The sequence below is a fragment of the Phocoena sinus genome, chromosome 6, assembly GCF_008692025.1.
Source record: "Phocoena sinus isolate mPhoSin1 chromosome 6, mPhoSin1.pri, whole genome shotgun sequence".
Classification (NCBI taxonomy): Eukaryota; Metazoa; Chordata; class Mammalia; order Artiodactyla; family Phocoenidae; genus Phocoena; species Phocoena sinus.
Window position 1 is genome coordinate 36,222,840 of NC_045768.1, and position 121,896 is coordinate 36,344,735.

The window sequence follows — 121,896 nt, forward strand, 5'->3', positions numbered from 1 at the left end:
CCCCCACCCGCCAAAAGGCACCAAGGGCTCAGAAACAATGTCCTCTGTTGCTCAAGATAAAAAGTCCAGGCCTTTTGACTTGAAGACCCAGCTGCTTCCAAAATAGGATGCGTCCCCAACGCCAGCACACACGCGCACACACGCCCCTACCACCAGTTTTCTTTTCTGTGAATAGTGTCTATGGGCAGAGTTCAATCCCACATTTTCATCAAATCTGGAAGAACCTCCAAGGGCGTTATTAAATATGTGAAATATGCCAGAAATATTCACGCAATCCCCATCTGGCCCTGGGAGGAAAGAAGAAAGGACTGGCAAAGTGATAAAGTGTGTTTGTTTTTTAATCTAGATGACATGTTTTACATCATTAAAAAGGACAATTATTTTTAAAATTCAGCCTGCACGCTTCAATGGTTCGGGAGGTCTGCCACCATGGAATCCATCAGGACCTCCCTCCGCAGCCAGGCCTGGGTCCACCCTTGAGGCCAAGTCACATTCTTAAACATTCAAAACCATGGAGGCAATTGAGAGTCAGGTAAAAAGCCCTCATCTCGGAGTCACCTTTCCCAGGGGAAGGGAGGGCTCCTGATCTCACAGGTCAGAGGATCCTAAGCTCAGGCAAAGGAATTTCAAAGGGTGATGGAGGTTAGACAGGGTTTGGAATGTCCAAACCACCAACATCTTTGAAACAAAGCACCAGTTATCCCATTATGAAAACCCTGCTGATTGCTCTCCAGATTACGTTTCACCTCTGCTGTCGCGGGTCCAGGGTCACACCCTAGTGAGCTGGGACTTCTGCCCCATCATCTGAGGCCAAACCCAGGCTCCTCTCCGGGACACCCAACAGTCAGCTCCTGAAACTCTTCCTCAGCCCCATCCCTTGGTTTCTTATTCTGCTTTGAACACAGACCAGAGGTCAGTATATTAAAGTGTAGGTCTACTTGAAAACATGCAACCCTTTTGACTCAGCAAATGGATTTCTAGGAATGTCTAGAAAGACAAGCAAGTCACCAAGAAAATTATGCGAAGATCAGTCTTAATGATGTTCATCATGCTGTTATTTACATTAGGTTAAACCCTATGAAACTGCCATTTCTTAGGTCAAGAGCAGCCAAATGTCAGAAATTTCATGTTGTTCAGTTAAATTATATAAAAAATTTAGAAACACTTAAACACCCATTAATAGAAATGGTTGGCTGCATTTCCATACCCACTGAGAAACTACTTAGCTGTTGGAAATGATGTCACAGAAGTATACTTGGTAGAACATAAGGAATTCAGAATGATTTTCAATAAAAAATAATGCATACCATCTGATCCCTTTTCTGTAAAAATGAAAAATAAATATGAGATAAGGATAGACCCCAAGATGCTAAGAAGGGTTTTCCCTTGATATTGGGATTGCACATGATTTTCATTTTCTTCTTTTTGTTCATCTGTATTTTCTGACTTTTATAACAAATGTGCATCGCTTGTATAATAATAAAAGTAAGCAACAAAGGGTTTAACACACACACATATCACACACACACAATACTAAAACAAAGTGTGGATCCCAGAGCTGAATCTGAGATGCTGGCCAAAGCTGAAGAGAGGAAACTGCCCTATCGCAGCCCGGACCTGAATGCGCACCTCTGCTCTTTGCTGCTGGCGGGAGGCAGGCAGAGGAGGCCAGACAGGAAGTCGGAGAAGGGGTGGTGCACTTTCTAGGCGTTCAGGCAGCCGAGAGGCAGAAAAGGCCAGGGTGGACAGGGGTGGGTAGATGGAGAGGGCAGGGCAACCTAGACTGAGAAGAGCCCTTGGAGATGATTTTGTCTAACACCTTGGACAGGTGGCAGAGAGAAGCAAGGAAGTGTTTAGGGTACCAGGTAAGCTCATAGCAGAGCCAGGTTTGGGACTCAGCTCTTTCTAACCCCAGGCTTTGCAAGTGGCCACAAGACCAACCGAGCAGAGTGGGGTGCATGGATGGGCACTGCAGAGCCATCCTGGGGGGTGTGGCTGCGTGGGTGGACAATCCCTCAGTCTAGGCAGCTCTCAGAGTGCAGCCCTGGACTTGGGGTCTCTAGGAGCACAGGTGCATGCTGAGCCAGCTGTCTCCAGCCACGGTGTCCTGTTAATAACCGCGCTAACTGTCCCCACACACGTCAGCACTAATCTCCCACACAGCCTTCCAGGACTTGATTTATCAGAATGGAGGGCACGCTCTTAAAGGGTCACAGCCCACCGCAGATCTCCGCTCCTTTAGCGGTAAGTGGCGGAACATATTTTCTCTGCTAACACTACTGTATGTTAGAGGATAGATTATTTTAGGAATCAAGACTAAATTGAAACAAGGCAGGCTTGATTTTTTTACCCCAGAACCATAGGAGGGGGTCATCTATCAGCGTGACACAGTGGGCACAGTACTAGAGAGTGACTGCAAAGCCCAGGGCGGAGGTCTTGGTTCCAGCACTGATTTGCCCAAGTGACCTTGGGCAAGTCACTTATCCTCACTGAACCTCAGCTTCCTCATCATCAAGGCGGGGGCCACTGTCTCCTGCCCTGGTACATCAGATGGCCTTACAAATACATCAGAGAAACACAAAACGGACATTTTACCAGGAAGGACATGCACACATACACATGGCTGGTAAATACAGAAAAAAATGTTCAAAATCCCTAATCAGGTCTTCCCTGGTGGCGCAGTGGTTGAGAGTCCGCCTGCCGATGCGGGGGACACGGGTTCGTGCCCCGGTCCGGGAGGATCCCACGTGCCGCGGAGCGGCTGGGTCCGTGAGCCATGGCCGCAGAGCCTGCGCGTCCGGAGCCTGTGCTCCGCAACAGGAGAGGCCACAACAGTGAGAGGCCCGTGTACCGCAAAAAAAAAAAAAAAAAAAAAAAAAAAAATCCCTAATCAACTTAGAAATACAGATTAAACCAGCTAGAGGAAATTTTTGATTATCAAATTGACAAAGATTAAAAGGTGATAAAAGCCAGCATCAGTGACTGTGGAGAGATACAGGCCTTTCAAACACTGCTGCTTAGAATATAAATCAGAATGACCTTTGTGGGGGGCAAACTTGGCTGTTAAAATGAGCTTACCCTCTGACACTGCAACTCCAAACCCAAGAATTTGTCCAGAGGAAATAATTAACTGTGTGAACAAAAATGCAAGAACTTTAAGAATTTTATCCCAGAATCTGTTTATAATAGTGGGGGGAAGGGGTGATGAGAAAGATCTAAATATCTGATCATTAGGGATTGGTTAAAGGATGTTACAACCATCTGATGGTACCCAATTTATCTGTCAAAACCATTAGTGACACAAAATTATTCCTCTTTAAGTTTTTTAAAAGTGAGCTTCAAGACAGAATCCAGAGTGAAATCTATGGAGGAAAAAGTACTAGAAGAAAATACATCAAAATATGGACAATGGGGAGTCACTGAACGATGGGCTTATAAGTGATTTTTATTTTCTTCTTTTTGTTTATTTGCATTGTCTACATGTTCTACAGTGGCCATTACACTCTTAATTTTACAGCAAAAAAAAAAAAAAGTTAGTAACTATCCTTACTCTGTCTCCCCAGGGTGGGAGTGAGGATCAAACTGGAGACACTAAGGAAACTGGGCCACATAGAGGATTATGATTCCACTGTCCTCCCTGAAGCCCCTGCCCTGGGTCAGAGTTGGTCACGCCCTTCTCAGTGCCTCCATTTACTTGTTTGTGTCATTCTCCCAGTACCGACCTCATGCTACCTTCTCTTAGATTATTTACACACCCATCTCCCCTTGTGGCCTGAGAGGTCACTGTGCAGAAGCCACCATTTCTTGCCATCATCACCTGGTCAGGGCTTGTCATAGAATCACTACCCAGTGAATGCCTGTTGAATTAAACTAAATGGCCATCGGCTAGAGCCAGATCACCTTGGATGCACAGCCTGCTTGCTGCCTTTCAGAGGGGTCAGTTGCCCTTGTCTGTGCCAGGCCCAGCAAAGCCTGGTGTGCGGCACACCCTTTCATCACCATTCTTCCTGGAAGGCTGCTCACAGCTTGCTGATCTGGTGAAACCTTACCTATAGCCTCTCCTCTGTGGGCAGTGGGGGTACAAGGCTATCCCAGACACAATTTCCTTGGAACCTCAAAACAACTTAGGAGGGAGATCAAGGGCTCTCAGCCCCATTTTACAGATAAAGAAACAGAGGCTCTGAGAATTAGAATGAGTTGCCCCTAGAACTACTTAGAAGAGGAGCCTGTGCTCCCAGACTCAAATCCAGTGCTCTTATGCTGTGCTCAGGGTAGCAGAAACCCAGACCCAAATGGATACTCTGAAGTCTTCACACAGTGACAGCTTTGGATTCCAACACTAACCTTCACTAGCTGTGTAGCCTTTAGGCAAGGCCCTTTCCCTCTCAGAGTCTGTTTTCTCATCTGTAAAGTGGTCCTAATAATCTCTGTCTCTGAGGGTTATTGAGGGGATTACATCAGAAGGGGAAGATCTTTCACACAGGATCCAGCTCAGTGTATACAAGTTCCCACGCTAGTCAGATGAGCCTTTGACAAAGGGCTGCCTCCAGACATGGCTGCCCAGGTGGGCTTTCTTCTGTGTTTCTCTGCGGGAATGGCCTTGCTGTCCATGTGCCCTGAGATCAACAGGTGCTGCCCAAGACTGACAGCAGACAGTGCCTCCTCCTCCACCCCTCACCCAAAAAAGGGCTCCAAATTCCTTCTACAGCTTCTTTACTGGGCAGAGAGGAGGGGGTGAGAATAAAAAAGTAGGAGACTGATGGAATGTGTCTCTGCCACTGACTCACTGTGGACACATCACTTCTATATAGTGGGATGAATAATGCCCCCATCCCCTCACCCCCAAATATCACGTCCTAATATCAGGTGTAAATCTTACCTTACATGGCAAGATAGACTTTGCAGGCATGATTAAATTAAGGATACTGAGATGGAGAGATTATCTTCAATTATCTGGGTGGGCCCTAAATGCAGTCACAAAGGTCCTTACATGAGAGAGGCAGGGGGAAATTAGACACAGGCAGATGACAAGGCAATGTAACCACAGAGGCAGAGATTAGAGTGATGTGGCCACAAGCCAAAGAATGCTGGCAGCCAGCCAGAGCTGGAAGAGGCAAAGAATGGATGCACACATACACGTCCCTTGGAGCCTCCAGAGGGAGTGTGGCCCTGCCGACACCTATTTCAGCCCAGTGAAACTGATTTTGGACTTCTGGCCTCACAAACTGTGAGAGAATAAAATTGTGTTTGAAGCCATCAAGTTTGTGGTTAATTTATTATGGCAGCCACAAAAAACAAATGTACTTACCCTCTCTGGGCCCATGGGAAAGTTCTGTGATCCAGAGCTTGTAAACTCTCAGGGGCAAACAAAGCTTCCAGTTAAATAATGAAGAAAGTGACTCACTTCTGGGTTGTAGTCTGCAATCATCCGACGTCAAATGTCACCCTTTTCAATGCCAGAGGCCAGTGTAGGACTGAGCACAACCTTACGCCCTAGAAGTGGGTTAGGAGTTCTCAGAAGTGCTCCACCCAGCCCCAAGATCCTGCGACCTGCAGAGCTTATATGTACTCTTTTATGTAAAGGGCCCTATGTTTATTTATTTATTTTTTTTGAGAAAAAGAGTTCTGATTCTCAAAAAAGAAAAAAAGCTTTGGCATAGTCCCCAAGAATATAATTTTAGGAAATGAAATAGCAGAAAAATGAATTATAAAAACCATCAGTCTAGTCCAATCCTTCCCATACAGACCAAGAAACCAATGCCCAGAGAGGAGACAGGCCTCACCCAGGGTGACATCAGCAAGCTAGGAGAGATGGAGAAGTGGCTGCTGTTTCATTTCCAGAAATTACATTCCTTGGGCTTTGCTTCCAGCACCGTCAGCCTCTGGACCAGGGCTACAGCTCGGGCCTTCCGGCTCCTCACACTCACACACACTCACAACACTCACACACTATTAGATTTCTAGCACTCTGTGGTTTGCCAACTTTCATCCTCAGGAAGTCACCATTGTATTAGTTTCCTGGGGCTGCTATAACAAATCACCACCAACTGGGTGGCTTAAAACAACAGAAATTTATTCTCTCACAGTTCTGGAGTCAAAAGCCCCAAATCAAGGTATCAGCAGGGTCATGTTCTCTCTGAAGGTTCTAGGCTTCCAGCTTCTCCTGACAATCCTTGCCATTCCTTGGCTTGTGGCTGCATCACTCCAATCTCTGCCTTTGTCATCACAGGACTCTCTCCCGTCTGTGTCTCTGTGTCTCTGCTTTCTCTACTAGTGAGGACACAGTCATTGGATTAGGGTCCACCAGTGTGATGCCATCTTGATTTGATTACATCTGCAAGGAGCCTCTATCACATCACAGGTCTAGGCAGACGTGAGTTTTGGAGGGACACCGTTGATCCCAGCATAGCCATCTATTTGCGCTCTTTATCCAAACAAATGAATATCAGAAGCTTGAGAGTCCAGCATTAGCCAAATACTTAAACGTCTGAAGCATTTTTTCTGTACCTCTATTTCTGCTCTGTGTAGTAGTAACATGTGGCCTGTTCTACCCTTTCTATATTGTGCATTCCTCAGGGTGAAAAATGAGTTCCCAGCCGCCTCACATTGACCTGGCACAAACGAGGAAGTTGGGAACATTTGCTGAACAAATGAATGAAATAAGACATCGAGAACACAGCCCAAAGAATGTAATTTCTGTAAATGGAGCAGAAGCCAATTCTCCACCTCTCCTAGCTTGCTGGTCTCACAGCAGGCAGATGAGTTGCTGTGAGGCCAGCAAGCTTCCAGGGTCTCTGCCTGAAGGAGGCACGAACAAGACTGGCATCCGGCAACCAGCCAGCAGGGGGCAAAGTGGTCTTATGGATGCAGCCCCACAGGACTGAGTTTGGCTCCACTCACCCAGCAAAGATTCCCAGAATCAGAGTGCTTCTGATTGCAAGGGCTGAGAAAATATCTAGTCCAACTCCTCTTTGTAGACATGGAGAAACTGGGACCCAGGGAGGAAGGGCCTTGCCCAAGCTCACACAGATAGTTGGGATCCAGTTCTCCAGACTCCACTCCCTGGTCAATCTAGTGCTGCCTGCATCATTGGTCTCCCTGGGACCAATCCTTAACAGGGGATAAAAGAGCTTATCAGTTCAACATGCGGCTTTTAAAGGGACTCCTCCCTGATTTAATTCTATGTACACAATGTATATCCCCTTTGACCTAGTGATACTTCTTCCAGAATTGGACCCCAGATGTGCACAAGGATGTTCATCGTGGTGTTGTTTACAAGACAGAAAAATTGGAAACAACATAAATTTCAACAGTAGGGGGCCAGTTTAATCAATGATGACATATCTGTTTATGGACTATTGTGCGATCATTAAAAATAAATTTTAAGAAGATACTTATAAAGAAAATGTTCATGATATAGAAACCTGGGGAAATAATACCTATAGTATGTTCCTAATATTCCAAAATTATACAGATGTGTATATATATCCTTATACCTAAGCAAAGATGGTCCCTGTTTTGGGTCACAGTTTAGGGCACTCCACATTTCATAAACATACACGCAAAGAGTTATTCCAGAAGACATGGGCACTTCTGTTGCTTGGGATCTGGTGCTTGGTGCTGCATAGTGTAGCCTTAAATATCAACTCAAAACTAACATTATTTAAGCCCTAGGAACTATGTCTCCTCTAGCCCTCTGTCTTTAAAAACAAACAGGGACTGAATCCCAGTGCCACAACACTGTGTGGGCTGTGCTGCTCCTGACACCAGAGACAGACACTGCCTCAGAGTGCAGGGAAGATTTGAGCAGTGGACGTGCTTAAGGAAGAGAAAAGACAAATTAATTTGTCAAATACTTCCTCTCAGATAGCATGAAATGCAATCTTTTCTTGCATAACAAAGTATTATCTCCCAGTAGTGCCAAGTGTCCATTTCCTTGCTTTTCTTCATGTTCTAATTCGTGGTTCCAGAGGTACTCACTAATTAGCACATTTGCAACAGCTGCACATAACAGCTGAGGAATATTTTGCAGTAGGACATAATTCATTTTACTCTTAAATTTGTATGCATGTAGGTCTAGACATAATATGCATGAAGCATGATGCCAAGTCTTTACATTGACAACTAGATGGACCTTGGCCATTAAAATAGCATTGAGTTTTACTATTTTGAATATTTAGCTTAATTTACTCAAACATTTGAAAATTAAATGAAAGTTTTCAGCTTTATTGGAATAATTTTTATGTAAATTCTCAATATTTATTAATTATAATTCGAAGTTTGCCCACTCATCTTAATAATTTTGAATATTTTAGAAGAAAAACAACCTTTTTAGGAAAATGATTTAAACATGTGGTATATGGGACTCCAATAGTACTCTTGCCCTGGACCCCTCAAATGTACAGATTAAGCCTGTGTTTAGAAAAAATCCTGAGAAAAAATACATCAGAATTTTAAAGGAAGTTGAATATAGACCGTAAGATTGCCATGATTTTTATTTTATTCTTTTATATTTTTATTTGTATTTTTCCAGATTTTCTGCAATGAAAAAATATTACTTATCTAGTTGGAAAAAACAAGTAAGTATATTTTCAAGTGATGCATCTTTACCAGGTCAGCTCTCCAACCCCACCTCAACATGGAACTTTCTACCCTCAACCAGGATCCTGGGACAGGCTTCTAATTCTATCCCTCTGCTCCCACAATAACCCCAGTCTTCCAGCAGGAGGGACCCCAAGGGTGGCTCCACCCTCAGTCCACTCAGCGTTTTCCCCATCAGCCGACATTGGTGTCAGGTAATGAAATGCATAAAGGAGGCCCTGAATGCCCTATGGGGCGAACAGCATTCTTAGCCCAGAGTTTTCCCCCGAGGAGTTAACTCAGCGCTACTTCTGGGCACTAAGCAGAAACCAGTGCCCTCCCCAGAGTTTGCGATGACCGCGTCTCCCTCAGGACAGGGCTGAAATGCCCCACGACCTGACCTTACAGGATCCTCCTCTGGAAGAAGATCAGGTGATCAAGCATACTGGGGGCAAAGGGGAGATGCTATTATGGTTCTGTTCTCCATTCCCCAGCAGATGGAATTTCCCCATATCGGGAATTGACAATAATGGGGAAAATGTGTGTTTCTTCAGAGAAAACAGCAGTGGGAACAGTGAGGCAGGATGTTCTCACTGGTTCCGATCCAGTCCCAGACTCTGACACCTGAAGCTTCCTCTGCCCATCCCCAAGCACCTTCACCACCCTCCTGGGTCAGGCAGTGAGCGAGGCTGAGTTCCCTTGTCAGGCTATCTAATTTGGAGGAAGCAGTTCCCAGAATTGGGAGAGGAAGCCTCTACACCTACAGGGTCCCCTAAAGGGAAAGCTGGGAGGACCTCAGAGCTGAATCAACCCCTTTTTTTACACATGAGGCTCAGAGTTCCACCAACCACTGGCCCTAGGTCACAAAGCAATCATGTCCCAATGGGAACCCACGAATTTGCTCTTCTGGCACACTGGACAGCCTGAAACTTGCCTTCACATCATGACGTTTTAAATTGAACACCGGATACCTGCCACATTCTTCAAGGAGACCTGCTTACACTTCAGGTTTCTTAGAAAATTATCTCCACCTAGACACTTGCCCTGAGCTGCAAATTGAGCAAAGGCAGAGACTGCAACGCCTGATTCACCACAGTAGCCTCAGCGGTTCCCAGCGTGCTACCTGGTTTGCTGATTCTAAACTGGGCCTTTTCTCATAGTTTCACATCTCTGAGAGTGGGCTACAACTTGCAACCAACCAACCGCAGATCAAAGTTTAATTGGCAGCATTTTTTTCCTTAATAGATTGATCATTGTGTACCATACAATTCATGCATCTTAGATTCAATGAAATATGGTGAAATATGGTAATAGTGGCCAAAACATATTTGTCAAATGAATAAATGTACAAAGCACTGTGTAAGGGTCTACATGCATTTCATTTACTCCTCCCCAAAAATCCTCCTATGAAGGAAGCAATATTTTTCCCATCTAACAGATCAGAAAACTAAAACCTAGAGCAGTTAAGACACTTGTCCAAGATCACACAGCAATGGTGGAGCTATAATCACCCCAGGAGAATGCAATTCCCTTGTCAAGAAGTAGGGTCTGAGGGGTTTCCTGGAATATGCAAATTTCAGTGCTAAAACTAGCAAAGTCCCTGACAAACCAGGATGGATGATCACCCTGCCATCAAGTCCAAGAGTCCTCTATCTCACTGCCTCCATCTTCTCCAGGGACTGCACCTGAGCAGACCCCTAGGTCTGGCAGGATTCCCACAGCTGGGTCCCCCTCTGACTTAGCGGCCCCTCCACTCTTCAGTGCCAGGGAGGCCACCTATGGCCTCCCTTCCCTTAGTGTCTGCCATCAACAGGCGCTAGATCCAGATGTTCACTGGACTTGCTGGGCTGTTCCCACAGTTGACAGCACATCTGGCTGGGTTCTCGAAGCTTTGTTGAAATTACATACCAGGCTATGTCTCCTTAATTCCCGTTTCATGCTGCTATATGAATTTTGACAAGAAGCTCAATGTTTTTAGGTTCTGGGAAGCTGCTACTATTAGTACATTCAGACCTAAGCAGAAAGGGTCCTTTCCTTTGAGAAGCCTCTCAGCCCTGCTGACCAAGATTGTAGGAATCCACACAGGGCCCAAGTTTGTTCAGAAGGTCAAGTTGCCAATGGGCAGTGCTTCTCAGGGGGGACCCCAACCTGGGGCTCTTATTACAATACAGACTCCAGGTCTTGGCCCAAACTTGGTAAATCAGCCTCCAGGTATGGAGCCCAGATATCTGCATCTGAAATAAACTCACCGGGTGGTTCTGATACGTGCCACAGGTTGTGAACCACAGCTGAAGACAGTTTCAGAAAATCCCGTGGCCCCTGCCTCATGTCACCTCACTCCAGACCCTCTTGCAGCTGGGCCCCCATTCAGGTGGGTCCAGGCTCCTTGGTGCCCCAACTATGGGGATCCTTGACTCTAGCTCCTTCCTTATGGGCCTGTCACTGCTGTCCCACGGTTGGACAGGAGGCATTAAACAGCTCTGTTCCCCCTCAGGGGGTGATGGCTGCAGGACCTGGGAAGCCTGCAGTCACAATTCAAGTACTCATAGGAGCAGCTACCCAGAGCTGAGAGCTACTTTATGACGTGTAAGCATCTTTGGTGCCCTCTCCCCTCCCCCGCTTCACCAGGACCTGGGTTCCCCATCCTCTCTGCCCCAGCCACACCTGCCTCTGCTCTCCCCTCTCCTCACCTGCTAGACTCCCAGGGCTCCCCAATGTACATTGTGGACTCCCTTGTAGTACTGGTAAATTTTACATGAGTAATGAATATATTGATCTGACCACAACTTCATAAATAGAGGCATGGGGTCTGGGGTTTGCTCTCCGCTATATCCTCAGTGCTCAGTAGAGAGCTTGGCACATTGTAGGAACCAATAAATAATTGAATAAATCCCCACATGAACCTATGAAGCAAGAACTATTATTATCACCACTTTCACAACTAAGGAACTAAGGCAGAGGCAAAGGAATTACCGTCCAGAGACTAACTGGCAGAACAGAGCTGGAACCCACTCTTTGGGCCCCAGATCCCCAAGTTCTATCCCCATGTCTGAGAGGGTTCAGGAGCAGACAGACCTGGAGCTAGTCTGACAACTGGTTTGTCGTCTGTCCTGAGAACAGGCAATGTCTTCATTTTTAAATTTTCGCCCCTTTTCTTGCTCCTAGATTTCTGTTTCTGCTTCTCTTTCTTTTTCCCCTCTCTCCCTTCTCGGACCTCCCCTGCCCATTGTGTCTGCAGCCTGACAGAGTCACAAAGACCCAGTGAGCTCTTAACAGGGAACTTCTCAAAATAAAGGCAGAGTCGTGCTGAAGACAGAAAAAGCCCATCATCAGGGCCAGGTGATTCACTAGCCCCAGTGAGCTGAGGAAACAGAGGCAAGTAAATGTTGAAAAGAATTAGTGCTTTTTTCGTTTAAAGTCTGTCTTCAACATGAAAGAAAAATAAATTTTTAAAACACAGCTCCTGCAGATGAAGAAAAAGAATAATTGGAAAACTTGGAGAAACAGATATAATAATGATAATTGGAAAGTGGCTTCCACCCTTTAAAATGAATCCTGATGAGATGCATCCTGAAGTGTAAACAGATTTGAACAATAAACTTATTGAACCATATACAATTATTTCTGGAGAGAAATGGATGAGTAGTTGGTTAGACAAATGGAAGAGGTGTGAATGATTCTTAACATTCTGATCTGGCAAAATGGTCCTTGGAAATTAATGGAACAAAAAATTATACCGGGGAAGAGAAGCATCATCAGGAGAAAGCACTAAACATAGGAACCATGAAATGAAAATGCGTTCTTATGAATAAGAGAATTAATGAAATGAATTTAAGAAAAGGTCAAGTTGGGGAGAATATTGGATGGGCTGCAGTTCCACAAAGCCCCTAAATTTACTGTGGCATCTGAAGCACATGACTCTGGAAGTTCAAAGTCCCTGAGAAATCATCCATTCCATGCTTTTTCTATACATGAGGACCTCAGGTCCAGAGAGGTTAATGACTTGTCCAAAGCCACACAGCAAGGTGGGTACCAGTCCTTATGCTGCATTGATGCCACACGTGGATCAAGGAAAGCCGCGCCTCCATTTACTCTGAGCTGCATTTAGTGACAGAAACTTCACTTTAGAAGGTGCTGACAGGCAGGGCACAGGCCTAGAGGAGCTGGCTCAAGAGTGTCCATGCAGAGAACATGCTCTCTAGAGTCAGGGAAACCTGGGTTCAAATCCTGACTCTGTCATTTACCAGCTATGACCTTGCAAGTCACTCCACCTTTGGGAGCCTCAGTCTTCTCATCAGTAAAATGGGGCCAACATTGCCCTCTTTGCAGAATGAAATGAAATATCCCAGGAAAAGCACCTAGTACATGGTAGGAACTCAATAAATGGTGCTGATGTTATAGGCATGACCAGAATTCATTGTCTTAAAATTCAAAAGTTACCAAAAACAAAAAAACTTTTAATGGCAAAAGAAGGAAAACAAAGCATCATGACAGAGTAAGTCTGACAAAAGGAAATGAGGAATGGAGTGTGCTCCAAAAGCTTGCTAGCTTTCCTCAGAGAAGTCAAATGGCCCAGGATTGCAGAAAAAATATACTAAGACAGTGGGCACTGCCTGGGGAAATGCTAGGATCTCTTTACAACTTGGTTCTTGAGATACTCTTGAGGATTTGGACTGCCCTTCCCCAGCTCATGCCCATGAGGGTCCCTCTGCAGAACACTGTCCCCATAACTAGTGGTGCCCACTCTGCAGAAGAGTAGGGGTTTTTGTCAGGCCCTCTAGCCCCCATCACTGGGTGTGGTTCAGGGAAAAAGGGCAAGAAGGGCGCTGATGAAGAGACTCTGCTTACCACCACAGGAGGACACCAGGGAGGCACTATCCTCCCAGGGCTGTCTCAGGAGCAGTCAGGTAGGGGCTGCCTGGCTAGGGTACGGGATTTTGCAGAGGTCATGTTTGAAAATATCCACAGGGCTTCTGAGATCTGCAGAGCCTAGAGGTGACTCCACCCAGCAGGGCCCCCGAGCAACCCTATTTGCAAGGGAAATGAGAGTGCCTGGTTAAGAACTGACTCCTGTTCTAGTTCTATGAGAAACCAAGGTCTATTTAGCTGGAATTATCTTTACAAAATGACGCTATGATGAGCTTAATAGTTTATTGCCCAGTAAACTATTATGCTTGAGCTCTGCACAGACGTGACCTAGGAACTCCCAATCAGCAGGACAGACAGACTCAGGCACTCCAAGCTAAGACTATATGGCCATAGCTCTCTAGATCCTTCAGATTAAGCTGCCTGTTTTGACTGAAGTAACTAAACAGCAGTTGACATCCCAGTTCAAATTCTACCACGTTCATAAAGCCTTCCAGATCCCCCCCCATCAGAAGCAGCTCCTTCCTCTAGATCCTGTGACTCCATGTTGACCACTGTCTTTCTGGAATTTAAGACAAGACATGCAGTCCTCTCTGTAGAATGAGAATAACAGTACCTATTTTGTTGGTTTTGAGGGAAGTTTAAATGAGATTACTAAAATGCTGAGAATAGTGCCTGGAACTTACTCAATTCTAAACAAGCGGGCACTATTATGTTCTCCCTTAGGCTGGTCTGAGGCATTTACCAGGCCCACAGTCAGGGCTGGGCTTTGTGGTGGGCTCTGTGGATTTGGTCCTGGCTGAGAGGGCCTGCCAAAAGGCAGAGGATCTGGCTAATGGCAGAAAACCTCCAATCTGGTCAGCACCACGAACAGCTCTGTAGGCATCCTTAGCTGGACTGTGGAGATGCCCCAGAGGTTCACAGCTCCTGAGGGTATACAGACTTTCCAGGGGATATCTAGCACAGATAACTTTAAGGAAATCTATTTCTGGGTTCTCAACTTCCACATGAAACATTTCCTAAAACTAATCTGCCTATGGTGGAAGCATCAGGCCACTTTTCCATTTCCATCTTCCCTTCTATAACACCCCTTCTACTGTACAAACAGACTCATGTATCTTTTCACCCTGAATCTTGTTATGGTGTATTGTCCTGTTGAGTCCAAACTTCTGGGACATCAAATAAAAGGACAATTCAACAGTGTTCTCAATGTCACCTTTAATCCAGGCTCTGTAAACACCACTCCCCAAATCCAGGGCCACCACATACAGTTGTGCAGGTTGTTCACTGCATAATTCCAGGGGTTGCCATCTGCATCATGGTCTATGTGAATGGCTCTCCCTGGAGTTTTGTGGTGCACAGACTGCATGGCTGTATGAGGTGGTCTTCCCCCATCCATCTCATTAAGAGAAACATTTCCAATAAAAGTTAATTGTTTAATAATTATCAAAATTTGCAGTACATTCATGTTATTTTAATCAAGTTTGTATTACTAATAGTTGAAATGATAGCTCAATCCAGAAGAATTTTTTTTAATTCTTAGAGGCTTATGGTCACAGGAAATTAAGAAATTCAATTTATATACATCTTTTTGTTGCAGAGAAGTATGATAGGAAAATCAATAAAAGACTTTCAAGCATAAAAATACATTACATTAGAATAAAATTCTGTGGGGGAAGTGGATTGGAAATATAATTTCCTACTGTTAAATAAGAGCTCATTCGTGTATTTTTTTAAAAGGCTGGTGGTGGGTATAAAATTGCTATGATATTTGTATCTTATTGGACACATTTAAAATAGCGATGTGAGAGTTTTATCTTACAATGTCTATATTTATAGTACACCAGACATTACATCCTTTGTAAATATTTTAAATTGTTTATTTAAAATTATTTTAAATTGCTTCAGATATTCTAGATGTCAACTTTTAAATGCTCAAGAAGGAATACAAATTTTCAAAACTATTTTAGGGAGCATTGAGAAAAAATGGTTAACCCCACTGATATCAACCTATTTTAGACACCAGCCTGTCCCAGCAAGTGGATGCATCCTCTCCACAGCAGAACACATATCTCACGTTGGGAGCACTAATTCTTTGCTTTTCTTTAGGCCAAGCTCAGGCTCAGAGACAGGGACGCTACTGCGTGGAAAGGATGGTCTTTGGCTACCAGAGCAGGTTTGCCTGGCTGCCTGCTGTCATTCCTCTCTTTGCCACAGAACTCGGGTTTTCTTCTGTGTGATTTTGTGCAAGGGTTCACCTCCCTTTGGGCTCCAGCAGTCTGGCTGTCAGGAAGATGAAGGGGTCAATCAGACCCTCAGGACTCAGATGATGGTTTGGGGCTCTGGTTTCTACTCCCCCAATGCTCCCTCACTGAGTGCTTGATACCATGCCTGGCACATAGTAGGTCTACAGTTAATATGTCTACCCACGTGACAACCTCAAATATGGAGAGATCTGCATTTTCCCTATAGAAATTTGCAGAACAAAGCTTTCGACCAATTTGCATGTATAAACTTTTAGGAATATAGATGAGATAGAGGTCTACTTATTTAATAAATTTTAAAATTTAATTTCACATATATGTCAAGTAACTTATATAAAACATATTACTATACCAATATAGTAATTATAGATTAATATGTTAATTGAAATTAACATATTCATATAAAGTCTTATATGAATTACAAATATATTTAGGAATACTGTTTTTCCAAGTTCACATTTAATTCATGAAACAATTATATTCATTCTCTTCACATACAGCTTTGACACTGGTATCTTTACCACCACTAGAGCCACTTCGCGAGTCATCTAACACAGCTTTCCAGAGAACATCATCTTCACTTCCATCCAAGTCATTTAAGATACAGGATGGTTTGCATTTTAGGATGATGCTGTCACTGGAAATTATACTCCTAGCCCCAAGTACCCATTCTCTATTCATGAGCTCTGCAAAGTAACCACTTAGAGTCTATTGTTTTTTAAAGGGATCTTTAAAAGGCTTGTTTATAACATCCAACACTTGCAATTATAAGGAAAAATGACTAAATCTGTGCTTAGTGTTTTTGTCTCCATTTTTGCCTAAGTGACGTTTATAAGCATTTGAAGCATAGCATTGATTGAAGTTATTGGGAGCTAATACGTCATCCCCAAATAGTGCTTTGTGGGTTAATATTAGGTGTTTGAGAGTGAGCCCTGTAACATAAAAGACTTAGTAAGGACTTGAATAGAAGGTAAATCTCTCTTTTCTGAGAGATAATGGGTGAGTGGTGGGGTGGATGAACAGTTGGGTGTTGGAGTCTTTGGCTAAATTCAAGACCCTCCCTCCGAGGTTGGGGCTTCACAGGGGCTGCCCTCCAGGTCCCAAGAGTCCTTCATTGGAATCTCCCCCAAGACTGGCCCACCAGTACAATGGGTTCCAGTTTGGGCAGAGAGAGGCTGAGGGCAGGGCTATCATCCCCACCCCGACCCAAGCCAGAGAAAGGAAGCCATGTTTACCACGTGCTTCCTCTGTACAGACAGCACCCTGGAGCCTTCTCCTCTGCTCCCCCGCTAACGCTCCCAGCCAGGCTGTGAGGTGGCTCTTTAGCCAGGAGGACACTGAAGCTCTAGGCATTTTTCAATTGCATGTATAGAGACATGAAAACTTGGCCAATAATTAATCTCCCAAGTGGTTACAAACTTATGCCCAGTGGCTCAGAGTTCGCTTTGGGAATTAGACATCCCAGATTTAAATCCTGTTCTTCCACTTAGGAAACGTATGACCAGTAGTGAGTCACTTAATCTTTCAAGCTTTACTTTTCTTACCTATTAAGTGGGGGTAATAATGTCTGCCTCATAGGGCTGTCATGAGGATTAAAATAATGGTACCTAGCCCAGAACCCTGTACATCTGTAAGAACTTTGAGCTTCAAGACTTAAGCCCTGAGAGCAGAGAACATAATATAAAAACAACCAGATGTTCCTTGGGACAACACAAGCTTTCCCTGGGCAACAAGTGGTCACACTGCTGATCTTTGCATGTGTGAAATGCAAAGAAGAAGATAGCAAACTGGCCACCCACCCAGACACACAGTGATTCTAGCAGGGGGTTTGGTGTGTGACAACTATGTTAAAAATCATGTTGCAACTTGATCTCTTATTTCAAAAACGGTACAGTTCATTATACAGAGAAACAAAAAGACAATTACAATGAACTCTAATTCCCAGGGATAACATTGGTTATTATTTTGGCATCCTTCCAATTCTTTTTCTTTGTTTGTTGATGGTTTTTTATTTGCCTGCTTTTCCTCTCTGATTTTTTATTTTTTAACTGTTTTTTTAAAGGGAATTTTATTTTTATTTATTTATTTTTGGCTGTGTTGGGTCTTCATTGCCGCACGGGCTTTCTCTAGTTGCGGCAAGCAGGGGCTGCTGTTCGTTGCAGTGCGTGGGCTTCTCATTGTGGTGGATTCTCTTGTGGAGCACAGGCTCTAGGCAAGCGGGCTTCAGTAGTTGTGGCATGAGGGCTCAGTAGTTATGGTTTGCAGGCTCTAGAGCGCAGGCTCAGTAGTTGTGGCACATAGGCTTAGTTGCTCCGAGGCATGTGGGATCTTCCCGGACCAGGGCTCGAACTCGTGTCCTCTGCATTGGCAGGCGGATTCTTAACCACCGCACCACCAGGGAAGCCCATGATTTTCCTCTCTTAATTGCAAACATAGCATCATACCCTCCATATTATTTTGTAACTGGCTTTTCTCACTTAACACCCTGTGAACAGCTTTCTATAGCATTAACTATTATTTCACAACATTTTAATGATAATATAATCTACTAACTGATTGTACCATGCTTTTTTTAAAAAAATAATTTCCTTTTTTTTTTTTTGGAGGCTTTTGAATTGTTTCCAATTTTTCCCATTACAAATAAGGCCTCCAGGGCTTCCCTGGTGGCACAGTGGTTGAGAGTCCGCCTGCCGATGCAGGGGACACGGGTTCGTGCCCCGGCCTGGGAGAATCCCACATGCCACGGAGCGGCTAGGCCCATGAGCCATGGCCGCTGGGCCTGCGCGTCCGGAGCCTGTGCTCTGCAACAGGAGAGGCCACAACAGTGAGAGGCCCGCGTACCGCAAAAAAATAAATAAATAAATAAGGCCTCTTAGAATTTTACAGTGTATAAAACACTTGCTCCCATCACTTTGGATCTTTTCATTAACTTGAAAAGAGGACAATGTGATCATCATTCTTTCCACTTGACAGTTGAGAAAACTGAGGCTCACAAGGAAAAAAGTGGCTTGCCCAAGGTCACTCAATAACTGGTAAAGCAGCACCCAGCCTGGGTCTTCTGGACCTCCAGCCTGGCCAACTTCCAGACCCTCCTTCCCCACCCCACGCCCCGCCTGACTGCCTCACAGAGTCATAAATCCTCCAAAAGATGCTATGCTTCTGCCTCTTCTTCCCCGGGAGCATCTGGGCTTAGAGGGACCACTTAACTCAAACGAGAAACCCTGACCTCCTACTCCAAAGCAGCTCCTCAAAGACTCTCTGGCCTGTCACCCAGTTTTATTTTGATCATTGTAGTTATCACTACTTATTATTTGCTTGTTTATTTACTTGTCTTTTATATAGTTCAGAAATTCTCAATAGGGCAGAACCAACCCCCGGTGATTGCAAAGCAAGTCATGGGTTGTCTCACATCCTTACAACATCTGAATTTTAACCAGACATCCATGTGGGTCAAAAACCACTCATAATTATCTAAATCTAGACTCAGGCTCCATCTTACACAAAAAGGATCATATGCTTGGTTTAATTGACGCTGACTTTTCCAGGAATGCAACCACCATGGAAAGCAAGAGATTACCTTACTTTCTTCAACTTGGAGTCTCCTCATTTCAGAAAATGACGTTCTCAGTGGCAATACCATTCATGATATTTAAGTCACTGTTATTACAGTTGTATCAGTCTGCATTTGTAGCTGTCACATTCAAAGCAGTTCTAAGTATATTTACCAATATCTTTTTTTTAACCCTTATTTCAAATTGTCAAAGATAAAGAGAAAATGTCATCAACACTCAGTTAGACATTATCTCTTTTTTCCTTAAACTCAAACATTCGTTATAAGTAAGTGAGGAACCAAATGCTTCATGATGCTTTCTGGTGTACTTATGACCAAACATTTGAATGTTGAAATACATATTACTTTATTAAAATTACTTTCCTTTTCTTTCTCTATTACATTACAGTAAAAGGCTATGTTGATTTTTTAAATTATGTGAGTAAGTGGAATGTGTTATCCTATTGATACTATGTATAAAATAGATAACTAATGAGAACCTACTGTATAGCACAGGGAACTCTCTTCAATGCTCTGTAGTGACCTAAATGGGAAGGAAATCCAAAAAAGGGGATATATGTATATGTATAGCTGATTCACTTTGCTGTACAGTAGAAACTAACACAACAAGGTAAAGCAACTATACTCCAAAAAAAAGTTTTTTTAAGTTTTTTGGAAAAAACAATGCAAAGAATGTACCTCTCTGGAGAAAGGAAGTGTGGATAAAATGGTCTCACTCGTTTTCCAGATGCATTACTGTCTTGTACTCCTTTGGTTGAAAACATTTACTTCCTAATAGATTACTTCTAATAAAATCTTTATATGACAAAAAAAAAAAAAGTGGAATGTGTTACCTGTGAATTTAGTTTCAGAATGACAAAGGAGCCATTCAAAAGATTTGAGTTCCAAAGGGGCCTTTGGGTCTGATTGTGTTGAGAACCACTGTGTAGTCTGTCTCTCCTGCTAGAAGATCAGCTCCATGAAGGCAGGACCTGGTCTGACTGAGTCCCCACACCAGCTCCTGGCACCCAGAAGGGTACTCATTAAAGACCAACTGAATGAAGGAACAATGGAGGCATTTCAGGCATTGTAAACAATTGGATGGAGAAGATATTTATGGGCAGAGTTCAGCCTTTGACAAGTTGATTAGGTAACATTTCTGAAATTCTTTTTCTCTAAGTACCAATTGGGGTAGGAACCCTGATCTGCCTGGATGTTGAGAAGATTCAAGGAGATCACAGATTTGAAGACTCCTGGCACAGGTCCTGGCCCAGGGGAGGGCTGAGTAATTGATTGCTGGTGTTGTTTTTGTTGTTAGATTTTCCAAACAGTAAACCATAACTCTCTATTCTCAGCTACCCAGCCTCCTTCTCTGCTCAAAATCTGGTAGCTGTTATTAATACATTTTCTTAAGAACCTTTTATTCCCATTTACTTCCTCCCACCTCCCCTACCCGAGGCCTGGGCTACCTTCAATAATCTCACTCTAATTGGAAATTGGAGCTGTCAGGATGACCTTCCTTTCCCCTCCCCAGTTCTCACCTTGGTCCATGCTCTGACAGATGCAAAGGTCCCCACGGCTCCAAGCAGAAGCCACAGACCACGAGGACGAGGAGAGGGCCAGAGTCCCCGTGTGCACCATGGCAGAGCAAGCCCGGTGCCCCAGACTTCAGCTGCCACACAGGGAGTGGACCTGGCCCCTCTGCCGATTCTTGGTGATGAAATGCCACTGCCCCCGGGGAGCTGTCTCCAGCCTTCCACAGTGGCTCGGGGCAGGTTTATCACACTCGCTGAGAGAAGACATAATCAATTCCCCAGCTGGCACTTTGCACTGAATACCCACTTTTTCAGCTTGATAGCAGGACTAAATTAGTTATTTAGCAACTAGGCCCTAATTTAGAGCGAGCGAGAGCCTTGACAAGGATCATTGTTCAAGGCCATCCCCCCTTTGCCTTCAGATAGGAGGCCCACAAATCCCCAGAAGGTGATAAATAGACAATTAGAAAATAGATATATTTGGTTAGATCTACAAGGCTCCCCGGCGCTGTCAGGCTCACAATGAAGGGGGCCGGGGTAAATTGGTGGCCAATGAACGCCAGCTGCACGGCCATCCGTCCTGCAGACACTCAGCCATATGTGGCCATTTACAGGCCGTCCTGAAGAATAGATTGGACCAATAAGACCAGAGGGAGCTAAAAATACTTGACAAAGTTGGCTGCTCTTCATTTAACAAGAATAAAATATCTAATGGGGTGTAATGGAGGCCATCAATCACCTACTGCCAGACACAGCCGTAATACCACACTTTTAACTATTAATGCAACTTTTTTTTTTCTCTAATAAGTGGGACAGGCACATCCGCTTTGTATACAGGGTGGATGTTTGGGGAGTGGAGATGAATGGGTGATGCTGGAGAGCTGTGGCAGAGGATGAATTTTGGCTTAAAAATAGAAAGAATGGTGGGACTGGAAAGTGGTGTAGCCACTGTGAAAAACAGTATGGTGGTTCCTCAAAAAGTTAAACATAGAATTACCACGTGGGACTTCCCTGGTGGCACAGTGGTTAAGAATCCGCCTGCCAATGCAGGGGACACGGTTCGATCCCTGGTCCAGGAAGATCTCACATGCCGTGGAGCAACTAAGCCCATGCGCCACAACTACTGAGCCTGTGCTCTAGAGCCCGCAAGCCACAACTACTGAAGCCTGGGTGCCTAGAGTCCGTGCTCCGCAACAAGAGAAGCCACCGCAATGAGAAGCCCGCTCACCTCAACAAAAAGTAGCCCCCGCGTGCTGCAACTAGAGGAAGCGTGCACCGAGCAGCGAAGACCCAATGCAGCCAGAAATAATACAAAATTAAAAAAAAAAGAATTACCACGTGATCCAGCAATTCCACTCCTAGGTATATACCCAAAAGAATTGAAAGTAGGGACTCTAACAGATACTTGTAAACCAATGCTCACAGCAGCATTATTCACAATAGCCAAAAGGTGGAAGCAACCAAGAGTCCATCAACGGATGAATAGATAAACAAAATGTGGTGTATATATATAATGGAATATTATTCAGCCTTAAAAAGGATGGAAATCCTAACACATGCTACAACTTGGATGAACCTTGAAGACATTATGATAAATGAGATCAGCCAGACACAAAAGGACAAATATTGTATGATTTCTCTTATATCAAGTACCTAGAATAAGCAAATTCACAGAGACAGAAAGTAGATTGGTGGTTGCCAGGGGGTGGGGGTGGGGGGATGGGGAGTTATTATTTAATGCACAGAGTATCTGCGTGGGATGACCAAAAAGCTCCCGCATTAGATACAGGTGATAGTTGTACAACATTGAATGTAGTTAATGCAATTTAATTATACACTTAAAATGGTTATAATGATAAATTTTATGTTATGTATATTTTACCATAATTTTTTCTAATTATAAATGAGAAACACAGAGCAGGCAAAACTTTTTAATTTGCCTTAAGAACAGAAGAATCTTGTGAGTTCGCTTAATCTAGGAGTATTTTTTTAAAAGTCGCCCCACAAGACTGATCTTCTCTTGGCAAGTCATGATTTCTTGGGGTCTCAGTTTCCTTCTCAATAGATGATAGATAACAACCCCTGATCCCTCTACTTCCCAGGGCTATTGTGAGGCCCAGATGAGACGAATTGGACATGAGCATCCTTCATAAACTGTTAAGCACTATTGTCTAATTTGTCACCATACCTCTTTCCAGTACAGCTAAGAAACACTTCAGGAAACCTACTAAAGGTACTTCATCCATATGGACTGATCCATCAATCTGAAAGATCCCATGGATAGGAAAGTCAGGTCCCCACAGATGGAGACCAGACCCTGTCCTCAACCCACCACCCACTTGGAGAGTCTCCCCCTTGGCCACTGCTGGTTTCATGCATTATTCAGTCACCGGAGTCACCCTACAGTGGCCCTGATGGTGTCCTTCACACAATCTGAGTGTCTCCAGGCAGGACAGACAAGGAACAAGAAGCAGAATGACTTTGAACACACATGCAGAGAGCAGCTGAGCCAGGTGCTATGGCAGCGTGGAGCTGAGCGCTCTTTGCAGGGAAGCAACAGGGGTCTGGGCGTGAGAGGGGATGATGATGGCTGCAGAACGGTGGCCCTCACGTTTCATGGTAATCTCCGTGGTTTGAAGGTTTTGTTGTCTTTTTTACCAACCACCCCCCGCCACCAGAATACATATTTGGGGTTTATTGAAAAGGTTCCTTCTATTTCAGCTTTAAAAGCACATTTACGCCTTTCAACTCATTTGATCCTCAAAATCACCTTGTGCATAAACAGATTGAATGTTTCTTTCTCCTGAATCTGGCATGCCCTGCTTGTGTCCTAGTTCACCAAGTCTGAATTCAACTCAGTCCCTCTCTGATCACTGTTTTATATACACTCATGAACCCAGATGCCCTATATCCACTTTCTTTTTCCATCCGACTCATGCTCAATTATTAATTCATTTAGCAAATTATACTAGTTAGGATTCACAAGAAGCAGAAAATCAACTCGAACTTAAGCAAGAAAGAGGAAGTTAGTGTAAGGATTAAAGAGAATCTCGTGAAACCCAAGAACAAGAATGCATCTAGGGGGCTTCCCTGGTGGTGCAGTGGTTGGGAGTCCGCCTGCCGATACGGGGGACGCAGGTTCGTGCCCCGGTCCGGGAAGATCCCACATGCCGCGGAGCGGCTGGGCCTGTGAGCCATGGCCGCTGAGCCTGCACGTCCGGAGCCAGTGCTCCGCGGTGGGAGAGGCCACAACAGTGAGAGGCCCGCATACCATTAAAAAAAAAAAAAGAAGAATGCATCTAGGTCCCAGGGGCAAAACCCAGAAGCTCAACCTTGGTCACCACACTTTTCATCTCCCTTCTCTGGCTGGTATCTGTAATTTTCTCTCTCTCTCTCTCTCTCTCTCTCTCTCAATTCCCATATCAGTCTTCTCCAATTCTCAGGTTCAAAGGAAAGGAAATATGGTTGTCAGTGATTCCTGACCTTCACCTCTTCTGTTTTTAACCCCTAGGAAGAAAGAAATCTGGCCTTTCTTCTATCCCAAATCTTAAAAGCCCCAGGAGGAGGCTTATTGGCACAGGTACCCACTCCCGAATCAACCACCATATGAATAGAATGGGCCGGGGTGGAGGGAGCAATCCTAAAAGAAGAGGTTGGAGGATTTGTGCTAGGAAACAAAACACAAGGTTTCCATTACACAAACACCTCCATGGTCCACCATGTGTGAGGCTTGCATTCATTCAAAAATATGTACTAAACACCTGCTATGTGCTAGCCACTGTGTTTGGTTTAGAGGTTTGGGTTGCATGTGACACACTGAATTTTTTTCCCATTTAAAATGATGGAAAATTGGATCCCTGTTAGTGATTGTGTGCAAAATGTCTGATTTTCAGGAATGGATTACGGAAAGTACAGATGTGGTAGGAAAACTGAATTTGAATTGTTTTATAAATGCCTTCACTGAACTACAAATCAATACCCCTCTTGTATTAAGAATCAATATGATAATTGGTTGTATTAAGAGTTTCTGCATCTTCTGCAGAACAGTGATTACTCGTTTGTTCTCCTTAAGTTTCTACATCACTGAGCCACAGGTCTGGTTGTGCCTTAAACCCACCTGAGGAGCTTCTAAAAAAATATAGGTGCACATGTCTCACTCCAGACAAATTAAACAGAATCTCTAGAGGCAGGGTTCATGTACCACTATTTTTTTAACTCCCCAGATAATCATTAAGTACACTCAAGTTTGAGAACCACTGCTCTAAACGACAAATTCCTCCAGGAATTTAGAAATAGGAAGACACTGATATAAGAACAAGATTTATAAAACCCACTAGGTTCCTCTTTATCTTGGCTACCAGCAAGCTCAAACAAACTTAGTTATAGTAACTCTTTTGTCCCTGGTTCTTACTTCAATTAACTCTCTCCTTTCTCCAGATGTTCAGATGCTGATTCTTTTCTCTTAATTCACTTGTATTACAATAAAATCCAAATTTTTCTGTGTTCTATCATCAGAATTCCACCCACTCTGACCAACCATTCTAGCATACATAGCCACACATGAACACACACACACACACACACACACACAAAACAGGGTTTAGCCTACTCCAGGAAGCCACACCTCCTGCTTTTGACTTAAATCTTTTTTTCTCCCCCTCTAGAAGTTTGATTGCCTTAAACATGTTCTACAGTGGTTAAAACCTTGACTAATCCAATTTCCTATGAATCAGGGCTATCAAATATTAATATCAACCCACTTTCTGTGGCTTAAAAAATATTTTACTTTGGGAACAAAATATATGGCCTCATTTATGCCTGAGTTCATCAACCAGTTAAAATTTTTTGTGTTGTTCTTTTCATCAGCTCTGACAAAGTGATATGGAATTAGACACCCTGTGAACTATTTCTTTGCTCTAATGTGTGAGCTGCGCTTCACTAGAGGGAATAAAATAATCCACTGTCATTTCTGTTTTTATCATATTCATTTTTGGCAGAGAATTTATTCACTCTTCACTATATAGTTATTTATGTGCTACAATCTCACATTTTTGCATTCCCCAGAGAATGCACCATTAAAACTCTTAATGTGACACCTCATATTTTTAGTAGACTAGAAAATAGTTACAATTTTAATTTAAATTGAAATGACTATGTAATAGCTGGACAAATCAGTTTGAGATCCCCAGAGCTCTTAATTGTAATTCTCCATTGTTTTCTATGCATAAATTTCTTTTCCAAAGTGTTCATTTTGAAATACTCACTCATTTTTTTCAGCTGTTCCATGCTCATTCCAAACTCACTTATTTAATAATTTTCTATGGTTAACAACTTCCTGATTAAACTTTAATGTTAAATATAAATGGTTGAAATAATAAGCTTATTAGAGTGTTTAGAAAAGAAAGAGGATTGGACATTTAAGGAATGATGAGTTTAAGTATCAAGTGTTAGAATAGGAGAGATATTCAGTCTGGGCAAGAACAAAGCAGAGTCATAGATTTTGGTATCTATACATATATATACATATTTACACACACAATATATATATATAACAGATATGAATTTATAAGTCTGCTCCAAGCAATGGACAGAGGAGCCTTAACATGATGGAATTCAGGGCTAGAAGCAGCTATGAGAGTATATAGCCTAACCTACTCATTTTACAAATGAGGAACAAAAAATTCAGAAAGGGAATGATTTTTTTTTCAAAATCAAATGATGTCTTAGCCAAGGCAAGACTAAGAGAAGAATCAGAGGTGAACTAAAAGAAGGGGGAAAGGATTCTACTAAAGGCGGTCAGACAGCTTCTTTTCTAGAATCTCTGCATCCACCAACACAAGAGTCAGACGGAGCAATAAAGGATATCATAGCCGCCCATTTGCTGTGCTGAGGATGTGTTTCACAGTATCTGATTCTAAGTTTAAAAACAGAAACAAAAGACAACATCCTGGGCTTCCCTGGTGGCGCAGTGGTTAAGAATCCGCCTGCTAATGCAGGGGACACGGGTTCGAGCCCTGGTCCAGGAAGATCTTGCATGCCGCGGAGCAACTAAGCCTGTGAGCCACAACTACTAAGCCTGCCCTCTAGAGCCCGTGAGCCACTCGCCGCAACTAGAGAAAGCCCACGTGCAGCAACAAAGACCCAATGCAGCCATAAATAAATAAATAAGATAACACCTGACCTCCTGTCAGATCAGGTTTTATTTTCACTTGGTCTGGCAATGTTAAGGAGGTGAAAATATCTGCAATAGAAAACGGGTATAATGCCTCTCAGATAAGCCTTGAAAGGTCTGCTCAGCTCTTTTGAGCACTACTAGAAACAAGAATATCTATTCTTCCCCCTACATGCCACACCCCAAATCCCTAGGACATACACGCATACGCACACAGCGAACCTAATGAAGGGTGACGGCTAAGCTGTCCCTCTACTTAATGAAGAAAATTGAAACCACCTAAAAAAGAGCCTTAGATAAGTTCCAACAGATATGGGGCCCAATACTGACCCTGCCACTAACTGGCCATGACTTTGGTCAAGTCCATTGACCACACTGGGATTCAATTTCCTTATATAAAATGAGAAGACAGGCCTAAAGTCCTGCCCTTCCAGCTCGAATATTCTGTGGTTCTAATTCTATCCCTTAACTTCGTCTTCATAGCCTTTACTTGACATTTATTGAGTGTGTGTATAGGCCAGACTCTGTGCTTGACACTGGGAATATCAAAGTGAAAAAGACACTGTCCCTGTCCTCTAGGGTCTCAGTCTACTGGAGTGAGATGAACAATATAGAGTGTGGGAATTAAGCAAGAGGGGGCTCAGGATAAATATGAAGTTCCTGGCATAGGCATCTGAATGGTCATGCCACTGTCAAAATTGAATAAAGTGACCTTATATCATTCAAACCAGGACATTTTTCAGAATAAAAGCAGGGATTATTAATAATTATGCTGGGAAAACAGGCTTAAACTGAGACTATCCCAGGCAACCTGGGGTGTATAGTCACCCTAAAGATGGGGATTATAGGAGAAAATAGAGTTTGGGGGGGATAAAAAGTTTGGGTCTAGAAACATGCCTTTTAAGTGCCTATGGGACACCTAAATGGAACTGTACAATGGAAAGGTGGACATGGGGGCTTGGAGCTGAGGAGAGAGGTCTGGGCCAGAGATTCAGATTTGGGAACCATCATGAGCCACAGGAAAAATGAGAACATCTAGAGAAGTGCGAAGAACAGGAAGAGATGTTAATGTCTTGACGTTAACATCGAAGGGGCAGACAGAAGAAGAGGCTGAAAAGGAGACTGAGAAGGAGTGTTAGGAAAACCAGAAGAGAATAAAATCAAAAGCAGAGGGAGTTCCAGATGGAGGAAGTGGTCAACTGAGTCAGGGGACAGGAAGAGATAATGCAGTAACTGAAGTCAGCAATGAGCAAATTAGTGGTGGTACCCCTGGAGACTCTACCGCTGGACAGTTTCCTCCATAGCCACACTCTAATATCCCCTTCTGACCAAAGGATTTCTCTTTAAACCTCATCCCATCTGCTTGGAGTCTATTTGTGGATCTGAAAAAAATGGAGATGATATCCACAGACCGTAGAATATTAGTACTTACAAGATCAAATTGCATCAAGGACTGCCATTTGTAAAGCACTTTGCAAACCAGAAATGCCATACTGAAGTTCTCTCTTTTCCTCCTACCCAACATCCTTTCTGCCTCCAAGATCCGATACTTATGCTCATCCTCACCCTCCTTCCCTTCTGCCTTCGATCTTCATCTTCATAGGTCTTACCTGTCTAGGCTCCATCCAATCATTCTTGCAGCCAAATCCATGAGCATGTGGTCTGAACTTCTTGTCCCTACTTCTCAGCAATTCTCTTGTGTTCCTGAGGTCAGGCTTCTGCCCCACCACACTCTTGAAGCTGCCCCTGGTTCCTCCTTGACAGATCCAATGCCCTCTTCTCATTGCTTAGCCTTCTTGTCCTTTCTGCAGCATCCAGCACTGCTGTTTATCCCTCCTTCAAAGGCCTCCTCTCTTGACTTTAATGGCTTGTTTCCTCTCCCATCTCTTTTCAATTCCATCACCTATTCTTCAGAGAGTAGTTGACAGTGGCTAGATCCAGTTGCAGTTTCCCTGGGCTGAGATCTAGTCATATCACCCTGGGGCCAGGGGACATGCTAGGCCATTGAAAAGGGCCATTTTCCCCTTCCTAAAGCCAGATCCTAGACTTGAACTTTATATCAAGAAAGTCCTGGGGCTCCCACGCTGCAATGTACAAATCAGATCATAGATTCTCACGTCAAGAACCACTAGAATTATTGCTTCTCAGGGTTGAAAGGGAACCTCAAGGGATTTAGTTCAAACATCACTAAATCCTTACAACCCTTCCTCAATAGTCCCAGTTGAGGGACTGTCCTGCTTCTACTAGAGCACTGCAGGGATAGGGAACTGGCCACTTCCTGGCCAAGCATCTTTCCTTCCCAGACAGCTAAGGAGAAAGGCCTCCATCATAGCAAACCAAATCCAGCTTCTTATTATACCCATGCGTTCTGTCTTCTTTATACCGAATGGGTCCACCCATAAAAGTTCAAATCTCTCTTCCATATATCTTCAGACTTGAAGATGCCTGTCACACCTCCTCCTCAGTCTTGTCGCCATAAAGCCTGGCTACCTCCATGCCTTCCACCATTCCTCACATCACATAGCTTCAAATCCCCTCATGACCCTGACCCACTTATCTGAATGTAACCATTTCCAATAGTGAACTAAGTGTGTGTGTGTGTGTGTGTGTGTGTGTGTGTGTGCGTGTGTAAGTTAAAAGGAATTCTTTTTAGTTTTCCTTTAAGTAGTTCATTTTTGCAAACATCAGGGAACAATTTCCGAGAGACAGCATGACATATGATGACATAGGAACAAGGTTACCCAGAGCCCAGCACATCAGACAGTCTGGAAAACCCTTAAGTGAAGAATGCTTGTCTCCATGAAACCTTGATAATTTAAAAGGGACAATGACTATCTGAAGCAGTCAAGGTCTCCATTAAATTCAGCAAAGCTAGGTGACTAGAAGGGGGGGCTTCTCATGCAAGGGACCCTTTGGTCTTTAGCGACATCATTATCTGTGGGTTATTATCATTACTACAAATACTAATATACTTTTATTAAGCACTGGCAATGACCCAGGGCAAGTGAGTTTAAGTTCATATTATATCCATTTTCATTATTGAGAGAAAAGAGGAGAATGAACAGAGGACTATAATGTGAAATTCTAAAGTAGGAAAAATGAAAAAGGGTTAATTAAAAAAAAAAACCACAGAGTAAAGAGAAAGGCTCCAACTGTTCGTGGTCAGGAGTCATGATGGATGGTGGATCTTGTCACCCTGGACTTGTCCCTTATGATTTCTCTCCATCTCTCTCTCTAAAAACAGATCCTCCTCTCAGCTAAGGACATGGCAGGGACAGGCGCAGGGGTGGGGAGAAGGCAGTAGATTTATCTCAAGGGCCCCTGAAATTCTACAAATCAATATTTCCTAATTCTAATGTCTAGCCCCAAACAGAATCAAGTTTAACATTTCAAATACATTAAAACATAAAAATAAAATTAAAATATTAAATCCTGAGCGACACCCCCTTCCCCCAAAGACTTTTTTTTGCACCTCTGACTCTAAAATATCAAAGTACACCACTCTCACCTCTGAGTATATACCCTGGCCTTCTGTATGGTTTACGTTTCTTAGGACACATATAAGAAATTTCCCATTAACCACCAAACTTCTCTTAAAGTCTCCTATGGAATTACAACTTTCTGCTCTATAACTCCGAGCTCAGTAATTCAAAACATTTTTCTATGCAAGTTATTTCTCTCCATCAAGCGAATGCCTGAGGCTTTTTAGAGTGTATAAACCAGACTGGGAATTCAGAACACCAAGCAGATCAGCAGGATGGACATCTAAATATAGAGGCAGTGTGTTGTCCAGGCCAGAGTATCCTTATATTTGTCACGTGTTGAGGTGTTTGTAGCCACTCTGTCGGAGCTACTTATCTTGGTTAAACTTTAATCCATCACTCTAAATTACACATCAAACCTTGATGTCATTTGCAGTATCAGCTAAGAGGAACCCTGAAAGAGGTTTGTACATATTTGCATGTATGTTTCATGTTTATAGAATCAATCCTGGAGACAGTGAGTTGCCCAAGGTCATACAGCAGAATCAGGTCTGCTGAGTTCTTTAAGCGCTTGAGTCCCAGCATCCAGTGCTCTTCCTGCTAAAGTGCACAGGCTCATAGACAGTGATACAAAGGCCACAGTTGGTCTTAGAGAAGTCTTCACAATGCCTCAAAGTAGGAATAAGAGGTCATAGCCAGACCCTTCTCATATGTTATGAGAAAAAGGTGCCTCTTGGAACACTGGTTTAGAATGAGGATTGGGTGGAAGACAGACACCAAAAAAGCCCATGTGTGAACTTCTATGCATCTTGGTGCTGCCCATTGTGTTTTTCATTGAGACCCTTAGCACCCTGATGGCAGGATAATACATTTATTCTTTCCCATATCCCATCTAGTGCCAAGTATCAAGTTCAAATTCAATAAATGACTGAGTAGCTGAACTAAATGAAGTTAAAAATGAGTCAAGAATGACTAAATAGGGGCTTCCCTGGTGGCGCAGTGATTGAGAGTCTGCCTGCCGATGCAGGGGACACGGGTTCGTGCCCCAGCCCGGGAGGATCCCACATGCCACAGAGAGGCTGGGCCCGTGAGCCGTGGCCGCTGAGCCTGCACGTCCGGAGCCTGTGCTCCGCAGCGGGAGAGGCCACAACAGTGAGAGGCCCGCGTACCACAAAATAAAAAAAGAGACTAAATAATAAAGACGCAGACGTAGAGAATGGACTTGAGGACACGGGGAGGGGGAAGGGTAAGCTGGGGCAAAGTGAGAGAGTGGCATTGACATATATACACTACTACAAACTACTACTACATTTACTACAAATGTAAAATAGCTAGCTAGTGGGAAGCAGCCACATAGCACAGGGAGATCAGCTCGGTGCTTTGTGCCCACCTACAGGGGTGGGATAGGGAGGGTGGGAGGGAGACGCAAGAGGGAGGAGATATGGGGATATATGTATATGTATAGCTGATTCACTTTGTTACAAAGCAGAAACTAACACGCCATTGTAAAGCAACTGTACTCCAATAAAGATGTTTTTAAAAAATGACTAAATATTCAATAAATGGCATGGGATCAACTGGCTAATCATTTGGGGGCGTTAAGTTTGGTAGTGGAGGGACTAGGGCCAGGCATACATATCAGATCTGTGTTTTGGCAAAGCCACTCTACATAGAGTCCAGTGAGGAAGACACTGAAGTTTGTCTGCGGACCCTTGGGGTGGACCCTGTGCTGAGCTGCACATATATTCTAACAATTCTTGCAACCACCCTCTGAAGAGGGCATTATTTTTTCTGTTTTACAGCTGAGAACCTGAAGCTTTCAGAGGCCAAGCAATTGCTCAAAGTCTCCCAGCTAGGATATAACAGAGCTTTTACAATAACTGCTATTTCAAACATCTTAAGTGTTTTAAAATCTGCCAACAACCCCAACTGTTCCACTTAATGACACCCCCATCAGTGTGAGTGTTATTGTCGTTGTTAGCACTTCCCTACTTTCTGGCACTAAGAGATGATCAAGATTCATCTTGCTTATTTCCAGCCCCAGTCCTAGAATTAGCCAATTCTCCAAGAAGCCCTGGTGCCTTTTATTAGAGAATGGTATTAGGAACTAAGATCTGAGCATCCATCTGCTTATTGCTGTCGTAGTGTCTTTGAGACCTTCTCAGCTGACAGGACAAAGAAATATTATGTGCAAATATGAACTTGTGTAATTATACATAGCTTTATATATTTCTATATGAAACCATCTGTATCTATATTAAGGTAAACACCATATGGATCATTCTAGCCTCCTTCCCTTGTTTATCTGTAAATCCCCACTCCAACAGTGAGAAATCTGGCTTCCACCACCCAAAATCCATTTACTTCAGTGTTAGTATACAAGTATCAGAAGTGTTAAACTGTATGCCCATGGGAAACAACTTTATCATCTAGAGTAGAGTGTTTATGTGTGGTTCCTTTTGCATTGAGTCTTACACACTTTCCTCATTTCCAAAGTTACTTAAGTCAGCACCTTTTCCCCCACTCCCTTTAGTGAGGTTGTTTCATACATTCGTAATACAGTTAGATTCTCTTGTCACAGTATACATTTCTTCCTGTGATACCCCATCTTCTAAATGATTTTTTTAAAAATTCATATTATAGTAATGCTATAGACTGAAGGTTTTGTGTCTGCCCCTTACCCCCCCAATTCATATGTTGAAACCTAATCCCCAATGTGATGATATTTGGAGGTGGGGCCTTTGGAAGGTGATTACGTCATAAGGATGAAGCCCTCATGAATGGAATTAATGCTTTTACAAAAGAGAACACCCTCCCCCAAAAAAAGAGACCCCAGAGAACTCACTCACTCCTCCCAGCACGTGAGGTCACAACGACAACCATCTCTGAACCAGGAAGCAAGCATCTGCCAACACCTTGATCTTGGATTTCTCAGCCTCCAGAACTGTGAGAAATAAATGTTGTTTAAGCCACCCACTCTATAGTACATTGCTACAGCAGACTGAATAGACAAAGACAACTAATATTTACTCATTGTGCTTTAAATTTCTATAGATTTTGACAAATGCATAATATTATGTACCCAACATTACGGTATCACACAATAGTTTTACTACCCTAAAAATTTCCTATTCAACACTCCTTCCCATCCCATTAGCAACCAGCCACTGATCTTTTTAATGTCTCCATAGTTTTGCCTTTTCCAGAATGTCATATAATTGTAACCATACAGTAGTCTCTTCAGACTGATTCCTTTCACTTAGTAATATGCATTTAATGTTCCTCCATGTCTTTTCATGGCTTGACAGCTCATTTCTTTTTATTGCTGAATATTCTTCCTTTGTATGGATGTACTACAGCTTCTTTATCCAGTCACATATTAAAGGACATTTTTGTGACTTCCAATTTGGGGCAATTATGAATAAAGCTGTTATAACACCATTCACGTGCAGGTTTTTGTGTGGACCTAAGTTTCAAATCATTTGGGTAAAGACCTAGGAGCACAGTTACTAGGTTATATAGTGAGATTATGTTTAGCTTTGTAACAAACTGTCAAAATGTCTTCCAAAGTGAATGTACCATTTTGCATTTCTACCAGCAATGAATGAGTTCCTGTTGCTCCACATCCTTGTCAATATTTGATATTTTCAGTTTCTTGGATTTTAGCCATTCCAATAGGTGTATAGTGTATCTTGTTGTAATTAGAAATTCTCCAGTGACAAATGATGTTGAGCACCTTGTCATACATTTATTTGCCATCTTCTTTGATGAAGCATCTATTTATATCTTTCACCCTTTTTTTTTTTTTTTTTTTTTTTGCGGTACGTGGGCCTCTCACTGCTGTGCCCTCTCCCGTTGCGGAGCACAGGCTCTGGACGCGCAGGCTCAGTGGCCATGGCTCACGGACCCAGCCACTCCACAGCATGTGGGATCTTCCCCGACCGGGGCACGAACTGTGTCACCTGCATCGGCAGGCAGACTCTCAACCACTGTGCCACCAGGGAAGCCCTACCCATTTTTTAAGTTGTATTGTTTTCTTATGGTTGACTTTTAAGAATTCTTTTCTATTTTGGATACAAGTCATTTATCAGATGGGTGTTTAGCAAATATTTTCTCCCATTCTGTGGGTTGTCATTTCACTTTGTTGATGGTGTCCTTTGAAGCACAAGTTTTTAATTTTGGTGAAGTCCAATGTATCTATTTTTCCTCTTGTTGCTTGTGCTTTTCATGTCATATCTAAGTACTCATTGCCTAATCCATGGTCACATTTAATCCTGTATGTTTTTCCAAGAATTTTTATCATTTTAGCTTTTACATTTAGGTCTCTAAAGTTAATTTTTTATATGGTGTGAGGTAGGGGGTCCAACTTCATTTTTACATGTGCATATCCAGTTATCTGAGCACCATTTGCTGAAAATGCTGTTCTTCCCCCATCAAATTGTCCTGGCTTTTTCGTCAAAAATCAGTTGACCATTGTGATAGGCAGAAGAATGTCCCCTGACCAAAGACATTGCAACCTAATTCCTGGGATATATGAAAATGAGATATTAAAAGGAGAATTAAACTTGCAGACAAAATTAAACTTGGCAAAATCTGGTCTTATAATAGGAAATATAATAGATCTTATAATAGGAAATATAATAGGTCTTATAACAGGAAAACAATCCTGCATTATTTGGGTGGGTCCAATGTGATCATCTTTGTTTGAAGATGGAGGATGAAGACCATGAGCTGAGAAATGCAGGCAACCTCTAGAAATTGGAAAAGGAAAGAAGTGGATCCTACTCTACAAGAAAGGCTTTTAAATATATAATTCTGTAGGCCTGTGTTACATAATAATTATAATCATAAAAATAAGCTTTTAAAATGCATGAAATCACTGTGGAAAGCTGAAAGTCTTTCAATTCTTATTCCCTTAGTAGACTGTATTCTCCTTACTCAGAGGAAGACACTTTGAACTTGCTACTTTTACTAAAAAGAATCACATAACACACTCAACTGTAGTAAATTACACTGTAATAAGGTCTGAATCAGTGAAGTTTTCCTATGTCTTAACCAGTTTGTGTAAGATTGCTGCTATAAAAGAGCAATCTAATAAGTATCATATATAATCATGCTTTCCTGTATGGTACAATTTCTGGAGAGAGGTATTACCTCTATTTCTAGTATAGGAAAGAACATGGACTTTGGAGCCTGTCATTCCTGGTTCAAATCCAATGCACTTAAAAGTTTTACAACCTGGAGAGAGTTATTACTTTGTCTTTCTGAGCCTCAGCATTCTCCCCTGTAAAAAGGATACCATCTCCCTTGCAGAGTTAGTGTAAAGATAAATGAGTTAATGTGTATAATATATGTTATGATGATTTGAAAACATAGATCTGAATCAGGGGTCAGCAAACTTTTTCTTTCAATACTTTATGATAGTAAGTACTTTCTGTTTTGCCAGTCATACATTGTCAAGACTACTCAACCCTGCCACTGAAGCACAAAAATAGACATTATGAGCTATTTGATATTGGCTGTGCTCCCATAAAACTTTACCAGAAAAGGCTGCAGGGTGGCCCACAAGCTATAGTTTGCTGACCCCTGATACAAATCATCCAGCACAGTATCTGGCACACAGTGGGCACTCAATACCTGACAGCTACTATGATCACTGCTTTATTTCTCCCTATCACAGCTAACAAACACAATCTTTTATTGCTCCTGTGATTCATTCACCATTCTATCATTCCCAACTTCCAAAATATTCAAAACTACCTACATTACTGTTGCAAAAGCTTCTGGGGTCACTCTACTCCCATCATCCAAACAACTGATTGTCTTCCACGATGTTACTGGACCTCAGATGCTAAAGCAGACAGGAGCTTCAGGACTATTGGTTCAGCTCAGTACTTAAATCCCTTCTATGACCTATCCCACAAATGGTCGTCCAACATGTCTAAACACCTCCAATGACAGGGAAACCACTCTATGTCTAGGTGTCCTTTCTCTTGTCATGTAGCTTGGAGTTTTTCTGAAAGCTCTTTATTGTGAGCTTAAGTTCAATATGGTTCAAGGACTTCCCTGGCGGTCCAGTGGTTAAGACTCCACACTTCCACTGCAGGGAGCATGGGTTCAATCCTTGGTCAGGGAACTAAGATCCCGCATGTCACACGGTGTGGTCAAAAAATTAAAAAAAAAAAAAAAGTCCAATATGGTTCGAGTTGATAAGTATATACTGAGTCCCTACTATGTTCCAGACACTACTACATGCTGGGGACACAAAGATGAATAAGATATGACCTCTATCTCCAACTCTTCACTGGACTGTCTTTGCCTGCTATTCTCACCAAAACAAGACCCATACTCTCCCTTTGGGAGTCCTCCAGGTTCCAAACTCCCAATTCCTTCAACAATTCTTTACAAATTCCCTCATCATTCTTTCAGACTGCCTTCCTCTGGACATAAGATTCACATATGCCCTATAAAGAAGCCCAGGTGTGGCTGGACAATGGAGAATGGAGCCGACTTACAACTATGCAGATTTAGTTTAGTGTCAACAATCTAAACCATATTTGCCTCTTAAGAACTAACCCAGCCTCATTTAATTAACTCACATCCCTTTAATTTTCCAAATGTTTCTAAAGAATTGGAGCTAAGTGATAGATTTTTAGATGATACGGCAACCATTAACATTTTCCTTAAAGAAAAGCAAGATTTACCCTAAATAGCAGTCAGGGAACCTAGTTTTAGTTGATCCAGTCTATGGGTGGCAGAATTAATAACATCATTTCTAGACTGAATTGATCCCCCAAAAAGCTAATTTAAAAAAATTTTTAAGTAAATATACTAAAAACTCCAATTTAAGGATTGCAATTGTCAGACTGCATGTTTAAAAGTGAAAATAGGAAATAGTATCTCTTATATTAAGGTTAAGCAGTGTTTTATAAATATGTTTATGTGATGGATCCCAAAGTAAAATGTGCTTCTTCCTATGATTCACGGTCAAAAGTTTTTAAGAATCACTGTTCCAGACCATGCCATCTGCTGAAGGAATAGAAGAGTGATTTTCTCTTATATCTTATAAAAACAGATAAACTGGACTTTAGAAAATTTTAAACTTTTGTTCTTCAAAAGACACCATCAAGAAAGTAAAAAGACAACATACACAATGAGAAAATTACAAATAATGTATTTGATAAGGGACTTATATCTAGAACTATATAATTCTTACAACTCAACAATAAAAAGACAACCCAATTAAAAATGGGCAAAGGCTCAAAATAGATATTTCTCCAAAAAAGATGTACAAATGACCAACAGGCACACGAAAAGATGTTCAACATCACTATTCATTAGGGAAGAGAAAATCAAAACCACAATGAGATACCACTTCATACCACTTCACAGGACTAAACTAAAAAAGACAGACAATAACAAAGGTTAGAGAGAATGTGGAAAAATTAGAACCCTCATACATTGCTGGTGGGATCATAAAATGGTAAGCAGTTTGTCAGTTTCTCAAAATGTTAGATGACTCAGAAATTCCACCCCTAGGTATACACACTAGAGAACTGAACACCTACATCCACACAAAAATTTGTATACAAATATCCATAGCAGCATTATTCATAATAGCCAAGAAGTAGAAACAACCCAAATATCCATAAACTGATAAATGGATAAATACAATGTGATATATCCATACAATGGAATATCATTCAGCAGTAAAACAGAATGAAGTACTAAAATATGCTACAACATGATCAATCTTGAAAATATTAAGCTGAAAGAAGCCGGACTCAAAAGGCCAAATATTATATGATTCCATTTATACGAAATGTCCAGAGCAGTCAATTCATAAAGGCAGAAAGTAGATTAGTGGTTGCTAGGGGCTGGTGTCGGGGGAGGAACTGGGAGTGACCACAGATGGGTATAGGGTTTCTCTTTCAGCTGGTGAAAATGTTCTAAAATTAGACTGTGGTGATGCTTGCACAAACGTGAATATACTAAAAACCACTGAATTGTACACTTTAAAGGGGTAATTTTATAGTATGTGAATTATATTTCAGTAAAGCTGTTATAAAAAAATTTAAACCCCTTGACAGTTCTCCTTTACCCAAACAGTTTCGTGGAGCCTTCAAGTTCCTTCAAGTTTTGCATCACTTACTTCCAGCTAAATTTTCAACTCTCATCTCCTGCTATTTTCCCCTGCACCACCTTCTGCTTCCACCCTGAACATACAAAGCCATTTTATAATTCCATGCCTTTGCACATACCATTCGTGCTGCCAAGAATGTCACACTCTGTCTTCTCTTTCTCTTACATATCCTTCAAGACCAAACACTGTTTCCTTCAAGAAATCACCCCTTACTCCTCCAGACAAAGCTGATCATGCCCTCTCTGCTATAAATACTGGTTGATGTATCTGCCTTGCGAATAGACTCTGAACTCCTTGAGTTTACTAGACAGTATCATCTTCAGCCCTAGAACCCAACGCTTGTAAAAACTTAGTAAACGTTTACTGAATAAATGAATGACAAAACATTCCCTCACTACCGACTAGGAACAGTGCTATTTTTTCTCCAAATAGTTTAATTGGTAAAATCCATACAAATGTAACTTGAGCGCCGGCCTTTAGAGACCAATAAAGTGAAATAAAAATACAAATTTGAGGCCAAGGCTGAGACTTAACGGAAAATTACTATAAAGTAACATTTCATGGGGGTTCGTAGTCCAGATAGTTATCATTGTTGACCGAACATACATACTGAAGTCAATACTCTTTTATTCAACATATTAAATGTGTTGTTTAACTCTGGTAACCACAGCTGTGACTTAGTTAACGATCTCAATAAATCCTACTTAAATCAGAGACAGGAAAAAATTATGCAAATGAATTCTTATCTGTTTTCTACCCAAGGCATATTTGATAACAGATAAAACATACTCCAAATAGTCTCTACTTAATAGTCAAGAAGCCATTTGAGGTTTTATTTGGATCAAAATCAAATACAAAGAAGAGGAGAAGCCTGCTATATTCACAAACGGTTTTATTTCAGAAAGAAATTACACATTAAAAGGAGACATAGTTAAGAGCTTACATTCATGTATGGAAGTGAATCTAAGAAAGTCAACAGTTATTAATATACAAAGCACATGATTAAAAAAGACAGTAAGAGATAATGACAGAGAGGCTTGCCTTAGATTCATCCACGAAATAATATCTTTTGTTTAAAAACAAAAAGATATTGGTCTTTAAGATAGCTCTTTAGAAACGAGTTCGCAGTTCCAGAGGACTTTAAAAACCAAACCCATCACACCAGGCTCCATGTAGGCTGTATCACACCCATACTCATCAGGCAGGGTGGAAACCATTCATCAATTAAACCTTGCAGCTAGACAGGATGTCTTCCACTAATCTCTTGTAAACCCAGGCATCACCCTTAAGCCGCTGCCTCCTGATACCCACCACGTCGGGTTTTTGAAGCTGGCACACTTCTAGCTCAAACTGCATTGTCACTTTGCCAAAATCTGACTGTGTTTGACACTTCAGTGTATAGCTGTGAAAAACAAGATAAGAAGTCAGTTAGCAGGAGAACCATGAATATTCTGTATAATACAAGAGATTTCTATAAGCCTCTAGGAGGCCAGTGGGGAAAATGAACCATTATTTCGTATTAAGCAATATAGTCCTGCTTACAGTTTCCAGATGACCTAGATATGCTTTAGTGATGGAGTATGACTGGTGTTTTCCCAAAAGCTAACCAGGATCTCAAAAAAGAATACAGATGAAAAGGCTTTACCAGAACTCTCCCTTGCTCCAAAGAAAAGCCCTTTTTTCATAGCTATACATGCCATTCGTGCTCAAGAAATCTTCCGGCATCCTTTATGCAAGTCTTTCAATGGTGTAATCTGTGAACATTAGGCCATTTCCACAATGTTCACAACAAAGGAAAGCAGAGGGAAGATTAAGAATATTTTATTTTGTGCACTTCATCAGAAACTTTTGTCTTTCATGTAAATAAAGCTGAAGCCAGCAACCTGTTGGTAGGACACATGTTTCTGAGGTTTTTCTAACAGTAATAAGAGGTTATGATCATTACAACACTTTAGGGCAGAGTTATAAAAGAAAGTCCAATGAGACAGTACATTCCCATGGCTGAAACATATGGCATATATAATTAGAACTGCCACATGAACTACTCTGATAATGGAAAGGCCCTGTCTATATGAAGCCTTCCACACGTCTTAAGAAATAGGTATGGTTCCTGCAAAGTTGCATAAATTGAATTCATGTAAATCAACTTTTAATTTGTTTACATTATATTTTAGTTTTATTTAATTGTCTTACTGATCTTCAATAGATAGATACAAACAGTAAACAACAGGATCAATTCTAAATTTCAGTTCCCTAAATATTTAGGGGCACACGATTAGGCACTGTTCCACGTAAATGGGGAGAAATTACTTGCATCTGTTATGTATTACAAGGTGTATTAAAATATCATTCTTTTTCTTCCTAACTTAGTTATGTCCTTTGGGGCTTGATCTATTAAAAATAAGCAGTTGCTATCAGAAATGCCATTAAGGTAAACCCTGTAGTTAAGGTTCCTGATGGGAAGATGAAGCATAGAGCAATTTAGTTATATCAAAGATAAAAAGTGAATTTTCCTCATTGGAAAAAGATAGTAATGGAATATAACCTAGATTAGGGACACCACACCACTGAAAAATTTAGATTTTGTTATTCTGCTTTGTCACAAAGAAGGTAAAAACAAACAGAGAAGGTAAAAAGAAAAAAGAAGGATAAAGGCAGATCTTCGGGTGGATCAGGAAGTTCGAGGAACAGATTACTGGTGAATAGCCAGTTACCGATCTGATAGATCATATGCTGAAGGAAAAATAATCGAAAGTTTTCTAACACAGATTTGGCGAGAAGTTCTAACGCTGTGGATAAACCCCAAGCATGAAGAACAGGTCAGAGTTAGATGTGATATAGTGATACCTAAAGAAGAAAGCCAGGGTTCACATAAGAGCGCTTGCCAACATTTAGAGATAATGAAAAGTAAAATTACTTTTGCAAAAGATTGTTTCTTGAAATCTTACTCTATACTGACTGTTCCAATTAAATGTTTTCGTTAATCCATCAGTGGTTCTTCTTGTTAGTGCTTTAATAATGAAATTTTAAAGAGACATAACTAAGTGGAAATGTTTAGAAATATGAACATCTTAAGCAACCAGAAGAGGTCTGGCTGTCCAGACCATGAGATTGTGAACAAGGAGGCTTTGATGGCAGTTCACTCAACAGTGGGAAACAGCTAAGGTGAAATAATTTTCTAAAGTACTGAAAAACAGTTCTGTCACATAGAACATCATAAAGAGAAGGAGTCTATATATATCCTTGATTTGTTTGAGGTGTCTCATAAATTTAATTACAACTTATAAATATTATTGTAAAGCAGAACATCAAAGAAAAATAGAAATGCAAAAGAAACCGGAAGAAGTTCAGATTTTCCTATTTTGAAAAGTCTAACTTTGAAAGTGGTGATAATATGGGCACTTAAAGAACTTCTATAGCTGGGCTTCCCTGGTGGTGCAGTGGTTGAGAGTCCGCCTGCCAATGCAGGGGACACGGGTTCGTGCCAGTCCGGGAAGATCCCACATGCCGCGGAGCAGCTGGGCCCGTGAGCCATGGCCACTGAGCCTGTGCGTCCGAAGCCTGTGCTCCGCAACGGGAGAGGCCACAACAGTAAGAGGCCCACGTACCGCAAAAAAAAAAAAAAAAAAAAAAAAAAAAAACAACTTCTATAGCTCATATAAAACAAAAGAGAATAAATTATGAACACAGACACTAACATAAAAGCTTTTTGGAAAAATGAGGCAAGAGAAATATATTTTTTAATTATGTTAAACAATTTATAATTTTTTTTTTTGCAGTATGCGGGCCTCTCACTGTTGTGGCCTCTCCCGTTGCGGAGCACAGGCTCCGGATGCGCGGGCTCAGCGGCCATGGCTCACGGGCCCAGCCGCACCGCGGCATGTGGGATCTTCCCGGACTGGGGCACGAACCCGTGTCCCCTGCATCGGCAGGCGGACTCTCAACCACTGCGCCACCAGGGAAGCCCACAATTTATAATTTTTTAATTATATTAAAAACATAGGTTGAGAGGGGAATCAACCTCTGTTTTCTCAAAGTTCAAAAGACGTCAAGTAATAGATCCAAGTGTGCTTCTTACCCCTTTTGTACAAAGTCAACGTGCTTCTTTGGAAGAATAGACATTATTTCATTCAAGAGTTGATCTGGATTCACTAATCTGGTTGTAGTCACGTTATAGTGAGGCTTAAAAAAGAAAAAGAAGGGGTTAAGAAGTAAATCTTTACATCAACACAAAGACCATCCTACCTCATTTAGAGATCCCAAACTCCTCAACATAGTACCATTTCAAGTGGAAATATTTCAAGAAAAACACTGAAAGAATTTACAACCAACTCTTGGTAAGTTGGATTGAGATGGCACTGGGAAAGCTTGGAGAAATCACATTTATTAGTAAGTGCATCCATATCACCCTTTTTATCTTTGCATCTTCCTCTCCTACCAATTTTTTAATAAGTAAATAAATATTAAATAATGTCTATCTCTTTGAGCTCTACCTATTTCCCCCTTCCTACACGGTGATAAAGACTCCTGAAATGTAAACTGTGAGAAAAAAAATGCCCTAGAAAATTCCACTTGTATATAGTTGCATGTGTTTCCTTAATTCTTTCTTGATCATTTAAGGAATTTTACAGAATCCTAGGAGGTGATTCTATGACAATTCTACGAAGGAATGAATATGACAAGTATCCCTTTAAAAAAGTAATGTCAAGTTATTTTTTTCTCATTCACTAACAGCATAATTCTCAGAAATAATTTTTTAATTAATTAATTAATTTTTGGATGAGTTGGGTCTTCGCTGCTGCGCGCGGGCTTTCTCTAGTTGCAGCAAGCGGGGGCTACTCTTTGTTATGGTGTGCGGACTTCTCATTGTGGTGGCTTCTCTTTGTTGCAGAGCATGGACCCTAGGCATGTGGGCTTCACTAGTTGTGGCACGTGGGCTCATTAGTTGTCGCTCACAGGCTCTAGAGCGCAGGCTCAGTAGCTGTGGTGCACGGGCTTAGTTGCTCTGCGGCATGTGGGATCTTCCCGCACCAGGGCTTGAACCCGTGTCCCCTGCACTGGCAGGCAGATTCTTAACCATTGCCACCAGGGAAGTCCAGAAATAACTTCATTCTTAATTAGTATCTATCCATCCATTCATTCAACAACTATTTATTGACGGCTTACTAGGTGCCAGGCACTGTTTTATTTTTTAATTTTGATTTTTAAAATTATTATTATTATTATATTTTGGCCACACCATGCGGCTTACGGGGGATCTCAGTTCCCCCACCAGGGACTGAATCCGGGCCGGGTCACAGTGAAAGCCCGGAATCCTAACCACTAGACCACCAGGGAACTTCCCCAGGCACTGTTTTAATAGGTTCTGGAGACAGAAAAAAATCCCTACCTTTCTAGCAGTATCTTCACTGTCAAACAAAATTATACTTTCTATGTCTTTCAGATTTCAGTTTTTTTTATAAATAACAAAATGCTGAGGTTAGAAAAGACCCAACTATCTTACTTTTCACTTTAAGAACCTATGACCTAAAGAAGAGCTATAAGTTTCTTAAGACGGGGTTTTCCAAAATGTGATAAAAATAACAACTGGAGTTACACAATATAACTCTAAGTGGTACATGGATAAATACTTTTATTTTAATTTTATATATTTGTTCCAATCAGATTTAGCAAAATATGATTAGAAAAACTAATGACATATGGTTTCCTTTTAAATAAATACAAGTTTTTAAAGTTAGTCATCTTGGGGCTTCCCTGGTGGGGCAGTGGTTAAGAATCTGCCTGCCAATGCAGAGGACATGGGTTCGAGCCCTGGTCCGGGAAGATCCCACATGCTGCAGAGCAACTAAACCCGCGCGCCACAACTACTGAGCCTGCACTCTACAGCCCGGGAGCCACAACTACTGAGCCCACGTGCCACAACTACTGAAGCCCGCGCACCTAGAGCCTGTGCTCCGCAACAAGAGAAGCCACCGCAATGAGAAGCCCGTGCACCGCAACAAAGAGTAGCCCCCGCTCACCGCAACTAGAGAAAGCCCGTGCGCAGCAACGAAGACCCAACACAACCAAAAATAAATAAATAGATAGATAGATAAATAAATAAATAGTCATCTTGATTGTGGTGGTGGTTTCACAGGTACATATATAATGCCAAAGTATATTAATTGTACATTTTTAATATATGCAGATTATTGTATGTCAATTATACCTCTATAAATCTGCTTTTAAAATGCATCATATAAAGAAAGTACCAAATAAATAACAGTGCAGATGATATGCTGATATGCCGACATGAATGTGACTGTCAAATGACTAGAGTTCAGGAACCTCAGCTTCAAGTTATAAAAGGAACAAGTGGCACAGCTATGACAGGCCCCTCTGTCTCTTGGCTTCCAATCCAGGACTTTTTCACCAAATTAGATTGGCTTTTTCAAGATAATAACAAACTGAACACTTTCAAATCACAATTCAAGTGATTCCTTTGTAAAATAAAGAAATAAGCCTATTTTATCTATTTAAATTTCAGATTTTTATAGATTGCTTCCTCAAAGAGGGCTTAACTACATATGATTCGCTATCTTAAAAAATTAAGGTGTTCTTTGTACCATCTTTTCTTCTTTTTGGCCGCACCGTGTAGCATGCGAGATCTTAGTTCCCTAACCAGGGATCAAACCCGTGCTCCCTGCAGTGGAAGTGCAGTCTTAACCACTGAACAGCCGAGGAAGCCCCTTTGTACCATCCTTTTAACTTTTCTGTAAGTTATAATTTTTTAATTTAAGAACGAGGTATGGGGGCTTCCCTGGTGGCGCAGTAGTTGAGAGTCCGCCTGCCGATGCAGGGGACATGGGTTCGTGCCCCGGTCCGGGAAGATCGCACATGCTGCGGAGTAGCTGGGCCCGTGAGCCATGGCTGCTGAGCCTGCGTGTCTGGAGCCTGTGCTCCTCAACGAGAAAGGCCACAACAGTGAGAGGCCCGCGTACCGCAAAACAAAAAAAGAACTAGGTGTGGACTTCTCTGGTGGCTCAGTGGTTAAGAATCCACCTGCCAATGCAGGGGACACAGGTTCAAGCCCTGGTCCGGGAAGATACCACATGCTGCAGAGCAACTAAGCCCGTGCACCAAAACTACTGAGCCTACGCTCTAGAGCCCGCGAGCCACAACTACTGAGCCCGCGTGCTACAACTACTGAAGCCCACGTGCCTAGAGCCTGTGCTCCGCAACAAAGAGAAGCCACCGCAATGAGAAGCCCGCGCACCACAATGAAGAGTAGACCCCGCTCTCCACAACTGGAGAAAAAGCCCGCAAGCAGCAACAAAGACCCAACACAGCCAAAAATAAATAAATGAAAAGAAAAGAACTAGGTGGAAAATGAGGATAATCTCCTAAAGTAAGTCCTTTAGTTCTGAAAAACTTAAAACATTAGAAAGGGTTAAAGATCCAAAGTTAGATAAATCTTCAGATCTTAGGTGTATGCTAATCACAACTGTGGTTCTGCTACATTGGGGTTAAAATGTTCAACAATGACAATAATAATGATACTTGACACTAGAACACCTTATATTTAGAAAGCATTTCATATGCAATATAACATCTCATACAGTCTCATTTATATATCCCAGCTCTGTGAAGCTGCCAGGATAGACATTGTCTCCAGTTTTTACAAATAAAAAAATTGAGATAGTCAGAGATAAAATGACTTATCCAAGCTACACTGTATGAAGCTGAGGCTACAACCCAGGCTTCTCATTCCCAATCTTGTGATTTTTCTCTTATATCCTGGAAGTACTGGGAAATATCTAGAAAGCCAACTAATATCACAGCAGTTCCTACTGAAAAATGCAGTCAAGTTCCAAATAATTTACACTGGTGGACATTTTTAGAATATCATCTATTAGTATTTGATAACCACCGAGCTTCTCAATAATGTATATAATTGGACAAGTTTCCTTAATTTTCTTTAATATTTTCAGAGAAATGACACCATGATTTTCATAATCCCAACATCACGGTTTGAAATACCTCACAACTGTCTCCAACTAGAGTACTCTTAGAATAAAAAGATAAAATATGCCTAATAAATAGCCACATGCAACATAAAACTCCAGTACATTATTTAAGTTCAACAAGGCAACAAATACTAATGGAGAAGTCCTATCTTCTCTCACTTTAAGACAGGACATAAATGGGATCTCAGAACATTCTCCCCTGAAGCACCCTTCCACCCAGCAGCTCAGCATTTTTCTTCTCCCAAACCTGCCCAGATTTACTCAAAATGAGACTCTCAGTGCAAAATCTAAACACAGACCCAGTCCCCAAATCATGGGGAACACCACCACCTGCTCTTCCCTCCTTTGGGCCCCACACCTCTTGGAACATGTTTTTATTACAGCAATAAGCTCCATGGATCAGAGCAACATCCCTGCCTGTTTTCACTGCCACTCTGAGTTCCTGAAAGACATGAGCTGTGTCTTATTCTTCCCTTTACCTCTTACTTCCCTCAAACAAAAATGTCATTCATTAGATGTTTGAATGAATGCTCAGAGAGAATCCAAGAGAGTAAGAAATACTTTATATCTACTAATCACTTCTTTTTCTTTTCCTATCCCCACCAAATATACTGTCCACACCACTGACACATTAAACATGCTCTAAAAACATAATAGGTCTGTCAAGTAAGGTCCAAACGTCTTAGCCAGCCTATTTTCCTGACCTGTTGCTATTTTCCTCACACACACCACACTCAAAGTTCAAATTAACTTCCCATGCATTCAGATATTTCTTGAGGGCCTACAAAGGTACCCATGTGTCAGGGACTCTCCTATGTACCAGAGATAGGACAACTGACCTCAAGCCCCCATCCTTAAGGCAGTTCCTTATATATGCCCCATGCTTCCCCACCTCCTCTTTTGCCTCTGTGATTAATCCCCCTACATGAACTTTAATATTTGAATTTTAGTTATTTGTTCCTCCAAAGGAGCAACTGTATCTAATTTACCTCTGCATTCTCAAAGACCACTGCATAGTAAAATGTATATTTTAGGTGCTCAAAAAATATGTATTAGCTAAATGGATGAATAAATAAATTAAAAATACTAATCAATTCATTCATTCAGTACTTTTCTTTAAAAAAAAAAAAAGTAGTCCAGTTAGCAGTCAGCTTCCAAAATCCATATTAAAGAATTCCAGTCCACTTACCTTTAGTCTTCTTGGCCCATCTTTGGCCGAGCCCTTCCTTTTGCTCCTGGTAAGCACAGTGATAACCTTATCCAACCCCTTCTCAAGGCTCCCAAACACTTTGGTTCCTTTTCTTTTTGGAGTATCCTCTACATGTACTTGGTTAAGGTTGAGTTCCACTGAGCGACACCTTAAAAAAAAAAACAATGAACCCACGAGTAAGAGTTGGACTTCCTGCCTTTTGGGTCCCTCACAGAGGTGCATTTGTCCTGGCTGTTAGGTGCACCTCATTCAGGTATGCCTGGCCAAGCCATCTTACTCTTCCTCAGGGAGCACAAAAGCCATCTTCCACTGAAATGTAGCCATCACCTTTCCCCCAAGTCAACTGCCAAAACTATTTTTCCCCTACCTTTTTTTTAGTGTCAAATATATAGAAAAGTTGAACAAAAAGTATAATAACCATCAACATATCCTTCTAGAGTCAACAATTGTTAATATTTTGCCACATTTGCTTTCTCTACATATATATAATAAATACATTAAAAATATGTACATCAAAGTAATCCATCTGAAGATATCACAACCCTTGGGACTTCCCTGGTGATCCAGTGGGCAAGACTATGCGCTCCCAATGCAGGGGGCCTGGGTTCAATCCTTGGTCGGGGAACCAGATTCCACATGCATGTGGCAACTAAGAGTTCGCCTGCTGCAACTAAGAGTCTGCATGCCACAGCTAAGAGTCCACACACCGCAACTAAGAGTCCGCATGCTGCAACTAAGACCTGGCGCAGAATGAATGAATATTTAAAAAAAAAAGATATCACAACCTTTTACTCTGAAACACTTCAGCATACATCATCAGTGAATAAGGACATCTTCCTACATAACCACAATATCATCATGATATCAAGAAAATTAATAATAATGCCATAGCATCTAATATCTAGTTCACATTCTAATTCTCCCAATTATCCTCAAAATGGAGACTGCTCAAAAAATAGCTATAAAAGATAATGAAAGGTCACTTATGCTGCAGACCTGTTTGTACAAGAGGAATGGGCTTTATCTGAAGCACCCTTTAGGATCTTTAATATTTTAGAGTGACTGCTGTTTGTTAGTGGATGTCTATACTCCACTGGCAGAAGTGTAGGGAAAGATGGGCCTCAGCACAGGAACTGTATTTTAAGTTAAGGTGCCAGTTGTACTGCTGATGAGTCTCACAATTCCACCCTGAGAAAGGCAGTGGCAACAGCCTCAGTAATGGCCACAGAGCACGTTCATACAGACAGTCCCTGACAGAATCTACATGATGGTTTACCTTAATTGGGTTTATCATATATGAAAAAAGGAAATCTGGTTACATATACTAAAGAAACTATACAAAACTGAACACTTACCGCCTCTCAGGGCTAATGACACCTGTTATTAACTTCTCTGTTCCTGCTGAATTTACCGGCATTTTAACTGGGGTCTCTTTCAGGCACTGGTTTCTAGCTATTAGAAAAACAACAAACACAAACCATATGTAGCTGACATGCTATAGTTTCAAATTTTCCATCAATAATGCATATATCACCTCATTCATTGGCTCAGAAATATTGTAATCACTTGCCCAGTGATGTTAAGGCTCTAATTCTTTAAAGAAATATTTCCAGATGATTTATAATAAAAACAAAATCATTTTGCTATACATGTGTGGCTCTTCTTTTTCTTCACTGTAAAACTGAGGCCATGCTTATGATTTTATCATAAATATCATATGAAAAATCTAAATAGATCACATAAATAATATTTCATGATTACTGATTCTCCTTTCTATAAATAAAAGTCAATCTGTATTTATGCCTTTAATGAATATATTACTGAGAGGTGTTAATTCAATTCATAGACCTTTCAACTCCTATCAGGCAAAGAGAATAGTCCCCTGTGAAAGCTGACAAAAGTTATTAAAGAGGTTGTAAGCTTTGGTTATTTTTATATTCCCTATTCCAAAATTTGGTGTTTTATTCTACTAACGGGTATTTGTATCCCAGATAGTTTGTGACAAACCTGCATTAACAAATCTGGTTACTACTCATTAGTTAACTTTTTGTTCATGATCTAAAAGTACACCAATTAGAGATAATAATATTCACTTCATAATAAATATAAGATTCCAAGCTTTTAAAAACAGATCGGGGGTTTTGTTTTGACCATACAGCATTACTCTCACTGGTTCCATAAGGACAAGAAGATAAAATTAATCAACAATATCTATCAAAACAGTTTTAATCTTTGTATACTGAGAGTATACAAAAAATTTGAAGGTGATTAATATGCTTTCATTTCAACTAATGTAAATAACATATGCTTAAAAAGCAGCTTGGCTTCTCCTAGCAATCCCTGAGAGCATTGCTAGCCATTTCTGACCTGCTATATGTTTATTTAGCATGATAAGAAGAAGGAATTTCAAGATGTTTTACCACTGCTTAATCTACACAGTAAATACCTTTTGAGGGTGTACTGTAATGATTTGGTGTAGTGAGTATTTCTCTTTTATGCTGGTTCTTATTAACTGGAGTCTTTGGCTCAGGAAATGAAAAGCACTCGTCATTCTTTACAGCAGACTTAGGAGTATATACATTCTCTTTGTTCTTTAATTTATTGACAGATGCTGTGCCTAATACTGGAGTTAATGATTTAGATTCCAGACCATTTGACTCTGTCCAATGCTTGGCAAACTGGAAAATAAAAGTTACTGGATAAAGCACACTGAAGAAGAAAAGTCAATTTCTTTACAACATGCCTTAATCATTTGCAAATTACCTTGCACCATTTTTATTAAAATGAAACACTATCAAAAGGATATTATGGGCAATACCAGGAAATTTGAAAATGTATATTCAGTTCTCTTTAGTACATGTAGATCACTTTAGGCTGTTCTATTGACGGGTAATTTTCAACATGTTTCAGGCCGTATTTAATCAAACATACCCAGATTCTAGGCAATTGAGGATGGGCACATATAAATCCCTAAGAATTGCTTCCCATACCTAGACTGCCAGTTTGTCTCTAATATGTAACAAGAAATAAAAGTTTAGTCAATGGCTCAGAAAAACCATGTTAAAATACGGTAACAGGATAGAAAATATATTTTAATCCTTTTAAATTTATGGTCGAGCTTGCAAAAAAGATAGGAAAATCCTCAGAGGCCAAACTAAAAATAGGAGCAGGAATTCAGAGATGTAATCAAGGCTGAAACTGTCCACTGCCCTAAGGGCATCTACCTACTCTCTAGTATTATCTACAGTAGGAGTAGATTAGACCTACAGCACGGTGCTAAATTAGAGCCAAAGCTCCCATGTAAAGCCAGGAGGGGGTATAACTAAAATGAAAGGGTGAATTAAATATAAACCTGCCTGCAAAGAGCTCGGCAAGAAAACGTGCCTGTCCTGGCCATGGCTCTGGAGGAGAAAAGAGAGTTTCCTTTAATAATTTTTAAGTAGCCACAGGACAGTCTTTACACAGGTTTGGAACCAAAATTCATACTACGTGCATGATCCCCAGAAATTTCAAGCCTACAATTTGCTTTAAAGTAGTCCCAGTCTTAAACTGGTTGTGTTCCAGGAATGTGACGTGACAGAAGCAAACACAATTCCTAGCTGAAAGAAAAGCTTCAATCCAACACAACCCAAGACCTCAACCCTTAATCCAAGCTTCAAAGCATTTGCACAGAGTTCCAAGAAAAATAAGCCTATAAAAATAAAAATGCCAAAAGATACAAACACCATGAGCAAAAGTCAGCAGAAAAAAATAAACAAAAGGATCAGACCCATAAAGATGTCATATTGAAATTACCAAGTAGAGAATATAAATATGTTCATGTTTAAAATAATAAAAGAAATTGAAAACGTGAAAAGAGGAATGTTAAAGCAGTTTTGAAAAAGAATAAAAATCTCTAGAAATAAAAAACATAATGATAAAAATGAAAAATTCAATAGACAGGTCAAATAACAGATTAAATAGAAATGAGAAGAAGAATGTGAATGTGAAATAAATCTGAAATGATCTAGAATGCAGTCCAGAGAGAAAGATATGGGATATATGAAAAACAGTTTAAAATAAATGGAAAATGAAATTTAATGGTCTAACATATGCCTATTCTGAGTTCCAGAGATAGATAATAAAGACGATGAAAAAGCAGCAATTATTCAAGGAATTTTCCAAAATTGATTAAAGATACAAATCCTCAAATACAGGAAACACAATGAATCATAAACGAGATAAATAAAAAGAAATCCATATCTGTATTTACTAGGCTGTACTACTCTAGTGGACACTACCCACAGAGACAGTAACCCTAACAATGAGACTGCAGAACACCAAAATCAAAGAGAAAATCCCAAAAAGAGTCAGGGAGAAGACTAACTAGAAAGGAACCTGACTGACAGAGATTTCTCAATGGTAACAACAGAAGCAAGAAGACAGTGGAATAATATCTTCAAACTACAGAGTGTAAAATAACTGATAAACTAGAAATCAATACAGAAGGAAACTACATTCTAAAAAATGAAAGTGAAATAAAGACAATTTTAGCCAATTTAGAAAGAGTGTTTGTCATCAACTGTGACTTCCACTAAAGGAATTTTTAAAGGATATACTCCAGGAAGAAGAAACATAATTTTAGAATGAACATTTGAGAGATAAGAAGGGTAAGTAGGGCTTCCCTGGTGGTGCAGTGCTTGAGAGTCCGCCTGCTGATGCACAGGACATGGGTCCGTGCCCCGGTATGGGAAGATCCCACATGCCACGGAGCGGCTGGGCCCGTGAGCCATGGCCGCTGAACCTGCACGTCCGGAGCCTGTGCCCCACAAATGGAGAGGCTACAACAGTGAAAGGCCCATGTACAGCAAAAAAAAAAAAAAAAAAAAAAAGAAGGGTAAGTGAACAAAAGAAAATGTGAGTCAATCAAATAAATACTGATAGTATACATTCTAAAAATAATATGTAATTTATGAAGTTAAAAATGTATAGAGCTAAAAACGAATTGTACCACAGTTATGCAAGATGTAACTACTGAGGCTTCCCTGGTGGCTCAGTGGTTAAGAATCCACCTGCCAATGCAGGGCACACGGGTTTGAGCCCTGGTCCAGGAAGATCCCACATGCCGTGGAGCAACTAAGCCCATGCGCCACAACTACTGAGCCTGTACTCTAGAACCCATGAGCCACAACTACTGAGCCTGCGTGCCACAACTACTGAAGCCCATGCGCCTAGAGCCTGTGCTCTGCAACAAGAGAAGCCACCGCAATGAGAAGCCCGCACACTGCAACAAAGAGTAGCCCCCGCTCACCTCAATTAGAGAAAGCCCATGCGCAGCAACGAAGACCCAACACAGCCAAAAAATAAATAAATAAAATATATATTTTTTTCAAACAAAAAAAGATGTAACTAGTGGAGAAAAATGAGTGAAAGGTCCAAGAGACCTCCGTTTACTACTTTTGTAACTTTCTGTGAATACACAGATTTCAAAACGAAAAGCTAAAAAAAATAGATAGCTAAAATAGTTACATATTGATAGTATTTAGTAATCTAAGAGAGGGTGATCAGAGATTAGTGTTCTAAGGATTTCATATGTTTAGAAGAAAAGTAAAGATACAGATTAACTTTTTATTTGGTTAAGTTAAATAGCATGTTAAAAGATTAGAGTAAATATTAAAATAAAATAGAAACCAATGGAATGAAGGGAAAAATTGACATAAGAAACAAGAAATATAGGAAAAAAATACAGAAAAAGTGGGACAAATAGAAAGCACAAAATAAGACGGCAGATACATGATAAGAACATTAGTAACCAAAATAAATGTAAATTTGGTAAGCTCTCACTTGAAAGACAAAGATTTTCAGTTTGCATACCAAATCTAGCTATATGCTGTTTTTTAAGAGATATACCTAGGGGGAGTGGAGGAGGGATGGATTGGGAGTTTGGGATTAGCAGATGTAAACTATTATATATAGAATGGATAAACAACAAGGTCCTACTGTATAGCACAGGGAACTATATTCAATATCCTGTGATAAACCATAATGGAAAAGAATCTGAAAAAGAATGTGTGTATGTATAACTGAATCACTTTGCTGTACAGCAGAAATTAACACAACATTTTAAATCAACTATACTTCAAAAAAGTCATTTAAAATCTTTTAAAAAAAAAAGATACCTAAAATATAAGGGCATGAAAGGTTGAAAATAAAAAGATAAAAAAATATAAACCAAGCAAATAACAACCAAAAAATCAATATAGCTATCTTAATATCAGAGAAACAAATAGACTTCAAGGAGAAACATATAACTAGTAATAAAGAGGATCACTATAAATGATAAAAGGTTCAATTCCCCAGAATAAAAATTCTAAACTTGTATGCTAATTATAAACCTTCGTACATATATATATGAAGCAAAAATAGAACTACAAGAAGAAAATGACAAACTACCATCCCATTAGAAGATTTTTAACATATCCCACTCTCAAGCAGATAAATTTATGGGTCAAGCAGACAAAATATTAGTATGGATGTGGAAGATTTAACAACAGAATTTAATAAGATTGGTCTAATAGAAAAATAAAGGCAGAAAATAACAAAATGGAAACTAAAATATAATAGAATCAGTAAGGCCAGAAGTTGGTTCTTTGAAAAGACTAATAAAATTGACAAAATTCTGGTAAGACTGATCCAAAATATGAAAGAGCTGCAATAAACAAATACACTTCAGCAATGAAAAGGGGGACATAAACACAGATACTACAGACATTAACAAGATCATAATATCCTCCTGTTGATTTTATGCCAAAACATTTTGAAACATGTATGAAATGGACACTAGAAAAACAAAATTCACCAAACTGACGAAAAGAAATTGAAATACTGTGTAGTCCTATGAATACAAAAGAAATTGAATCAGTAGTTGACTAGCTTCTCACAGAAACATTCCAGGCCCAGATAGTTACATAATAAGTTCTATCATACATTCAAGGAAAATATAATTAATAGCTCTTAAAAACCATTCCAGAGAATAAAAAAGAAAGAATATGTCCCAAGTCATTTTCAAAGACTAGTTATAATCTTAATGTCAACCAGATACGATTAATATAAGATGGGATGGGCAATCTTAATGCCAATCAGATATGATTAATATAAGATGGGATGGGATGCAAGAACAGAAGAAAGGCTTTCACTCTTTATTCAGCTGTTCCATATTGTTTGAATTTTTTACAAGATGAATTATCTATGTATTAATTATGTATCAATAATAATAACGTTTTCAAAAGAAAAAAAAATCATATAAGAAAGAAGATAATAGGCCAATCTTATTTAAGAACATAGAAGCAAAAAACCTAAAGAAAATGTTAGTAAACTAAACCCAGCAATGTATAAAAAAAGATAGTAATACATCATGATAAACTGGGCTTATCTAAAGAATACAAGATTGGTTTAACATCAAATCTATTAATATAACATATACTACATTAACAAATGGAAAGAACGAAACCAGATGATTATCTCAATAGATGAATTCTCTCTAACATTTTTTCTGCAACAGAGATTCATAATTTTTAAACAAATCTTAGCAAACCAGGACTAGATGAAAAAAAGGTCTTAATCTGAAAAATATGGGGTGAGGGGGCACAGAGGGGAAAGAGGGAAAAGAAGGATAAGGGAAAGGAGAACAGGGAGGGGAAAGGGGAAAGAGGAGGGAAAAAGAGAGAACAAACATCATATTGAATGATAAAATATTAGAAGCATCATTCTACAATTGGGAAGAACAGAAGAATGCTTACTATACTGCTAGGACTACTAAGTGCAGTAATAAAAAGATATTAAAGGCATGAGAACTGGAAAGGAAGTAACAAAACTGTCATCCATAGATGATATAATTTTCTACAACACTCAAAAGAATATACAAACTGTAAGAATTTAAAAGAGTTTAGGAAAGTTGTTGAATATAACATCAATACACAAAAATCAGTTTCATATCTTTACACCAGTATCAGACAGTTTAAAAATGTGATTTAAAAAAACCTACCAAATGGGCTTCCCTGGTGGCGCAGTGGTTGAGAGTCCGCCTGCCAATGCAGGGGACACGGGGTCATGCCCCGGTCCGGGATGATCCCACATGTGGGAAGGTCCCACATGCCACAGAGTGGCTGGGCCCGTGAGCCATGGCCGCTGAGCCTGCGCGTCTGGAGCCTGTGCTCCGCAACAGGAGAGGCCACAACAGTGAGAGGCCCGCATAGCGCAAAAAAAAACAAAAAAACAAAAAAAAAACAACCTACCATTCCCAATAGCAATAAAAAACAAAAGTACTCAGGTATAAATCTAGTAAAAGATATGTAAGATCATTTTAGAGAAAGTTATAAAATTTTATTGAAAGTAATTAACTAAAACCTAGTAGGTATACTGTGTTTACAGATAGGGGGATTTGAGGATATAGACTTCAATTTTTCCCAAGTTGAAGTGTATGTAAAATTTATCAAAATGATTCTAAAATGTATATGGAAATGCAAAGGAGCAAGAATAGACATTCTTAAAGAAGAAGATGGGAGCAAATTGGCCAACCAGATAAAAGAAATATTATAAAACTAAAGAAATAAGATATATGGTATTTGTACAACTAAACCAATAAAACAAACTATTTCTCAGAAGCAGACACACTTATATAACAACTTGATATGTGATAGAAGTGCCATTGTAGATCAGTGCTGAAAGACTGGACTTGTCAATGGTGCTGGCACAACTGATTATAAGAGGGAAAAATTGATTCCCTACCTCATACCATACAAGAGAATTAATTCTCCACAGACTAAAGACTTAATGTGAAAGGAAAAGCTTTAAAACCTTTAGAAGCAATATATGCAAATGCATTTATGACTTCTGTAGAATGATTTCTTTTAAAATACACAAAAATTATAAACCATAAAGGAAAATACTGACAACTTATAACATTAAAATTAATGACTTCTGCCATCAAAGTAAAAAGACAAGTGACAAACTCAGACAATATACCTGCAACACACAACCAACAAAGGATTAGAATTAAAATTAAATTAAGAACTTCCTCAATACCACCAAGAAAAAAGAAACAATCCAACAGAAAAATAGGCAAAGGACACAAAAAAAGCCATTTCATAAAACAGGAAAAACCATTGGCTGATTAATATACAAAGAGATACATATATAACCAGAAAAGTACAAATTAAACCCACAGTGAGATATCACTTTACACTCACCAGATTAGAAGATATTAAATAACAAAAAATATCACGTATTGATAAGTTTGTGGAGCAACAGGGACATGTAAATTATACCTCATTTTTTAAAGAGATGGGGAGGGAAGGGAAGGAAAAAAGAGCAGTGAAGTGCTCCAAAATGGAATCTTGGCTTTCTTCAACTTGGAAATAATTGGCTTCCCTTTCATTTATATTCCAACAATCTCCCATTAATATTTTCAATGGCTTAGGAATTCATTAAATTTGCAAGCACATACTAGATCTTATGTTAGAACCTAGATATTTTTTATAATTGAGGTAACATATTCTACTTTAAACAGTAATAAAAATAACCAACCTGTGGTGCTTGTGGGGTAGCTACACCTGTTGATGAAATGTCTTCACACCATTCATAGTCTATTAATCCAGCCAAATAATTTTCATCACTGGCGATCACATCTTCTAGACTCAGATTCTTTGACTATTCAAAAATAGAAGAACTCAGAAACAACACCACCATGATTCAATTTTAAAAGAGTATATTGCAGGCACAGGGCAAGGTCCTCGAAGCAGAAACAAATGAGACAGTAGACTGAAGGAGATCACCACCCAAAACAGGAAGTCAAAAATATTTAATTCAAATTATTAAAGGGGCTTCCCTGGTGGCGCAGTGGTTGAGAGTCCACCTGCTGATGCACAGAACGCGGGTTCGGGCCCCGGTCTGGGAAGATCCCACATGCCGCGGAGCGGCTGGGCCCATGAGCCTTGGCCGCTGAGCCTGCGTGTCCGGAGCCTGTGCTCCGCAACGGGAGAGGCCACAATAGTGAGAGGCCCGCGTACCGCAAAAAAAAAAAAATGATTAGATAAGAGAATCTCTGACTCTCAAACAAGATGCCTTGGAACATTCTTATGTTATATGGCAATCTACTTAGCATATAATTATCAGATAATCACTATAACACCAGACAAATAACTGTTTTGCAAATCTATAAATAAGCAGCTCTCTGACAAAGTAGAAGATGGAAGGGACTCTGAAATACAGGTTTCTTGGTTGCAAGAACATACTGAGTAGCTCGCAATTTCTACTAGGAATAAATTAGACTTATGAAAGATCTCCTGGAGACAGGCTATTTGGGGTCCTATGCTAATAATACCACCAGTCATTTATTTTCCTTCACTCTTCCCCCTCAAAAAACTAGGAGTACACTAGATATACCCTAAATTCTAAGACTATGGAGTATAGTTGGATTTTTTATTTTTCACTCCTTTCCTTTCCTTCAATATCTAGTTAGCCTGGCCAAGCAACTGTACTTGAATTTCTTACATTCCATCCTTTCTAATTTTCTGATTCAAGGACAAGTTTTCTCATACCTGAACTATTCAAATGGACAACATGGTCCCTGCCACAAATCTTCCCACCCTCTCAACCAGGGGTGACAGAGTTCTCCAGGGTTGTCAATTACCATCAACTAGAACTAGCTACATGGAGTGCTAGGCTGAGAAAAATACTAAAGCTAAGTCTATGCCCAGTGGGGAAAAGCACAGTGTCATATGAATGAAGGCTGTCAGGGTACTGCAGTAGAGAATAAAAGCACATAAACATCTCTGACTGAACAATCCTATATACAACTGGATGAACTCTGAAAATCAGTCATATTGGTGACATGTCATGTCTTGCTCAAAAACCCAGTTTCCCATTACTTACAGCATAAAGTGTAACCGTCTGACCTGGCATTTCAAGGTTCCCTACAATCTAGCTCTCAGCTACCCTTCCAGATCACCCATTCACTCTCTTCCTCTTTTACTTTTCCCCCTTGAACTCTTTATTTTAACCAAACAAGTCTAGTCACTGTCAAAAGGATACATCGAGCACATTTAGGTGCCTGAGTTTTTGCTAATTCCATTTATCTTGCCCTGAATTCTGTGCTCCTTCTTTTGTATTTTTCTAAACTTAAATATGGATCCAGTTCAGATCACCCATGGTGACCACTCTCACCCTCTAAAGCCCCTACCACACACCTCTAGTGCTTAGCTGGCACCTGCCACCTACTACGATGTAGTATTATCTATACGTATATCTTGCCTCAACGTAACTGTTAGACAGCAAGCACTACCCTTTACACAGATTTGTTTCCCAAGAGCTAGCACGGGGCCTGAAAATGCTAATGATGTTGATACGTGGTCTTTTGTGATTCTCAGATCAGACTGTATTATTGTTTCACTGAAAGTGGCATCTATTGATTAACCGTTCAGAATTACTTACTTTCTTATAAACAACACTCCAGAGAAAAAAGAGTGATTCTATCAAGGAGGAGAATAGCACAAAGAGACTATATAGCTTGCTTCAAGCCTTAGTGAGTTGCATAAAGACCAGAAAAAAAAACCCAAAATTTGATTTCTATTTCATTGCTTGTCATTAAAATATCTCTTTATTGGCTATAAAAATTGGCTCAATAATATAAATGCCCAAATGATTAAATTATTAGGTAAATAAATGCTCATTAGATGGAAGATAAGAGTAAATATCTTCCCAGATCCTTTCTACTTGGATACTCTATGACTCACATATGCAGATGAATTGAGACCACACTAATCCAGATATAAGAAAAACTAATGGCTTAGGAAAATGTCTAAGACCTTTTAAACTAGGGTCTTAAACCTTAACTGGGGTGTCATAAACCTTAAAATTTAGCTGAGGTTTATTCTAAGTATGGAGGTATCTAATATCTTTCTGAAATTACCTTGATCATAAGCAAAGTTTATGTTTTTGTGTCCTCTTAGACCCAAAGGTATTGACTTGGGTGTGAGACTTTAAAGGGTTTGCCCTGTGAGCAGGATGAGGGATAGGATGATTCATGGAGTCCATGGGTAAAAGATCTGCCTGGGCATGGGATATTCACCAGCCCAGTACAACTCTCGAAGAACAGATTAGAAAAACCACCCAGCAATAAGATTATCTCACTTCAGAGATTTCTTTACACAACAGCCCCTTACACTAACACTTTTGGTTCTTAATTTGGTCAAAAGACCAACTACGGAGAGAAGGGAGACAAGTTAGGTCTGGCAGGGACAAAAGACCCACTATACCTGCAGCACATGATTGAAGAGAGGTCAAAATTGAGTTGTTAAAGGAAATGCCCGTGCGGGGGGGGGGGGGGCATTCAGCGTTCAAAAAAAGATTATGAAAGAGGTGGCATTTGAACATTTTTTAAAAACAGTTTTGAGATCTAAAGAAAAAAATATCACCTCACACACATAATCATTTCTGCTATACTGGATTCCATGAAGAGGGCCAACTCTTTCTCTCTGAGAATGACAAAAGTACAGTTTCCTAGTGTTAAAACCATTTAAACTGCAACTTGAATTAATGGAGGGAAGATTATATTACAAAGCTCCACACCTACCTGGCAAAGTATTTGAAAGGTGGAATTTTAAGGCATGGGAGATACAAAGAATCACACAGAAAACAGACACTAATTTGAGCACTTAGGAATGACATGGTGCTTCCAAATATGTAAGGCTTCTCCACCATTCTAAATGTTCATGACAAAGGAAAATGAGACAAAGACAACAAAATAGAAAACAATAATTCAGTTATAACTCATACAAGGAAGTTGAGTTGCATGAGCTACAGCTGCTGCTCAAAACAAACAACCTAAACACTTAATATAAGTGAGTATCAAAATATTCACTGAAATACTTCATGTTATATAAAGTATAATATGTCCTATAATTTACATAAATTATATAAACAAGCATACTAAAAAAAGACTGGAAAGATACAATAAAATATAAACTATTTTATCTATAGGTGGTAGTAGCTTTATAGGTAAATTCTATTTTCCTTTAGCTTATCTGTGGCTTAAAATTATTCTACATCAGGAGTTACTTTTGTGGAAAAAAGGGGAGGGAGAAATTTTTTTTTTTAATGCCATGTAGACATTCAAAATTCTAGTGTTCACATTCAGAATTTCCCATTTTCCTCATCAAAAATATTTAAATCATAAAAATGTCTTGCTTGTGGGCCCCTGACACCAGCAAAGTTAACTTCCCTGGCATGTATCCACTCATGAACAAGATGGGCACATGGCAAGAGCAGAAGGCACTCACACAAAAGCTTCTGACATTCACCTTGATGTTTGTGACTGCAGTCGAGTTGGCTTGTCCACAGGAAGAAAGAAGCCTTAAACGAACTGGTTTTCCCCGAGCCTTCTTGGCTAGGAGTAGAAGATAAGTAGCTGTGAGGTGATCATACTGCCACTGGAGGAAAAGAAAATCAAATTGTTTAGAAGACTAAACTTGCTTTTTGAAATAATGTTTTATTTTAAATTAATTTTTTCCTCAATGTAACAAACATTCAGAATTTAGATTTTTTTTTTAGCTTTAAAGCATATAATGAAAGACAGCAATCCCCTACACCACTCCCACACACACACAATTTCCACTCCCTAAAAGGCACCTTTGGCTGTTTTTTCTATATTTCTAAATTAATTGCATATACAGTTTTAATTTTTTTCAGCTTCGTATATTATCTCTAGATTTCTTACTATAGAAAATAAGAATTTAGCTCTACTACGACTCCTTCCTTCCCCCGAACATATTTCCCTGCATCCTCCTACTATAGTTTTATAATTTTTAGTTAAATCAACATTTACATTATTATGATTATATAAATAGTATTTGTAACTAAGTAAAGGCAATATTCAAAATATTTAATTGGTACCCTGACCCCAGTGAATCAAAACAGAGGCCAAAATATGAGTAGGTTCCTGGGAAACCCCTGCCATGCCAATTATTAACCTTTTAATTGCTGGATATGAGGCAGTACCGGAGGGAGGTACCAGGCCTAAGGGAGGTTACAGGGCAACAAGGGAGGGCACTCAGTGTAGTAGTTATTTACCAATCGGTATACAAATATTCTAGTATCTTAATAATCTGTATGGCCATACTGGTTGAATATCAGCTCTGCAACCAAACCACACAGGGTGCTATCCTTGCATTTTCTTCTTTTGAAACTTTTTCTTGAAGTTAAAAATAAAAAAGCAGTTAGTCATCTTACTAACTCAACTCCACACTCTCCAACCCTCTTCACCTCCTCCCAACATGTTCACAACACATCAGCTAATCTGTCTCCTCCTCTGTCTCATTTTGGAGACATTCCACCTGATGTCTGCATTCTATGCTCCACTCCGGGCTGGCTTCTTTCTCAGCCTGCAACTCAACTGTCGGTTGAGGGGTTCCCTTCACTTCTATCCTACAATATACCCCTTGGTTTCCTAGATCCTACCTGTTCCTTTCTCTTTGTTTACTTTCTTGTTTTGGTGGAACATTCCCTCCAACAGCTTCCTGAGTGTGGATGAAGAGGAGGTAAATTTTTTGAGATCTTGCATGTCTGATAAATGACCGTATGCTATCCACACGCCTGACTCTGGTTTGCCTGAGTATGGAATTCCAGGCTGACAATAATTTCCACAGCTTTGAAGGCACCATCTCATGGTCTTCTAGCTTCTAGTACAGTTACCGAAAAATCTAAAGTCTTTCTGATTCCCAAGCCTTTGTGTATGACCTTTTGTTTCTCGTCTATAGAAACTTTTTGGATCTCCTTTTCCCCCCTAGTTTTCTGAAATTTCACTAGAACAGGCCTTTGTGTGAAGCTATTTTCATCCATTTTGTCAAACCCTAGTTAAGTCCCTTCATTCTTAGAAACTCATACCTTTCAGTTCTGGAATATTTTTTCTTGTACTATTTCTGTGATGGTTTCCTTCCCCTTCTTCTTCTCTGTTTTATCTTCCTGCAACTTCTATTATGTCTATGTTGGACCTTTCTTACCCCTTCTCTTTTCTTTGTGCATCTCTTTGTCTTTAGGTTCTACTTTTGAAAGATTTCACATTACCTTCATTTTCAAACATTTCTACTGCGCTTTTCATTTCTGTAGTCATATTTTAAATCTTCAAGAGTATCTCTTAAAATGTTACTTTTTAGTCATCTTATTCCTATTTCAAAAAAGAAATAGCTTCTCTTACCTCAGAGAATATTAATTATTGTTTCTTAGCTACTTTCTTCCACTCCCTGCATTATCTGTTTTTTCTGAGCATCTCTGCTTTTTCTTCCTTCTCTCCCACCACCCCATTTGTTTTGATCTTTGACTTTCATGTTAGAGGCCGTCCTCAAAGGTCTGGTGATCTTTGGCTGTCTGTCTCTATTTGAAAGCAAAGAGTATACTATGCAGCTACTTAAGACTCTTGTGTAGTTTAGGCCTGCTCATTACCTTATGGGCTTCTCTCTAAGGTGAAGAGACAGGAACCTGGCTCTCTTGGCTTTTCCCTAGAGATGAGTCTCCCAATATTTTCCCCAACCTCACTGCAATTAGGATAAAATCCTGATCCCAGCATTCTCAGAGTTGAAGAGGGAAGAGAGTTAGAGGCAGTGGTTCACTGTTCAGTAAGAGGAATGTGTGTGTCAATGCATCCATTTCAGAATGGCTCATCACCCCCACCTGAGCTGCATCTGGTACAAGAGTGCCTCTTGTTCAATGTCTCCAATCTTCTGCTGGAGTGGAAAAGAGGTGGCTATCATACAGCACAAGGTAAACAGAGGGACCTAGCAATCTAACTGCTCCTAATACAGACTTTCAACCAATCTTCCTGTTTCCACCCTGCTCACTTCCCTGACTCCAGAGGTTCCTAGGACCTCTGATTCCTGAGCCTTTCTGGAGCTCCAGGGCTCTAATCAATTTGCTTACTGCCTTTTCCCACTGCAGGCACTTTGCTTTCAGCTTTCTCCAAAATGCTAGGTCAGCTGCCACTTAGCCATTTTGTAACTTCTAAAATTTTACTGACATTTTTTTTGTCTCCTTTTTTACTCTCTTCATTGTGAATTGTTTGTCTTTTTATTCCTTTATTGTTATTTTAGTGAGGTTTTAGGAAGTGTTGGATGTAAACATGTCTGTTCAATCTATGTGAATGACTGAAAGTTTCTAAATAATGTACTCAAGACTTTGAGACTCTCTGCCCTACAAAAGTGTTAAATTTTAATGTTAAATAATATTTTGTGCTATGTACCTCACAAAGTACACGATCCAAAGAGGTCTACTATCACCTCTGATTTTATTAATAAATTTTATCTGTTAACATTTTAGATGGCCACAGTCATAGTATATGCTTTGAAATTTACATAATGGATCTACCAATATAGTGGAAGAAGTATCACACTGTGATAAATTATCATGGAATGTTGCCTTTAATCCAGAAAGGTTGGGGGAAAGGAAGGACGGAAAAGGTTTCATGGAGAAGGTACTTGGAAACTAGGTGAAAACTACATAGTTATAATCACTCTCTACTTTCCAGAAGCTATGTTAAAGGTTTTTTCTGGGGGCTTCCCTGGTGGTGCAGTGGTTGAGAGTCCGCCTGCCGATGGGGGACACAGGTTCGTGCCCTGGTCCAGGAAGATCTCACATGCCGCGGAGCGGCTGGGCCCGTGCGCCATGGCTGCTGAGCCTGCGCGTCCGGAGCCTGTGCTCCGCAATGGGAGAGGCCACAACAGTGAAAAAAAAAAAGGTTTTTTCTGCACCTCCCACATCCATGGTCTCATGTGTGATAGCTGCCTTTTTGAAAGAGATGCCATAAACTGATTAGAGACAATTGCTCAGAAACAAGTTGCCACTTGCTTGTCAACAATGGCATAACCCAGGCATTGTAAACAATACCTGGAAGGCGCTAAGGGTTTTAGGTGGAGTTTTCTAAACAGGCCTCAGAATTTTATAATCCTGGAAACTCTACTTCCCTAGGCAAAAAAGCATCCTTTTAATAACTGTTTTGCCATAGCCACTTCATACTACTTATTACAATAAGATGCACAGGGGAGTTCTACGTTTAATAACAGATAAATCAACACATTAGTTATGCTTTTCAGGTGATGTCGATCCCCAAGTCTAATGCAACCAATGTCTCCCTTATCTTTTAGGCAGCTCCCTCTTTTGAAAGTCAAATGTCTGAAAGTAAAGCAAAAGGTTTACCTGTTATAAAGAAGGTTCCATTTCTAGAAAACAAAAAACATTTTAAAATCCCCAGTTACTGTTCAGGCAAGCCAAATGTTAAAGGACTGCCTGGGCACCTGGGCTGAGGAGAGGCAGCTACTGGAACAGAGTTTGAGAAATTGAGGAGTGGCCCACCATCCTTCTCCTGACCTTGCTCCCGAGGCCCTCAATCTTTAAACTTCCGCCACCAGAACACATGGGTGTTTGCACTGCAGGGGTGAGAGGAAAGGATCTGTCTTGGTCTGTAGGTTCTCGTGTGCATATGCGACCCTCAGCGAAGCCAGATACATAACTGGCTGCTCCACAATCCAGAGCCACTCAAGGCCGGAAGATCGGGGGAAAGTAAGGAAAGCTATGAAGTGGAAGCTCTAGAACCACAGGAGGAAATCTCAACAGGACTATGAGATGGCTCAAAATCATGACACATGAGAGACTCTCACTTCCACATAACAAAAAGCCATTTAAGAATGCTCATGTATATAATATAAAAGTGGTATCCATGAGTTGAATGTTTGGGAATAATATTGTTTCTCTCTCTTTACACAAAGATCAGCAGCACCATACCCAGCACAGATCACATTAAACTGATCTCTGTCCTGTCTAGCCAGCCCCTAGAGCTCCCAAGATGCCACAAAAAAAAATATAACAGACCACGGCTGATCTCAAACCTGGTTTTCCCAAGGCTCTTTAAACTGGAAAGTACCTAGAACCAATGTGAATTCTCTGAGACCACCCAGACCAGGATTTTTCAACTTCAACACTATTTTATAGTTTACCTGGATAATTCTTTGTGGTGGCTATTCTCTAGGATATTTAGCAGCATCCCTGGCCTCTACCCACTAGATGCCATTAGCATATACACACATCCCCATTGTGACAACCAAAAATGTCCCCTGAGGGGCAAAATCACTCCCAGTTGAGAACCACTGACTTAGGCCAAAGCTTCACAAGCTTTAATGTATAGATGAATCACTTAGGGTTTATTAAGATGCAGATTCTGATTCAGCAGGTCTGAGGTGGGACGGAGATTCTGCATTTCTAACAGGCACAAAGTGATGCTGATGCTGCTGATTCTAGATCACACTGTGAAGAGCAAGAATCTAGAGTAATACTTCTCAACTCCTGGCTACACACTGCAATCACTTGGAAAGCTTTTAAAAATTGTGATGCTTATGCCATACCCCAGACCAATGAAATAATAATTTCTGGGGGTGGGATTTAGGCATCAGGATTAAAGTTCCTAGGTGATTACAATGTTCAGGCAAGGTTAAGAAGATGTTTACTCATCCCTAGGACTGGAAAGTAAGTATAAACAGGCATTTAAGAACGAGGGAAAAGTACACAAGAAGAAAAACTATTAACTTTCCTCACACGTTCTTGATGTTGGTCATGCCTAGCTTTCAGGATAACTGAGATCTTTAAAGAGATGTAACACCAGAAAACAATCTCTATCATGCCTCATTATTTTGTTTTCTTTATCAGAAGTAAGAAAACAATTCCCATTTCCATTTCACTTTTAAGTTTGAAAATTATATGTAGACACCACATAAAGGATACTATTTTAAAGACTTTTTTTTTCCCTAATGATTCTTGCAATTCTAAGTATGTTAGTTTTAAGATTCAGATTTTAAAAGTTTGTGAATCTCATACTAAATTTTTTCTGGATAAAATGACATGATACGTGGGACTTGCTTTGAAATACCCTAGCTAAAAAGGGCAGATGGAGGGTAGTGTTGGAATATAGATAAAATTGGCAAAATGTTAATAACTGTTAAAACTGGATGCTGAGTACATGGAAAACCATTGTTATTATACTAGTCTCTCTACTTTTGTAGGTGTTTGAAATTTTCTATAATAAAAATTTAAAAAGAAATTTTTTGAATCCAAAATATAGTTTTCTATTAAAGAGCATTCCAAAGAAAAGGTCACGTAATTTTTTTTAACTTGTTTACACGAAAACTTTGTATTTTCATTGTAAAATACGAAGGATCTGACATATCTGGCAGCAGTTCCCAATTCTTACCATCCCCTTTCATTCCATGAAAAAGTAAATTAACATTCTGTTTTCCAGACATGTTCCGTTTGTCTGGAATTGTCATTCAAAAGACGTATTATGTTATTCAAAAGAATTCCTTCATATCTCCTCCTCACTGAAAAAAATTGTGGCTTAGTAAAGTTTGGTTAGTTTAAAAAAAAATTTGCTTAAGGCCTTTACCTTTCAAGTTAGAAAAGAGAAAAAAACAAATACGATTCATAGGTGATGAGAGACATAGTACTGAACCAGGAGCCATGTTGGCTGCGATCCCTGCCCATCGTGTTAGATTGTACTAAGAGACAGCTGTGAGTGCCTCTATCTCTAGAAAAAAACCACATGTGTAATCTAGAGATTAAGCATCTGAAAGAGCTAAAATGATCCAATACCAGAAATCATGATGATGATTTCATGGTATTTGGTTCATAAGGTTGGGGGTGATGCGATGCTACAAGGTTGCTTTCAGGTAAAATGAAAACTGCTTTGTGTTTACCTCATTTCTACAACAGAATCACAGTTCCACGTTAGAGAATTTAAAGTAGTCAAAATTGAAACTCTGTCAATTCTCTGGACTCATTTGTTCTGTTTCTTAAAAGTATTTTTCCATTGTCTCTTTGATCAATCTCATTTTTAAAGAGTATATACACCAGACATCAGAAAAAAAGAGTTGAGTGGAAAACACACATAAACATAAAATAAGTGCAATATTTACACCCATGATAAAATCATAGGTCTGAAAAATGCTATACTATTTTTAATGTACTGATAAAATAAAAAAATAAATAAAATTTATTTTATTTATAAAATAAATAAAATAAAAAATATATAAAATAAAAAATAAATAAATAGATTATTTTATTTATAATTTTTTATTTATTTTTAATTTTTTATATATATAATTATATTTTATATGTGTATAAAATATAATTTTATTTATATATATTATATATAAATTATATATTTATATAATTAATTATTTTTATTTTTTTATTTATAAAATAAAAAAAAATGATGAAACAAAAGATATTACTCTCAAATTTACGCTGTATTTCTTACCAGTGAAATTAAATCCTCCATTGTTTGCCTGTTGTTTCTGTGATATACAGAAAGTTCCGTTACACAATCTTCATCAAGGTGAATAAGCTACAAAAAAAATTTTATCAACTTTATTAACAAAAAATTACAAAATATTTATGGTTTTGAAATTTTAAAATTACCTGGCAAAATCAAACACCAACATGTAAAAACAACATGAGTTTGTCAAACTCTTGGGTAAGAATAAACATTCTCAGGCTTCCCTGGTGGCACAGTGGTTAAGAATCCACCTGCCAATGCAGGGGACATGGGTTCGAGCCCTGGTCCGGGAAGATCCCACATGCCATGGAGCAACTAAGCCTGTGCGCCACAACTACTGAGCCTGCGCTCTAGAGCCCACGAGCCACAACTACTGAAGCCCGCACGCCTAGAGCCCGTGCTCCGCAACAAGAAAAACCACCGCAATGAGAAGCCCGCACACTGCAACGAAGAGTAGCCCCCGCTCGCCGCAACTAGAGAAAGCCCGCGCCCAGCAACAAAGAGCCAACACAGCCAAAAATAAATAAATATATTTATTTTAAAAAAAGCACGAATAAACATTCTCCGCAATTTTTAAAGATATAAGCAGATAACAATAAGAAGTTCAAGAAGATGATGAACTCTTTCCCAGCCCTTCACATCCCCCTCATCATCTGACCAACTGTTACAATTCTGCTGTGCAGCCAAGGGACTATATTCTCCTTCCCTACCGCAAGACAGGGACCGGTATTTGCATCAAAGAGCAGTCATTGAGGCATCCAAAATCACTGGCAGGACAACAGACTGGGTAAAAGAGTGGCTCAGACTTGTAGCATATCGTCCCCCAGGTTATGTTTGGGTTTAGCGCAATCCAAGGAGCCCTTATGATGGTGCCATAGATGCTGCACAATCATCATTACGCTGAAGGTACCAGTAAAGCACAATTTTTAAAAGGAAGAAGTGACACAGCCGCTACACAAACGTTATTTTGCTGAAGGACAGAAATTATCCAAGTATTGTGATCCCTGCATGATGAGACCTCACCAGAGATGGGGCCAGAAATGAGTTCTCAGAACCAAACAAGGATCACTGAGAATGAAAAGGAAGGAAGGGTCTGGCCTGGACCTGGAACAGGAGTTCATAAAATCATATGGGAAAAGAATCATAAGGAATGCAATTTTAAAGTCATGTTTCCAGGGGCTTCCCTGGTGGCGCAGTGGTTGGGAGTCCGACTGCCGATGCAGGGGACGCGGGTTCGTGCCCCGGTCCGGGAAGATCCCAAGCGCCGCGGAGCGGCTGGACCCGTGAGCCATGGCCGCTGAGCCTGCGCGTCCAGAGCCTGTGCTCCACAACGGGGGAGGCCACAGCAGTGAGAGGCCCGCGTACCGAAAAAAAAAAAAAAAGTCATCTTTCCAATGTAAGAATTCGCTTCACAACAGCCCTAATATGGGATGTTTCGTTTTCTGCTTTAAGTCTTCCTCTCCAGAACAGCTGAGATAGCTTCTTCCTCCTCCCCTAAGGTCTGTTTCCCTGTGATCCCTACCCACTGTGAATTGGTACAATCTGACAGCTGACAGGCTTTGGAAGTAGAGAGACCTTGGTTTTAATCATTACAACACAAAATAACCGTGTGACCTTGAGCATATTACTACACCGCTCTGAACCTCAGTTTCATCATCTGTAAAACAGAGATGGCACCTGCCTTGCAATATATGTAACCTATGGGGTGTACCTAGTACATCACCTTAAATGAGTAGCCCCTCAAAAAACTGTTAACTATTTTTACTAACAGTCATAATTCTATTTCCTCTTTGGTATAAGAACTTTCAGAAATTTGAATATTCCTATTATCAACAACCTTTCCTCTCCAAGTTTTCTCTTTTCCAGTTCCTTTAACCACTGTTTTAATGATTAACCCCCCTTACCATTCTGGCCCTTTCTTTAGATCACATAGTTCAGGTTTTCACTGACCTTCAAGGTACCAGCATGTGGCAGAGCAATATCATGACCTTCCCTTGTTCTGGACACCACACTTGTAACATCGGACTCAAGAGAAAGTCATGTTGCCATCATGAAACCAGAAGAACAGTACAATGACCTGCATGATTGGCTGGTACAAGCTCAACCTCAAGGGCTAAGGAGAATGGGGAGACCACAAAGGTTTATACTGATGGGTTTATGAAAGTCAAAAATGCCACAAGTAAGTTTTCATTGTGTTGCTTTGACCTTAGCAGCTCCCCAAAATGTAGATTCCTGCTTCAGGAAGGGCTCAACCTCAGAAGCCTGGACACTTTACCACCCAGTTGGGTATCTTCTTGTTGATACCACTGCTCAAGCATGAAGGAAATGATTTCTGGGGTTCCCTCCATGATCTTAAGTTACTTTCTTAAAATCCAAAACCTCTCCCCCATAGCTTCTTGCTCTGTAACTTTACCACAAGGTGTGTGGAGGAAAGGAAGGAAGGGTAGGAAGGAGATGCTATCTTCTTTGCTGGGCTCCTGAACTGGAAAGAATGAAAAGAGTGGGACAAGACACCAAAGTCTGAAAAATACGGTTTATCTCAAGTTTTCCAAAGGGGCTCAACACTTTTAAGTACTCTGAATTCTCAGCCACACATGCTCCAGTTAAATTAAGTACAAAAATGCATACCCAAAGCTAGCCAATTATTTTGGATTATCCGTGCCTACTACATTTCCTGTTCAGTAGGGCAGAAAATAGAACTGAATATAACTTCTATTTGATACAATATTTGGGTACTAGAGCTATGTGTGAAAATGATACAAGGAGATCATACAAAGAGTTACAGAATAGCATCTATATCTTAAATATCCAAGTAAATCTGAATTATTTTTTATAGTTCACTCTTGATAAAACACAATACTGAGGCAGAAAAGCAAATACTTCGAAAAGCAATAATCCCTTACAGCTCTTCTGTATATAACTCATTTGATCCCTGTGACAGCTCTGTAAGGCAGACATGACAGATTAATGACATAACATTTAAAGGCACTCTACAGATGACAAAACAGGATCCAAACATACAGAAGAGACTGGCATTAGAATACCCATATTAGAGGTGAGAAAATGAAGACTCAGAAAAATTTATGCAATTTGCCTGAAACTGGCATTTTTCATCCTAGCCCAGGGTTTTTCCTACCACACCATAATGCCACCTCTCCATGACTCTATTCCAGTAGCTATTCCAACAGAGACCAGACAACTAATGCTCATCACAAAGGCTACAGCTACACAGAATACAGGCCCTGAGTTTGAATTAGCTGGCCTGTCAGATCCATTATATTTCGAAGCCCTTATGTCTGGGTTAAAATCCTGGTTCTACACTTACTAGTTGTTTGACCTTGGGCAAGTTATTTCATGATTCGGTGTCCAGTTGCTTCATCTGTAAATGGGGACAATAACAGTACCTACTTCAGAGGGTTTGTATGAGGATTGAATGAGTTAATAAGAGTTAAAAACACAAAGCCTTTAAAGGTACTATCCTAAGGGCTCTGTCTATACTATATTATAGTACTACAGTAGCACACTTTTCTATTATAGTAAGCATTCAATAAATATTAGTAATTATTATACTAAGATGTAAGGAAAATCATATACTTTTTTGGAACACTCAAAACTATGTATCTTACCTTATACTGTGCCCCAATTTAAAATAATCTTTGTGTTGTTGAAATCAGAGACTTTCTTCATTTGGGCATCTGTTCCACTGCAAACAGTAGCATATCCTACCCTATTAAGGATCACGGCTGAGAAGACATGCAAAGCCCTCCCACACGTGGAGAAATGATGACCCCCAATGGCTGAACGCAGGCATGTGCACCACCCACGTTCACCTCACAAGGGCACGTCACAGCTCCCCTGGCCCTGCTGCTGCGCTGCTCAGACACCATATACTCTGCTGTCCTAGGCTCTCAGTGTTGACGGTTGTTAGCATTAAGTTGCAGCTCTAATTGTGTTTGCTCAATAGATACTAAAGATGTCTTAGAAGGTTAAAGGAAATATGGAGAAGAGAGATTTTAGGGGTTGACAGTCACAGGAGAATCAGGAGGAATTTCAGATCAGGCTGCATGGTCATAACAGTGGGCAGACTAGTGAGAAGGGGTTAAAAACAAACATAGTCTATTTTTCCAAGTATTTATATTTATTGGTATAATTCTTCCAGAAAGCAAATACCCCACAGCTGTATCAGGTCTACAATGTGGCATATAACCAAGTTATTCTGTTGACCCATGCACATAGCCCTCTCCATTGCATACGTTGTAGTAGATTGTCAAAAAAACATCCCCAATTAACTGAAAAGGCTATTAAAACACTTCTCCTTTAAAGCATTAAAATGCTTTTCTAACTATGTATCTGTGTAAGGCTGCATTTTCTCCATACGCTTTAATCAAAACAACACATATCAAAACAGACTGAATGCAGAAACAGATGAGTACCCAAGTGTCTTCTATTAAGCTAGACTTTAAAGAAATCAGCAAAGATGTAAAGCAGTGCCACTCTTCTCACTAGATTTATTTCTGAAGTAGTTATGTTTAATTTCTTGATTTCCTTATCTATGAAAAGAGGATAAGAACTGTACCAACTTTGATGGCTATACTTTCCATACTAGCTCTGGGTTTTGCCTTGTGGCTTGCTTTGGCCAGACATTAGTAAGCACAATGCAAGCAGAGGCTTGAAAAATGCTTGAGTGTGGGACTTCCCTGGCAGTCCAGTGGTTAAGACTCTGCACTTACAATGCAGGGGGCGCGTGTCCGATCCCTGGTCAGGGAACTAGGATCTCACATGCCACGCGGTGCAGCCAAAAAAAAAAAGCTTGAGTGTTAGGGTTTGCTCACTTTCTGGCTTCTTCTGGAATCTAGCTGCCATATCAAGAAGCCCAGACTAGCCTGCTGGACAGTGTGGCTCAACAAATAACCAGCACAAACAGTTGGTCTTCTGAGTGAGGTTTAGACCATCCAGCCACAGTCAAGTCACCAGTTAACTGCAGCCACATGAGTGACCCCAGGTAAGACTCACATAGGAAACGTCTGGCTGAGCCCCAAACTGCTGATCCACAGAACTGTAAATTATTATTGTTTCAAGTCACTAAATTTTGGGGTGGATTTTTATGCAGCAATAGTTCGCTAATATACAAAGTATACATACCCCTTACATAAAATAGATAAGCAACAGAGATTTACTGTATAACACAGGAAACTACATTCAATATCTTATAATAACCTATAGTGGAAAATAATCTGAAAAAATATACATATGCATAACTGAATCACTATGCTGTACACCTGAAACTAACACAATATTGCAAATCAACTATACTTCAATTAAAAAATATTATATATACCCTTTAATAATGCTCACATTTTTACCAAGTTCAAATTGCCATTTGTTAAAAACTATTTTTTAAAACATTAATGTAGGAATACTTATTAATATAACTGCTTAAACTTGCATAGTACTTTGTGTTATTTAAAGTTCTTTCACACAGACCTACTAGAGAATGGACTTGAGGATATGGGGAGGGGGAAGGGTAAGCTGTGACAAAGTGAGAGAGTGGCATGGACATATATACGCTACCAAACATTAAATAGATAGCTAGTGGGAAGCAGCCACATAGCACAGAGAGATCAGCTCGGTGCTTTGTGACCACCTAGAGGGGTGGGATAGGGAGGATGGGAGGGAGGGAGATGCAAGAGGGAAGAGATATGGGAACATATGTATATGTATAACTGATTCACTTTGTTATAAAGCGGAAACTAACACACCATTGTAAAGCAATTATACTCCAATAAAGATGTTAAAAATAAATAAATAAAGTTTTTTCACATATATATTAGACCAGTTCTCATGGTATGGTCTGTAGACCCCTGAGGATCTCCAATCAAAACATCATAGCAAAACAATGCAGAAGCAAGTGAGATCCAAGTGTCTTCTATTAAGCTAGACTTTAAAGAAATTTGCAAAGATGTAAAACAATGCTAGTCTTCCCACTAAATTTATTTTTTAAATAGTCATTTTTCATAAAAATATTTGTGATAAACTGTAATAGGTTTAGTACTGTTACTTTTAAATGAATCGATCACTAAATATTTTAATAAGTGAATAATAAGAGCATAAAGGGGCCCTCAGACTTAAAAGTTTGAGAACCTCTATAACCTTATAACTACTCTGGGAAATAGAAAGAACAGGTTTAACCTACTTTTCACAGACGAATATATAGGTTTGGAAAAGTTAAGTAACTTGCCTAAGATTCCCAGAGCACTGTTCACAATCCTGACTACGTGAGAAACACCAGGGAGCTTTTAAAAAATATCCATTAATTGCTGTGGGACGGAGCACAGGCACTTGTTTTTAAGGTCCTTGTGATTCTCATGTGCAGGCCCGGTTAGGAGCCACTGTCCTAGAGATTAACGGGCAAATATACAATTCAGTTACAATCTCCCAAACACCAATCTGACAGATAAGTCTACAAAATATATTTTCTTTTGTATTTAGACCACATCATTGTACATCCTGAATCCACAGAAAGTTTATGTTTTGTCTTTTAATTTTACTGGATTTCATTTTACTTACAGGAGTCTTGCTTTGCCACTCAACAGGACAGTTGTAATCTTGCATGATCCAGGGATGGTTCAATAGATTTTTCACAGAAATCCGTTTCTTTGGGTCCACCTAGTGGCCATTGAGAGATAGCTGGAGATTAACATTTTAAATCGAGAGCATAGAACACCTTTCCTCCTGAGAACTCAAAATTCATCAGAACAGATGTAAACTTTATCATCACAAAAATGCTGTCAAAGACCTTAAAATGGCCTTGGAATAAATTCTTTTAAAAAGGGAATAGAGGCAAGAAAACTATAGCTACCAACACGGGCTTAGAAGATAAATGTTTAACAAACATGAACTTCATTGGTATGGACATTATTCATGAAGTTAAGTCAATCTATTGTATGATGTAATAGTCTTTTGCTGGAAAACCTATTCACAGGAAATATTCACCAATTTAATATTCAAGCAGGCACAATGCAGGGCATTCACACTGAATATGCAATCTCTACCTCCGATGAGCTTACAATCACATATAACAAGTTGAAAAGCACACCTTTCTTTTCCATTTGTAATTTTCAAATGTGAGGAGAGAAAAATTAATCAACAAAGATTAAGTTTTGGGGAGTTTAGAAGAAAGGATGAGGTGTTTTCAATCTCATTATGGAGATTTGGTGGTCTTGCCCTACTCAAGGTAGGTGAGCTTAAGGTAAATTTTGAATAAAAAGTAGAGATGGCTTAATATATGGAAAAACTGAATACATAATAATGAAAAAAATATTGCTAATAAGGTACTCATATTTTTCAAAGTGTTTCCCATTAATCTCATTTTATCCACGTAATACTATGCAGCAAGCACTGAGGCCAAGCTCAGAATCCCCATTTTATAGGTCAGAACCTGGTTAGGTGGCATGCCTATTGCTTGGTAGGGTGGATAACCAGACTCCAGCACTCCTGTCTTTCACCCTTAGAGATCATAACACCAAATCAGTGGCTCTTAATGTGTGGTTCCCAGACCAGCGGTATCAGTGTCATCTGGGAGCTTATTAGAAATGCAAATTCTTAGCCCTGTCCCAGCTCTACTGAATCAGACACTCTCAGGGTGGTGCCCAGCAATCTGTGTTTCAATAAGCCCATTTGGCAATTCTGATACATGCTAAAGTTTGAGAACCACTGCACTAGATCATGGGGCCCACTCAATTGTACATCAGCTCATTTAAGCATTTATTCTGTATCTACTATATATCTAATGGAAAAAGAGTGGGAGCAAGAAAACAGAAAACAGTGGAGCAAGAGCTGGTTAGAGAAAACAGACAATGCTCAGGAAAAAGGAAGAAAAACCAAATCAGCAAAGATATATGGTAGCAGTCTTTTTTAAAAAATGCATTTGCAAAGAAAGTACCTAGTAGAGAATATCTGCAGAGTAGATATAACGAATGGAATTTTTTACAGCTGATAGATAAATGTAGTAGCACTACAGACATCTTAAAATCAAATAATAACAAAAGACTTCTATTATTTTAAAATAAATAACAAAGATTACCTGTAGCATTTGTTGAAGAAGCAGAATACTACTGGGGGAGAGCCACTTAGGAACCTCATATTTCCCTCTCTACAAAAAACAAAGAAAGCATTTAAGAGATTTAGGTTCAATCAGCCTTGACATAAATTTCTAAGGTTAACAACATGCTGGAGGTTTACTTCCAAGTTTGAGGACTTCATCCAAGTTTAAGATTTGGTAAACATTTTTTTTTTTTTTTTTGCGGTACACGGGCCTCTCACTGTTGTGGCCTCTCCCGTTGCGGAGCACAGGCTCTGGACGCGCAGGCTCAGCGGCCATGGCTCACAGGCCTAGCCGCCCTGCGGCATGTGGGATCCTCCTGGACTGGGGCATGAACCCGTGTCCCCTGCATCGGCAGGCGGACTCTCAACCACTGCGCCACCAGGGAAGCCCGGTAAACATTATTAATAACATAAGAAACCCATTTCTTGCCTTAAAGAAGAAAATCCAGTTAGTTAAACACTATTGTCACCTCTAAAATATCCACATATTGGGTAAGGGCTAGAGCACAGATAATGTAAGAGTGGCAAACGTAAATGTTACAGGGCTTTGGAATCTATAGTATGATTAAATGGACAGGAAGTATACACTGTAGTCAGTGCTTTTATTGCTGAAGCAAAGTTTAGTTTATAATCCCAGAGGAATTGTCAGTTGACAAAAGTGGGTCACAGAAAAGCATATTTGGTAGGAGGACACAGGCTGTGGTTAAAAACAGGTCACATATCATCCGCAAGGCAGAATTCACAATCATTGAGGGAACTGATGAAAGCCACCTTCTAAGGCAAGTACCTCTTTTGGGAATGGAAGAGACTCAGGAGATAAATGTTTATAACCTGTTATACTCAGACATTACAGTCACCAAGTCATCAACCAAAACAAGACTAGGAGCTTGCTAAACACAAATACATGATATAATTCCTCTTCACACAACCTGTCACACACCCCTCTTTCCCAATTCAAAGGAAATGATAGAATCATTTTTTCTTAGCAGAGAACAAATTGTTTAATGATGCTAGGATAACAGGTTAATTATATGAGAAAAATTAAGATTGAACTGTAATTCACAGTCTATATCAAAATTAATTCTGCCCAGATTAAAGAGTTAAATGCAAACACTAAACCATGAGAATACTTAAAGAAAGCATCGGTGATTATTTTTTAGAACCTGTCTAGACATGACAGCAATACCAAAAAACTATAAAGATTAACAGATGAGGGCTTCCCTGGTGGCGCAGTGGTTGAGCGTCCGCCTGCCGATGCAGGGGACACGGGTTCGTGCCCCGGTCCAGGAAGATCCACATGCCGCGGAGCGGCTGTGCCCGTGAGCCATGGCCGCTGAGCCTGCGCGTCCGGAGCCTGTTGCTCCGCAACGGGAGAGGCCATGACAGTGAGAGGGCCGCATACCGCAAAACAAAACAAAACAAAACAAAAAACAACAGATGACAAGATTTAAAAGCTGACACTTCTGTACAACTAACAAAGCTAATTAACAACAAATTGAGGGAAAAAACCTTTCCGCCTAAATGGCAAAAGATTAATACACTTCATCACATAAAAAGCTCTCGCAGATCACCACCAATCCTCTCCTTCCCACATTTCCCCTTCTCAGCAAATGGCAACTGCCTTACCAGCTCCTCAGGTCAGAAACCCTGGATCTTCTTTAGCTCCTCTTTCCCTCACACTTCACATCCGATCCATCAGCAAATCTATTGGTTCTATGTTATATATCCAGAATCACCTGTTACTACCTGTACCACACCTGCAGGGTCTCTCATCTGATATATTGCAAGAGGCTCCTAACTGGTCTTCCAGAGCCCATCACTGTCCCTCACAGTCTAGTCTCTACTTACCAACACCAATGTTCTTTCAAAACGTTGGGTCAGGTCATATCACTTCACTATTCAAAACGCTCTAATGGCTCCCCAACTCACTCAGAATGAAATCCAAATTCCTCACTCTGGCTCCAAGGCCCTACGTGGTCTGTAATCCCACATCCACTCCACTCCTTGCTACCTCTCAAACTCACCTCCTAACTCTCCCGCACTCATCAAACTATGATCACATCACAAGTCAAACACAGTCCTGCCTTAGGCCCTTTGCACTCTTTGTTCCCGCCGCTATAATGCTTTCCCCAATATCAGCAGAGTTTGTGCCTTTATCTTCTTCAGGTCTCCCCTTAAATACCAGTGGTATCATGAGGCCTCCCCAAACCACCTGTATAAATAGCATTCCTGCCCACCATCATCTCTACCTGCCTTTCATGGCACCTTCTTTACAGTCCTTATCCCTACTTGTCATACTACATATTTATTTATTTTCTGCCTCACTATATTAGAATATAAACTCTTTAATCATAGGGATTTTGTCTGTGCTGTTCACCTAGAACATTGTCTGGCCCTAACATATAAAAGGTGCTCAATTAATATTTGTTCCATAAAAGAAGAAATGGGATCAAAGCATACACTCCAAAAGAAAATGGGCAAAGAATATTCACAGGTAATTCCCAAAACAAGAACTTTTAAATGGTTAATAAACATGAAAATATGTTCAACTAATCTAGCAATAAAAAAGCAATTAGGGACTTCCTGGTGGTACTGTGGTTAAGAATCTGCCTGCCAATGCAGTGGACATGGGTTCAAGCCCTGGTCTGGGAAGATCCCACATGCCGTGGAGCAACTAAGCCCGTGCGCCACAACTACTGAGCCTGTACTCTAGAACCCGCGAGCCACAACTACTGAGCCCACACGTCACAACTACTGAAGCCCGCGTGCCTAGAGCCCATGCTCCGCAACAAGAGAAGCCTCCACAATGAGAAGCCTGCACACTGCAACAGAGAGTAGCTCCGGCTTGCTGCAACTAGAGAAAGCCCGCACGCAGCAACGAAGACCCAACGCAGCCAAAAAAAAAAAAGCAATTAATTTAAACAAAAATATGATCTACCAAATTGATAAACTTCAAAAAAATTATCCAGTGTTAGAGTTCGGGGATAAGAGCGCTTATATATACAACGAGAGAGCATAAACTTTTCTGAAGAGTAATTTGGAAATATGTATAAAAAGCATTCAAGATCACGTATCCTTGATCCACCAATTTCACTTCTAGCAATTTATCCTAAGCAAATAATTTGGCATACAAAAATGTATTAGTGTTATGAACAGTAACATTCACCACAGAATTGTTTGTGATAACTTTGGAAACTAAGGAACATGGTTTGATGGAATCCAGAGGGCTCCCCAAAATAATCAATGACAAAATAACCTGAATGAGGATCCTGGGTTAGAAATATACCATAGGTCCAGGGAGACAAGGGCAAGCATGCGCGCACACGCACGCACACACACACACACACACACACCCAACAGTAATTGAACGAGGCTAGAACGGTGGAGGCAAGTAGGTGAAGAAGGCTTCAACTAGCACCAGCATTGGGGTTCTCTGTTCTTATGAATGAATTGTCTAGGACATAATTCTCACAGAAATCAGTCCAGCTTAATGGTGAGGGGAGAAACAGACAGTATAGATCACTCAGAATCCTAGAACTACATGACAGGCTGGATTTTGAATATGTTAAAGAAATAGTCAAAGTTCCAAGGAAGTGTTATCAACCAATTTATTTAAAAAGAAAAGGTGTTAACGTTAAAACAACTCACTCTGATTCAGCCTCTCTGATGAGAGCAGACAGGCTGAACTACAAAGTGTTTCCTAGGAAGGGCAAGAGCTTTCATTTTACAAATGACATTTAATGTTATTAAACTTTTCATTCCCCTTTATCTAAAGCACTCACTAGTACCCAGAGATACCACTCTTATTTATATCTTGCCTGGGCACCTTAACACTTGCCAATGTCAGATGCTGACAGTTTGTTTGTGAATTATAATAATGAAGCCTCTAATTTATTTCTCCTTACTATCCGTCATCCACCAAGCACTGAAGGCTCAGTGCTGCCTGGGCTCCAGGCCTATCCCTGGGAAGGGGGGATTTTTGGATGCTTCAGCCACCTCGCTGGGACTCAGAAGCGAGTCACAGTTGCTGCATGGCTGGCCCTGATCTAGTTGGCCCCACTCTCTTAGCTGAGCTTTTCCTTATTCCTGAGACCAAATGCCACTCATGATTCAAATCCTGGGTACCTGACATGTTCTCTTTCTTGGCAAACTAATCATTTGCCTGGTAACTCAAATACTGTAGCCTGCTTTTGCCAGGGTCCCATAGAAAGTAGAGACCGGCCTATTACTTGCTTACACTGATCAAAGGGTCATGATCTACCTGAATTTCTGATCACAACCTGCACAACCTCTAGAGTGTCCTGTCTTGCTTTACTCACTGGTCAGAACCTGCACCTACTCCAGTGGGTCTCTCCTCCTGCTGACTGCACACAAAGCCAGAACCTGGCTGCTTACTCTCTGGATACCATCTGCACTGGGTTGAATAGTGACCCCCCAATATTCCTGTCCACCTGGAACCTGTGAATGCATCCTTATTTGGAAACAGGGGCTTCTGCAGAAGTAATCAAGTTAAGATGAGATCATATTGGGTTAGGCTGGGCCCTAGATTCAATATGACTGGTGTTCTTATAAAAAAGGGGGAAATTTAGACACAGAGACACAAACACACAGGAGAGAACACCACATGAAAACAGAGGCAGAGACTGGAGTGATGCATCTATAATCCAAGGAATGCCAAGGATTTCAGGCAAACACAAGAAGCTAGAAAGAGGCAAAGGAGTCTCCCTTAGAGCCTTCAGAGACCATGGCCCTGCTAACACCTTGATTTTAGACTAGCCTCCAGAACTGTGAGAGAATAAATATCTGTTGTTTTAAGCCACCATCTTGTAGTACTTTGTGACAACAACCCTAGGAAACTAATATACCATCTATAAGAGTTTAACTTACTTGCATTACCTCTCTCCTATCATCACCTGCCCACCCCGAGGATAAATCTGGTTCCAGGTTCTAGACCTTTCTGGTCTGCTCCAACACACAGATAACAGGTCCATAACCAGAACTATGTAATAAAATAAATGTTATGCCTTTAAATTCAAAAACTACCATCCAAAACAAAAGCATTCTTAACTAAAAGTAGCAGAATTCTATAGAAATCAGATGTAAAAATGAATTTTCAGACCAAAGCACTGAATGACAAGAGCTCCACGAGGCTGATTCCAAGTTCTTCTTTGCCTCTTATTTATCACCCCTTTTATCATCCCAACTTGAATTCACGAAGTATCTTTTAATAGATCCCCTGTGCTGTGCTGTAAGTTAGCATCATAGAAGCAATCCTATCTAGAGAGAGGCAGGGAGGATAAGTAAATGAGAAGTGTGGTGCTTGGCACACTGGAAACAGGCAGAGACTGGAGTCATACATTATGTTTGAATCCTAGTCTGCCTTTCATTCGCTCCTTGAGCTTGTACAAGTTATGTCATCTTTCTGACCCTGTTTCCTAAGAGTAGGCTCTGGAGACAAATTGCCTAGATCCAAATCCAGGGTCTACCACTTACTAGCTGTGTGGATGAGCTATTTAACCTTGCCGTGCCTCAGTTTCCTCATCTGTAAAAAGAAGTATAATAACAGTATCAACTCCATAAATTGTTGCTAGCACTCAATGATTTAATACATATAAAGCACTTAGCACACGCACAGAGTAAGAACTCAATACCGTCTAGTTTCTACTATTGCTGCTGCCTCCACTACTATTACTATTACTACTACTACTATTACTACTGTTACTGTGAAACAAGTATAGTAATGCCACTTACAGGGTTATAAAAGGAATGGAAGAGAATGTATGTGAAAGCACTTGGACCAATGCCTTGCACATAAGAGACAATAAATGTTTGTTCAATTTGAAATAAATAGGAGGGGAAGATAGGGCTACTCAAAAAGGTAACAGAGCAAAGATGGCATGTTGGCAAAGCCATGCATGCCAGGGTGCTAAATATTCAGTACAGTAAGAAAGGCTAGAGTCATTCTGAGGATGCACATGCCCTCTCAAAAGAGCTTTGCCCCACTGCAGCTGCCTCAGGATCTCAGCATTGCCTGGTAAGAACACATCAACTAGTCATGTCCTGCTCACATCACCTCCTGAAACATACCCACCCACTTTCTCCATTTGAACAGAACAGCTCTATAGAGTACTATAGACAAACAAAGCATGAGGCCTGTGCCCCATCACCAAGACCTGACATTCTCAGCTTCATTCTCTACACTGAAGTACTAGCAGAAATAAAGTCCAGAGCTGAGTTCTGCTGCCAGGCTTACCCCAACCTCTTATTTGTACACAGTACTTAAAAACACACAAAGCACTTGTACATATATTTTATCCTGTGCAGTAGGCAGGGATTACTAACTACATTACACAGATGTGGAAACTGTCTCAGCCAGGGAAATCAAATACCTGTTCAATGCTGTAAGGCACTGGTTCTCAACTGGAGGTGATTTTTGTCCCCCAGGGGACATCTGGCAGTGTCTGGAGACATTTCTGATAGTCATAATTTGGGGGCTGCTACTGGCATCTAGTGGGTAGAGGCCAGGGATGCTGCTAAACATCCCACAATACACGGTCCCCCACAACAAAGAATTATCTAGTCCAAAATGTCAATGGTGCCAAAGTTGAGAAACATTGTTATAGAGCAATAAAGGGGTAGAGACAGGACTAGAAGAGAGATACAATACTTTTTCTATTGTACCACACTGGAAGTTCTAAGGATACCTAGAAATAGACAGGGAGAAAGGCTCCTTATTTAAATACTGAAAGTATATATCTAAGGATCAAATAGAAAAGGCCTTGAGAGGAACAATTCTGCTGGGGAAGAGCATCTTCACAAAAGGCCCTGTGTTAACCAGGCCTGTGCCCCTTAACCCTGGTTTCTGCTCAATCTTTGGAGAATTCTTGTTTATTTAAGGGCTGATTACCTTGCAAATGAGATTAAGAAACAGGTAATAGAGGGAGAAACCAAGTGGGAGGAGGAAAAAAGATCTGTGTGCTAATAAGTGAGATAATCCTGGGAATACTAATGGGCTTGAAATTGTTTGTTTTTTCATACAGTACTAAGAAAGGCAGGTGATCAACCTCTCCAACACATAATAATAGTACTGCAGTCAACCCTATAATTGTAAAGTATTATCTCATAAAGAGATAACTTGCTCATTTTCTTTAAAATTATAAATTATACTTGTTAGAAAGCAATTTTACTTTCAAGCTACTCAACTTTCATTTACTAAATTAGTTATATTTCCTTAATATTTGTGTACCCAGAACTGGAATACAGTCACGCTTGTCTTTGAATGCAATGACAGCAGATGAATATGCAACATTAATAAGATTAATACTCAGTCTATTAGTAACCATGCTGGAAACTGCAGTTTAGCATTTTGCTTAAAATAGTCAACAAACACAAAAGATAAACAAAGTCTGCCTCTTAAACAAGAGTTACATACAGTGTGTCAAATATTGCTGGGTTTTTCAATCAAACCAAGAACTGAGGGAAGTGTTATTCCCAAGTGAGGAATTTTAGAACATTCTAGGCAAAGATACATACTGCATGCAAGTGATACGACACCTTAATTAGATTCAACCAGCAGACTGTATTACACTGTGACTCGGAACAATAGTTCTGAGCCAAGATTACAATAAATTTCAAAATCTATAATGTGTGAAATTAAATTCCATAATAATGCATAAAAGTCCTAATCTGAATCAATTTTCAACTTGCAAATACATGAAAAACTAAAAAAAAATGAAATTCAGAGTAGGAGAAACAAAGAATATACAGTATTAGTAAATAATATTAATTAGGAAGGCTAAATCTCTATTGAACAAGAATTAGACATTTTCTACCATACTCATTGTACCGAAGAAACATTTGATTTACCAAAAATATCAAAACTTGGATCTAATATCTACTATTAGGATGTAACAATTTTATATTATTTTGGGATAAGTCCCCTCCCCCAAAGGATTCATCCAGGATCCACTAGTGTACTCAAATAAATAAATAAAAGTAGAGAACACTGAAGTTTGTTGGTACACTCACCTCGTATTGGTGAAACAGTACATTAATAATTATGAGCATCACGAATTCCCTGGAGGTCCAGTGGTTAGGACTTTCACTGCCATGGGCCCAGGTCTGATTCCTGGTTGGGGACCTAAGATCCCACAAGCCACGCAGCGCGGCCCCCCCCCCCAAAAAAATATATACATATATACTTATATATATTTATAATATATATTATATATATATAATAATAATAATTAGGAGCATTAATTCCATGGCTGCCATATGAATGTGAACTCGCAGTAATAGCAAATGAAGGCAAATAAATAGCATAGAAGTTTGGGTCCAGATAGGTTAAAAAAAAAAAAAAGCAAGCTTAGAGTTAAGTCAGTAAATGAGGAACACCACAGATATAGTGTAGCTTAATTTCAGTAAGGTAATAACAGTCACTTATTTTATCTTTGTGGATAAAACCACAAAATCTTGCTTAAGCGTATCTGATACAGGCTAAAAACCGAGAACACTTAGGGGTGGTCTAGATCTATTCAGTTGTTGTTTTTTAAAAATTTTTTTAAAATATCTATCTATCTGCCTGTCTATCTATCTATCTTTGGCTGCACTGGGTCTTCGTTGCTGCATGCGGGCTTTCTCTAGTTGCAGCAAGCAGGTGCTACTCTTCGTTGCGGTGTGCGGGCTTCTCATTGCAGTGGCTTCTCTTGTTCCAGAGCACAGGCTCTAGGCACATGGGCTTCAGTAGTTGTGGCACATGGGCTCAGGAGTTGTGGCGCACAGGCTTTGTTGCTCTGCAGCATGTGGGATCTTCCTGGCCCAGGGCTCAAAGCTGTGTTGCCTGCATTGGCAGGCAGATGCTTAACCACTGCGCCACCAGGGAAGCCCTCTATTCAGTTTTTTCATCAACAACTTGGATTAGAGATATTTAAGAAATGTACAAAATGTCACAATCCTGGCAAGGACAGCTGATACTACATGAGATCAGAATCAAGATTCAAAATATCAACAGAGGAGAATACTAGGCTGAAACAAACAAGGAAAACTGAATGTGAATAAATAGAAGTCAGAGAACTTAAAGCTATTCAGAGATGGACTGGACCTTGGAAATAATTGACTACGGCAATGCTTTAACACTACTGATAAAGAAAATGAGAACAAGTTACTCTACCAGGGGTGACACCTAAATTGAGTAGAAAAACTGATGCACAATACCTAATATGAATTAGGAGAACTGGTAAATATAGTCCTGGTAAATCTGAAAAGTTGGGATGTCTGGGAACATTCCCAAGTTAATGGACACAAAAAGAAGCTTGGGATGGGGATCACTTTCTGCTCTGGGAGTCTACGATTCTCTTGAGACTAGCAACTACAGAGATAAGAAACAATATCTCATGGTGGTATGAGAATGGGCTCTGAGCTTGACTAGCTGAGTTCAAATCCCAGCTATGCCACTTACTAGCTATAAGACCCTGAGTAAGTTATGTAAGGTCTCTGCCCCTTAGTTTCCTCATCCATAAGAGGGGGACAATAATAGCAACTACCTCACTCACAGCAGAGTCTGGCAAATAAGAAAAACTCAGGAATGTTTAGTATTACTTTTGTAATAGAGTAAGAATAAGCAACCATGTGCAAGGGTCACAAAAATTTGAAGAACACATACTTCAGAATGCTCTATCTCCCTGGAGGAAAAAAAAAGGAACTGGGGGAGAAAAGCAAAAAATTCCAACAACAAAAAAAGACTGATGTAGATGCTCTAGGCAGAGGAGACTTCAGCACAACCCAAATAAGCACAGAACTCTACTTCTGTATATCTAGAGATAGAGACTCAGACCTGGCCTGCTGAAGGCACCTCCCCCACTTTCCACATCAGCTTTAGAGATTCAAGACTCACACAAAATTTTATTATTCTACTTTTTTAAAAAGTATTACTAGCAAACCAAATTCAACAGCATATTAAAAGATTTATACACCATGATCAAGTAGGATTTATTCTTGAAACGCAAGTTTGGCTCAACATACACAAATCAATATATGTGATAGACCACATTTACAGAATGAAGGTGAAAACCATGATCATGTCAGTTAATGCAGAAAAAACGTTTGACAAAATTCAACACCCTTTCATGATAAAAATACTCAACAAACTAGGAACAGGAGGAAACTACCTCAACATAGTAAAAGCCATATATGAAAAATCCATAGCTAACATCATACTCAGTGGTGGAAGACTGAAGCTTTTTCTAAGATCAAGAACAAGACAAGTGGGCTTCCCTGGTGGCGCAGTGGTTGGGAGTCCGCCTGCCGATGCAGGGGACACAGGTTCGTGCCCTAGTCCGGGAGGATCCCACATGCCGCGAAGCGGCTGGGCCCGTGAGCCATGGCCGCTGAGCCTGCGCGTCCGGAGCCTGTGCTCTGCAACGGGAGAGGCCACAGCAGTAAGAGGCCCATGTACCGCAAAAAAAAAAAAAAAAAAAAGATTTTAACCAAACTTTCCTTGCATTTAGCACTCTAGAAAGGAGTAAATTAAGCTCCAACACAGACTCTTAGCTATTCACACATCTATAGAATTGTACATTATGCTACTTACTCAAGAGTGAGGTTTGGGAGGAATGATTTCTTGACAGAACAGTTAGTACTTTTCAATATGATAAAACAAAGATATGTCCCCACCCCCCGAACCCCCACCCCACTCCCTGCCTACCTACCCTTCTGTTTAACTTGCTCCTAATGCCTGGGTATGACTTGAAAGAACTGAATGCATGCCTTCCTGCCAAGTATTCTTCTTACATGTGGATTACATCATTTTAACATCACAAATCAAGAATTATAGCCCTGTATAATCATTGCTATAAAGGAGATATAATTATTCTACAAAGTTTATAGTTAGTAAATCCACACCTCATTTTGTTTTACTAGGTATATATCTACAGGGTATATGGAAGGTAGACTGCTCAAAGTCAGACATCTTTATTGAGACTTTTGCATGATCAAGGCAAGTATTCAAAATTTTTCTTGGATAAAATTATTATAGTCATCCTTACAGATTATGAGATCTCACTTCCCAGTTCCCTGACCACCAGGGAACTCCCTATTACAGTCATCCTTTACAGTATAATGTTTTACTGCAATTCCCAAATACTCATCACCAAGAAATCAAGTATCCTTGGAAGACTCAATGTTCACAGAAGGATGTCAATTCCTGCACCAGTTATACTGACATTTGCTTTTGCCCTTATTCAGCTCAGCCATAACTTCAGTAAATTTCCCGGGAGAATAATCCCTAATTTACTGATATTCAATAACTTGGCTGAGAGGGGTTATATTAATTGAGAGACCATCTAAAGAATATGTAGAGTTGACCACTCATTATTCTTTTTTTTTTTTTTTGCGGTACGAGGGCCTCTCACTGTTGTGGCCTCTCCCGTTGCAGAGCACAGGCTCCGGACGTGCAGGCTTAGCGGCCATGGCTCACAGGCCCAGCCGCTCCATGGCATGTGGGATCTTCCCGGACTGGGGCACGAACCCGTGTCCCCTGCATTGGCAGGCAGACTCTCAACCACTGCGCCACCAGGGAAGCCCCCCACTCATTATTCTTGATTGGGGGTCTTCAAAGGCATGTAAGAAGACACACTAGGGCATGGAAAGAATATATTAGGACTTTCATTTCTATCTAAAAAATAAGACAAAAATTAAGCTTTATTAAAATTTAGTATATGGATTGGCAATGGCACCCTCACTAGTCCCTACATAAACTACAGAATGAAGTCATTCTTCCTTGACTGTGACAGTGACACATGACAGGTGACAGTGGCTCTACCTTGCACCACTCTGTGCCTATTGTGAACTACTGTGCCCAGTTAAATGGATTTACAGATCATAGTATCTGGTTTAACTAAACTAAATCTTCACAAAATAGCCAACTGGTTTTAAAAGATTCTTGCATAGAAACCATAGATGAAAGGTTGTTTGTTTGCTACAAGCACAAGCAAACAACAATAACAGAGCTGACACCTTTACTCTTAGTGTGAGGCCATCACCCAAAACACAAGGTTAAAAAAAGACCTAGGGGCTTCCCTGGTGGCACAGTGGTTAAGAATCCGCCTACCAGTGCAGGGGACACAGGTTCGAGCCCTGGTCCGGGAAGATCCCACATGCCGTGGAGCAACTAAGCCCGTGCTCCACAACTACTGAGGCTGTGCTCTAGAGCCTGCGAGCCACACCTACTGAGCCTGTGTGCCACAGCTACTGAAGCCTGTGTGCCGAGAGCCCATGCTCCGCAACAAGAGAAGCCACCGCAACTAGAGAAAGCCCGCGCACAGCAACAAAGACCCAACACAGCCAAAAATAAATAAATAAATTTATTTTTTTTAAAAAAGAGACCCGGGGCTTCCCTGGTGGCGCAGTGGTTGGGAGTCCGCCTGCCGATGCAGGGGACGCGGGTTCGTGCCCCGGTCTGGGAGGATCCCGCGTGCCGCGGAGCGGCTGGGCCCGTGAGCCATGGCCGCTGAGCCTGCGCGTCCAGAGCCTGTCCTCCGCGGCGGGAGAGGCCACAGCAGTGAGAGGCCCGCGTAACGCATAAAAAAAAAAAAAAGAGACCCAATAAGATCTAACAAGTGGTCTTAAAACCTGAAATTATCAAGACTATTTGAAATACACTTATGCACATTACTGCTAACAGTGAACCTCAAACCGAAGTACATACGGCTACATTGTCATCACAATTACAAGATTTTTAAAAACAAGGATCCAGAATATGAAAACAAATCTCTACAATTTTTTTAGTGATGTTTAAAGGCAAGAAACAACAGCAAAGCAAATTCCAAGTGAATCAAATATTTAAATGTAAAAAAAAATTTTTTTTAAATGCTAGAAGGAAACATGGGAATTTTAAAAAATAATCTATGTAGGAAAGCCTTTCCAAATATGACAATGAAAGACTGATAAATTTGACCAAAAAAAAATAAAACAATTCCTGCATAGCCAAAAAAAAATCTTAAACATAGAAAAAGGTGACATACTATATTGATGGGATTATGGAGAAATAGGCATTTTCATGCTACTGCTGGTAGTTGTATAAATTGATAGAACTTTGCTGGGAAGCAATTTGGCAATATCTAATAAAATTACTAATTTACATACCCTTTGACCCAGTAACTCTTCCAGGAATTTTCTTACAGATATATTCACAATGTACAAAATGACCACTTAGAAACTACTTAAATACCCATTAACCTAGGACTGGTTAAATAAATTAAGGTACATATATACACTGCAATTCTGTGAAGTGAATTCTATGAAAAGGTTCTGAGCTGGGTATGAAATGGTGTGATTTCCAAGACACATGTTAGGAGAAGAAGACAAGATACAGAACAGTGTTCGTGGTATGCTACCATTTGTATGAAAAATCTGGGAAGGGGGTAGCATAGATAAATAAAATATAAGATTCCTTATATATTATAAACTAATCTGAAAAAAAATACATAAAAATCTGATATACACTTTGTCACTGGGTAAATAAACAAACTTATGCCAAGAAATTTGAAAAATTCGACAAAATAGACACATTCTTTATGTTCAAAACTGATCTCCTTATCATCCCTGACCTACCAGGAGTCTTCTCCATCTCAGTTGATGGCAGCTCCAACTTTCCAGTTGCTCAGGTTACTCCCCTCATCCCATCCATCAGCAAATTATGTTAGCTATACCTTCAAAACACAACAGATTAGTCTAAACATATATCCTGACTATGTGGTGGCTACATGAATCTATACGTGTGTTAAAATTCGTAGACCTGTTACACACGAAAAATTATTTTACTCTATGTTAATTTTAAAATATATTTTTTTAAAAAAGACACCCTGAGGGAGTTCCCTGGTGGTCCAGTGGTTAAGACTCCATGCTTCTACTGCAAGGGGCAAGGGTTTGATCCCTGGTTGGGGAACTAAGATCCCACATGCCACGCAGCACAGCCAAAAAAAAAAAAAGATACCCAGAATCCAACCACTTCTCACTACCTCAATGACCACCATCTCTTATCTGAAAATTACTACAATATACAATATCCTCCTCACCAGTCTCCATGGTTCTCCTCTTGGCTCCTTGTAGCCTATTTCCTTCCACACAGTAGCCACTGTGGTCCTGATAAAATCTAAACCAGACCATGTCTCTCTTCTGCTCAAAACCCTCTAGTGGGGGCTTTTCCCTGGTGGCGCAGTAGTTAAGAATCCACCCGCCAATGCAGGGGACATGCGTTAGAGCCCTGGTCTGGGAAGATCCCACATGCCACAGAGCAACTAAGCCCGTGCACCACAGCTACTGAGCCTGCACTCTAGAGCCCGCAAGCCACAACTACTGAAGCCCGGGTGCCACAACTACTGAAGCCTGCACACCTAGAGCCCGTGCTCCACAGCAAAAGAAGCCACTGCAATGAGAAGCCCGTGCACTGCAAAGAAGAGTAGCCCCCGCTCGCCGCAACCAGAGAAAGCCCGCGCACAGCAACAAAAGACCCAATGAAGCCAAAAATAAATAAATTAAATAAATAAATGTATTTAAAAAAAAAAAAAACCTCTAGTGGCTCCCCATTTCATTTGGAGAAAAAGCCAAAATCCTTGTGACAGCTACAGAGCCCAAGGCAGTTGGAGCTCCTGTCCCCTGAGACTTCATTTCCTACGGCTCTCCTCATTTACTCTACTCCAGTGGCACTAGCCCTCTGCCCTCCCTTGACTACACCAGGCATGCTTCTACCTACTAGCCTTTGCTCTGCTTCCTCTGCCTGAAACATTCTCTTCCTTGATAGCCTCTTGACTAACACTCTCACCTCCTTCAAGTCTTGCACAAATCTCACCTCTGACCACCTTATTTAATATTTAATAATGCAACCAGCCCTTCTCTTCCCTCCACACCCCTCCCCATCTGTTCTCCTGATTCCTCTTTACCCTGCCCAATTATTTTTCCAAAGCAAATATCATCTTTTAATATAATTTGTTTGTTATGCTTACTATCTTTTTCCACCACCACCACTATTTTTTCCCTACCACTACAATATAAACTCCATGAGGGCAGGGACCTTCCATCTGTTTTATTCACTGATATATCCCAAGCATCTAGAAAAGTGCCTGGCACAGATTAGGTGTTCAGTAACTAGACTGAACTTAAGATTTAAGAATTTCATCCTAAGATGAGTAAGCAGTGAGGGCACTGAGATAATGGGAGGCCAGTTCACCTAGGATAACACCTACAGCCCACAGGGTGAACTCTGGCTTGTAGTACTTGAGTGAAATGGAAAAGAAGCCACTGGAGAGCTTCCAATAAAGGGATGTGACCTGACTTACTATTTTTAAATCTTCCCATAAAGAAGTCACTGGTGGAGATGGACTTTCAAGCACATTCCATAACACCCCAAAATTCCAACCTTATACTGCCCCCACACACGCACACAAGAAAAGAAACAGTAAAAGGAAGAATACTCCCAATCAGCTTTATGTAGCTAGTAAAATCTTGAAACCAACAACAAACAAAATAGTTCTAGAAAGGAAAACTACATATTAATCTCTGAACAAATTTTAAGTCCTGAACAAAATACTGGCAAACCAAATTTAGAAACATATGTCAATAATAATAGCTAGGACTTCCCGGGTGGTCCAGTGGTTAAGACTCCACCCTCCTAATGCAGGGGGCCCGGGTTCGATCCCTGGTCAGGGAACTAGATCCCACATGCCACAACTAAAAGAGCCCACATGCTGCAACTAAAGATCCTGCATGCCGCAAAGAAGATCCCGCACGCTGCAAAGAAGATTTCGCATGCGGCAACAAAGATCCTGTGTGCCGCGGCTAAGACCCAGCACAGCCAAATAAATAAATAAATATTTTTTTAAAAAAAGATTGTTGGGCCTTTCATTAAAAATAATAATAGCTAACATTTATTGAGCACTACGATAAATGAACTAACTCATTTAATCCTAACATCACTATGTTATGAATACTATCACCCATTTTACACATGAAGAAGCTGACACACAGAGAAGCTAAGTAATTTGCCAAAGTCCACAGATAGAAAGTAGAGATCCTGGATTTTAAAAATACCAATGAGATTCTGATTTAACTGCTCCAGAAGTTGGACCCTATATTTTTTAAAGCACCCCAAGAGATGCTGGTATGCTGCCGGGGTTGTGAACCACTGCGCTAAGTCCATCAGCTAAGGCTTCCCCCGCCCTGAGAGAGATTACCTAGACATAGCCAGGGCAAGAGATGTTTTAGTGAGGATTTAAATATGAAACAAGAAGCAGAGAGGAGAAAACATGATTGGTAAGATCCTTTCCAACAAGGAAATTCTATGATCATGTGTCCCCACACCGTCTTTCTAGAATTCTAGAAGGTATAAGATTTCATGCTATAACACCAAACAGATCCAATTCTACTTCATCTTTGGAGAACCCTGTCGGTCAGTTTATTCTCTGGCATGCAGTACCCCCAGCAAAAAAAAAATATGGGAAAACATACTAGTAGCTTGTAATACTAAAGTTATTTTCAGAACAAAAAACAGAGCTCTACTTTATAGAAAGAGCAGCAAAAAGAGGGAATAACTCAAGAGGTCAACCTAATGTTTTTAGAAAGTGTAACTGGAAAATTGTTACTGAGCTGCCCAAAGACCAAGCCTCCTTCCCACTCCACATCTGTTAACTAAAGCTGAAACTACAAAGCAATCCTAACACTACCCTCCCTGTATCCTGTTGTTGACACGGGGAATGTGGCTCTGTGAGGTCAGGAACTGCTGTCACAGGCAGGAAGCAGAGCCAAGGCAACAACTGCTACCCTGCAAAGTTTAGGGGAGGCTTTGTGAGAAGAGATGGGAGGAAATATGGGCTGCCTTGGCTACCCCAGCAGGCTCCAGGAGGTTGGCCTCCAGCCCACTGCCCCATCCATCTCCCCTCCCCAAGGAGAAGCACAAGCACTCACCGTTCCCCAAAACAGTGGCAACAGCTACTGCTAACATGACTTCTCTTTGATCCTGTAGAATCAGAGCTCCTCAGCCTTCAAGAAATTGGAACCACTGCAATTCCATCACTTCCCAAAACTACCCTTGCAGTTTTGGCACTGATTTTAAAGCTTTTTCCAGGGTGGGATACAGGAAAAACTATTAAGTCAAATAAATAAAATAACTGCAGATTGAGCTCAGTGCCCTCAGACTTGGTTGTTCAGTAGGGTAGGCAAAGAGCCAACTGGTTCTACCACTTTCAATTCTGTGTGCTACTTTCCAGAAATGAGAGCTGATGTAGGTAGTCTCCCTACCTAAAGGGTGTTAGAGACCTAATGGTCCAGCCACATAAAACTTCTGACCATTTCTTCCCACATTTCTCCCATCTTACGCCTTGGCTGATACTGCCTACCAGGCATGCTCTCTCCCACAACCCTTTCTGAAGTGCTTCTAACCTTCTTTTAAAGCCCAGCTCAAACTTCACTTACTATAAGATGTTCTCCTAAATCCCACACCCACTCCTGTATTAACTTCATTTAAGCTGTTATAAAATGGCACCCCTCACCCTTTCCCCTTTTTAGATAGCCTTGTATCTGTCTCCAACAAGAAATCTGGCAGACAATGATGAAGTTTCATAGATCTTTGTTCACGTCTTTCAGTATCTCATACAAAGAAGACCTTTAGGAAATATTTATTAAACAGTACGGAATTCAAGCCACATTCAGAGAAGTTGCTCTGCTGGTCTGACTTTGGCTTGCTATGGACACAATATGGTGCCCTTCCTCTTTACATGTCTTCTTTTGTTAGCTTGCTTTGAATATTAACTCTTTAAAAAGAATTTTACTATTTTCCTTCCTATATATGATTTTTGAGTTTTTTTAACTGAATATAGTTTACATAACATAAAATTCACCCTTTTAAAGTGTACTGTTCGGTGGTTCTTAGTATAGTCACAAAGTTGTGTAATTATTACCACTATCTAATTCCAGAATGTTTTCATCAACCCAAAAAGAAACCCTGCACCCGTTAGCAGTCACTCCCCACTGCCACTCCACCCCTCCCCCGCCAGCCCCATAACCACAAATCTACTTTCTATCTCTGACATATATGATTTTAACAAAGCTTACAGTACTCTTAACTGTGCTTTTATTATACCTTAAAGCCAAATTTTACCTTCAAAAAGAAACAGTTTCTCTTATTTTAACATAACTATAAACAAAAATGTGATTTAACACAGCAACTTACTAAGGCATCATTTCAGGATACAAAACAAAAACTCTTACCAGAAAAATCAGCTTACATGTCTACTTTCCCACTTGTTTTTGTTTTGTTAAGCTTCTTACTGAAGTATAATGTTCATATAGAAAAGTACACCTATCATAAGGTATACTTTGATAAGTTTTCAAAAACTGAGTACAAGTATAACCATCATCCAGATCAAAAACCAAACAGAAGCCCCACCATGTGTCTCTTTCAGTCACTAACCACCTCCAAGAGTAACCACTATCCTGACTTCTAGCAGCATACATTACTTCTGCTTATTCTTGTACTTTTATAAATAGAAGCATATAGTTTGCAATATAGAAAACTTCTACAATGAAATTCTGTGCCTTGTAATACTCACCATAATCTTCTTGTACAAAGCCATAACATTATCATCATCAAATGGTAGAAAGCCACACATAAGTACATATAAGAGTATGCCCATGCTCCAAACATCTGCCTGAGAAGGAGAAAAAAATAATAATTTTTTAAAAATTAGAACGCATTTCAAAAGGGCACTACATGGAATCATCACAGAGCTGGAAAAGAGCTCAGAAATCTTCCAATTCAACCTGCTCCTTGTACAGTCTGAAGCCCAGAAAGGAAGGCTTGTCCAAAGTCACCCAGTCAATGGCAGGCCACCCAGGTAGGTCTCTTGACCAGTAACCAGTTCAGTTCAGAGTGACTAGTTCAGTGCACTCCCCTCTAATGCTCAATAGAAAATCATTTCTAGTTGGCTTGGATGGATTCGGCATGATAAGGAAGAAGATGAGACTAAGTCTCTGATTCTTTTTTAAATTTATTTAGGCTGCAGTGGGTCTTAGTTGCAGAATGCAGGATCTTTGCTGTGGCATGGGGGATCTTTTCTTTTTCATTTTTTTTTTTCAATTGCGGCATGCATGCGGGATCTAGTTCCCCGACCAGGGATCGAACCTGGGCCCCCTGCATTGGGAGTGCAGAGTCTAACCCACTGGACAACCAGGGAAGTCCCTAGGTCTCTGATTCTGAAAGACAAAACTATAGTACTACTGAGGGTTTATTACATATGAGGATTATGTAAACATGCATGAGGATATCAAAACAAGTCTTAAAATTTACTGCTGATAATCTGCAAATGTAACTAAGCTATACTGTAAAGTCCTCTCTATGTAGAGACACCTTAATAAAGTTCAACAATTGATTTTTCAAGGATCGAGAATAGAAATTAGCCTGCCAGCACAAATAGCCCTACAAATCTCAAAAGCCCAGAAAGGATACAGTAGAAACTAACACGATATTGTAAAGCAACTATACTCCAATAAAATTTTTTTTAAAAGGGGGGGGAGGGGGCAAGAAAAAACAGTCCCAGAAAGGAGCTTAGCCTTTACCTTAGGAAAATTTTAAGAGGTAAAAGGGCAGCATGTAGCATGTTTAAAGAAAAAAAAAGGTGGGGCGAAAGGACAGAGGGGAGAAATAGAGTTAAAATAACTTCAGCAGCATCACACATCTAGGTAGTACCTATACTAAATAACACAAATTTCACACCTAGTCCTGCCTACCAAATCGCATCAAATTATTAGGACTCAACTAGGAAGCCCCAAGTGAACAATTTACTTTCAAGCAAACACCAGATTTTTCTTCCAAGTTGCAGGAGGTCAGAAATTAACCATTTATGCCTGAAAGATATCAAATACTTCATCTATAAATTGAGTCTTGACGGCATGGCACTCCTGACCACAGTGTTATAGTCAAGGTAAAGAGACTACACAGGGAAGAGTGGGCTAACATGGCCTCATCAAATGCCATAAGAAGAGGTCAAAAGAGAGATTACATCTGAGGTTAAAGGAAAAGATGAAGAAAATAGTAGTAACATCCCCACAGAAATCTACAAAAGCCTACTAGAGAGAAAAAAAAGCAGAAAAAGTATTCTTCAGTTAATGCATCAAAGCACCTTCACTTCACTGTTTTGAAATGGATATGAGAATAAATGAATCAACTAAAACCATAAACCAAAGAAAATACAAGTAAATCTATAAGCTACCAACTGCCAAATAAGAAATAAATAACTGGGGGGGAAGAGGGGTTTGAAACCACTTCCTCTGAGAAATTACAAAATGAATTAGAGATGTTTACCATGGAACATTCCTTAAAGCATGATCTGGACCATAAGCAACAGAATAACCAAAAGTACTCTTTTTAGAATGAAGATTGCTAAAGCCCCACCTCAGAAAACAAAACCAAAAACTCTAAACATGCACAGCCCTGAGCTCTGCATATGTTAACAAGTGCCCCCAGACAATTCCTTGGTACACTGTCCTTAAGAAACTGTCCTAGAAGGACAGAAAGTTGAACTAAAATGGATAAGAAAACAAGATCCTATAGGAAAATCTTGATGCATTCAAACCAGCAGGGCCTCATCACCAGACCTCTAGGAATCTTGTGAGCATCAGGCATATGATTACCACTCCTTCTGGGAGACTGAATGGAACAGTGCAAAGAGTAGAGGTGTGCAGTAAGGCCTCACTCAGTTCAAATCTTGACCCATAGTTGCCAGCTGTGACCCTGCAAAGGCACTTAATTTCTGAGCCTCAATTTCTTCATCTTCTTTATCTTATGAAACAGAGTAACAGTATTCGCTCCAAAGGATTTTTGTGAAAGGATCTATCATGTGGAACCCTTGTGCACTGTTATAGGAATGTAAAATGTTGCTGCCACTACAGAAAAGAGTATGGCATTTCCTCAAAATATTAAAAATAGAATTACCATATGATCTAGCAATTCCACATTTGGGTATATATCCAAAAGAATTGAAAGCAAGGTCTCAAAGAGATATTTGTTTCTATCAGCATTATTCACAATAACCAAAAGGTGGAAGCAATCCCAGTGTCTACACACGGATGCATGGAAAAATAAAATGTGATATATACATGCAATGGTATGTTATTCAAGCTTAAAAAGGAACAAAATTCTGATACACAACATGGATGAAGCTTGAAGATATTACACTATGTGAAATAAAGCAGTCACACACACAAAAAAATATTGTATGATTCTACTATACAAGGTACCTAGAATAGTCAAACTCATAGAGACATAAAGTAAAAGGGGGCTTCCCTGGTGGCACAGTGGTTAAGAATACGCCTGCCAATGCAGGGGACACAGGTTCGAGGCCTGGTCTGGGAAGATCCCCCATGCCGCGGAGCAACTAAGCCCGTGAGCCACAACTACTGAGCCTGTGCTCTAGAGCCCGTGAGCCACAACTACTGAGCCCATGTGCCACAACTACTGAAGCCCGTGCGCTAGAGCTCATGCTCCGCAACAAGAGAAGCCACTGCAATGAGAAGCCCGTGCACTGCAACAAAGAGTAGTCCCCACTCAACACAACTAGAGAAGGCCTGCTTGAAGCAACAAAGACCCAATGCAACCAAAAATAAGTAAATAAAATTGATTCTTAAAAAAAAAAAAAATTCAAATTGAGGGACATTTTACAAAATAACTGGCTTCCTCAAAGATTTCAAGGTCATGAAGATAAAGAAAGCCTAAGGAACTCTTTCAAATTAAAGAAGACCAAAGAAACACAACAATGCGATGCATGATCCTGAATGGAATCCTGGACTAGAGGGAAAATATAGCTATAAAGGACCTTACTGGTACAATTAACACCATGTGAATATGAATTGTGGATTAAATAATTGTATCAGGGACTTCCCTGGTGGTCCAGTGGTTAAGAATCCACCTTCCAATGCAGGGGGCGCAGGTTCGATCCTTGGTCGGGGAACTAAGATCCCACATGCCACGGGGCAACTAAGCCCAAGCGCTCTAGAGTCCGTGTGCCACAACTACTGAACCCGCCCACCCTGGAGCCCGCGCACTGCAACGAAGAGCCCACGCACCGCAACCAAGACCTGATGCAGCCAAATAAATAAATATTTAATAAATTGTATCAATGTTAAATTCTCTGATTTCAATAACTAAAGTGTGGTTATAAAAGAGAGAGTCCTTCCTTTAGGAAATATATACATGGTATTTAATGATAAAGGGGTATGATGTCTCCAACTTACTCTCAGTTGGTTCAAAAAATAATACACATACATACAAACATAGAGAATGATAAAACAAATAGGGAAAAATATAAACAATTATGAATTTGGCTAAATATATACAGAAGTTCCTCATTCCACATTTGCGACTATTCTGTAAGTTTGAGATTATATCCAAATAAAAGGTCACCAAAAACAAGTTAGTCCCCATCTTCTCATGTTACAAATTAAGTAAACCAGCATATCTCAAAGTTTCTCCGGCATAACACCAGTTCCAAAAGATGCTCCACGTAAAAAGTGGATTCTGTAGGTGCATAAAATTGAGACTAGCTGCCGTCTGTGATGTTCTACTCTCAAAGGACACTGTACAGGGCTTCCCTGGTGGCACAGTGGTTGAGAGTCCGCCTGCTGATGCAGGGGACACGGGTTCGTGCCCCGGTCCGGGAAGATCTCACATGCCGTGGAACAGCGGGGCCCGTGAGCCATGGCTGCTGAGCCTGCGCGTCTGGAGCCTGTGCTCCGCAACGGAAGAGGCCACAACAGTGAGAGGCCCGCGTACCGCAAAAAAAAAAAAAAAGACACTGTACAGGAACATATTAAGATTTGGAGATGTCCTTAACTAAAGAAAACTGTTCAACCTAGCATTTCCAGATCTTCTGACAACTAAACCTTTTTAATTTTATGATACTAATATCAGCAAAACCAGTACTCCAGAGAGTGGAAGGGGCTGACTAGCTCGCGGTAGCCAGTGGTTAAGCAGGCAATGCCCAGGCCTTCTGAGCCTGGGCCTCTTACACGGGACTGCTGGCCTTGAATAGTTGGCTGTGAACAAAGTACACGTTTTCTCTGTGCTAACCAGCATCTCTGAAAACTGCGCCTATAATCCTGGCCTCATGTTCTACCTGGCTGGACTAATCAGTCTAAAACGATGGCACAGTTAAACAGAAAAGCAACCACAACAAGCAACCACGACAACCAGAAATATATCCTTGTTTCAGAAGTATACTGTGTATTATTATATTTATTGCAAGTTGTTCATTTCACTTATTACTTTACATATCTCACTCTCTGAATAGACAGCTCTTTGATTAACAAGTTTATTTCTTACCTCATTACACCCTCAACATACAGTGGCCTGACTCACTACAGGTCACCAATAAACATACATTGGTTATATATTGAATTAATCAGTGAATAATTACCTCTGATCCCAGATATGATTTGCCTTGTATTAACTCAGGTGCTGCATAAGCAAGACTCCCACAGCATGTCTGTAGGTGATAATCCTTGTTACCCTGCCAATAAGACAAAAATGAAACACTTATTAACTAGAGCCCTTAAGAAAATTAAAACCCTGATAAACATTCTTCAGCACAAGCAGAGAGATGCTAGATGAAGAATTACCCCAAATAATGAAAATAAAAGACTTCTGCTGCCAACTCAATACTCTGCCTATGTGCATGCACGCACATGTGGCTTCCTCTTCTCTGATTTCCAATACCACGACAACCCGACGCAAAAAAAATTCTTCTCCCCTTAGCTCAGTCAAGTCAGGTTCGTACTTCCCTAGGCATCCATTAGCATAATAATCAGCTTAGCATACATCCAAGCACCCATGTCTTCCCACTCCCAAGTACTCAAGGAAAAAGGGTTATTTCTCTATGGGACCCTACCTCCAATATCAAATCTTTACAAATACAGAAGAGTTTCTTTTCCCCTAGAGGGAAGAGAGCAAATGCTACACAGAATAGTGCCTTGGGAGTCTGCTTTCTAGACTCGGTTATAACACAAATCACGACCTGAGCTTCCAGATTGTTCAGATGAGGAATCTGCTCAACCTCCTCTGGTCTCCCACAGAAATATGGAGACATAATGAAAATGATACCACTGCCCAACAGTTATACAGAGTTCCACAAATGGCAGATGACTTGTGAAATTGTGAGATTTCATTTACAACTGCTACACACACCCAGAAGTAAGCTCCTCATCTTAGGAAAGCTGAGGCCACCCTCTCCCAGCCAACCCCTGCTTTTTGAGATGGTGTCTGTGTGGGTTGAATCTGTGGCAGCCATAAATAAAGGCTAAGGGAGTCTGTCACACACATTCTCCACTGCCTCCTGTGATGAACATGACTTAAAACCAGCGTATCTGCTCAAAGTACGCTTTATCTTTATTGCCTGCTGATGAAAAAAAATGCCTTCTAGCATTTGGTTCCCAGACACAAGACTCGACTGACAATCTCTGAAGAGCCAAGGGAAGGAGAGGAAAATCAGAAAGAATCAGACATTCAGCCAAAGGGGCAAAATCTGGCCTCCTTTGCATGCAGCTAATTCTGATTGGGGCAGGAAATAATCATGGGACTCCAAAGGGCTGAGAAAGGTCTGAAATTTCAACATCCTTAATGAGGGTAGACAGCTCATTTTAGAGACTGTGAATACCATCATTAGAGAACTCGGGAGGAAGCTTCCTACAACAGCCACACAGGAGAAGTTCAAAGTCACCTCAAAGAGAAGGTATGCTGGAGAACACCAGTACCTAACTATGGAGTGCAAATTAAAGAAATATATCACGGTATAAATTTTAAAGTGCGTATGGACTTTTTCCTTCTTCTATTAGAAGGAAAAGGGATTGTCTCTCAAAACGTAACTAACCGCTAGTTATATAACCATTTGGATAATAAAGAACAGATTTGCACTAAATTCCCAAAACTCATATCTAAATCAACAAAGGCATCACCTAGTGGCAACACACTCTAACTGCAAGAACATGGTCAATTCAGCATTCACACTGTGACGGCCTCCTGTCACCTAGGTGCTGTAAATTCTCTCACAGCATACCCATGGGGTCTTCAGCAGGACAAACCCTGGACCTAGAGCAGTGGTTTTCAACCTTGGCTGTATATTAAAATCATCTAGAGAACTTATAAAAACCATGAAATTGAACATTCTTCTCAATGGATGCAACCAGGCTCAATAAAGACTAAGTGGAAGTCAGCCTAAGATAACATACTAAGAGGTACACTGACAAAGGAAATAAATGCATTTCTATCTCTGCACTTACCTTGGGTTTTGCACAGAGACCAAAGTCGATCAGCTTTAATTTATGATCTTCATCAAACAACAAATTTTCCTGAAAAAACAAAGATATTTTCATAACTGTCTTCCTTATATCACATCCCACCTCTAGCTATTTCTAAAATCACTTTAAGGTTGTTTATATTAAACAGCGTGGGTACAAGAATGAAAATCATTAAAAAAGAATGAAATGACAAGAACATAAGGGAAGAGAAGATGAATATTGATAACTATCCTGCTTCCCCTCAAGACACATTAGCATAAACCATTTTCTCTTTGGTGCTCTGAGGTTCAACTACAAGCAAACACAATGTGTGCCAAAAGCAAGTTTGAAAAAAAAAGCAAGTTTGAACTCAAATCAAAGTGTTGGATATAAACAGAGGGAATGGATAGAAACAGAGGGAAAAGGATAGAAACTGCCATATCTTGTTAGACCAATTCTAGGTCCCTAACCCTAGTACCAAATAACATTAAAATCCATGTTCACCATCATGCATATCAGTCAGAGCCTACAGACTTAAGAGTATCAAATTTTTATTCTGTCCTTGAAAAGTTGAGTCTGTTCATTCCACTGAACTGTTCCTTTCTGAAGCATAATGGAATGAAAATTAAAGAAGATGGTGTCAGGAAGAGAGTATTGAGAGGAAAATACTCAATGACAATATTCTCAAAGAAAATACTACAACTCTTCTTTCCTAGAAATAAAACCCTGAGGTTCATATTCTGCAGCTGACTACAAAGATATTTATAATGTCACACATAATTGACAGAGAAAAAGAATGCCAATAATAAGTCTAACCTGAAGAGCCTACCAGGAGTCAAAAGTCAAGGAGGAAAAAGAAGTGATACATTAGGAATAGAACAACAACAACAAAAAGCAAAGCCCAGACAAATTCTAAACAGAAAGAACATTTGGAAACCTAGTAATGACAGGTAAATGATGTTGAACTCTCAGGTGACCATCTGTGAAGCAGTCACTTACTGGTTTGAGGTCCCTGTGAGCAAAGCCTTGGCTGTGCACGTAAGCAACTGCAGACACTATCTGACGGAAGACAACTCGGGTCTCCTCCTCCGACAGGCGATCCTGGGAAATTATGTAGTCAAACAGCTCTCCTCCAGGGCAATACTTAAAGAGCAATAGTCACATAAATAGTTACTACTTACAGAAATCGCTTCAGAGGAATTTAAAATAAAAAATTATACCAAACTCAGAGATATTATTAATTCAATTTACAAGCAAGGGAACAAACTAAGTAAGGCACATTCAAAAATATACTCTCAGTATTCCAAGAAAGAGAACAACAGTTTTTGGTCTCGAGCAGTTTTATTACCAGTAAGTAGAAGTAGAACCAACTACCACTGTGATTTTAAGTTCATTCAGGGTTTTTATATTTTTATAGCAAAGTATTAATACCCATTCTAATCTTAATGCACTCACATTTAGTGTAGTTACTTGAAACAAACAAAAACCCAGCAGCAATTATTGCTTCTCCATTCAGAAGATCAGTGATTTTCAGTCTATACCAGAAAGAACCAATTATACACAAGTTCCTCAGAGGCTACAAAAGAATGGGTACCAGAGCACAAAGCTCTATCTAGGCTTTCCATCCCTTCTTCACCAGAGCAGCTCCACTATTCTGTAAATGGGGGTTTCCATTTAAGATTTCATTTCATTTTAGCAATATCAATTAAAATTACAGATGGAGATAGCCTATGACCTCATACGTTCACATTTAGGAACTGTTCCTATAGATACACTCTCACATCAAAAAACAATGCACGTTTAAGATCATTCACTGCAGCAGCATAGCTTGTAACAGCAAAAGACTGGAAACAACACTAATGTACTCACACTACATAAAATGGCATTCCATGCAGCCATAAAAAGAAGGAAAAAAAAAAGAGGAAACTCTTTATAAGCTGATATGAAACAATCTCCAATATTAAGTGAAAAAAGCAAGGTATAAAAGAGAATATACTGATATAATGACTTGCAAAAAGCATTATGCTGAATAAAAGAAGCCAAATACAAAAGAGTACATACTGTATGATCCTATTTTTATCAAGCTCTAGAATAGGTAAAACTAATCTCTGGTGATAAAAATCAGGTCAGTGGTTGTTGAGAAGGGCACTGGGACGGTGGGGTAACAGGGATTAACTTCAAGGGTCAGGAGAAAACTTTCTAGTGTAGTAGAAATGTTTTATACCCTGAGTGGGGTGGGAAATACATGGGTATGTACCTTTTTCAAAAACTATGTACCTAATGTGTTCATTTTCTTGTATATAAATTATACTTAGCCAATTTTTAAAATGCTATCCAATAAGATTTACATAAAGAAAACAGCCTACTTTGTATTTTCAAATAAAGAAATACAAAATAGAGTAAAACAAAAACATCAAAAATCTCTATGAATATGCATTGATGGTCTCCAAGCTAAAATGTTAAATAGGGGGGAAAAAAGGTACAGAATAATATTACAGTATGTGACCATTTGTGTGACAGAAACCAGTAAGCTACACATACACATAAATATATGTGAATACACACACACACATATTTATATATAAAATACACATAAGTATTTCTAAGTACATGGAAAATACATAGGAAACCAAAAAAGTAAGTGATTAACATAAGGGAAAGGAAACAGGATGACTGGGACAGAGGGGAGAGAGAATTTTACTTTTCAATATATACGCTCTCGTATCTTTTTTTTTTAATATTTATTTTTTTAATTTATTTTCTTTCTTTTTTTTTGGCTGTGTCTTAGTTGTGGCACGCAGGATCTTCCTCGATGCATGCGGGATCTTTCATTGCGGCGCAGGCCTCTCTCTAGTTGTGGCGTGCAGGTTTTCTCTCTCTAGTTGTGAAGCACAGGCTCCAGAGCACAGGGCCTCTGTAGTTCGCGGCACGCACGCTCTCTAGTTGAGGCACATGGGCTCAGTAGTTGTGGCACGCAGGCTTAGTTGCCCCACAGCATGTGGGATCTTAGTTCCCCAACCAGGGATCAAACCTGCATCCTCTGCATTGGAAGGCAGACTCTCCACCACTGGACCACCAGGGAAGTCCCCTCTCTTGTAACCTTTAAATTTTGTCCCAGGTTCATGGATTTTGGTTTTTTTGAAGTATTTAATTTGGACAAAAGGATCAACTTTTAAAAAGGCTTTAATTTCACCACTGTAAACCATGTGGGTGGATCTACAGTGTAATAAAGAGAAAATGGTCCTATGTCCGAAACTTTCAGCATTATGAATTTTAAAATGTGCTTTTAAAACAGAGTTAATCTGTCAAAATGATGTGCAGTTACAAATTATCTGGCTGAGACTAAGGAAAATGAAATGAGATGAATGATACATGTTCTAAAGACTTTACATTTCAAGCCAAAAGGAGCAGGTTAAAACTTAAAAGAGTTTGGTTCAAATAACACATACATTAAAGTCTACCTATAGGTTGCGGGTTGAACTGTGTCATTCCAAAAAGGTATGTTCAAGTCCTAACACCTGGTACCAGTGAATGTGACCTTATATGTCAATAAGGTCTTTATAGATGTAATCAAGTTAGAACGAGGTCATACTGGATTAGGGTGGAACCTAATCCAATTGTTTGTATCCCTGTATGAAGAGATAAATTTGGACACAGACAGACACAGAGGTAAGACAACACCATTTGAAGACAGAGGCAGAGATGGTGCATCTATAAGCCGAGGAATGCCAAGGATCGCCAGCAACCATCTGAAACTAGGAAAGAGGCATAGAACAGACGATTCAGAAGGAAGCAACCATGTACACACCTTGATTTCAGACTTCTAACCTCCAGAACTATGAGACAGTAAGTTCCTGTTTTAAACCACATTTGTGGCAGCCCTAGGCTAATACATCATATAACACTGAAATGAATCCTTCCCTCTAGGAACAAATTCTAACATATTCTGTCCACTAAATTACACCATCCCATTAGGAGGGTATCAGAAAGGATACATTTACAATGTATCTCCAATTTATTATATATGCCTACTTGATCTAAATTGTTACAGAACTCAAACAGGTAAGCCATTTAACATTTACTCTTTCATCAAAAAGAGTCATGTTAACAAAATGTTCATTGCAGCTCTATTTACAATAGCCCGGAGATGGAAACAACCTAAGTGCCCATCATCGGATGAATGGATAAAGAAGATGTGACACATATATACAATGGAATATTACTCAGCCATAAAAAGAAACGAAATTGAGCTATTTGTAATGAGGTGGATAGACCTAGAGTCTGTCATACAGAGTGAAGTAAGTCAGAAAGAAAAAGACAAATACCATATGCTAACACATATATATGGAATTTAAGAAAAAAAAAAATGTCATGAAGAACCTAGGGGTAAGACAGGAATAAAGACACAGACCTGGGGCTTCCCTGGTGGCGCAGTGGTTGAGAGTCTGCCTGCTGATGCAGGGGACACGGGTTCGTGCCCCGGTCCGGGAGGATCCCACGTGCCGCGGAGCGGGTGGGCCCGTGAGCCATGGCCGTTGGGCCTGCGCGTCCAGAGCCTGTGCTCCACAATGGGAGGGGCCACAGCGGTGAGAGGCACGCGTACCGCGAAAAAAAAAAAGACACAGACCTACTGGAGAACGGACTTGAGGATATGGGGAGGGGGAAGGGTGAGCTGTGACAGGGCGAGAGAGAGTCATGGACATATACACACTAACAAACATAAGGTAGATAGCTAGTGGGAAGCAGCCGCATGGCACAGGGATATCGGCTCAGTACTTTGTGACCGCCTGGAGGGGTGGGATAGGGAGGGTGGGAGGGAGGGAGACGCAAGAGGGAAGAGATATGGGAACATATGTATATGTATAACTGATTCACTTTGTTATAAAGCAGAAACTAACACACCATTGTAAAGCAATTATACCCCAATAAAGATGTTAAAAAAAAAAATTTAATCTTTCAGGTGAAATGTACTTTTCCCATAACTATTGATAAAATGAGTGAGAATGGTCTGAATGTTTGTGTCCCTCCAAAAATTCATATGTTGAAATCCTAACCCCCAAAGATGGTGGCATTAGAAAGTGGGGCCTTTGGGAGGTTATTAAGACATGAGGGCAGAGCCCTCATGAATGAAATTAGTGCTCTTCTAAAAGAGGCTCCAGAGATCCCTAACCCTTTCTATCATATAAGGACACAGCAATAAGGTACCAGTTATGAACCAAGAAGAGCGCCCTCACCCGACCATGATGGTGCCTTGATCTTGGAATTCCCAGCCTCCAGAATTGTAAGAAATGAATTTCCGTTGTTCAGAAGCTTCCCAGTCTGTGATATCTTGTTACAGCAGCCCAAACAGACTAAGACAATGACCAAATAATTTTAGGTCTCTGGAACATACTACTGACCTCGAGAACCATGAATATTTTGTTGGCTGTCTCTATCACATGGTAGAGTTGACATATATGCTGATGTCTCAAGTTCTTCAAGGCATCAATTTCTATTTTGACCCGGGGCAAATCACTCTGTGACAAAACATTTCATTAAATGAGCAATAAACCTATTTGGGAAGTGCTCCAAGCATCAATATCACCAACTTTAATACTAAGTAGCAAAAGCAATCAACAGCCTCAAAACAATTTGTTCAACAATATAGAAATAAAAAACAAAACTTATTTGTGTGTACATTTTAAAAAGGCCTTGAGGGTTTTACGAAAGACAAGTTCAATGTGGGGCAATAGTATAACATCTAGAAAAATTAAAATAATCTCAGACTCCCTTTAGAAGGTTAGCATTCCAAACAAGGAAAATGACAGAAACACTACTCAGTGTACATGCCTTGGCTACCACTTCGGTCCCAGCAATGCCCATTAAGAAGCATGCTGAGCTAAAAATTGGTGAAGGTAGATAAAAGGTATTCACTGTCTCAGTCTTCCAACTTTTCAAGGAGCTTGAAATTTTTCAAAATAAGAAGTTGGTTGGGGAGGAGGGTAAACCAAGTTGAAAAACTTTCAAAGTCCATATTAAAGATAGAAATCCAGATATCCATGAAGTAAACAAGTAAAATTTTATTATAAAAAGGGACTTGAACTAATGATCTGTGGCTTAATATCCAATTATCTAGGGCCATGCAACCAGATATTAGTTCTTAACCAAGAATCAATTGTAACTTTGACTATTTTGATAAGATAATCTTTTTTTCTTCTTTTTTGGGGGATGTGGGAGTCTGATGACTAAAACCCTGAAAGTAATCAAAATATTTTTAAAGTCCCAAGAAGTAACTAAAATAAACATAGCAACAATAAAAAATACAAAAACAAGTTTAGAAATAATGAACTAATATCATCATATTGATGATTTAGAATAGTTTTGAGTACTGCTGTGGTAATGCATTTTGTAATAACAGGTCACATTTTGTCTGCTATTTAAGTGTTTGCTGTGTCCAAGTAAATAAGTCATACTAAAGTTATAACTGAAGTTGAAATTGCTTAAGGGAATTAATCAGTTTTGTAACCAATGTTTAAATGCTCAAGAAAAATGTTTTTTAATACCTTTTTATTAGTTTAATAAGTACAGTATTGAGCACTGAAAACAAAAATATTGAAGGAGAGCCTGAATTGTCAGTTGATAGGTTATTAAAAATAATTTCTGATATAGATCATTGTGTGATTCTGGCATATATTTCAGAAGGAGTTCAAAGAAGTGAGTGACGTTATTATAACAAAACATATTCTCTTTGACTATTTATGTATGTTAATCAGCACTTGCATCCTTAAAAATAAAGTAACAGTTGATATTAAACTCTGTCTCATCCTAACAACATGAGAGACCCCCAAAAAAGTCCAACATGTCTCATATAAATATGCACTTTCAGTAAAGTGATTTTTATGTTTGATAATTATCAACACATAAAATGTTTGTGCTGTTTTACTCAACTGTATACTAATAATAATTATAATGCTAACTCAATCGCAAAGAATAAAAAACTTTAACCCTCAGAGATTTTTGGTCAGAGGATAAAAAAAAAAGATTTAAAAAAAATGTTTTTAATTTATCTCCGAAAAAACAAACAATCACAGATGCATACTAAGAGACTAGTGAATTCTCAGCAGAAAGAGACCAGAACAAAGCATAGAAACCAAACCATACAAGGATGGTAGAAAGAATTAGAAAAAAAAAGACCACTCAGGATGACTTCAAACACTGGGAAGGGTATATAATGCCCAAAGACCATCAAAAGAGACAGATTCTCCCTTAATAGAAAAATAGAAAACTTTATGCACATTATAGCCAAGATCACAAATTAAATGGGCTGCTTTAGAAGGTAATGAGCAACTCAATCCTAGAAGCATTCAGGTAGAGGAAAAAAATGCTGATTAAGAAAAGGATTTCATAATTTCTAATAAAAGTTAGAATAAATTTTGAGTAAAATTTATTCTTTGAATAAAATTCTGGGACATAAGATCGATCTATACTATAAAGTAGATCAACATTTAGTAAGGGTATCATGAGAAGATAAAGAAGGGAAATATCAATACCCAGAAACACCTACAAGACTATGAAACAACTGCAGAAAAATGGACCCTGTCGACTTCAAATATGTGCCATTGCCCTGTATTAAAATTAAGAACAAAGTAACTCCTTCCCCAGATTACTTTTTTTTAAATTAATTAATTAATTTTTTTTGGGGGGGCTGCATTGGGTCTTCATTGCTACACACAGGCTTTCTCTAGTTGCGGCGAGCGGGGGCTACTCTTTGTTGCAGTGTGCAGGTTTCTCATTGCGGTGGTTTCTCTCGTTGAGGAGCACGGGCTCTAGGCACATGGGCTTCAGTAGTTGTGGCTCGCGGGCTCTAGAGTGCAGGCTCAGTAGTTGTAGCGCACAGGCTTAGTTGCTCTGCGGCATGTGGGATCTTCGCGGACCAGGGATTGAACCCATGTCCCCTGCACTGGCAGGCAGATCCTTAACCACTGCGCCACAAGGGAAGTCCCCAGATTACTTTTTAAAACCATAGATTTATACATAACTGGCTATGGAAATGTTATTCTAATAAAAGAGCAGTAACTAGAACATTAGAGCAAATTCAAGTTTTAATTCACAAAACTGATCTATAAATATTTTTTAAGTAATGTTAGACTTACCCCTAGTGCATTTTTATCCATGATTTTTATAGCTACCATTTCTCCAGTGAGGATATGGAAGGCAAGTTTGACCTTTGCAAAGCCACCTAAGTATGGGAAAATGTATTATGAAGAGAGAAGCAAACTAACTTAAATATCATCATCAGAGCAAACTGAGAACTGAGGCACAAAAAACCTTTCCACGTACTTTTATAAGGGTCTATTGATCTATATTTTTCTGAAGTTTGTGGCCCTTTCTTCTTGTTGCTTCCAAGTGTTGGCCATGATCCTAGCCTCTCCTCATCCAATGACTAACTAAAGACTCTTTGCCATGATAGGATATCTTTAATTTTGCAATGAAGAAGTAGGAAAAAAGGATTCATTCTCTAGAAATTTGTTTTATAATTAACATTGCAATTAAACCTACTTTATAATTAACATTGCCAGAACACAATATAAAGTTGGAGAGACAAAAGACAAGTAATATGAAATTTCCATTCAGTGTTAAAACTGTAAAAATAAGCAATTATGTTTCAAAACTGGCTCAAAAGCTGGATAAAGGTCTACATTTAGGTATCTAAAAGAAACCACCAGCTGAGGGCTTCTAGAAAGAAGCTCCTGGTAGTCCCTCCCATGGTCTTCCTCATCTCAGTAAATGGCGACTCCATCTTCCCAGGTGCTCAGGCCAAAAATCCAGAAGCCATTTTTAGCCCCTCGCTTTTGTCTCACACCACATATCCAACCCTCCAACAAATCACACTGGCTCTGTCTTCAAAAATATATTAATGTTTACCTTGGGAGAAAGGCAGCAGGCACTGACTAGAAATTTCTATGTCCTGATCTGAGCAGGGAACATATGGGTATATGTGTACAAAAACTCCATCAAAATTAGTACACTTTGCTTATTTTACTATGTGTTATGCCTCAATATACTATACTTAAATGTACATATGTGTGTGTATGTCTGTATACAGAATCTCACCCCTTTCTATACACAGAATCTCACTACCTTCAATTCTATCACCATCCAAGTCACCATCATCTCCAGTATCACTCACCTAAATTATTGCAATAACCTCCTAACATCTATGTTTTTCCATCCTTGCCCTCTCCCAGCCAGTCTTTTCACAACCAAGCAGCCAGAGTGAACCTTAAAAACAAAAGGTCAGACCACTACTTGGCTCAAAACTCTCTAGTGACTTTTATTCTAAATAAAATGAACCACAAGGCCCCTCCTACAATTCTCCTCTCTCTTGCTCCACTTTTTCTTACTAAAATAGGTTGAAGAATTTTAAAACTACATAAGTGAGGCTAAAAAGCTCTTGGCTGCCCAAATACACTATACTCTCAAATAGATGACCTATCCTCTCCAAGAAGAAAATAATTACCTGTCCCAACAGTTTCATATAATTCATAGTATTTGAGAAGTTCATCATAATCTTTCATAGTCCTCCTGGAAGTTTACTCAAAATTATAAAAAGAACCTGTAAGACAAAAACAAAAACAGTACATGATCAAAAAAGGAACTATTAAGAGACTATCTCCTTCATTCTTATTGAGATCCCTAAAAAATAAAAATAGAGAAACCGTATAAAAAAAAAGAGAGAGAGACTATTGCCTTCATTCTTGTAACTACAAATATAAATAAGTCTTAGGCATATAAATGATACTGGAAAAACTGATCAGCCATATTAAAAAAAAATGGATTCCTATCTCACACCATACATAAGAATCAATTCCAGATCAAATAAAGACTTAAATATGAAAGGTAAGCCTTTAAAAGTTTTAATAGAATATTGTCATCATTTCAGGATAGAAGAGGATCTTTTAAATAGACACAGAAAGTGCTAATCATAAAAAATAATAATAGAGAATTCTCTGGCAGTCCAGTGGTTAGGACTCCAGGCCCTCACTGCCGAGGACCCGGGTTCAATCCCTGGTCGGGGAAGGAACTAAACTCCCACAAGCTGTGTGGCAAGGCCAAAACTAAAAAAAATTTTAAAAATAGATAGATAGATAAATTTTAAAAAGCTAGCATTATTTAAATAAATAAATATTAAATAACATTGAAATTAAGAACCTCTGCATATCCAATGACATCATTTAAGAAAAAAACAACATAAATATGAGAAAATATTTGCAACACTTATAACAGTGGACTTTCACCCAGAATACATATACTCCATCACAACAATATAGAAAAAGACAACCCCACAGAAAAATAAGCAAATGAAATAAAAAAGGCATTTCACAAATAAACACAAATAACCAATAAAAAGATGAAAAAAGGCTCAATTTCATTAGTCATCAGGGATATGCAAATTAAGACTCCAATGATATACAATTTTAAGATACATGTAATGAGATATATATTTTATTATTATGCTTCACAACTTACATGTGTTACATATACTCTGTTTGTTTGTTTGTTTGTTTATGGCCATGTTGGGTCTTTGTTGCTATGCACAGGTTTTCTCTAGTTGTGGCAAGCGGGGGCTACTCTTTGTTGTGGTGCACAGGCTTCTCATTGCAGTGGCTTCTCTTGTTGCACAGCATGGGCTCTAGGCATGTGGGTGGGCTTCAGTAGTTGTGGCACACGGGCTCAGCTGCATGTGGGATCTTCCCGGACCAGGGATCAAACCTGTGTCCCCTGCATCGGTAGGCAGATTCTTAACCACTGCGTCACCAGGGAAGTCCCTATACTCTTAAGTATATATCAAATAATTTATTAAAATAACACAGACAGACTATTATATATAAAAAAGATAAACAACAAGGACCTACTATATAGCACAGGGAACTCTACTCAATATTCTGTAATAACCAGTATGGAAAAAGAATCGGAAAAAGAATGGTTATATGTATAACTGAATCACTTTGCTATACACCTGAAACTAACACAACATTGTAAATCAACTATACTCCAATATAAAATAAAAATTAAATAAGTAAATGAATAAATAAATAATAAAAAATTAGTTATAAAAGTGTTAGGAGGTCTTATTTGATTTTTGTCTTCCTGAGTTTTAAAATTAACTAGAATTACAAAACACCATGGGGTGAGTACACGTGAGGTCATACTCATACCAGCTTTGTCTTATTTGGGGAGGATAAGTTCCTAGTTGACTATAACTAGAGATTAGCACTGTATCTGGCAGAACTGCTAATGCAATCAGACTATTAACTCTGAACTTTCTTGTATTCATTCATTTATCCATACAGATGTGTTTATTGAGCACCAGTGATGTGCCAGACCTGCACTTGGCACCAAGGCTATAACAGAGAAGAAATATGGTTCCTGCCCTCATAGATCTTGCATTCCAGTGGAGAAGACAAAAGGAAAATTAACAGACAATGAATTAAATAATTATAATTCGTAATAAAGGGCTTCCCTGGTGGCTCAGTGGTTAAGAATCCGCCTGCCAATGCAGGGGACACGGGTTCGATCCCTGGTCCAGGAAGATCCCACATGCTGCGGAGCAACTAAGCCCATGTGCCACAACTACTGACCCCACGTGCCACAACTACTGAAGCCCACACACCTAGAGCCAGTGTTCCACAACAAGAGAAGCCAACACAATAAGAGGCCTGTGCACCACAACAAAGAGTAGCCCCCGCTCGACACAACTAGAGAAAGCCCGCGCGCAGCAACGACGACCCAACACAGCCATAAATAAATAAATAAATAACAATATGTAATAAATACTGGGGAAAATACGCAACAGTGGTTAGAATGGGTCACTAAGAAGGTAATGTTTAAGTCAAGATCTAACTCAAAGAATGAGAAGCAAGAAAAAGCAAATCAGCCCTTCCCATCACAACTTGAAAAATGTTTCCAATAGGAACTGTGCAAGACCATGTAAACAATGTTTCTGTATGAAGCAGTTAAAATGATAATGTTCCTTTATTTGACAGACTGCTGCTTTCTCACCAAGGACATCCTCAGCACTACCTCATTCCTCCCACTTCCGGCTTCCTCAGATACCCAAATGCTGAAATGCTCCTGCTCTTTGACAGTATCCACTCCAAAACTGGTCCTTGGGACTTCCCTGGTGGTCCAGTGGGGAAGATTCCATGCTCCCAATGCAGGGGGCCTGGGTTCAATCCCTGGATGGGGAAGTAGATCCCACACGCACGCTGCAACTAAGAATTCACATGCCACAACTAAGAGCCTGCATGCCACAATTAAGAAGTCCACATGCTGCAACTAAACAAACAAACAAAAAACTGGTCCTTGCTTCCCTAGCACAAGCCCAAATCCTGTAAGCCCCTTTCAACTCACTCTTACTGAGATGCCCAAGATCCTAGGGTGTATGGTTTCTCTTGCTGCAGCAAGCTAAGTATACCTAATTGTTTTTTAATCACGGATGTGTCCCTAATGGTCTGTGGTTGATAGGCCTTAACAGGAATTGTTAACCCAAAAAAAATGAGAGGAAGAGCATTCCAGCAAGAGGGAATTTAGGTGCAAAGATCCCAGAGGAAGAAAAGGCTGACATGCACTGAATTTAAACTGCTTTCAGAGGTACCAGGAAAAGGAAATGCAGATTTGGAGCGTGGACAATTGGTTAGGTATACGGGAAAAAAGAAAATTGGATCTCTACCTCACACCACACACAAAATCAATTACAGTAAAGACTGTAAAGTGAAAGACAGACAATTAAGACAGATAAGGCCTTACCTATACCAGACCTATAGCTAGGAGTGGCAAGAGGAAGAGCATGGAGATAACAATTAGAAAAGCAAGAATTCGAATACAGCTTCATGGAAGCCAAGAAGGAAGGAAAAAAGCAACACTACTAAAAAGAAAGTTTCTAGGAAGTAGATTTCTAAATAAATTTGGAAGTGCTCCTATATAGGTTAAGTCCTAGGACCTGAGTTTAGGTACTGCAAAATGGAGCTTTCTTATAGGTAGACATGGGGTGCAAGCTCTCTGAACCTATATAGATACAGTTTCTCTAAGGAGCTCTTCTTCCTAGAGGCCAGTGTGACAGGACAGGACTTGAGATTTCAACCTTGGAAAGAGATGCTTCCACACCCCTTAGAAAGCCACGCAGGAATCAGAGGAGCCCAGGGAAGTGGAGGTCACTGAGTCAGCACAGCACACCAAGGGCTAGAGCCTCTAGAGAGTTCACAAAGGGCTTTGAGTCCAAGACCCAGCTAGTGATAAACTCCTTTGCCTGGTCTGACTCCTGTGCACAAATCTCCTTCTGTGCCCTAGCACTGGACTAGGTATGGCACCACAGAGTTCAAGACCCCAGGACCCCACTCTCTGTAACATTTAGAAAGATTAGGTAAGTATATGCATAGCCAAATGGGACTTGGGCAAAGTTCTACCTGGAAAGGGCAAAACTCATACATCTTAATTAATGCCTCTCAGTAGTGGAAACCTGGTGCTAGTGCTCATTTCTAGAGCCAGACAGTCTCCCTTCACCAACAGGCAGGGCTTTAGCAAGTCTGCTGAAGGCTCTGGGATTGGTTAAGTGGCCAGCACCATGTTTACTACTTTCAAGTTCTCTGTCCTTCATCCTGGCTCATCCAGAGCTGAGTGGCCAGCATGTTATTAAACCTTAAAAAAGACCTAGAGTTATGAGTTCAACCTCAGGACTGTGGTGAGTTTATAAAGGAAAAGACAGAGCAATAGGGAAGGTCCTTGCTACAGTGAAGATGGGTAATCTTCTTAAACTGAAGTGGAGAAAAAAAATGAATGAAATTATCAAAAGCCCAAGAGACACAGAGGATTTTTTTTTTTAAGATCCCTTTAAATTTCCTTACAAAATGCCTAAAGCACTCTGATTCCAGGAATCATTTTACTTGGAGATAAAAGGTATGCTATTTAGCAAGTAAAAAGTCTTCAAAAATTTGGTCAGTGAAATGAACACTAGAGCAGAAGTTCTGGAAGGAAAAATATCAAAACCCAAGAAAAAAATCAGCTTAAAAAAAAAGGTTTTAGTAGCAATGTCAAAGCTGAAATAGCAAGAAAGATAAAGATCATGGGCAAAAGACATTCTGATCCAATAAACAATATTAGTCATTTCCTAGGAAGAGGTGGCATTGGACCAACTTAATAAGCAGGTGGAACTTTTAATCTAGCTGAATCTGCATGAACAGCGTAGGCAAACAAAGGAAGCAAAGTCAAGTCCTGATAATAGCGGAAAGCTGGTGATATAAAATGAAATATTTCCGCTTCCCCTGGAGTGGCAAAAGTTGTTCCACGCAAGGAGACAGCAGAGAGGACATATTTATTCTCCCTGGGCACCTGAGACACAGGATTAGAAATATCCTTACTAATTCAGAAACCTTTTAAAGGGCATTTGTTATTGGAGCAAATTGGGAATGAAGTGGAACCACACCCCCAAAAGAGAGGAATCGCAGGACTAAGAATTTTTAAAACAGGAAAAATAGCAGTAAAGGTATAGAGGTCAACACAAGGCTAAGAAATCTTTGGGATCCTGATGATGGAGAAGAGAATGAGCAGGACTTTGGAAATGGGGGAATGTTAGGCTATAAATCTGTTTAGAAAGTGGTCTGCTATAAAAGTAGGCTATCAGGTTCCTTAGAGAGCAAAGCTCCAACTAATGCAGTATTGGGGCATTCAGAACACAGGGGTTAAAGAGGAAACACAAACAGACATTTCAAAGTTTAAAAACCATGAGATGGAGGGAGTTCCCTGATGGCCTAATGGTTAGGATTCCCGGCTTTCACTGCCATGGCCTGGATTGAATCTCTGGTCAGGGAACTGAGATCCTGCAAGCTGTGCAGCTCGGCCAAAAAATAAAAACAAAAACAAACTAAAAAACATGAGATGGAAATGGACAAAGGGAAAGAAGTAGGCCTTAGGAAGTATAAGTAACACTCCAAATTGCCACCACTGCACATGCCTAAATTCCATATAAAGGACTGGGCTATTTCAAATTGCCACACTCAGAAAGAGAAAGCAATTAGTATGATGTTGGAATTCATTTTCCCAGACAGGGATATAAGAGTGTCATAACCAACTTCTTGACAGATTTTTCCCAAATGAGTTTTCAACTTCCAGGTTATGGCCTCCAGTCAACTAGCAGAGATCAACTCTCACCAGTGTAAGACTAAATCACACACCTCCTATTTTTCTTCCTTCCATTTTGTTATCTACCCCCTTCTCTCAAATCACACCATATCTTTAGGTGAGTAATACCAATGTGGCCCTAAACTGTATCTACTGAATCCAGGGAACATCATTCGTGCTACTGTATAAGAAAACTGGTGTTTACGTTGCAAAACTGCTATAATGATAGCAGATTTTACTTGGCTTTTAAATTTTGTAGAAGTGGAGCTGGTTCTAAATATTCTGAAGTGCTCTCCCTGTTTATCCTCTAGAGTCTGGAAATACAGAACACACAAAAGACTTTTGACTGGAGTAACCCACTTGCTGCTAAAGGAAGTATATGATCAGTCAATGTGGAAGACAGCCTCCCAACTGTGGATAATGAAGAAGGAAACTAGACCCCAGACACCTGAATGTCCTTCTAAATGTGACTAAGTAGAAGAACTGGAGCTATATACAATTGGGGTCTTGAACTTTTCTGAGGAAAGAAGGAATTGCCTAGATAGTGGAAGAAAGTTTATCAGTAAATTTTATAAGATAGCAACAAATTGGGGGCATTTTCCTACCAACATAGTCTTATCTGGGCTATGCTATTACCTGCTGTATAATACATTTACATTATCTAGTGAACTTGGTATGACACTGATGCTGAGGATATTTCAAATGAGAAGTAAAATACAGAATGGCATATAATGTGCCCTTGTAATACATTTAATTAACATACTGTCCTGCTCCCCTGCAGAGGCTTCTGGGAGCACCAGTAAAGAGGCATTCACTCCCAAAGGTAGTAAGGGACTGATCTGGCCATCTAGTTGGTCCATAGTAGAAATACTGAAAGGACAGATCCACTGGTGAGACACGCCCATGAAGGTGCAGTAAGGATGTTTCTGATTTATCCCACACAACACAGAGATAGAAACCAAAATATGAACAAAAAAGTTAGGAACACTGGGCTGTAAGCAAAACTCCAGGCACTACCTTCCCCCTTTCCACTACCAGGAGAAATACCAATTGTGAAGCTCAAGGACAATTATTCATCCTAGGAGCTAGAGGCCTGATCACTCTCCTGGGACGCCCTCCTTTGGAAGTCTCCCTTTTTCCCACTGGTCTCCCGGTGGGTCACTCCTTTTAGTGCTATAGCATTCGGTGCATATTCCCCTTTTAGTGTTAAGCCTCTTAAGCCACTACTTTCGGAAGGTGAAGGAAAAGGAAGGATTTGGACCCTGAAAAGGGGGTGATTAGACATAACACATTTCCTTGTTTACTGAACTGCCTAGTAAATTGAGTTGTACGAACAGAAGTAACTCGAAACCCTTCTTTGAACTTCTTTCCCGGAGACCGTCAGTGTCATGGAAACATGGAATGGGAATTCACATCTATCACAGCCTCCTAGGTGGCAAGCGCTTTACCTCACCGATAACCCGGAGGCGGATACGATCCCTATCCCACTTACAGAGGAGAAAACCAGGGGTCGGAAAGGCTATCTCATCCAAGGAACCGTGCTCATAAGGTGGGACTCCGGTGAAGTTCCCCAGTCTCCTGTGAGCCAGGAGCACTCTGGGCCCGAGCCGCCGTCCCCCGCGCCGCGCACGGCCGGAACCCCGGCCTCCACCCACGCGGGACTCACTGACCTGAGGACGGAGGGCCGGGAGGGACTGGGCCAGGCAGAAAGACAGACGCGCCGGCCTGCCGTCCGAAGGGAACCGGTGAGCGCAGAGAACTCCTAGAAACTTTTTGGATAGCCACGCTCTGGCCGTTTCCGCCCGCCAAGGGAATCAAACCTCGCGCGCCGGAAGGGGCGGGGACGCAGCGGCGTCTGGGCGGTCGCAGCGAGGCGGGGGCGCTGTCGCCCTAGGACAGCGAGCGGACCCAAGGAGTGGGATGGTTAAGAGGCCTCTGGAGCTTGCTGAGAGGTGACTTAAGGCCTTGGTCTTCGACCTGGAGTGCCCCTCCCCGGAGGGCACGTGAAGATTTTCGTGGAGTCGTGAGCATACAAAGTTTTTACATAATTCAACTTTAAGTTCTCTTTCCTAAAATTGATTTTCAGAGAAGTCGCTAGTAGTTACAGTCTCATTTTCGTCCTCCCCTTGCCCAGTGGCCCTTCTCCCAACCAACAAAAGACAAGTATACCTCTCCCCTCTAAAAATCTTACTAAAATATGTTGCCACGAGGAATAAAACCCCCAGGGGACAAATTGTCCATTAGATAGCTCAAGGTACCAGAAACACCTACCTAGCATCACAGGAGAAGTCCTTCTAATACGTTTTGCTGTTTGGTCATTATTTATGTGACTTTCATGGGCTGCATGAATTACTACAATTGTAATGAAAATCCAGAAGGAAAAAAAAATTATAGCAAGAGGAAAGAAAAAAATATTAAGTATAAATTTATATATGTATTTTTTAAATAGATTTTTTCTTAAAGAACGGTTTAGATTCACAGCAAATCTGAGGGGTACAGAGATTCCTCCTAAACCCTCTGTCCCAACCACATGCATAGCCTCCCCCATTATCAATATCCCCCACCAGAGTGGTACATCTGTTACAATTTATGAACCTACATTATCACCCAAAGACCACAATTTACATGAGGGTTCCCTCTTGGTGTTGTACATTTTATGGGTTTAGACAAATGTATAATGACATGTCTCCACCATTATAGTATCATACAGAGTAGTTTCACTGCCCTAAATTTTTCTGCTCTGCCTACCTGTGAAGTGGAATAGTGTTATATGTGTATTTTTATTGCAATGAAGTGTGCTATTGCACTGGATAAGAGATTTTCAAGCAAAAAAAAAAAATTAAACTAAGATAACATTCTGTGGAACCAAAATATGAGTTAGGAGAAAAAAGAGGGAAAACAAGCAAGTTAAAAAGTAAATTGTTTATTTTGTTCGTGTAATTTTTATCGGATAATAGTGGGTATCAAATCATTCTGGTATTTCCAATCCCTTGCATATCTTTTAAGGACTTACAGCTTTACTTTCAGAGGTTTACAATAACCAGTTGTTTTAAAAAATATTTACAATTTATCCAAAAATTAAAACCTTTGTGACTATTTAAAATTATAACAAGAGAATGCATGGTGGGAAGCCATTCAGTGTTTATAGCCTGGCCTCCAGCATTATGAGAATACAGCTGAAACGGAAAAGGCTGGGTTTTGAAGATGACACAGCTCTAAAAAGCTTGGAGGGAGTGCGAAGGAAGCTTTGTGCAACTCTTGGCAGAAATAAGGGTTAGCAAGGCCTCCGCGGTTCACTGCTGCTAAGAGGGCGCAGCAGGCCTGGTCGCCCTGCCATGAGGCAGAACAGCAGTCCCCAACCTTTTTAGCACCAGAGACCGGTTTCGTGGAAGACAATTTTAACATGGGGCGAGAGGAGGGGTAAATGCAAGTGATGGTTCAGGCGGTAATGCGAGTGATGCGGAGCGGCAGATGAAGCTTCGCTCTCGCTAGCTGGCCACTCACCTCCTGCTGTGTGGCCGGTACCGGTCTGCGCCCTGGGGGTCGAGGACCCCTGAGCTGGAATAGACGTCTCTATGGTCAAGTAAACATAGAGCCATTTCTCTCTTTCCCACCCGGTGGGGCTGCACACAAGCAGTAGCCGCAGTATGGGAAAGATGGAGGAAGAGCAAAGAAGGAAGATCCCTTTGGTTCCAGAAAACCTCCTGAAAAAGAGGAAGGCTTATCAGGCCCTCAAAGCCACCCAGGCAAAGCAGGCGCTTTTGCACAAGGAGGAACAGAGGAATGGAAAAGGGCTCAAGTTTAAGCAACTAGAATGGTCTCTACGTGATTCCTGGCAGCAGCTATGTGACAGGGTGCGCCTCAGACGACTAGAAGTGAAACCTCATGGCTTAAAAGTGCCAGATAAGTATTCTTTGGCCTTCGTTGTATTCATCCAAAGGATTAATGGGGTGAGTTCACTGGTGCAGAGGACCATTGCAAGACTTCGCCTGAATAAGATTTTCAGTGGTGTCTTTGTGAAAGTAACCCCTAAAACCATAAAAACGCTTTGTAGAGTGGAACCTTGTATGACCTGGGGATTTACAAATCTGAAGTCTGTTTGGGAACTCATCTTGAAACGTGGACAAGCCAAGGTCAAGAACAAAACCATCCGACAGACGACACAGTGATTGAGGAGCACCTGGGGAAGTTTGGTTTCATTTGCTTTGGGGGACCTCATTCATGAAGTTGCCTTCCTGAGGAAGAATTTTCAGTCGATCTCAGGGGTTTTGTGCCCTTTCTAACTCCCAGTGGCCCATCAGGCTACCAAGAATAGAGTGGGTTTCCTCAAGGAGGTGGGCTCACCGGGCTATCGAGGAGAACATCAGTCAGGTCATCCGGTAGCTGAACTAAACCCAGAATATTTGAAAGCACAGTGCATTTGGAAGCACGTGTTTTTGTTTTATGGAATTGTTACCCAGTATCTTCAAAAAAGATTATTTTCTACTATATCTTCAGAAACTGGAGGGGAAGTGTCAGGGAAAAGATGGTGATAGTCATGGCAGGCACTTTTCATCCCACACCAGGTCCAAGGAAACATTCCTGTGTATTTTCGGTGTTGGTCACCATCCACCTCTGAAACCAGCAAAAGACTCATACCATGGAGGAGGGATGCTTTGTCACATCTTCTATCCTGGGGTTTAATGTTGGTGAATGAATACCCAAGCATGAATACAAGACAGCAGTGGACCAACCCCAGGGACGTACTTGAACCTAGGGGTTCCTAGGGCCTTGTTTTAGAAAGAATTGTAAGTACAATTAGAGAGAAGAGCACAAAAGCAGTGCTCGGTTGTCTCTGCTGTGAGTCCATGTTCTAACTTCAGTGACAGCGTTGTGAGCTCTCAGACTTACACAGAGCTCTAAGTGTATATGATGGCTTCCTTATCCTTGCCGGCAGCTGGCTTAATGCTTTTCTTTAGCTCAGGATTTTAACCTTTTGGATCTATGAGAAGGGAAGGACACTTTCCCCAGGAAAACATGCAGAAACTCCAATTCTGTCTTGGAAGTTTAGAGTATTTGTAGACCCTACTCAGGGACCCATGCACCTTATGTGAAGAAGTCCTGCAGTATCAGGATTGGTCACCCAGGCTCTGGCCTTCCTAGTCTCTTCTGGTTCCATGTCCTATGGA

The 121,896-nt window shown here is 40.3% G+C and overlaps 1 protein-coding gene and 1 pseudogene across 4 annotated transcripts; one reads left to right on the top strand and one right to left on the bottom strand.

The window, feature by feature from the left end:
* Window positions 1–39,349: 39,349 nt before the first annotated feature.
* Window positions 39,350–118,560, bottom strand: MELK (maternal embryonic leucine zipper kinase). 4 transcript variants are annotated; one of them, XM_032636346.1, is made up of 19 exons: window positions 118,399–118,557; window positions 112,082–112,333; window positions 111,072–111,167; window positions 109,705–109,790; window positions 106,972–107,088; window positions 102,572–102,715; window positions 101,576–101,644; window positions 99,718–99,810; window positions 94,858–94,956; window positions 76,239–76,307; window positions 74,723–74,821; window positions 68,138–68,224; window positions 61,146–61,274; window positions 57,373–57,495; window positions 50,255–50,486; window positions 49,164–49,260; window positions 47,788–47,956; window positions 42,671–42,774; window positions 39,468–39,994 (listed from the first exon to the last, which is right to left on the bottom strand). In XM_032636346.1, exons 3-19 carry the CDS (start codon window positions 111,127–111,129, stop codon window positions 39,817–39,819), a joined length of 1,953 nt encoding a protein of 650 aa, XP_032492237.1. In that variant the 5' UTR covers window positions 111,130–111,167; window positions 112,082–112,333; window positions 118,399–118,557; the 3' UTR covers window positions 39,468–39,816. The 4 variants fall into 4 exon arrangements, with proteins under 4 accessions (XP_032492235.1, XP_032492238.1, XP_032492237.1 ...); XM_032636344.1 differs by lacking the exon at window positions 112,082–112,333 and having other exon boundaries at window positions 39,350–39,994; window positions 61,125–61,274; window positions 118,399–118,527; XM_032636345.1 differs by lacking the exon at window positions 112,082–112,333 and having other exon boundaries at window positions 118,399–118,560.
* Window positions 118,561–120,384: 1,824 nt separating this feature from the next.
* LOC116754983 lies at window positions 120,385–121,260 on the top strand (annotated as a pseudogene).
* Window positions 121,261–121,896: the final 636 nt, after the last annotated feature.

What these genes read in the sequence shown, in the direction of transcription:
- MELK (XM_032636344.1), bottom strand. Translation starts at nt 111,129, where the DNA reads ATGAAAGATTATGATGAACTTCTCAAATACTATGAATTATATGAAACT. An exon ending in TTCTTCAACAAATGCTACAG is followed by an intron (nt 74,822 to 76,238) that starts GTAATCTTTGTT and finishes AATGGCCACTAG; the next exon opens with GTGGACCCAAAGAAACGGAT. An exon ending in CTACCCCACAAGCACCACAG is followed by an intron (nt 50,487 to 57,372) that starts GTTGGTTATTTT and finishes TTTATTTTCCAG; the next exon opens with TTTGCCAAGCATTGGACAGA.